The sequence below is a fragment of the Artemia franciscana genome, chromosome 14, assembly GCF_032884065.1.
Source record: "Artemia franciscana chromosome 14, ASM3288406v1, whole genome shotgun sequence".
Taxonomy (NCBI): Eukaryota; Metazoa; Arthropoda; class Branchiopoda; order Anostraca; family Artemiidae; genus Artemia; species Artemia franciscana.
In genome coordinates this window covers 30,585,820-30,729,998 of record NC_088876.1, presented here as the reverse complement: position 1 = coordinate 30,729,998, position 144,179 = coordinate 30,585,820, and the positions used below count along the sequence as shown (strand labels likewise).

General features: G+C 34.4%; 1 protein-coding gene and 1 long non-coding RNA gene across 3 annotated transcripts in view; one reads left to right on the top strand and one right to left on the bottom strand.

Annotated features, from left to right (window-relative positions):
* The window catches only part of LOC136035838 (uncharacterized), a 10,537-nt gene extending 2,512 nt beyond the window's left edge, over nucleotides 1–8,025 (top strand). The window contains exons 2-3 of the long non-coding RNA XR_010619529.1: nucleotides 1,058–1,417; nucleotides 7,815–8,025. This is a non-coding gene — a long non-coding RNA (uncharacterized LOC136035838). The remainder of the gene's footprint in view (nucleotides 1–1,057; nucleotides 1,418–7,814) is intronic.
* Nucleotides 8,026–30,243: 22,218 nt separating this feature from the next.
* On the bottom strand, nucleotides 30,244–139,070 carry LOC136035564 (ATP synthase mitochondrial F1 complex assembly factor 1-like). Of its 2 annotated transcripts, XM_065717434.1 has the most exons (7): nucleotides 138,837–139,069; nucleotides 118,852–118,987; nucleotides 111,902–111,964; nucleotides 108,474–108,575; nucleotides 83,350–83,445; nucleotides 39,271–39,378; nucleotides 30,244–30,455 (listed from the first exon to the last, which is right to left on the bottom strand). In XM_065717434.1, exons 1-7 carry the CDS (start codon nucleotides 139,016–139,018, stop codon nucleotides 30,297–30,299), a joined length of 846 nt encoding a protein of 281 aa, XP_065573506.1. In that variant the 5' UTR covers nucleotides 139,019–139,069; the 3' UTR covers nucleotides 30,244–30,296. The 2 variants fall into 2 exon arrangements, with proteins under 2 accessions (XP_065573506.1, XP_065573507.1); XM_065717435.1 differs by lacking the exon at nucleotides 111,902–111,964 and having other exon boundaries at nucleotides 138,837–139,070.
* Between the last annotated feature and the right edge of the window lie 5,109 nt (nucleotides 139,071–144,179).

Sequence of the window (144,179 nt, the reverse complement as noted above, 5' to 3'; positions counted from 1 at the left end):
TAAGGTCAAGGTTATATCCTCCCCCCAAGACGGGATGAGAAATAACCCTTTTTCTGCGATCGGCCATGTTCTTTACATGCTTTGAAGGATTTTCTGTTAGACTAATTTTTAATTGTTCATCATTTTAAATATGTAAGTATTCTTTGCAAGCACTATAAGGAAACTGAGTTCTTTAAAATCAAGATCATAGTCCATCTAGGGGGAGTAAGGGGGATGGGTAAATCTAGTAAGGTTCTCCTAAACAAGGATTCTATTTTCTTATCTCTTTAGAAACCTAACAATATCCCAAAAAACCTAACAGTAAAAACTTTAAAAACCAGTCAAAATAAGTTTATATGCATTTTTATTAAATACATACGAGTTCAACAAATATTTTGGGGGGATGGGAGGAGATTTGAAACCCCTCTGGATACGGCCTGGTCTGGTTTTCTTTCTTTTTAGTCAAACCATTCCTAATGCAACTAATTGCATAATTGGGAATATTTTGCTATCCTTGCATTATTTTGAGCATTAACAGTAACTTAAGTGTAAGTAGAAACGATTTTGTGGATCGGCGCGTGTGTTGGGGGAAGGTCAATAAGTCTGTAGGCCTATCATTTTTTTACGCTTAAGGAACTTTCAGTTTTGAACTTCAAATGTTTTAAACAGTTTCCTCCCCTCACCCCTTAAATATTAAAATGGAGTTGAGGATGCATGTTATTTATGCTGTATTTACAGAATAGACAGCATTTTTCTTAATAATTCAAAACAGATTATGGGTTTTCTTTTTTTTTTTTTAGCTAACCTCTCGTTATCTTTTCAAACTGTTGGCACGTTTATTATCCCCTATAAATTTTTATGCAAATAGACTTCAGAACATTTCTGTGGTGTCAGGAAAATTTGCTATTGGGTCCTTTGTCTTATATTTTGTCAGCCGACGCTGAGACACACAAAACATCATTAATGGGATCAAACGTCCTTTAAACAAGATATATTTTAAACATTAAAATATTACATCATACCCTAAGATCTAAGGTATGACGTAATAGTGATTTAATATTTAGCTCATTATTTCTAGGCATAGAGTATGATCGTTTACGGATGTACACCCTATAATAACACAGATTCGATAGCAACCATCATCCAAAGACACAAGGATAGTGGATATTATGGCAGAATTTATGTCGCCATTGTGCTACTTTTATATCTTCTTGGATTAATTATAATTTACATACAACATTGGAGGAAGTATTCTGCTAGTATGGGTTTTTGTGATGCTTTAAGTGATTGTATAGCCTCATTATGCCAACAAATTAAATCTGATAATAATAGAATGGCTGCTGATAGCGGTAAAAGGATTAGTCCCCTTGTAGTAGTCACCCCAGCTGAGACTTCACTGTAGTTGCTACTCCAGGTGTTGCTATTCCAAATATAAAAGGTAATACTTTCTTTTTTTCTTGACTGTTACTGTTTGTTGCTTTTTTTTGTAGCTATTCTTGATGTTGCATATTCCAGATATAAAAGGCCTTTTTCCTATCCTATATCTTACAAAGTCTGATTTTTTCAGTTTTGTGTTAATTTTGTCATTCAAAAGTAATTAAAGTAATTTTATCCAATCCCTCTTCTGGATTCTTTCCATTTGGAGATTTTTCGTGAAAAACATTAGATGAAAAATATTTTATGGCAAGGTAAAAAAAGGGAATACTTTCTTTTGTGTTTCGTCTGTCGCTATTTGTTGCTACTTTATACTTTCTTTGTTTCTGACTGTTGTTGTTTGTTAGTTTTTGTTTTGTAGCTATTTTAGTTGTTACATATTCCAGATTTGGGGCATAATTTGCAATGGAGCAAGGGGTAGCCACCCCCCCAGACCTCGGTTTGCCCTCGCCACCCCAAATCCGAGTTTGCCAAACCCGGCTGAAATTTAGTTTCTTCAAAAATATTGTCAAAACTAAGATAAGCCTGCATAATTCAAGAAAATCGACAGAAATGAGACATTTTTTAAAGAATATCTTTATCTTCATGGTGCAACATTGCTCATTTTTCAGCTTTCACTGTTATTTGACTTGATTTTGGAAAATTGGGTCTAACCTTGCCCCTCCCCCCCCAGGATTTTGATGAAATTACACCAATGTTCCAGATGAGTCTAAAATACCAGTGAAGAAGTTAAAAAACAAACAAAAAAACAGTATGTATCTCATTAATGGTGTTTGAGTTTTACAAAGGAAGTCCATAGTCCTTCAGCTCATAGTCCATAGTCTTTCAGCTCATAGTCCATATTCTTGCAGTTCAGCACCCCATGCTGCTCTGCTCATTTTCATACCTAATTTATTACCAGTTATGAATTTTGTGTCATTTTTAATCCTTCTCATAATTTCTCGACAAAACGAATATACAAACGTCGAAAAACGACTAAAATGTATTGATTTATCGACATGCTTACTTAAAAGGTTATTGTTTATTTTATAAGTATTTTAGATCATTTAAAATGTTGCTTTTTGTTAATTCTAAAAGTTAATTGCTAATTCTAATTTCTATTCGTTTTGGGTTTCATTTATTGACCTTTGGCCGTTTTTTTCATTTCAAGCAAGAATTATTGCATGAGTATTTTAACTCATTTCATATATTTTTTTAATGCATTCTTTAGAATTTTTTTTTGATTTAATCCAGAATAACAACATTTCACCTCTTACACTCCTCTGTATATTTTCTATTTTTAATAAAAATAGATTAGTAAAATATTCTTAGGTAAACTTTAGACTTACCTATAATCAAAGTCTACTTTCCTAAATGAAAAGTTGAAAATTCCTGATTTCCCTAAGGAAATCCTTAGAGATAATACTTTACGAAACCTCAGGAACCATTGAAAAAAGTAAGATAAAAAAGTAAAGCAAAAAGTAAAGTTTTAGGAGGAAGTTAAATTCAAGGTAGCTCTTTCCTATTTTTTTTTATATGGCACATCATTTAGAGGGAAAATAACTTTTAAGCAAAGTTTTAGTAAAAGGCAGCGAAAGTCAAGTGAAACCGATCAAGCGGGTTCATTGTTGAATATCCAGTATATTTCTTGATTATTTTTTCACACTCCAATAAAAGGAAAATCCCTATTCGAACTGTTATCTATCGTCACGGAAAGGCAGTGTAGTCATCAAAGTTACCTACATCGTATATATGGGTTCCCGTGCAACTCTACCCTTATTAAAAAAAAAAAATCACAAAATTAAGGCAATTTATGCCCACTTCATAACATAAAAATATGGAAAAATTTCAGTTTTCATCTTTGGCCCGACTACTAGCAATGAAATCTGGCTGCAATTTTTCTATTCCATCAACTTTCTCAAACAAAGAATAAAAGGAGGAAATATTAAGCTTTTTTCTATTTGGCTTTCCCTTTCGACGCATGTAAGAAACTATGACATTAGCCAAAAAACAGAAAAAAGGAAATGTGATAGGCTACCGTGTGTCACAAATATAAAAAAAAATTCTTTTTGTCTTTTGTTCTTTTTCCAGTAATGAGATCTTGTCACAATTTTTCCATTTTACCAGAGATTTTCAACAACGAGCAAGAATGCGGTCTTATTTGACTTTCCTTTTCAAAATTTGGATTTCATTTCACGTGGCTCTTTTTGACATTCCTGAAAAGTCATCATTTTAACCCCCCCCCCAAAAAAAAAGAAAAAGAATTTATTCATTGATTAAAAAAAATAGGTCAATGCAATTCAAGTACACTTTGAAACACAAAACAATAGGATAGAAATTTTTCTGTTTGGCTTTCGTTCCCCTGAGGCCTTACCACGATTTTTCATTAAAATATTTTTTCGAACAACGAGTTAAAAGGCGTTATTATTTGTCTTTTTTTTTCTTAAACTGACCTCCCTTTTAGATACATTTAAGGAATTATCATATTAGCCCCCCCCCCCCCAAAAAAAAAAATCTAAAAACTTGTGATGACTTGACACCACAAGGATAGGCTAGTGCAATTCAAATTGACTTTTAAACCCACGATCATAGGATGAAAATTCATCTTTTCATCTCTAGTCCATTATTGGTAATAAGGCCTTTCTGCCACTTTTCCTTTCGCCTGTTTTTTGCGGTTTTTAAAAATCTGACTGATTCTAAATTGTCACCCCTCTTAAAGAAAATCCTGTCAATGTCGTTACTCAAAGTGTTAAGAAAATTATTTTTTTTTAATCTTGCCTCACAGGCAAATCCATATAATTAAACAGTTTAACAGAATTTAAGTCAAAACTAGGAACAAAGATGTTTATGCAGTTAAAAAGTAAGGGGTCTATTGTTCATCGCTTAAAAATAAAGAAAAAATATGTGCAAAATAGAAAATAAATGCTTTGAAATAACTAGTATGCGCAGGTTGGGCTTCTCTAATCACCTACTAGCATATACAACCTACATCAGGCACATCCTCGAGCAATGCTGGCCCGTTTGGGGTGCTCAAACTCAAAAACACTGCTTACATATCAGCAGAACTGAAAGATGTCCGAAAACGTTCATGAAAATGAAATTTTGGGGAAAGGTATTAACAAACAACTATCTTTTTTTCGACCATCTGCACAGATCAGCAGAATTACTTGGCATCACAATAAACTGCGACCCGTTAAGTGCCGTACGAACTTATATTGTAAGCGTAATTAACAAGTGGCCTTTTCTTCTCATTTTCTATTTCTTTTGTGATTGTATAAATAGCATAATTTAGCGGTCATTTTTTGAGTGCTACGATAGCTATTTAAATAAACGAATACAAAACTAAGAGAGGGTTTTAAGCGGTCATATATGCCTTCTCATGGCTTCATACGGTCATATACGCCCCTTCATGGGGCGTTCACTTATGAGCTTGAAGCTCAAACCACCTGTCTTAAATCAGCCAATGCAGATCCCTTCCCCCTCATACCAACCACTCCTCGTGAAACCTTGGAGAAACTGGCAAGAACAAACATCTGCCAGCCTTCCGACAATATATTCAGTACTAACTACCAACCAGTTTGGAATTTCCAAGAAATCAAAGATTCACCCACCCCTTAAAGCATGTCTTCCGAGTATCCCAACTTAGAACCGATTCAATGTGCTGGCAAGGAAATTCGAGACCGCAAGGTAAAGCTCTTCTTTCATACTTTTTCATCTTTCATTTGAAGTATTATGGTTGTGGTGCAGGCCTAAGAAGCTTCTCAAGGAAGTGGCATCACTGGTGATATGTGTTGTTTACTATCCACCCCGTGGCCCCTATCGTAAAGACCTTGTGAAGTACTTACAGAATTGCACTGACAATGTACGATCCTTGTATCCTAATGCTGGTATCATAATGTGTGGTGACTTTAATGACTTAGATGCCAAATGGCTAAGTAATTCACTATCACTTAAGCAGGTTGTCAATGCACCCACAAGAGATAATCGTATGTTGGATCTCATTTTTAGCAACTGTCCTGAATATTATAATACTCCAGTTACATTACCCCCATTAGGTTTGAGTGATCACCTGTGTGTTGCTTGGACACCCAATCATTTTATCCCAAATAGACAAATAAATAGTGTGGTGTACAGGCCTTTCACACCTGAACTAGTAAATCTCTACAAGAAATGGCTCACAGATCGTGACTGGCGTGATATTCTCTCACTGTCTGACGGTGACAAAACGGCAAGTTTATTCTGTAAGGAACTGTTCAAAAAATATTGTGAAATTTTCCTAAAAAAAAAAAAAAATATATGTGAAATCTAATAATAAACCATGGATTACTCAAGAGATTCGGAATCTGATAAAAGTGAGAAATGAATTGCATTTAACTGGACCCATAAAGATTTCAAAAGAGTAAGAAATTTAATTTTATATAAAATAAGATGTTCACGTAAGCAGTATGGGTCTAAAATAATAAGCAAAATATATAAATCCAACCCAAGGAAGTTCCATGACTTAGTTCAGAACATTTTCGGCAAAAACGTAACCAGAGTTGAAGTGAGAGATGTCAATGGTAAACCCTTGTTACCTAGTGAAATTAATAACTTTTTTGCATCAATTTGTAAAATTCATCCGCAACTAAGAAAATTACCACCGAATGATTCAGTTTCAAATATCCCTATACTAGAGACTTGTTCAGTTGCTAAAAAGTTGAAGGCACTTGATTCTCGTAAATCTAGTTATCCTAGTGAGATACCAATTAAATTGATTATTGAGTGTGCTGATCTTTTATCTACTCCTTTAACGGAAATTTTTAACCAGTGTTTTATTGATGGTGTTTTCCCATGTATTTTTAAACAGGCGTATGTAGCGCCAATCCCCAAATGCAATGCACCTAAAGATATAACCGAGATGAGGCCGATTTCGAAAACTCCAGCTCACTCAAAAGTATTTGAAAGTTTTATTTTTGATTGTTTATTTGAGGACATAAATGATAATATTGATTCCCAACAATTTGGATTTAGATCCGGGCATAGTACTGTTCATTATTTGGTTGCATTGTTGGATACTATCCTTAAGCACTTAGAAAATAATGGGGCCTATGTTGATGCATTATTTGCAGACATAGTTAAGGCTTTTGATAGTCTTGATCATAATGTAGTTGTGGAAGAAGCAAAGGCTATGGGTGCCCGTCCATTTGTTGTACGAATGCTCGCTAGTTTTCTTTTTGAAAGATCTCAGTGTGTCCAGCTTCCTGATCATGAGCCATCTGAATTTGTAAATATTTTTTGTGGTTCGCCACAAGGGACTAAATTAGGCCCGGTTTCTTTTCTTATTGTTTTGAACCGTATTTTAACAACAATTCGCGAGCGTTCTAAATTTGCTGACGATTTAACTGTTTTATCACTGCGACTAAGCCCTCCGACTACTGAACAGTCTAAATTGATTAAAATCTATCATGATCTAAAAGCTGAATTAGGAAAGGTAAAACTGATGGTCAGTGAAACTAAGAGCTCTTATATGACGTTTTCCTTCCTAAAGGGTAACAACCACTCTTCTCGTAATTCCATACTGCCAACAAAGAAAACTGTTAAAATACTTGGGATTCATGGAATTCGCACGTTGACTATCTGACTAAACAAAGCGCCTCGCTTTTACATTCATTTCCCAACCTAAAAAGATTTGGTACACCAACTGAGGTTTTAAAGTCTGTATACTGCAGCTATGTTAGACCTTCTCTTGAGTATGCATGCCCTGCTTGGCATCCGGGATTGACAAAAGATCAAACAGATAGACTTGAGACGATACAAAAAAGAGCTGTAAAAATTATACTCGGACAAAACTACTCAACTTACGAGGATGCACTGAAGCAACTCAATTTGGACTCACTTGATAGTCATAGACATGGCTTAACATATAGATTTGGACTAAATTGTTTGAATTCCCCAACTCATTGTCGTCTACTACCCAACCTTGAAAGCCCCCCAACTGAAGGACCAGTTACTAGACTCCGACAAATAAAAAAGAATTGCCCACAGTTACTGACTTGCTCAGCCTATAGTACTGAGAGACATCGTAAATCATTTGTTCCATATTTTACCCGTCATTTTAATAATATTGACGCGACTAATGTTTAATGTTTGACTAATATGTGTTTGATTAATATAATGTTTGTTTAAATTTTCCTGTGAATGTTTTTGAAGGTATAAATTATTTTTGTCATGACATGCTAATGCTAGCTCTGGCTATTGTAGTGAATAAATATATTCTATTCTATTCATTTGCCATTCATGGGCCAAAAGCCAGTGAATGAAGGGATTACAAAAGATATAGGATACGATACAAAGGACACTTGGTCTAACTGAGGCATATGAAAATGAACTAACCACAGAAAGTTCTAAACTAGAAACAAAAGTTAGTTTGATTTCTTTTTCAGATGTTTCCAAATTATGCTGCTTCGGACGTTAACAATCATTATGAAAGGATCGAGAAGGAGCGTTAACAAGATTTACTTGCAAGTACTTATTTACTTACAAGTTACTTACAAGTTACTACTTACAAGTTTAATTTTGCAAATTTCTTACTTGCTCTTTTTATTCCACTTATCTGAAATTTTTGTGTTTCAGATTAAAATTATTTTTATTAAACTTTGAGAGTAATAAGATGGCAGGCCAGTCTTAGAGGATTGCAAATATTTAAGACTCAAGTTACTTCGCATAACGATAGTATGCATTAAAGCCTAGTTCCATGGTGTAACTTATAATTATAACAGTAAACCATTCGACATAGGCTTAACATTACGCGGGGAGGGGCATTATTTCCTTACTGTACATAGAAGGCAAGGCATACTTATTCGACGTGAAGAGTTAGTTTAGCAAAAAGTCTGTATGTTTGTGCGTTTTGAATGTTTTGTTTCAAGCTTCAGTGATTTTCTACAAGTAAAGAATAATGTTCCAAACTGTTTGGACCAACAAGGACAATCTACACTGTTTCCACAAAATTGAACAGCAGTAAGCAAGAAATTTGATTAAACATCTTTTACAGAAAATTTAACACTGGTATAAAAAAAGTTTTATGAAACATTCTTTCTAGAACATTGAACATAGGCAGAACCGTTTCCTTATAGATTTATCTAGCACACCCAGTTGGAATTTTTTTGGAAGTTAATCTTGTTAATTCGAACGTGTAAATAAAGCAAAATTGATTTAATTAAGTTAAAATCACAAATCTATGGTAAAAACGATATTTTAACCACAAGAACAAATACTAAGCAAGAAAACTTAAATAGAAATTATATATGTATATATTGGTTGTGTACGATCCACCTTTGCTGCGTGAGTGAGTCTCTTACTCAAATTACAAGAAGAACTGATTCAAGCTCTTTAATATTTCTTTGCTGAAAAAAAGAAAGAAAAAAAGATGAAACTAGTGTCTATATATATATATATATATATATATATATATATATATATATATATATATATATATATCTATATATATAAAAATAAGTTGTCTGTGGATGGATGTGTGGATGGATGTGTGGATGGATGTGTCAGGTGACGTCACCTGAAAAAACTGGATTAGGTGACGTCAAAACTGAAAAAACTAAAAAAAGGCAAAAACTACAAAAAAAAACTAAAAACTAATAAAAAAAATAAAAAAGCTAAAAAACTAAAAAAACTATAAAGGTAAAAACCAATAAAAAACTAAAAAAAAAACTGAAAAAACTAAAAAAAGGCAAAAACTACAAAAAAAAACTAAAAACTAATAAAAAAAGTAAAAAAGCTAAAAAACTAAAAAAACTAAAAAAACTAAAAAAAGGTAAAAAACTAAAAAAAATAAAAAATAAAAAAAAAATAAAAAAAAGGAAAAAACTGAAAAATAAGCTAAAATAAAGGTAAAAACCAATAAAAAACTAAAAAAAAAAAGGAAAAAACTAATAAATGACGACACTCAAAGAGAAAGCGACCAGGACAAAAAACTAAAAAAAAAGGCAAAAACTACAAAAAAACTAAAAACTAATAAAAAAAATAAAAAAGCTAAAAAACTAAAAAAACTAAAAAAAGGTAAAAAACTAAAAAAACTAAAAACTAAAAAAAAACTAAAAAAGGTAAAAACTAAAAGAACTAAAAAAGAAAAAAATAAATGACGACACTCAAAGAGAAAGCGACCAGGACAAAAGGAATGTTCGATTAGCAATCAACAAAGCACCGGGACACAGGGAGTATAAATGACGACCAGGACACAAGTAAAAAAAAAAATTAACAAAACTAAAAAGAAGGTAAAAACTACAAAAAAACTAAAAAGAAAAAAAAACTAAAAACTAATAAAAAAACTAAAAAATCTAAAAATCTAAATAAACTAAAAAAGAAAAAAAAAGGAAAAAAATAAAGGAGAAAAACAAAACTAAAAAACGAATGTATATACAGACCGGTACACCGGGATACAAATGACGACCGGGACACAGGGAATATAAATAACGACCGGGACACAGGGACACAACTACAACGGGGACACCGGGGGAAACAGGGGGATATAAATGACGACCGGGACAAAAAAACTAAAAAGAAATAAAAACTAAAAACTAATAAAAAAAACTAAAAAATCTAAAAATCTAAATAAGCTAAAAAAGAAAAAAAAAGGAAAAAAATAAAGGAGAAAAACAAAACTAAAAAACGAATGTATATACAGACCGGGACACCGGGATACAAATGATGACCGGGACGCGGGACACAGGGAATATAAATGACGACCGGGACACAGGGACACAACTACAACGGGGACACCGGGGGAAACAGGGGGATAACCTGACAATCTATTTATATGCAAAGACAATGGGACAGCAAAGAATGTTGTATATTCGCAAGTTTTACGTAGTTAAAACCATATATATATATATATATCTATATTCACAGGTGGGACATAGGGACACAACTACAATGGCGCGTAACTATTATGGCGCGTAACGACTTACGCGCGCGGGGGGGCTTGGGGGGGGCGCGAAGCGCCCCCACCAACTAGGTGTTGGGGTGGCGCGAAGCGCCACCCCAACAGCTAGTATATATATATATATATATATATATATATATATATATACTAGCTGTTGGGGTGGCGCTTCGCGCCACCCCAACACCTAGTTGGTGGGGGCGCTTCGCGCCCCCCCAAGCCCCCCCCACGCGCGTAAGTCGCTACGCGCCATAATAGTTACGCGCCATTGTAGTTGTGTCCCTATGTCCCACCTGTGAATATAGATATATAAATATATATATATATATATATATATATATATATATATATATATATATATATATATATATATATATATATGGTTTTAACTACGTAAAACTTGCGAATATACAACATTCTTTGCTGTCCCATTGTCTTTGCATATAAATAGATTGTCAGGTTTACCGACTCTTGAACATGCAACATATAATGGTCCATGGGAAAACAATCTGTATTCAGATCTATACCTCATGATTCTAATGATTGCCCTTGAGCTTTGTTGATGGTGATTGCTAATCGACCATTCCCTGTCCCGGTGTCCCGGTCGTCATTTATATCCCCCTGTTTCCCCCGGTGTCCCCGTTGTAGTTGTGTCCCTGTGTCCCGGTCGTCATTTATATTCCCTGTGTCCCGGTCGTCATTTGTATCCCGGTGTCCCGGTCTGTATATACATTCGTTTTTTAGTTTTGTTTTTCTCCTTTATTTTTTTCCTTTTTTTTTTCTATTTTAGTTTATTTAGATTTTTAGATTTTTTAGTTTTTTATTAGTTTTTAGTTTTTTTTTCTTTTTAGTTTTTTTGTAGTTTTTACCTTCTTTTTAGTTTTGTTAGTTTTTTTTTTTACTTATGTCCTGGTCGTCATTTATACTCCCTGTGTCCCGGTGCTTTGTTGATTGCTAATCGAACATTCCTTTTGTCCTGGTCGCTTTCTCTTTGAGTGTCGTCATTTATTTTTTTCTTTTTTAGTTCTTTTAGTTTTTACCTTTTTTAGTTTTTTTAGTTTTTTAGATGAAAATTTTTTTAGTTTTTTCCTTTTTTTCTTTTTAGTTTTTTATTGGTTTTTACCTTTATTTTAGCTTATTTTTCAGTTTTTTCCTTTTTTTTAGTTTTTTTTATTTTTTATTTTTTTTTAGTTTTTTACCTTTTTTTAGTTTTTTTATTTTTTTTAGTTTTTTAGCTTTTTTACTTTTTTTATTAGTTTTTAGTTTTTTTTGTAGTTTTTGCCTTTTTTTAGTTTTTTCAGTTTTTTTTTTAAGTTTTTTATTGGTTTTTACCTTTATTTTAGCTTATTTTTCAGTTTTTTCCTTTTTTTTTAGTTTTTTTTTAGTTTTTAGTTTTTTTAGTTTTTTACCTTTTTTTAGTTTTTTTAGTTTTTTTAGTTTTTTAGCTTTTTTATTTTTTTTATTAGTTTTTAGTTTTTTTTTGTAGTTTTTGCCTTTTTTTAGTTTTTTTAGTTTTAGTTTTTTTGTAGTTTTTACCTTCTTTTTAGTTTTGTTAGTTTTTTTTTTTACTTATGTCCTGGTCGTCATTTATACTCCCTGTGTCCCGGTGCTTTGTTGATTGCTAATCGAACATTCCTTTTGTCCTGGTCGCTTTCTCTTTGAGTGTCGTCATTTATTTTTTTCTTTTTTAGTTCTTTTAGTTTTTACCTTTTTTAGTTTTTTTAGTTTTTTAGATGAAAATTTTTTTAGTTTTTTCCTTTTTTTCTTTTTAGTTTTTTATTGGTTTTTACCTTTATTTTAGCTTATTTTTCAGTTTTTTCCTTTTTTTTATTTTTTTTTTATTTTTTATTTTTTTTAGTTTTTTACCTTTTTTTAGTTTTTTTAGTTTTTTTAGTTTTTTAGCTTTTTTACTTTTTTTTATTATTTTTTAGTTTTTTTTTGTAGTTTTTGCCTTTTTTTAGTTTTTTCAGTTTTTTTTTATTTTTTTATTGGTTTTTACCTTTATTTTAGCTTATTTTTCAGTTTTTTCCTTTTTTTTAGTTTTTTTTAGTTTTTAGTTTTTTTAGTTTTTTACCTTTTTTTAGTTTTTTTTAGTTTTTTAGCTTTTTTATTTTTTTTATTAGTTTTTAGTTTTTTTTGTAGTTTTTGCCTTTTTTTAGTTTTTTTAGTTTTTTAGCTTTTTTATTAGTTTTTAGTTTTTTTTGTAGTTTTTGCCTTTTTTTAGTTTTTTTAGTTTTTAGCTTTTTTATTTTTTTTATTAGTTTTTAGTTTTTTTTTGTAGTTTTGCCTTTTTTTAGTTTTTTCAGTTTTGACGTCACCTGATCCAGTTTTTTCAGGTGACGTCACCTGATCCACAGATCCACAGATCCACACACAGACAACTTATTTTTATATATATAGATATATGTATATATAATGCATTTTTGGTTAATAGTTGCAGCTGATGCTCATGTTCACGCTGTGATTCCCAACGTGGGGTGTAGGTCCCACGGGTGGGGCATGGCAATATTTTGGTGGGTTGCGGGCAGAACGTGCATCCTTGGCTGACTATAATTTAGAACTTCAATTTTGAAAAAAACATTTTTTTATGTGAAGTATATTAGATTCATATGCGTTGAAAGAGCTAAAAGATGCATGATAGCATTGCAATAATGCCATGTATTGCGCAATGGTGTTTTATAGAGACAACATTTTTCTTTAGCATAAAATATGCCGAGAGGACAGCTAGAAAAAACAATACCAAGTTGTAGTATCAGGTGAATATATATAAAAAAATGGACAGCAAATTTAAGTATCGCGAATGGGAGCATCAAGATTTTAAACATTCCCAGGTGGGGAACGGCCCGAAATCGTTTGGGAACGACTGTGCTAACACCTTTCCTACGGTACAGCTCGAAGAGGAGAGATAAGATCAAAGAGTGATCAGGGGTAACTGATGAGATAATATTAAATCCGTTTTTGAGGAAAACAAATCATCGCCAGCTAACTTTACCAAGTAAACTTGAAGCTAATCATAAAGTCCCGAATAAAAATTTAATTATGTGTATTCTTCTTGTTTTTTCCCTTTTACTTTATATTTGAACGATGGTAAAAGAACCACACTTCCTAAAAGGGGAAAACAAGTCCATCGCTTTACAAGACTGAGTTCTGCACACTAACTTATTACTAGCTGCACAAAAGAATTAACCAAATCACCAAAATTTTAGATTATATCCCCATAATTTCTACCATTAATATAAATCCGATTTTCAGCAACTTTAAATCAAGCTTCTTTTGATTTTTTTTATCTATTTACGCTTGGCAGCGCTGTCCACATGAATCTAGTAATGTTAATTCGAACTAAGCCTATACCACTCTACTGAAATTTTTGTCAATTGTATATATATATATATATATATATATATATATATATATATATATATATATATATATATATATATATATATATATATATATATATATATATATATATATATATATATATATATATATATATATCATCAAAGATCCGTACTAGGCAATTGGTTAGCAAGCTACACTTGAAATTCTGTGGCCGTAATGCCAGGGCTTCGAGTCCTGGTGTTGCTGATTGCTTGGTTTGGAATGAGTACCAATGATGTGGATCTACAATCTCAGCCAGAGTCAACCCAAATTCAAACAGGTACACGGAGAAATGTGGGGGCAAAACATGGGAAGTGTCGGATGATTTGGCCCCAACCAAGCATTGCTCTCTCGGCTGAAGGCAGAGATTTAAGAGATACTACGCAGACTATTGGTCAGTATGCGAAAAAGTTTCTAGGTTTGTCAGTTTTTTTGAAATTCAATATACTTTAAACAACCGTGTAAATCAGGTGGTATTTGCGCCGCATGGCATAATTTTGTAATCTGTAGCATGAAGTGTGCCATATGTGGGTGGAATAGGAATGGCGTATACCATAAAAGGTGCACCAAAGTAAGAGGTGCTTGTAGACATAAGCCTACACCAGGTGGTGGAGAGTGGGCAGTCCTTCTGCTTTTTTTTGTTCAGGTAAGATTCTTAGCCTGGAAAAGGGGATTGAGGCTTTGCGAAATGAGAATTTGGAACTCAAAGAAGAAAATACGGTTCTCAAAATCGAAGTAGTAAATTTAAAAAAGTCTTGTCTTCAAGTTGAACTTGTTTCAAAAAGACAGAATATTCTACTTCAGGGTATACCAGCTGTTCAAGGTGGTAACTCAGAAAATGCTACTCGTGAGTTTCTCTCTGAATTAGGAGTCAGTAACGCAAATTCAATGCCCTTCGTCAAGTGCTATCGTTTGAATGGAAATAAACCATCAGGCTCTAATACTAGGGCAACGTCTAGGACTACACTAAAAGCCGGGCCAGTTTTCGTGACTTTGGCTAATTTAGCAGATAAAGACGCTATTATGAAAAATTGTGGTAGGCTGAAGGGATCTGGAAAAAGTATCACTTCCGATCTCCCGCGTGAATTGGTACGTCGTAGAAAAGAACTGCTATCTTTCGGCTATAATCTTCGTACATCATCTGACACTCCAACTAGAGTTGCTGAAACCCGAGTAATAACGAAAGGTAGTGTATGGATTGAAGCGAAAAAGTCTTTAAAGAGTAAGACTTGGTAGCGAATAGAGGACTCATGTTTTGATCCCTTTAAAATATCTAGTAATGCAACCACTGTGGGTCCCTCCCCCGCTGTGATAGTCAGAGGTGATGAGTAATATGCGTGATTTGTTAAAAATTTTTTAGTGATTTGTTTGATGTTTGTTAGTTGTTGTTGGGTTTTTTTCGTAAGTTATGATATATAAATTTTTCTCCTGGATTGGGAGATTTAGTTATGTTTCTGTTGTTTTTCATTTTGTATACACAAGTTTTTTTCTCATTCAAGTTTTCTGTTTTTGGCCTTTATTTTTTCTGTTTCAGTTTCTTTTTTCTCAAAAAATGAGTTCATCGTTCTGTTTGCCTAGTTGCTGTCCACATGTCATTGTTATGAAGATGCCAAGGTGGGTGGTGGGTGGCGCATGATGGATCATAGTTTGTATGTTTTTTTTTAATTTTTCTGACTCTAGTTTGGGTGACATCTCCTCTTTGGGTGAGCGACTATTTTATCTTCAAAATAACCCAATTGATGTTCTTAGTTTGATAAATAATTCAGTAGGTCAGTCTAACAAATCACCATCAAATCCCCATTTTTCAGTTAGTAGTAAATACGTATCGGATTTAGATCGAGTATCCTAACGAGATGGTAGATTCTCTATACTTCAGCTTAATGTTCAGGGTCTTTGCTCTTCGTTTGATGAGTTGAAAAAAAAAGTGCGTAGTGGCCACCCTGACTTCATTGGTCTTTGTGAGACTTTCCTTGATTCAAAAAACTAATCTCTATTGCATCTCCCTGGGTACAAGATGGAATATTTGAATCGAAGAAGGATGGCTAAAGGTGGCCTTGCTGTTTATGTTTCGGAATATCTTCCGTACTCTGTTAGACATGACCTGTCAAGAAATGAAGAAGGAATTTTTGAATTCAATGTATTGAGATTAAAACCGAAGCTAAAGCTTTGATTGTTGGTAATATATACCGGTCTCCTAGTGGATCTGTTCCCTCTTTCCTTCAGATTCTTGATGAGATCTTGGAAATAATCCAACTTCATTCATGTGAACTTGTAATTATGGGCGACTTCAACTTTAATTTCTGTGACCGGAGGTCATCCTCGTCCTTGGATTTGCTTTCAACAATGCTTGCTTGTGGAACACTACCTTCTGCATGCATTCCAACTCGCATAACTAATGCTTCCGCTTCTTTGCTTGATAATATTTTTTCATCTTTGACCTTGGTGCGAAATTCTATATTGATGAGTGATATCTCAGACCATTTTCCTGTTTTTTCCATGTATGATTTTTCCGATTCGTTGCCAAGGAGGAGCCAAGAAGCTGGTTTTTCCTCTTTAAAATTTAATGATCAGGGCTTGCATATTCTTAGGTCACGGTTGGCAGGTCGTTCGTGGAGTATTTCTGAAAATGGATCTGACATAAATTCTTTGTTTAATTCATTTTATGATTCTTTGAAAGAAGTTATCTTTGATACATGTAATGCACCCCAGTCGAATCCAGCATCGAAAAGAACAACCCCTTTGAATCCTTGGATGACCCCTGGACTCCTTAAAAGTTGGAGGAAGAAAAATTATCTTTGGAAGGCTTACAGGTGCTCTAAGCCATTTTCGCGTGATTCTCGGCTTCAACTTCTCAAAGCTTATAGAAGAGTTTACAATTCGCTTTGCCGAAGGGCTAAATCGTTATTTTATATTCTCTGCGTGCGGTAAAGACATTAGGAAGACATGGCAAGTAATCAATTCTGTGTTCAGGCCATCTTTTCTGCCTCCTTCTGTCCCTTCAAGTGTTGTGATTGACGGGAAAAATGTAGAGGGTGAGCTAAAAGTTCAAGATGCGTTTACTTCCTATTTTGCTAATATCGACAAAACTACAGCCTCTTCTGTAAGTCCTTCTTCTCCTCTACCTGATTTTAGGTCTTATCTAGGACCACCTTGTCCTAAATCAATGGCATTGGAATCTGTCTCTGAAACTGAAATAGCCAGAATTGTCAATTGTTTGAGGGGTTCTTCATCCGCTGGCCCAGACCGTATTCCGACTAAGGCTGTCAAGTTCATTCTTCCTGTCATTGTGTGTGCCCTCACGAGACTTGTCAATCTTTCTTTTGAAAATGGTGTCTTCCCAAGTACTCTAAAGCCTGCTCGTGTTATCATCCTTTTTAAAGGTGGATCAAGGAATGATCCTGCAAAGTATCGTCCCATATTTCTTTTATCAGTGTTTAGTAAAATTTTTGAAAAAGCTATGCTTTCTCGACTTCTTGATTTTCTTAATTTTAAAAACTTTTTTCGTGATTTTCAGTTTGGTTTTGGGGCGAAACATTCAACTGAGCATGCATGTGCAACTATCTTGAATTATTTAAATTCAGCTCTTGACTCTGGTTTGATACCTGCTGCTCTTTTTCTTGATGTTCGAAAAGCGTTTGACTCATTAACACACAAGATTCTTCTTCTGGAAATGTCCCATATTGGTATAAGAGGGAATGCTTATTCATGGTTTCTATCATATTTATCTGGTCGAGTCATCTCGGTTCATCTGGACTTTTCTAATCCTTCTGGAATAGAGTTTGGCGTTCCACAAGGATCTGTCTTTGGGCCGATACTCTTTTTAATCTACGTCAATGACCTTATTGATGCGGTTAAAAATTTAAAACCTACCATTTGCTGTCGTCTTTGTCAACCAGTATCCGTCACTAGCTGCGACAAGAGTTTGTCCTTACCTAAGTGGATACACTTATTGCTTTTGCTGATGACACTACTCTTGGCACAACTGGTAGAACTGAGTCTGATCTTCGTTCAAGGGTGATTGCCCTTTTTGAAAGAGTTATCCAGTGGTTTGATGTAAATTATCTTGCCTTAAATGTCGAAAAGTCATGTTTTCTCATTTTCTCCAGAGTCTCAAAGGCTTGCCCTGATTTAAATGAAATAAATGTATCAAGAGGTTCTCTAAGTAGACCTAAGGATCGTTACGTTCGATTCCTAGGCATCTTGCTTGACGAAAATCTTTCGTTCAAGCATCATATTGACCTGATTAAAATGAAAGCCTCCAGGAGTCTCGGAATCCTTAGAAAGCTCAAATATATATTTCCAGGGTCGATTCTTAGACTCTTGTTCTGCAGCCTAGTTCAGTCTTATGTTTCATATTGTTCTGTTATTTGGATGTCAACCTTTCCCTCGTCTCTGAAGCCACTTTCAAAACTTTATGATAAAGCAAGGACTCTTATTCAGGAAACTAACCGTTTTTCACTTAAACCCTTGCTTGATTTGAAATCTCTCTATTTTCTTTCTTGTTCTTTTTTCGTTTTTTTAAAGTTGCACGGCCATCTTCCTGCTGCCCTATGTAATAATATATCTTTTGTTTCTGATCAATTGACTTATCATCTCCGCACTTCCAACAATTTACTGGTTCTTCACACACCGTCAGTGAGGTCTGACTTCAACCCTCTGACAGCTTGCAACAGGATCTGGAACACACTCCCAGAGTTCGTACGAAGCTGCCACTCGTTTGGTATGTTTAAAAAATCATGTTAGAGATTTTCTAGCTAGTAAATAATTTTGTTTGTTAGTTGCTTTTTTTGTCTCTTTGTTTTTTATTCCGGTTTCCCTTGGAGTTGATGTCTCTGGATTGAGTTGGATATTTAATTGAGTTGGTGAAATCATGTGCTACCACCTGCCTAGCTTGTCATTTTTTGGAGATTATTAAGGTGGGCGACTCAATTTTGTTTTTTGGTTTTTGTTTATATTTTTTTATTGTTGGTATTTTTTCTCCCCTGTTCTATCCCGGCCATGGAGCCTTATGGGGGAGATTGTCTTGAAGTAGTTTTTTGTTTATGGATTTTAATGTTAAATAAAGAACTCAGAACTCAGAACTCAAGAGGAATTTTAGTCTAGAATAACTATTGGCTAATTTTTCTTAGACTGACGAGGGAAATGTATAGCCTAGTAAAAACCGAATCAAGGCAGTCGGAAGTGCTTCCTCCAAAATGGAAAGAAACTGTCTAGACATAAGTTGTTAGTTGTTTTTTTAGGGAGAGGATAATTAGCATATTATCGATCACAGTAATGGGGACAAACATGAGTTATATCCCTTCTGAAGGCAAAAAGTTTGCAAATGCTCGCCAAACAAGTGTGCAAATTCAGCCTAACTAGTAATATTTGTCACCTCGGATTCCTTTAATTTATAATAGCAACATCGATGCCTATACACATTAGGAAAGAGTAAAAAAAGAGTAACCAATTTGTCAGCAAGTTAGCGCACTTTGGTGACTAGCATCACTTTATGCAGTGCCCATTGGTGACTAACATCACTATATGCAGGGCCCTTTTTCGATGTCTATACACATTTTCGATGTCTATACACGTTAGGAAAAAAAAGAGTAATCAATTTGTGAGCATGTTAGCCCACTTTAGTGACTAACATCACTTTATGCAGTGCCATTTTTCGATGTCTGTACACATTAGGAAAAAAAAGAGTAACCAATTTGTCAGTATGTTAGCCCACTTTGGTGACTAACATCACTTTGTGCAGTGCCCTTTTTCGATGTCTATGCACATTGCCGATGTTTATACGCATTAGAAAAAAAAAGAGTAACCAATTTGTCAGCATGTTAGCTCACTTTGGTGACTGACATTTACTTAGTTTGCAACCACCAGAGATTTGTGAGAAGATTAAGAGTTTTAAGGTGCACTTGAAACTGTACTACTGAAAAAATTTCCACCTTACCATCTTTTCATATACTAAGATCATCCCTTATACGACCTCTAGTCCCTTCCTTCACGAAAAGTGCAATACCACCTCGGCCTAGCGAAGTACGATTTTTGACATGTAGGTTGTACCCCGAAAATGAATAAAGCGAAAGAGACTGATTTGCACATAAATACGTTTCACACAACCCTAAGACATCAAAATGGGAAGAAAAATCATCTAGCATCTGGAGTATATCTAGGTAACTTGATGTCAGATGGACATTCCAAGAACATAAATACAAACATTGACCGTTCTCTATTGACGAAAACTTATGTGGCACACGCAGATAAACACTATTTTTTGGCATTTTACTGGGTTATAGGGGAATCATCATCACTAGTGATTCCACTAGATAAATAATCCTCCAGGCTAAATTTTTCTACTTCAGACTCGACCATCTTTTACCAGCAAAAACGAAAAAATTCATATAAAGGCAGAAAAAAAAGAAAAGAATAAAAGCAAAAAACAACAAAACAAAACAAACAAATGATGTTAGCACACTAATAAAAACACTAATCAAAATAAACAAATAAACGCACTAATCATAACATCTGAGACTAAATAAAGACGGTAATAAAACGGATTTTTTTTAATGCTGACCCTACACTAGGCTTTGCCAAAATCTGACCTGGATCTGACCATGCATTTCTCTGACCATACTTATTTTTCGCTGCGTTCGAAATTTCCCTGCGACGTTTTGTTTGAGACTCCAATACAAAAACACCAGTTGAAGCAAGTCTAGCTTTTGCTTTAAACACTCTTTGTGCTACATCTTTGCTAGAAAATTTAACGACGATCGGAGAAACTCTAATAGAACTTTCTTCATGCTATATAGTCTGATTATTCAATCGGATTCGGTATACATTAATCAAATCAGAAGATGAGAGGTCAGTCATAGACATTAGCTATTTATAATGCAAGACGTTGTCGCACAAGTGTCTATACCAGGCAACTGCTTTACCCCATGAAATACAAGACTATCAAGCAAGGACTCTTGATCATAATCGTCAAGTCTTTTTTCTATTCGACCAGTTTTCTCCTCCAAATTTTCAATTTGAGTTCCCAGACTACTTAGAGCCTGCTCAATTTTTTCAAAAGTTGGATTAAACTCGAGCGTGACTGAATCATAAACCTGGCTGACTATCAGTTCAGTAGCCTCTTTCAGTAACCTTGGGTCATCAAACTTTTCAGTCATTTTCTTTTTTATATTTTCCAGCAGATCACTTTTTGTCTTCTCCACCTGGGTTTCAGTTCCAATTAATTACTCGTAAATCGGGGTGATACTTGAAGAAACCGAGTTAGACCCTAATGTATCACTTGCTTTCAGAGCTAAAAAATATCAAGGGTATTATCAAGTTCCGCAAGTGCTTTATTAACAGCAGATGCGGATGAATCTGTCGTTTTAGGGTTGTATTCTTGAAGATTCGCATCTGTTAACTTTAATTCATCGTGACTACCGTAACAAAAGACCGGATAAATAGGCTTTCCACGCAAGTCCTTTCCAATTTAAATAATTCTCACGGGCCATAGGGGGTAGTTCTTGAATTTAGCCAGCGCAACATCAAACTGCTTGATACACTGTTTAATTAACAGTATCTTATTATTGGAAGGCTATAAACAGAGCAAAAAGACTTAGCTTTGAGTGAGGGCCAAGCCTCACTAATGCATCCAAGTGGATTCTAATCCAAGGTGCGTGAAGTCAGCCCAAAAGAATTTTCTGCGTATCACTGAGCAGTGCAGGTTAACAAAGAGGGCCTACAATTTACCAATTCCACATTAAATAATCCTCAAATATCAAAAATTTCAGTCCCAATTTGCGAAACTTATCTCAGTAATTGAAAGTTACTTCGCAACAACACATTTAATTCAAAGCAGTAACTAGCTCAGATCTTGAACAATGTAAAAAAATAATCCCTAGTAGATATTGACTCAGTTTTAAGTGCTTTTTAAATCAAAGAAGTTTGTTCCCCGTAAACCATGGATAACAGAGGAGATAATTGACCAAATAGAATTCTGAAATCAGTTTTATGAAACATATTTTGATTCCAAAAGTGATGAGTCTTTTATTTTATTTTATTTACAAAGCAAAGAAATCTGGTGAATAAACTGAGGATAAAAGCAATGTCTGATTATTATGAAAAATGAGTTGGAGGATAGTAAAGGTAATGTGAAGGGAACATGGAACATTTTAAATGAAATCATGGGTGGTAATGGAAAAGAAACCACGGCAGACATTAATTCGGATGGCTGTAACCTGAGTGATTTAAATGATATTGCAAATAGGTTTGCTAAATTTTTTTCAAATATCGGCTCCAAGGTGCAATCTCGAGTTAGCAACAAATATAATGAAATGAACTGCAATATTATTAACGACGTCTATGGTGAAACTTTAAATATGGAATTTCAGCGTTGCACGAGTGAAGAAGTGTGTAAAGTTGTAAAGTCACTTAAATGTAAATCTACCGGTGTTGATGGTTTGTCCCTTTGAGCTATTAAAGTGATTCTAGGATATATTCTTCCCTGTCTAGTTTTTATCATTAATCTTTCCCTAGAAAAGGGAAGTTTTCTGTGCAGTTTAAGGTGGTGGTGGTCGTTCCATTTCACAAAGGTGGACGCAAGTCAGATATAGAAAACTGGAGACCCATCTCAATTCTAACCATCTTTTCAAAGATACTGGAGAAAGTGGTACATAAAAGGCTCTATAATTTCCTTCACATGAATAGGCTTTTGAGTCAGACAAAGTTTGGGGTTCGTAAGGGTCATTCACCTGGTTCAATATGTTAACTGTGCATTAAATTCAGGTAACGTACCTATGTCTATTACCTATTTTCCTATTTTCATTGACATTAAAAAAGCAGTTGATGCGATTGATAACCAAGTATTGCTTCATCGAATGAGAAGTCTTGGAATAAACGGAGTTTGTCTAAAACTGTTTGAGAGCTATCTTTACGGTAGTTCCCTTAAAGTTGTTTTAGATGATGTAGTCTCATCGTCTTTCCCTGCGAAGTGTGATGTACGTCATGGCTCTGTACTGGGCCCTCTACTTTATCTAGTTTACGTGGACATGATGCACTTTTATCTGCAAGATGCATGTATTACTTTTATTGTGGATGACACTGTGCTAACAGTAATAAGCAAAATCAGTCAATGATTTAATAGTAAAACCAAATGATGGTCTCAAAAGATTAGAGATGTTTACAAGTTTAAGCTTGCTCAGCATAAATGTAAAGAAAACGTTTTTACTGACATTCTGTAGAGTGGGTGATTCTGTTGATGTAAGTAGTAAAGTCCTATTAGGCGAAAAATCTATTTTACAAGTTAAATCACAACGGTACCTTGGCTTTCATATTGATTCTAATCTATCATAGAAGCATCATAGCGACAAAATTTCCGCCAAAATTGCGTGTGGAGTTGGCATCCTCAGAAGACTGAAACATATACTGCAGGAACGTACTCTTAGCACGACTTATTTTGCAATAATCTACCCGTATATATCATATGGATGTTTAGTTTGACGCAGCAATTTTTATTGCAAACACTTCAAAATAAAGCAGCAACAATTATTGGGAAGTACGTAAAAATGCTGAAGACACCAGTGCATGCTTTAAGTCTCTAAAGCTACTCAATGTTGGACAGATAAGGCAAGCGGCAATATTTGTGTTTAATTATTAGCGTAATCTAGTCCCAAAAACTTTTAATGAGTTTTACCATTTTAGAAGTTCTGTTCATGGGTATGATACAAGAAGGTTGTGGATATTCAAATAGTGTGAGATCTGGTTTTACTTTGAAGTATCATGGTCCTTCTGTATGGAATTCACTTCCTATGAGTGTTAGGGAGGTTGAGCCCCTCCCACAGTTTAAAAAAAGATTAAAGGAGTATTTGTTGGGGAATTAGTTTTTTATTTAGGTGGGGGAGGGTGGAGTGGGTTAAAGGGCTGGAAGGAGTAGCGGGGTGAAGGGGTTGGGGTGGAGGGAGTTGTGTTTAAATAAGGGTTGTTACCCTGGGAGTGTTTCAGAGAAGGTGATTATCTTTTTTCTTTTTTCCTTTCATTACTATTTTAATTAGTGTAAGATGCTTCTAGAAACATTTATGTAGTTTTTTTATTATTACTTTTAATTTAGGATGTCTTTAGGAAGGTTTATGTAGGTAATCGCTACGCGTTAGCAGAATTTGAATTTTCCCTATTGCAATGATTTATATCTGTAATAGTTTATATTTTTGTTTATTGTGTAAATAAAAGTCAGTAAAAATTAAATAAAGTCATTATCAAACTAGTTACGTTTTTGGGACTATTTTTTTAAACTTCTTTTATCAAATCAGAAAACAGAAATAACCGCTATTATCTTTTTTTTTAGATTTTCATCATCTTACTCTAGTAAATGCAAGGACTTATTGGCAAGGCTGTATTCAGGCTCAAAAGAGGTAGGGTGTTTGACCCTCCCCCTTCGTATGTTTGTTTGTCTCGTAAAAACGGAATAAAAATTAATAAACAAACTGTTCATGCGATTTTGTAACCCCTCTAAAAATAATTATTTTGGAGATCAACGATTCATCAATCGCCAGTATTACAAAAACATAAACTTTACAATTCGAATAAAACATCAAGGACTCTTGACGAAAGATGTAAATTTTCTCTGTGGCGAAGTGCGCCCAAACGCAGCACAATCTCAAAGAAGAGCTCTTCGATAGAACCAATAATGTAAGAGGTTCTTTTTGAGCCATAGTGAAAAAGCCTCCCCCCTCTCTTCAAACATCTTGACCTCTCTCAGTTTACAAGTTATTTTACCGTTCAGAGAAGGATACAAAAATTAAGAATATAAAAATGACAGCACTTGTCAGCTAGACTTTATGATTAGCCCAATAAAAGCCTTTGCTGACAATCTTACAAATACTTTATCCTTACTTCTTCTGATAACCCCCCAAATTGTTGGAAATTAGGTTTTATTACTCCCGTGAAAAAGAAATGTAACAAGCAAGATATTGATGGTTTTCGACCCATTCATACTGTTTTCTTAAAACAAAATGAAAGCTTTTTAGCTTAATGGTTAAAAGCAAAGGTATTAAAAGTAAAGGCTGAAATTAGGTAATTCAAAAACTTATGTTCTGCATCCATATCTGCTACATCTGCATCTACATCTGCTATCTTGTTCACCTTATGGAAATGATATGTGAAAAGGGCTTGATGAACCCATCAATATTGCAGCAGTGGACTAGTAAAAATACCTTAGTTGCCCAACATACACCGGTAGAAAGACTGTTGAATGGATTTCAAGTCATACCCCTTTTTAAATAGAATAATTGTGTCTTTTCCCTATTTAAATTAGGCACAATAGTTGTGTCTCCCCCCTTCTTTGAACTACCTTGTTCTGTTTGAAAAAATTCCCATTTTTACCCGCAAAAGGTTTTCCACAGAAATTTATAGAAGAACTTTCGTCCTATCCATAGTGAATAGGTTAAATAATTGTATACCCCATTTTGACGTCCTGATAATAATTTTTCAGTAATATTTATCCCATCATGGCTAAAGACTTGAATAATTGTAACTTCATCACGCCTTTGGTTTTCCAGTAAGGTTTTCCACGGAATTTTACAGAAGAACTTTCCTGTCCTCATAATCATTTTTCAGTAATTTATATCATATCATGGCTAAGGACTTGAATAATTGCTACTTCACCATGCCTTTGGTTTCCTGGGTCCAAGTCATTGTAAAAAGAAACCGCCTAAGCGGAACAAAAAATCTATTGAGAGATAGACACATTTATCAAGGACATGAGATATGAACTCCCTTGCTCCCAGCCCTATCGAGACAGTCTCGATTAGATGACCTAAGAGAATTGCAATGTTTATTATATAATAGCGGGACTGCCGTCCTTTTCTAAATAGCGAGGGCTAACGATATAACTTACATAAATATCTAACAATATCACCACTTCTAAGCAATAGACCAGCTCTCTTTAGAAGGACCTATCATAATCCTAATACGATATTATTTACATAAATATCTAACAATATCACTATTTTAAAGTAATGGCTGATGGACCAGCTTTCTTTAGACAGACTAATACGAAGGCAACTGGGCAGTTTCGCATTTGCAAAATTAGTTCCGGAATTTTGGCAATTGAAAATCTTGCCGTTTTTGCACTTACTGTGATTGGGAAGAAAAAGACCTACTACACTTAAATTTTAATTTATAGAGGGGTGTTCCAAGCAACCATATATGCCCAGAGGTTTCTCTGTTTATAGAGCCCAGTGAAATATCCGATCGATATGGAGAAAGAGGTACTTACAAAGTTTCCAATCCTCAGTAAGAGCAACCATATTAGTGAGATATATCCTGTGGCCCATAAATTCGGATAATCTTATCAGAATTTATGGGCCAAAGGATATTTATCACTAACACAGTTAGTGAGATAATTGTTGTATTTATAAATAAATAAGTATAATTTTTTTTTCTTGAAAACGGCTCCATACTTTTTTGGGAAAATTTGTATCCTGGGATATTCTGGCCTAAAAAAAACGATCTTGATGCTACCAAAATATAACCAAAATATCATCTAAATATCTTTTAATATTTGACAAAGCATGTTTTAAATTATTGGATTATTCTTATCCATCATGTATTTATATTCTAGTTGATTTAAAAATAAGTCAGCTATAAATGGGCTGGCATTCCCCCCCCCCATGGGAATTCCCACAATTTGCTTATAGAAATTACTATTAAATCATATATAAGTATTATATAAAACGAATTCTAATAAGTCAAAAATCATATCTAAGCTGTAACATCTCAAACTAACTGTAGTGTTAAAGTAGTTTATCCATCTAGCTTTTTGATTATAAGTGTCTATTTTTAAGAACCTCTTACTAGATAAAAAGAACAATTTTTTAATAACCGTTTTAAAATTTTCTAACACTACATTAAGAGATAGATTAGTATAAATTGTCGCAAAATCAAAAGACTCAATTCTTTTTGCCGAAACCATTATTAAGGAGTCTATCCCCTGCAGTGAATTATTAACACTCCAGTAGGGATGAGACTTCGAAAAATTTTAGTACCAGAACAATAGGATTTAAATTTATTTACAATTTCCATTAAAATTAAAGAGAGGTCAGTAGCAGCAATTCGAGTTGGACATCTAACTGCTCCAGCAATAAACCGTGATTTAGGGAAATTTATGAAATTTGACATTCCAAATTAGGAGATGGAACTTTTTATCATCATCCTTAATTCTAATATTACATTTTTAAAACAATATTTCTTCTGTTTTTTTTTTTTTTTCAATTAAAGTTTCATCCTCTAAATTCACCCTTTCGTAAACATTAGTCGTGAATAACTCCCTTGTTAAGACATGACAATACAGCTTCTGACAAATTATAGCAAAATTGTTACTAGCTTTATCCTCCGGCACAATTACAAATTCATTCTGTAGATTAGCAATTGCTTGTTTTATCCTTGTTTTGCTTTTTTAAAAATGAATAAATTTCTAGTATAGCTTCACTTTTAATCTAATTTCTCTCTTATGTTTTTCTTGGTTAAAAACATATAGAGTATATTTCTTGTACAAGTGTTACGATCTATCCATTTTTTTACTTAATTTCTTTTTACAGCCCTTTCGAGTGGTTTTATGGAACCCTAATGCCGGGATATTCCTTAATACAAAATAGACATTGTACTCAATTCGTTACTGTCACACCTGTGAGTTTTCCCAGGGTTCGGAGGAAGTGTATATTGAGAAAATTGTTCATTTTTTATTTATTATCCTTCATGACCGATATTATGAATCAGACAAACAATCTTTGATAAAAGAAACTATGCAACACAGGAATCATTTTATTAGAACCACCAGATCTCGCTTGACGGAGTCCAGTACGATTCTTCCGATGGAATCAGTCAGACGGGCACCATTGAACTCAAGTCTTTTCCTTCGTAAGAAGACACCCTTAAGCCTATTGAGCAACATGTATTTGGTACATTACAGCCTGTTTTTGTTTCCGTTACTCTCAGAGTGATAGGAGATATTGCAATTTGTAGGCTGAATCCAAACTTAAAAGCTTGGAAAAATAATCTCCTCTGACTTTTCTTAATTTACGAAATGCTTAGGAGAAGTTGGAAAAGCCATAACATCAATAAACTGAGCGATTCCAGAAAATAGCAAATAACACTGAATCTTCAATCATATTAACACGAATATAAATCAAAATGATTTAATATTTGTTTTATAGGCGTACGTTGAACAGTTAGTGGCATACAAACTAATTTGGGTGTTGACTGTGTGTAAAAGATATCATTTGTCGAAGTTAAAGGAAATATCTACACTATGTTTTGAAAACGGGGGACATAAGACAAACTTGCAGTGGCTAACTGCTGGTAGAGTCTTCATGAGAACACCTTACGTCACATGCCAGATTTCCGAACCATTAAGATGTTCTGGCAACCGGAATGACAAGACGTGCTACAAAGCCAATGATATTTACCAAGAAGACTCCATAGGATACGGTTTGGTTAAAATTGAACCACGTACAAACCAGGGGGCGGGGGAAATATAGAAAGAAGTAAATTACATTGAAAGTAAAACCAATTGAAATATAGGATATGGTAAACGGATTGCCGTCTACCTGACCGTATTTCAAATAGTAAGTTGTGCGAAAAATGTAGTTCCATCCCTCTTTCTACGGCTACAATGAAGAAAAGGTTGACTAGGTACGTTCTGTAGACAAAAGATGATTGATTGCCAAAAATCGTCCTTTTCGTCCAACCATCCAGGGCCAAGCTAAAGCAGGTCGCACCCAATGGGGTGGAAGGAGGTCGTAAGGAAAGATTTAAGAGGAATTGAAACTTCTTGGGAGGAGGAAAAAAGGGAGGTTTTGAATAGATTGGGATAGAGGAGTGTGTGTAGCTGTGTTGACCTCAAGTGGCTTGGTGGTACACTGAGTTGTCAGCAGCAGTAGTAGCAGCTGTAGTCAACGGATTTATACTGATGGTAAATCCATAACTACGTCCGTGAATAAACTATTCAGCATGCTTAAATAAATGTATAATTCAGATCACTATATGGAAGATGCACTTTTTTGCAACCAGATCATTTTTATTTGTTTTTATATTGTATAATTTGGGGATTTTGCCTTGAACTATATCAAAAGACCAAATGAATGTACTAAATAGACAAAATAAAATGAAAGACGCGGAGGTTCGCTCTATCATCTACATCTACATTTATGTAGAGTAGATTAGTAGATATAGTATATAGTATATTTGTATATACACTTTTGCTTGTTTTTATTTTGTAATTTGGGGATTTTGTCTTCAACTACTGACAAATTAATCAAAACACCAAGTGAATGTACTGGATAAGACAAAATAAAATGAGACGCAGAGGTTTACTCTATCAACTATTTCTACATTAAAAAAGAAATGAAAATAAAAAAAAATGTGTATCTACTACAACAAATTATTAAAAATATAATACGGACAAAAATTAAAAATTATTTATCACCAGTGTTCAGTATATCCTTACCTAAATTCAAAGTTCTGATTCAGAACGATATCCGAACAAAAATTGCCTTACAGCTCCGCCATTATCTTTTCATTTATCATTTTGCTTTTCATTATCATTTACCATTATCATGTTTTTTTTTTAAATTGTGAGTTTACACTTGCTACTCTCTTCAGAGTAATTTTGCAATTTTTGAAAAATGTAGAGCGGAATCTTTTGCAATTGTTTGTGTAAATTGCATAAGTTTACAAATTTGTTTCTTTAGCAAAAATCCTCTTTGATCGTAAAGATTTCCGAGAGAAATGTTCCAGGAACGATTTGGTATAAGACAGGAAAGTTTGGAATTTGATAATATAGACGTTGGAATGACCGGATTTCAGAAAAAAAGTTTCTAGAGTAAGCGAGGACATTTTGCACTGAGCAGGTAAGTTTGATAAGCAGCTAGGAATATTATCGATCACGGCTTAATCTTCAAATTTTTTCCTTTATTTCATTTCAAAACCAAGGGAGGTTGTCAATTTTTTCCATAAAAAAAGAAAGTGATTTTTTCTCATGAAAAAACGAAAGCGATTTTTCCCATGAAAAAATGAGAGCGATTTTCCCATGAAAAAACGAAAGCAATTTTTTCATGAAAAAACGAAAGCGATTTTTTCCCCTGAAAGAACAAAAGCGTTTTTTTTCCATGAATTAACGAAATCGATTTTTCCCATGAAAAAACTAAAACAATTTTTTCCCATGAAAAGTTTAAGTTTATTAATAAAAATGAAACATAACAAAATACGCATATATAATACATGGAAAACGAAGTCATTTTTTTAAAATATGGGGGGGAGGACGGGCAAAAATCTTGGGGAAAGGGGATACCTGCTTATATTACCCTCTAAATTACATGAAGATAGATATATATATTTCATTTGAAAACTTTAAAAATGGTCGTTCCTTACATTTTCATTGAATTATTCCCACACTTGTGATTAAACTTAATATTATATTTTATACGGTGTTTTTATGAATTTTTCTAAAAGTAAAATTTTTAGTGAAGTATCTCTAATCTTTGCTACACATACTGAGCGTGTATACCAAATAACGTAATTGTACTATTTTATTATATAAAAGTAAATGAGCACTATTGATCAATCAGGACAAAGAAATTGAGTTCACTTCTTCAACTAAGTCGTTATAATTAAATGTATCTGGTTTATTTGTAAATGTTTCTAACAAGGCCGTTTTTTTCGGATCTTCTTTTCCATAGTATAGTTGTATTTCGTTGGCCAGGCACTGAGCTTCAGCTGATTTCTTAAAAATAAAAAGAAGCATTATTTAAAATTGATTCGAAGAAGCTATTAGTAAAACTTGTAATAGGCTTTGTTATCATAATAACTGACAATAACTTAGTTATAAATAACTGATATTATAACAACTGATATTATCAGTTATTGCGAGAGAGACAACAGAAGAAGCTAGCTAAAGAGCGGTACCAACTGACCATAGTCAATATCCAAGTGTTAATGAAAAAATGTTAATTAAAAAGTTAATTAAAAAATTAACTGTTTTTAAGCAAGGCTGTATCCAGCAGAGAGTGGATACTGGGTTGAGCCCTCCCCCTTTAAAAAAAAATATTCTTCAACTCGTAAAGAAAATAAACATATACTTTTGTTTGGATGCTTTTAAATAGTTTCTTAGTGCAACATCCCCCCCCTGGATATGGCCCTGGTTTTTGAACAAATTGGACATAAAAAGCAATTAAAACCGCGGTTATTTATATTTTTGCTACGCTACGATTGCTTCTAAAGATACCCAAAGCAGAAGACAGGGCGCTTCACCCCCCCCCCCCCAACAACCCTTCAACATACCGAAAATATCCAAAAACAAAAAAAAATTGCAGCATCTAAATAAGAAGGACAATATTCTGGCAAACAAACATTTAATTCTAATGTTACCACCACTAGAAAATTTTTGAAAGACCCTTCTCCGCTCCCCTTGGAATACTTTCTACACGAGCCCTTGATTGAGTCAAGATTAACAGAGAGATAAAATTGGCAAATTAGAGGATAATGATAAGGCCGATGAAAAATTGCTTACACTATTAAAAATCTCAATCTTAGTTCACTCGTTTATTTTTTAATTCCAATGATTTAAATTGCAAAATATTACACATAAAAGCTGTTCAAATAAGACAAAATAATTTTAAGCACCAAATAGCTTTCGCAAGCATAAGATGCCTAAATTGCATTTCTTGTCATAGAAAAGAAAAAGAAACAAACACTAAGCAGTGTAAAACACTCAAAACGGAAGAACAATAAATACCAGTAAAATAAATATACTTTGACAGAAAAATTTCCAAAAACATCCTTTGTCATAAAACCATCAGCAAAAACACAATTGAAAAGACTATTATCCCTAAGTCAATCGGAAACGAAGACTTCTGTCAGCTTTATCAAATGATGAAATCTGTTAGTTAATTTTTTTTAATGACTTATTATTTTTTGCTATTTGCCTTTCTGCCAAAAAGAGGGTGTCTCTATTTTTGTCTGTTAGACACGAGGGACCACCATATTTTTCACGAGGGAAATATTGAGATTTCAGATTATATATTTGTATATATTTTGTTCTATAAATTTTGTCCTTCTATATTTTTGGTCTATAAATCTGTTGTTAACATTACAAAATAATTACAAACACTAAAATGAATTAAATACTAAATCATATCCACCAGATGCCCTGCAAACAAAAAATACAGCAGAAGAACCGAGAAAAAAGGAAGACACATAAATATGATTACTATTAGCAGGGATATATCCAGAAATTTTTTTGGAGGAGGGGGGGGGCATTGAATTTTTTGTTTAATAGGCATCAAAAATAAATTCATATGCATATGCGGTTTCAACGATTCAGGAAAACATTTTGGGCAAACCTATTTTTGGGTGGGGGAGTTCAACTCCCCTCTGGATACAGCCTAAAACACAAATCTTAAAAAAGTCATCTAACATTCAGCAAAAGCCGAAGATCAGACAAAGGGCGACGTGAGCTACATCCAAGGTGGGGAGTGACCTGGTGCAAAAATAAACCAAGGTCTAACCTGGCGTGGAAACAAGCTAAATCGTGACTTCGAGCAGTAGCGAGTTAATTTATACATTAATGCACAAACGAGCTAAGCCAAACTGGGAACTGGCTGGAGGAAAAAAAAGTCCTGGCTTGATGTTAAAATAAGTAAAACCCTGGCTTGGCGCAATAGCGAGCTAAGTCCTGACGTAGCGTCTAAATTTGGCTAAATCCCGATTTTACACAGAAATGGTTCAAGCCCAAGCTTTGGAATTCGATGATTTAATGCGAAAACCATTCCCTGCCAGACTCAGTGCAAAAACGAGGTCAAAACGGCCGAAAGAATCAATGGGCATGATGCTCCTTGCTTAAAATGGAGTAAAGCAAGGATTTTCATTCTCTATGATTTGAGAAACATATTGAAACCCTACAGTAACTTCTTCCTCGAGGAACTTCTTAGCTGCAAGGTAGACATATGCTACCTTGTTTGAAGCAAAATCACACACAAAATTTCAGTCCGTATAATTGGCCAAGCAAAGGATCAGTGTTCCATCTACGACACCCCGTTTCCCCCCTTCCCATTTCACCACAGAACGTCTGATGAAAGGTATATTGCACAATCATCATTGAGGCATCACATAGCCCTGTGGTCCCTTTAACAACATAATCTACTGCAACTATTCAGCTGAAGGGTAGAAATGTTTACTCTTCTCTAATTGTTTGAAACATTCAAGAATTAGTTAATGAGGAAAAATAATGAGGAAAAACTCCACCTACTATCTGCACAAAACCTCTCTAAGTCGTTCACTTCCGAAGTCAGATCTTAGCTCATTTTACCCTCAAATAGAGATACAATCTTCAACTTCAAATCAGCTTGTATTCAGTTTAATTATTTCTTAGCTTGAACCTAGCTCTTTTTAGCGATGATTCAAAAATAGGCTCATTTTTGCATCAAGTCAATCCGCAGCTTAGGCATAGATCGTTCATCAAACCAGCCATGACTTAGCTCATTTTTGCACCAAGTCAATCCGCAGCTTGGGCTTAGATCCTTCATCAAACGAGCCACAACGTAGCTCACTGAGTCTAACGTTGACTCATACTTGCACGCTATTGCACCAAGTCAGGACATTGATTGGTTTAACACCAAGCCAAGATTTGACTTGTTTTTGCAGAAACAAACTGAAACATGCTAACCCCTTTGCAAAAAGGTGGCGGTGGATGAAGGAGTGGGACAGAGAGTAAGTGGGTCACATTCTTACTCAAGCAGTACTGTAAATGTATGTTCTGGATCACTCATCAAATCAATAAAAAATCGAGTTTCCACTATTTTAAAGGAAAATTTCCAGCATTTTTACAATTTTCCATCCCTAAATTCAAAATGAAAACAGGTCCTTGGAAATCAAATTTGGTCTTATTTTTATACTTTTCACAATGTGAAAATGGGTTTTAGACCCCACCTAGATTACCCCATGAATTTACCCCATTTTGATTGAGTTCACACCATTTTAAATGAAGATTTCTGACATCATTACAATTTCACATACTGAGCTTCGAAACAGGTCTTGTGAAATAAGAATTTTAGATGTAATTAAAAAACAGTTTAATCATATTCCGTTCTTCCTATACTACTGATAAAACGTAATAATTTAATATGATTTTAAATTTAGTCGATAGTTCGATATGAATATTTAAATAATTTATATTATCTTTATTTTTTCTTTCAATAACCTTTAAAATGATACCTTATCTAATTTATTAAATTTCTTTTCAAGATCGGCTGCTTAAGAATCAAAACACTTAGGTGTAAATAGATCAACCATTTCACCTTTAAAGCCAATAATGATAACGATTTTCTTTCCATATATAGTTGCAACACATTTAATTCCTGTAATCTTGTATTCTATTCCAATGTCTAAATACAGGAGAGAGGTAACTGATGAATGACTTTACTCGTTAGTGACTTCTTTATCGTTATTTCGTTTAACTGTCTCGTTATATTGACATTTTTTTGTCATTATTTTGTCTCACCGTATTGTTATTTTGTTTGACTGTAACAAAAAAGAGATAATTGATGAAGAATGTTACTCGTTATTGACTTCCTTGTTGTTATTTTGTTTAACTGTATCAGGAAAGAGATAACTGATGAGCGATGTTACTCGTTACTGACTTCTTTGTCGTTATTTTGTTTAACTGTAACAGGAAATAGATGACTGATGGATGATCTTACTCGTTACTGACTGCTTTGTCGTTATTTTGTTTAACTGTATCGTTATTTTGTTAATATTTAGCTTAACTGTAACAGGAAAGAGATAACTGATGAATGATCTTACTTGTTACTGACTTCTTTGTCATTATTTTGTTTAATTGTATTGTTATTTTGTAATTATTTTGTTTAACCGTAACAGGAAAGAGATAACAGATGAATGATGATATTTGTTACAGGCTTCTTTATCGGTATTTGTCTGTCTGTATCCTTATTTTGTTATGTAAGCGATTGTAGTAGCATTTAACAAAATATAATATTTTCTTCGAGCTATCAACCCTACACGTTTGCAATAGCGTTTAACAAAAAACTGCAATAGCGATTGTAATAGCATTTAACAGAAAACAATATTTTCTTTGAGTTATCAATCCTACACGATTGTAATAGCGTTTAACAGAATAAAATATTATCTTCGAGTTATCAACCCTACATGATTGTAATAGCGATTAACAAAAAAATTCCAATAGCGAGTGTAATAGCGTTTAGCAGAATACATGTATTTTCTTCGAGTTATCAATCCTAAGCGATAGTAACAGCGTTTAACAAAAAATTGCAACAGCGATTGTGATAGCGTTTAACAGAATACAATATTTTCTTCGAGCTATCAATCCTACACTGTCGTAATAGCGTTTAACAAAAAAAAAATTCCAATAGCGATTCTAATAGCGTTTAACAGAATACAATGTTTTCTTCGAGTTATCAACTCTATACGTTTGTAATAGCTTTTAACAAAAAATTACAATATGGAGTGTAATAGCGTTTAACAGAATACAGTATCTTCTTCGAGTTATCAACCCTACATGTTTGCAATAGCGTTTAACAAAAAATTGCAATAGAGACTGTAATAGCGTTAAAAACCTGGTTTAAGATAAAATTACTGCTTTAGTGAATGTTTTAGTAAGTAAGTAAGTACTTTTATTACCCGAAAATTCACTGGAATTACATCGGAGTACGAATGGAAAAAGAAAAGAAAATCACACTACGAACATAACCATAAGTAAACACACACTATGTACACTAACAAAGCTACTGACACATGATAGCTAGCCACGGGTTCGTCCTTCCCTTAGCCTTTTCCAGGAAATTATCAACGACCCGGTTAATGCAAACTGTTGGATCGGACACTCCGTAATTACGCATGATATACGAGTTCTTCGTCCACGGAGGAAGTCTCAGAAGGAACTTCGCGAATCGAAAAAACAGAACTCTTACTTTTGTACATTGGGCGGATGATAAATAATTCCAAAAAGGTGCTATATACAGTACATGTGGGAGGGCAATGGCATTATACAGTGACGCAAGAAATCTACGGCAGAATCGATGTCTGTTACCAATGATTGATCCATAAGCAATGCGGATTTTCGCCTCTACGTGTCGTAAAAACAACGTTCCTGTCGAGTAGAGGCTTCGACCGATTGGTAAACCAAGGTAGGTAATGCTCTCACATGGCTTAACAGCTGAATCACCTAAAGGAATTTCCTTCTCATAATACCCCGCGTTGAAGAACAGTACGGCCGATTTAGACACATTAAATGATAAACCTATTTTATTATATTCCCTACTCAAAACATATAATTCGATAATTCCTATTTTATTATATTCCCTACTCAAAACATATAATTCGATAGTCGATCGGCAGACCTGTTCAAATTAAGAAGGTCGTCAGCATACGCCATCAACGAAACATCGATCCCTTTTGAAACACAAGATGTAGCTACCTGGGCTTGTGCCGGCAGAACGCTATTGTTATACAAAGTCGGAGACACAACTGAGCCTTGCCTGGCCCCTTTACGAACTGGTACAACAACGGATTCAGTCGGACATGAAGGTATTTTAATTTGCGCTCTAAGGTTATTGTACATATAATACATAACTCTGACAATACACAGATTTAGCCCTTATTTATAAGCTTCTAAAAGGATCTGCGCATGCACAAACGAGTCAAACGCCCGGCTTACATCAAAAGAACCAATAACTAATGGGTCACCCGTTGCCTCAGAATCAGACAAAATAGCAGCAAGGGCGAACAGAGCATCAGCGCAACCAAGACCTACCGTAAAGCCAAACTGGTAGTTTGGCATTTGGCAACAGTTTCTAACATTCGACAATATAAGCATTTCAAAAAGCTTACATAAAACTGGCGACACAGTAATTGGGCGATAGGAGGAGCATATATTAGCTGGCTTCCCTTTTTTCAGGATGGGCGTAAGTTGTCCTCTACAGAAAACATCGGGCACAATACCGACTACGAATATGATCTGGTACAATAATGTGAACATTTCATATAAAAGACGAGTACCATTCAAAAGGTGAAGTGCACACAAACCGTCAACTCCGCGCGATTTTTCTTTTTCAACTTAAAGACATTTGCAGTTACATCTGAAACAGTTACGGTAAAGTCCAGAAGACTCGAATTTGATATCACAGTTTCAAGTTGCTCGATATATGGCCTTGCTACACTGGGATCTGGGGCACTAAATTCGCTCGTATAGTAGGCTCGCCAGTCGTTTGGGTCACAAGGCATGGACTTAGGCGTTTCTTGGCGGTCTTTCACGCGATCTTTCTATAGGCGACTTGAATCGTTGATTATTCTCTCTGTATATTTATGTTTCACAGTAAGTAAGTAAAACCAGTGACAGTAAGTCACAGTAAGTTGTAAGATCAATACTTATACTTCTTTGGTATTAATTATCAAAATATTTCATTCATGTTATTTATCCTATATAGCTTATAAGAATATAAAAAACCAGCTTAATTACGCGCAATAAAACCCTGTAATTCCAGTCTAGAGCTGTTAGAAGTACTTTTTAACATCAGTAGTCCTACTGAAATACTGTAATTGCAACATTAAAGGACACGATAAAAATATCGTGACACGCAAAAGTGCTGTAGCAAAAGCGCTGCAGTATTCATTTTTAATAGTAAAATATTCAGCATGAGAACATAAAGTGAAAAAGAGGCAGGTGCACTGCAAAGTCAATACCGTAAAGCCAGTTTACATAGATATGAGATGCGAAGTTGCGAAATCATGTTGCTTTATTATAGCTTGTAGCTAATCCCTTGGTAATTAATTTGAGGTCAATTTTACGAAATACTTGAAATTAAAATGGCTTTAACAGGTAATGAGGCATTTTATGACTTAAATTTATTTAATACATTTTATCTATTTTAATCATTTAATATTTTTTGTTTAGTATCTAATTCATAAGGTAATGAATATTTAAAAATCAGGTGACATTGAAATGGTAGGAATAGATAATGAAAATTTATTTCATATTTTTCTATTTATTTTCATTTAATATTTAATTAAATATTTACTTAGTATTGATCTAAATATTTAATTTATTTAATAAACATTCAATTCTGAGTTACATCAGGGTAAAATATTATAATTTAACTAAACTTTAGAAGTCATGATCATACATCATGCCACCTCGTTAGTAGTTAGTAATAATTAATTCCTCGTTAGTAATTATTATGATATAATAATCTACTACATGATGCAATAAACTTCCCTTGGCACAGTACAGCTTCGATTTGTCTTAGGTGGAGCTACTAGGCCCCTCTACTTAACAGTGACTCGTTAAAGTTAACTATATATAATAACCTCAGATGGGTTACATCATGGGGAATCAATAGGTTGGTTATTGATGGTTTGGTAATTTCTTTAAGAAAAAAATAAATCTGAATCAATGATTCTGAGTACAGGACTGAGAAAAGCTTTCCATTGAGTCTTTTTTCGGTTGAAATGGTGTAAATAATTATCTTTTCCAGGAAAGCAGCCACTTTTTCATGATGGTAGACAATTTTCCGATTCTTCTTAGCCAAGAGTACTGCTGCAAAACTTTCCTAGGGAGGGGGGCTCATTTTATAATTAACAGACGTAATGTTAATTAGACAGGTGTAATCTGAGTACCTACTGAGTCACCTTCTAAGTAGGTGCCCACCCAAGGCCACTGAGCGTCCCCAGGAGGCGGATACGGAAAAGCCTTGCAGATATGCAGGGTACCTCCAGTGGTGATGGAGGCGCGGACTAAGGGGGACCAAGCCCTTGATGGTCTTAAAATAAAAATTTACTGTAAATTTACATAAGAACCCCTTGTAACTGGATACCCTATATCAAGGAGATATAACAGAATCTTTCATTAAAAAGTACGTCAATATTGTTTCAGAAGTGGATCACATTCATTATCGTCACAAGAAGGGTGGTGTGATAACATTAGCGTATATTTTATATAGTTTCGGACAGTTCCGGATGAAGAGAGGGCATTTGGAGACGGTGATGCGAATTGGACTAGCACGACTAAACTGCTTCAGAATACTTCGCACAAAAAAAAGTATCTAGATCTTCACAAAACAAAATGTATTTTTAAAACAATATTAAAATTAGAATTTTTTAATTGGGATTGTTTAAATTAAACTAAATTCAAAAATACATCAAATAAAAATAAAAAATAAATAAAATTAAAATTTTTAATTTAATTAAAAATTTTACGGCTTTTTAAATTTATTCTTCACTTTTTCTCTTTTAATTTAATTTTTCTAAACTGGGGACATGCAGAGAGGAGGTAGGCCTTAGAGTAAACACCCCACCCTCGCAAAATCCCACAGTCTTTATATAACTGGTGAGGGTTTTTCATATAATTTCTCAACTTTTTCTGCTCTCTTTCAAGTTCTAATCCCAACCCTCAAAAGTTCCTAATTTCATACACAGGCATTTTTTTAAGCTTGAGGCGTATCCAAGGTATTTACGAAGCATATGGATCCTCTAAGTTTCTACAGACAACAAGTAAATAAACAACTTACCAATACGTTTTTGTCATAGTCCCCTTTCATGAGAACCACGCCCTTTTCATCAATTAAATCAGGATAATGAACAATCGTGAAACATTCTGGTGCATTTTCTTTGTAAGTCTGAAAAAAACATGATGTATTAAATGGAAAAAATAAAGACTCGTAAAGGTAGAGAACTTTAAACGAATTTATAACCTGTTGAGCCGATGTGACAGAGTATACCATACATTAGGACTGCAAATCGTTAAGAATAAGAACACCTTAGCTTCAGAACTGAATTCTTTGATAATAAGCAGTGTGCAGGAATAGGAGAATATTGAGACTTGTAGCTTAATTTCATATGTTCCCGCAGTATCTATAGCCTGAATTTACAGGCTGTCAAATTCGGTTGGTACAGACAAGTGGTACAGACAAGGTGTAGCATTTTTAAAATTAGTTTTAGTTTGACCTAGCCACCTTTGACAAAAGGAGAATATTTAAAAAAATGTCCTGTCTAAGTAGGCTAAAAGGGTATAGTAAATTTGGATATTTTAAACCACCTTTGACCGAAACGTAAACTCGACAGAAAGCAGCATTTCCAAGCATCCGTCATGAAACTGGCCTTCATTTTATCAATTAAATTAAAATCAGGGCTTCAACTTCTAGGGAGGCTACCCTATTTTAGGGAGAAATCAGTTCTTTTAGAGCAACTTATTTTGAATTTAGGGATAAAGGGAAATTCTGGGGTAAAGTAAGCATTTTCAGGAAAATCTAGGGTAAAATAAGGATTTTAAGAATTTTCAAAAGAAAGAATACGACCACAAATTTGTTGACAAGTGGCTTCAGTTACCGATGCTTAAAAATTGGATAGATAAAAGATTGTCAAACAAGTCAAATAAAATACTTATGTACCATACTGTAGGTTCTGTTTGAAATATGAACATTGTGGGAAATCAGAAATGACCAGGCATGCTCTGACCAAGTGGCACATAAAAGCAAACAATTAAATTGAGATGAAGGTTGGGAGTGGCAGTATTGAAAAACTTTTGACTGTAGGCAGTAATTCCAAAGAAATTGAACAGTGCATCTGCATATTTTTGGCAGAACATAATCTGCCATTACATCTTGCAGACAGCTTGATCCCTCTCCTAAGAAAATTATTTACAAAAGACCAGGCTCTAGCACGAGTCACTCCCGGTAATCAGAAAGCTATAAACATTTTGCGACAGAATTTTCCTTTTGTAACGCAACCAGTTAGTTGAGTTCCTCAAAATTAATTTTTCTCTGTGATAATTGATAAGACCACTGATTATACTGTTGACAAGCAACTAGCTATCAATTATTTATTACTGAGAAAGAATTAAAACTTCATGTCGAAGCATGGGACATGGTTAAGTGAAGTGATAGATCGTCTGAGGGTCTGACTTCCTGCATCAAAAAGTCATTGAAACAGAACTCGATTCTCTCACAAAATACTGTTAGATTTTTTGCGGATATTACTAACAACATGTTTGGAGCCAATAGGTCTGCTTCAACGCTAATGGAAACATGGAGCCCCATGTCATGAATGTGAAATGCTCATACCATCTTATTCACTTATGTTCATTATATGCATGCTTGTCACTTCCCAAGACACTAGAAGACTTCGCACCAAATATCTATGCCCACTTTTCCAGAAGCACTTCCAGGCGAGATAATTATGCTGAATTTCAGAAGTTCTATTAATGCAAAGCACTCTCAATTCTTACACCAGGACAGACCCGTTGGTTGCCCCTTCAGGCCAGCATAAAGAGGCTTATTGAGCATCGGGTTGTTCTAATTCAGTATTAAACAGAAACCAGGTTTGACGACAGAACTGCAACCAATGACCTTATCTTGTCAACATTACAAAACAAGTTGAAAAACCCATACCTTGGATTCACGGATCACTCTCTCGGCCCTTCCAACGAATTTAACAGAGTTTTCTAATCTGAGCTTCCACTTCTTCCCTCCCTAAAGGCAACTGTCAGCAAATTTGTGAATTATATTGCGTCTAACTCCATGAAACTGGACTGTATTCGCAGTGTTGGTTTATTTACAGAAATGGATCTTTACCTTTAGAGTGAGTACCTGCCTTTAGACCAAACATATGAGGGAATAGCTGCAACCGATTCGATGCAAGAACTCGTAGATGCTCAAAAGCCAAGTGGTCATATTGATCTCTTCTACCAGTCTTGTCGAAAATACTATATAGTCTTAATTAAGCAATTCTATGACTGTTTCAAGCTCGAAGACGAAATTTATAAAATTTTGGCTTTGATTGAACCAAGAAATGCAAGAAATTTTCAGCCAAAATCTCTAAGGCTACTATCTGCGAGATTTCCTGTTCTAAGAGAAAAGTGTTGCCTCTAGAAAACAAACGTAGAACGGAGGTCACAGGCAATGACTGATGTCACTGAGCTTCATTTGGGAGCTGCCCAAGTTCAAGACCTGTTGGATGAAGACATATAGTCTAAAGACTCGCAGTGGCAAAATCAAGTACCCGGATTTGCCGAAGTGCATATCACTGATCTTCTCTTCACCATTCAGCAATGTACCAGCTGAGCATTTGTTTAATCTCCTGATATTGATCAAAACAAACATCGGAAATAGTATCGAAAATATCACACTGGCCTCACTTATTCGAATCAATTACTGGTTGAAAAACGAAGATTAAACTTCAGCATACCGAAAGCTGTCGCTGGCTTCAAGACGGAGACAAACGCTACTTACGATGAAGCGCGGAGATGACACTTAATTAAACTTTTTTATGTGTTCTAGGTAGTGGGAAAGATGTTATATATATCATTATTTGAAGTAAAAAAATAACAATTTGATGCTGCGCTATATTTTTTTCGTGTAGATTGTATGGAAATGTAAGGTAAAATAATCCCTTTTTTTAATAGGGTAAAACCAAACCTTAAGAGAGGGCATTCTAGGGAAAACTGATATAAAATAGGGAAAATTCAAATTGAAAAGTGGAAGCACTGATTAAACTTGAGGTGAATTTCGATAGCGGCACGGGCAGGCACATTCAAAAATCGGTTTCAGCGTGGCTGTGTTCTAATAAAAGGTGATGAGATGAGGATTACCGTCTAAAGATAAGTCCAGAGAAAAAGGGTTATGTAAGTTCAGAGGCAAGGGGATGAAAATCTTCATTGCTCAAAAATTAGTTCTATAGTAGAAAAAAGGGACATGTTTGGTCTGGCTGTCGAATCGGATTTATACTTTCAGACAACTTCCCCAAAAAGTTGATTTTATACTTAAAGTACTTGAAACTCAAATTCGTAATTTTCTAGGGCATAGGAACCCTAATGCACAACTATGTTCAGAAAAAAATCAGAAAATTTTAGTTCCCGGTCAGTCTAAAAAAAAGGCCAAAAGCCTTTTACTTTTCAAACAGCTTGAAACTAGCTTAAAAATCAGTCAAAGGGACCCCGATGCGTAAATAACACAATTGAAGCAAAATTTGTTCACCCGAAAACGACCCAAACAACTTTTTTTTTCAATCAGCCAAACATTGAATTTTTTTTATACCAGCAAGACCGACTAACTAAAACATTCGTGACGCCCAAAAATGCTGTGTCTCAAATCAGCTTCAAAAACGCATGCAGTTTTGTTTTTCCTTTTCCTCTGAGGAGTTGATGTCCCCTCAGTGTTTGTTCATGGTGTATGGTTGTCCTCTCTGTGCTTTGACTCCCAGGCCTCAGGTATGTTCTCTTTTTCATTTTACATGTTATTTGGCTATTGTTCTTTTTTTGGCTGTTGCTCATATTGTATTTTTTTTTTTTGTATCCCCCTTGTATCCCTCGCCATGCAGCCTTTCGAGGGTTAATAAGAGTATTGTATTTTCATTTTATATTTATTAGTGAATAAAACTCTGAAGTTTCAACTCTGAAATCTATGCCCTAAGTGCATCCCAATGCAAGGCCAGAATTGTAACTCGCTCCGGTTATAATGATTCATGATGCCCAAAAACGGTTCCAATTTTTTTGTTTCATCACTGATCAGCTTCAAAGGCACGCATACCAGACAAAAAAAAATTAAAGAACACAAAAAAAATAAAGAAGCTGATTATATCGACTTACGACGCCCTAATATGGATCAAAGGCGGATCTGGGGCAAAATATTGGGAGGGGGGAGGTCAATGTGACAAGGGCATCAATAACCGATCAGATTGACCAGTTCATTTTAATAAGGTGTAAAAAAATGAGGGCATCACAAAAATATTAGAGGGGGGAAGCGCAGTCCCCCAGCCCACCTGGATCCACCCCTAATATGGAGAGACATGTTGTCTTCTTAGACAGGCTTGCCTGGCCTGTCTTGTATGTAGATTGAACCGAAAAATCTCAATGAATACGAAAAACCTTGAAAAAAATATCTCATCATTTGGTGACATGCAGAAACACCAAGTTTTTTTTCCTGGTCAGTTTAAAACTTTAAGGCCAAGGGGACAGGGAGAAACTGACCTCAATGAAGGCAAATATATTTACTTTTAAAAATATTGTTTAAATCCATTCGTGACGCCTAAAATAAACCCATAATATTCTATGTCTGATCAGATTATAGGATGCAGCGCATGTAGACTGAATCGAGCAAAACAGATCTCACCAATGACAAAATTAACAAATTTAGTTTTGCACATAACTCATGCAGACTAACCAGGATATTTTTCATTCGAAATTATTATAAAAATGTACCAGCATGAATTATTAAAATTAGTATTATTATTAATTAATATTATTCCTATAATAAATCCCTTTAAAATTATTGAATTTTAATTTAAAAACAAAACAAAAATCATCCAAAACACCATCATTAGCTAGACATTCATCCACGATATTTTTCAAAATTTTTTATTGACACACAGATTATAATGAAAAATAAACAGAATAAATTATTAAAATTAGTGTTGCTAATAATTAAAATCATTCCTATTTTAAATAACTTTAAATTCATTGGTTTTCAGATAAAAAAATTAAACATTCTAAATATGATCATTAACATCAAATAATTTGTAAAATCTCAAGTGTTTTAAAGTCTCATTGTATCTGAGCCTTTAAATATTAAATAAAAAAAACGAGTTTTTTTAACTGAAAGTAAGGAGCGTCATTAAAACTTAAAACGCACAGAAATTACTTCGTATATGAAAGAGGCTGCTTCCTCATCAACGCCCCGCTCTTTACGCTAAAGTTTGACTCTTTCTCTCAATTCTTCTTTTTAAAACAGTAAAAAACTTAAGCGTAAAGAGCGGGGCGTTGATGAGGAAGCAGCCTCTTTCATATACGAAGTAATTTCTGTGCGTTTTAAGTTTTAATGACGCTCCTTACTTTCAGTTAAAAAAACTCGTTTTTTTTATTTAATTTCTGAACGTTTTTGAATGAATGCATGTTTTGATTTTGGCTCTCCGCAGAGGAATAATCAAAACGAAATTTGCGTATTTTTTTTTTTTGGGGCGGGGGGCTAAATGGCTTTCTCATAATTTTGATCGAATGATTTTGAGAAAAAAAGAGCGGGGGCGAAGCCTAGTTGCCCTCCGATTTTTTGATTAATTAAAAAGGCAACTAGAACTTTTAATTTTTTACGAATCTTTTTATTGGTAAAAGATTTACGTAACTTATAAATTAGCTTACGTAAAGAACTTTTGTATTCTCATCTTTTTATTACATATATGAGGGGATTCGCCCCATCGTCAGTACCTCGCTCTTTACACTAAAGCTTAAATTTTATCCCAATTCATTAAGAATGACCCCTGAATCACAAAAGCCGTAGAATAAATAGTTGAAATTACTAAAAATACTTGAGCGTAAAGAGCTAGGTATCATAAGGAGGTGAGCCCCTTATATGGGTAATAATTTCTGTTTGTTTTAAGTTTTATTGCTGTTCCTTACTTCCAGCTGAAAAAGCTTTTTCACATTTATTTTTTATTTTTTTTTAAATAATGCTAGTAAATCCTGCTCTCCCTTCATGGAAGTTTTCTTTTCCCATGACAAATTCTCGATGGAAAGTTCCCCCAGCATATCCCCCTCTTCTCAACCCCTCCCCCCAACCAAAAAAATCCTCCTGAAAACGCCTGTATACTTCCCAATAACCATTACTATATGTAAGCACAGGTCAAAGTTTGTAACTTGTTGCCCCTCCCACGGGGACTGTGGGGGAGTAAGTCGTCCCCAAAGACATAGTTATAAGGTTTTTCGACTACGCTGAATAAAAGGGCTATCTCAGAATTTTGATCCGTTGACTTTGGGAAAATAATTAGCGTGGGAGGGGGCCTAGATGCCCTCCAATTTTTTTGGTCACTTAAAAAGGGCACTAGAACTTTTCATTCACGTTAGAATGAGCCCTCTTGCAACATTCTAGGACATCTGGGTCGATACGATCACCCCTGGGAAAAAAAAAAAAAAAAACAAAAAAACAAAAAAACAAATAAACACGCATCCGTGATCTGCCTTCTGGCAAAAAATGCAAAATTCCACATTTTTGTAGATAGGAGCTCGAAACTTCTACAATAGGGTTCTCTGATACGCTGAATCTGATGGTGTGATTTTCGTTAAGATTCTATGACTTTTAGGGGGTGTTTCCCCCTATTTTCTAAAATAACGCAAATTTTCTCAGGCTCGTAACTTTTGATGGGTAAGACTACACTTGATGAAACTTATATATTTAAAACCAGCATTAAAATGCGATTCTTTTGATATAGCTATTGGTATCAAAATTCCATTTTTTAGAGTTTTTGTTACTATTGAGCCGGGTCGCTCCTTACTACAGTTCGTTACCACGAACTGTTTGAAACCAACGTTGATGCAACCTCCATAAATTTATCAACTTGGCATAAAGGTACTCTTCAGTGATTTTGTAGCTTCAGAAACAGTTTACACTTGAACAGTCGTGAAAAGCTCTCTCAAACTTAAAGTTTGAACTGTCAGGTAAGTTCTGTGTTGACTTTTCAGTTGGAAATCACTCCAGGGAAACACAAGTTCCCGTCTCTAACGTTTATAAGATCTTACAAGACATGAATAACTAATCACTTTATATATTAAAGGGAACTAAACCTCCGTTGCCTGTGCAACGGGAAGTGTTGCAGCAACTGTGCCCTGTTCCTTAGGGCACAGTTGCGGAGCAACACGTGCAACTGTGCCCTACGGGACACAGTTGCGGAGCAACAGTCTCCATTATGTCCTTCAGAGGACATTTTTCTAATACGGCTTCGATTGTTATCTTGAAGCATCTTTGATATGGTTTTATTTGGAGCTCCTACTAAACTGAGTTTTGTAAAATGTTTAGCTGGTCCAGAAATAAACGAGAAAAAAAAAATTCTAGCTGGCCCAGAATCGAAGTTACCTCTAGAACGTCGAAACTTCGGAAATTATTTCTAAGAGAACGAAGCAACTTGGTATAAAGAACACTTCACTTCTTCTTGCATAACTTTCATAGCACTACTCGATAAAAATAAAATAGACATCAAAATCGAAAATTTAAGAAAATTTCAAAAAATCGGAACGAGATTGACTTTTCCGGAATTATTTCCGGGAAATCTGTAAGAGCTACGGAATTTCATGCTTCAGTTCTCGAAAACATCAATAACAGTTCTATATGAGTTCATAATTATTTTATCTCTAAAACGTTTACTTCCGAAACTAGGGCCGTCTTAACTTGACGCCAATTCGAAGTATTATGTTTCGAGACGCACATTTCGGGAATTATTTCTGGGAAATCTGAAAGAGATACGGAAATAACGTCTTATAGTTTTCTGCTTAACTTTTGATGGTCTAAACTACGAAAATATAAAACAAACCAAATTCACCAAAAAATTTAAATTGCCCCGAGGGCATGACAAAACTTCCAAATAGAAAAACCCAAAGAAGGAATTTTATTTCGGAGAAACTATTGTAAGCTCCAGTTGTTAGGAGATCGAGACCTGTCGAACCGCGTTGGAAAAAAAATTCTAGCTGGTCCAGAACAGAAGTTACCCCTAGAACGTCGAAACTTCGGAAATTATTTCTTAGAGAACGAAGCAACTTGGTATATAGAACACTTCACTTCTTCTTGCATACTTTTCATAGCACTACTCGATAAAAATTTAAGAAACATCAAAATCGAGAATTTGAGAAAATTCCAAAAAAAATCGGAACGAGATGGACTTTTCCGGAATTATTTCCGGGAAATCTGTAAGAGCTACGGAATTTTGTGCTCCGGTTCTCGAACAGACAAATGAAAGTTCTACATGAGTTCAGCATAACTGTATTTCTAACAAGTTTATTTCCGAAGCTAGGGTCGTCTTAACTTGACGCCAAACATCAAACGGACAGTTTCTAAGAAAAAAACGGTTTTATTTTTTTTTATGGAAAACTGTTAGAAATTTTAGGAACTTCTCTGGAACTTTTTTACTCTGTTTCACGTTTCCCTTCCTCTGAAAAATCTCAAATTTTTAACTCTTACCACTTTGGAGCTACAGGTCGCTGATCACGGTGAAAAAAAAAAAACAAAAAAAAACTACGAAAGCAGTAGTGTTGCTCCGCAACACAATAAGCTCAGGACTGAAGGTAAACAGAGCTGCTCCTAGAATTGGTGGTGCCCGGAGAAAAATTGATTAGAGCTCCCGCCTCCCAGCTCAAATAAAAGAAGAAAAGGCGAATCAAGTGAAAAAATTGTTCGAAGAAGGCAACCCCCCCTCCCCTCACCGTCGTCCTCTCTCCAGTAGCGGCACACAGGGCAACTGCCCCATTTGCCCCCCCCCCTTTGAATGGCCTTTAAAGTAAGCAATTCGACAAGAATTAAAAGTTCAATATCGGTCAGGGTAATACTACACTTCAGTCTGCTTAGAGTGAAAGCCTCCAGCGTCTTGAATGCCACACATTTTAAGTGCGGATTTAACTGTCTGATTTTAAAATTCAGATACACTTTATTTCGTCTTTTGAAACATATCCTTCTTCTTGAAGCAACGTTCATCACACAGATGAAAGACAATAACATCACCTCATATTTTTATCACTTTACTTAAGAGTGAAAATTTAGTTTTAGAGGTTTTGAATCGAACATCGTCCGAAATTTTTTACGATTTAAAGAAAAAAACAATTGTCACAATTAGTTTGAAACTGATTTTTGCAGCTTTCTCTCGTACACAGTGCACAAAATTGTGCCCAGTAATGAGTTGCCATTCTTAAAGATTTTTCCCAAAGATATTTGGATGTCAGTCCTGAGGATCTTGAAAAATTGTATATAATAAATATTACCCTCAAAAAAACATATCAAGTATATATGATAATATATAATTTATGTTTTTGGGTTCTATTTTTCAAACCTCAAGGTATTTTTTCTTCAATCTAATCTAGAGCAGCGGTGTCAACTGGCGGAAAGCAAAGGGGAGTGGAGGTTCCATTAGAGTTTTTCTACCCCTACCCCTAAATCTTTTAAAACTTCCTTTTTGGAGTGTTTATATTTTAAAAAGTTCGTTTTTGATATCTTCATTAAAAAACTAAAAAAAAGGGTTTACCCCCCTCCTCTCATCACCTAAATTTTTGTGAAAAGACACAACCGATCTTGGGATACTCAAGTAGCAATTCTCAGTGGCAACCCTGGTTCAATAGTACTTGAACAATATAGGCTGGACGAGTTTTTGTCCGATAAAAAAGTTTCATTATTTTTACGAAATAAATACGCATCTTCAAACGCAACTAGTAGAGACATTATCACTAAGACTCTCACCGCTAGCTCTCCGTTATGTACGCACCGATCTTTCAACCAGAACCAGAATCCATTACCAAGGAGTTATTACTTTTATTTTAATTAAACCGGCACAACTTTTATTTTGGATTAGATTCTAGTAACTATGGCATAACCATAGCAGTGATTCAAGGTGATTCTCCTTTTCAGACATTTCTCTTTTTTACAAAGACTTTGCCTTTCCCCATACTTTTTCCAACTGTGCATTCACTCAGTTATCACAAATTCTGCAGAGCGTTCATTTAGTATGCTAAAGCAGCTTAAAACATACCTCCGAAATCAGACAGAATGGGAAAGGAGTAAGCACATGTCTATCGATTGCAGTGTCAATCTGGTTACAGACAATGTTTTAAACGACTTTAGAAGGAAATCAAGACGGATTTAATCTTTCATCATTATTTTATCTTTTTTAGTATCATAGTAATAAATAAGCTGGAAAAAGTGACTAAGATAGTAATATACATAGTTGCTGGTAAGTTTCTGCGCTTCCGGTAGCTTTTAGCTGGTGGGCCTTCTCCGAACGAAAATCATAAATACGCACCTGTAATTTCTGTGTTATTCTGTCCGTGAAAAATGAATCGGAAAAATATCAGATTAATAATGGGTTTAATATCGTCACCGAATTTTTTCAACCATATGTCCGTTTTTTAGAGTTTCGGTTACTGTTGAGTCGGATCGCTCCTTACTTACAGTTTGTCGCCACAAACTGTTTGATAAATACGCATCTTCAAACGCAATTAGTAGAGAAACTATCACTGTCATCATCACCGCGGTGTCCATTTAAGCATCGATCTGTCAACTAGAGTCCATTACCAAGAAATTATTACTTTTCTTTTAATTAAGCAGGCACAACTTTTACTTTGTTTTATATCCTAGTAACCATAGCAAGTGACTTTGTAAAGAGCACTTTATTCACCTCTGAAAAAGTCATGGTAACATCTCTGAGACGCAGTTCCCAACATGATAAAAATAATTTTAATCATGGTTGCAGTGGTAGTTGCAACCTAGCAAGGAACGGACCAAGGCCCACAGTAACCCAAAATTGATTATTTTGACGGTGTTAGCCGGCAACCTGAATATCACAGAGAGCTGTTTAAGGGCTCATTTTAAATGAAATAACTAAAAAGGCCATAATCCAGAAGTTTTATTTAGGAGGGGAGGGACACAACTTTGAAAAAAAATTTAAGTATTATTTAATCTTTAGAACTCGGACCAAATTTCAAGGTTGAAACTGGGTAGCCCCCCCCCCCACTGGATATGGCCCTGATAACTGCATACAAATTTCTAAATGCAGGCAGCAAGATTTTTTCTTTTTCAATCCAGAAACGCGTGCCCTTTTTAGCTGACTATCAGTATGATATCCGCTCTTTTTTGTTGGAATAATAAAATCTTATCCCAAACCCTTGTCCTTTTTTTTTATTTCAGTGCCCCATTAACCGTGAAAAAAAGTAAACAAATCAGTCAACTGACAAATCAGTGCTACCTATCTGAAAAGGGAATTTTCCTTATTGTTCAAGCTGTTCAAGTTTCCTCTATGGGGTTTTCAGCAATACTGATTCCGATAGGATCCAATCATTACTCAAATCCTCTCCCTATCTACAATGGCATATCCCAAGGAACTCTCCTAGGCCCCCTCCTTTTTTCAGTCATTATTAACAGCCTCGCGAAGGAAGTTCCTGACCGTTGGAAATTTGTTATGACCTAACGATTGTTGAAAGTTGCTTCAGAAATTTAATAAGCGACCCTATGAGTATCCTCAATGAAATTGGAAGTGAGGCTTTGGACTTAGATATGACACTAAACCCCTCTAAGTCCATGATAATGCCGATTTTTCCCTCAAATCCTCGCCCTGTTTTCTTAATCCTATCCCTCCTGAAATTTATGTGTCCTCGGTTAAATTACTTGGAGTCACAATTTCTTCAAATTTAAAGTGGGATATCCACGTTAAAGACATCATCCATAAAGCTAATGCGTCTATCGCCCTCCTTAAGCTCCTTAATAAATATAGCGCCCCCCTTCTCACTCCTTAAGGTTGTACACGTCTTCTGTCCACCCGCATTTTGAATATGCTTGTCCAGTTTGGCACCCTGGCATCTCTCGTGAAGAATCAGACAAATTGAGTCAATCCAAAAAAGAGCCTTACGAATAATTTTCAAAGAAGGCAAGGTGCCTTACTCTCTGCTCCTAAAAAAAGCTAGTTTAGAACCCTTGAGCGAAGGAGGTTGTCACTGTGCCTCCATTTTTAAAAACATGCAATAACGAACCATCGGACGGCAAGTATTTTCCCCAAACGTCACTCACCATCCAGAATTACGACAGCCTCGAGCTGTTTCTGAGCCTATCCCAGTTTTGTCCACCATTCGCTGCGTTACTTCCAGATATGAAAAAACCTTTGTCCCCTTCATCACAGAAAAAATAAATAAAACATCCAACTAGTTTCTTCCCCTTTTTTTGGTGAGATGTTGCCTAGGTCGTTGCACTAATTTGCTTGCCCCCCGCTGTTTTGATTTAGCTTCCCTTTTAATTCGTATGTATTTTTCGTGTGTTTTATGCTTCGTTTTTTTGTGAGTTTTTGGACTTTTTTCTAGTGTCCCTTTTAATTTGTAGATATATATATATATATATATATATATATATATATATATATATATATATATATATATATATATATATATATATATATATATATATATATATATATATATATATATATATATATATATATATATATATATATATATATATATATATATATATATATATATATATATATATATATATATATATATATATATATATATATATATATATATATATATATATATATATATATATATATATATATATATATATATATATATATATATATATATATATATATATATATATATATATATATATATATATATATATATATATATATATATATATATATATATATATATATATATATATATATATATATACATATCATATATATATATATATATATATATATATATATATATATATATATATATATATATATATATATATATATATATATATATATATATATAATATATATATAATATATATAATATATATATATATATATATATATATATATATATATATATATATATATATATATATATATATATATATATATATATATATATATATATATATATATATATATATATATTTATTTATTTATTTCTTGTTCTTTTCTGTATTATTTGATTATTTTGTCCCATTCCTTTTTTTACTTGTATTTGTTCAAGTTTAGTTTGACCGTTTTTTTTTTTAATCATAATTTGATTATTCATTATTATTATTATTATTATTATTTTTTGCTTTGTTAGTACTTTATTAGTGTTAGTGTTTTTTGCTTTGTTTGCTTTGTTTGTCGACTCCAAAGTCCGAATTCGGCCCTTTGAGGGCTTGTGATAGAGATCTTTTTGAAATAAATAACTTATCTAAATGACATTTTTTTTCACAATTTCTTATTTAGACCTGTTTTTAAATTTTTTGTTTCTGACAGGTTTTTTCAAAGCAATTTTCTGCTCAAAAAATAGTTTTTTTCAAAGTACTGTGGGCTAGGGCTTGTAATTTACTTGGTTGTATCAGACGCTGAAAAAAAAGTTTTATTTATTTATCCGAGCCTCTGTAACGTACATGGATACATTTTTTTAAGATACTGTTTGCGGTCCTTGATTAGCTTTTCCTTTTCATCTATCAATTCAATTCAATATCTACTTGGAAAGAAAAAGTCAGAAACAGACAATGTTAAGATTGTTTGCTAGTAGATAAGTTCCAGAGCAGTCAAGGCAGAAGATATGACTACAATTTGGCAAAAGTCCGAAACCCTGTTCACTCGTTGTGAGTTTCTCCCCAACTGTTTCCAAATATACACTAAAAACTTTATCTTGAGACTGGGCCACATGAAGTGACCCTTCCGTATCCTTATCCCTTTTCTTTATGTTTTCATTTAAAGGCTATTTTAGCAACATTAATCGACAAATTTCATAAATTTATAAATTAATTAATCGACAAATTTCATAAATACCAAATAAAGCAGGATAATACAAATTTGTCCCTTTCAAGAAACAAAGTTTAGATCTGCTCCGTTTTATAGAAGATATTTAACTACTGTCACATCACATTTACATTTACCATTTACCATTCCAATTCCAAAGATAAACAAATGCAGCTACACAGAAGGGTGGCAAATATATTTTACTCAATCAATTTACTTCAACGACAAAAGCAACAAGAAGTCGAAACATCTCAAGGGAAGGCCCTGAATAGATCGCATAATGTAAAGCTGCTCGACCTTTTGCCAAACATGGATAGCTTATGTCAGCACCATAAGATATAAGCAGACGGCAATTTTCATGGCCCACAGAAAATACTACAGCAGCATAATGTAGGGCTGTCACACAAGACACACAGCAAGAATTAAGGGTGTACCATTGTCGAAGCCTCGATAGTTTATGTCAGCATCAAAACAGATAACCAACAGACAGATTTAAAGGATCCCTGTTATAGCAGCCAAAAAGTGGTGATTCTTGACGCTAATTTTTAACATAAGTAGTTGTGGGTCAACAGGGCCGGCGCTTACAGCATGAGCCTCTAAAGATTATACACTGAACATCAATGCATATACACTAAACCTAATTTGCATACTCCTGTGAGTACTTAATCTGCATATACCTGTCAGGACTTGATTAACATATATTCAACCTTCACTGAATAAGAGGATTGAAAACTTATATAATATACCTGTGAGGACATGATTAATATATATTCATTCTTCAATGAATAAGAGGAATGACCAGTAAAGTAAACCGGTTTTCATTCATTTGTTTGCATCGAGAAATTTAACCATAATGTCTCAATAATCCTATACTATAATGATTGTACTTAATATTCGGTATTCACATGACAATTTTATGAATAAACTAGCAGTTGGGGTGGCGCTTGGCCACCCCAACCTTGTTTGCATCGAAAAATTTAACCATGATGTCTCAATAATCCTATACAATAATGATTGTACTTAATATTCTGTATTCACATGACAATTTTATGAATAAACTAGCAGTTGGGGTGGCACTTGGCCACCAACACCTAGATGGTGGAGGCGCTTCGCGCCCTCCAAGCCCCCCCCCCCACGTGCGTAAGTCGTTACGTGCCATTGTAGTTGTGTCCCTGTGTCCCACCTGTGAATATAGATAGATATATATATAAATCTATACATATATATATATATATATACTAGCTGTTGGGGTGGCACTTCGCGCCACCCCAACACCTGGTTGGTGGGGCGCTTCGCGCCCCCCCAAGCCCCCCCGCCCGCGTAAGTCGTTACGCGCCATATTAGTTACGCGCCATTGTAGTTGTGTCCCTGTGTCCCACCTGTGAATAGAGATAGATATAAATATATGTTTTTAACTACGTAAAACATGCGAATATACAACATTCTTCGCTGTCCCATTGTCTGTGCATATAAATAGATTGTCAGGTTTACTGACTCTTGAACATGCAACATATAATTGTCCATGGGAAAAACAATCCGTATTCAGATCTATACCTCATTATTCTAATGATGTGTCCCTGTGTCCCGGTCGTCATTTATATTCCCTGTGTCCCGGTCGTCATTTGTGTCCCGGTGTCCCAGTTTGTAAGTTCTCTTTGAGTGTCCCGGTCGTCATTTATATTCCCTGTGTCCCGGTGTCCCGGTCGTCATTTGTGTCCCGGTGTCCCGGTCTGTAATTTCTATTCGAACAATCCCTGTGTCCCGGTTGTCATTTCTATATCCCGCCTGTGCCCCCGGCGTCCCCGTTGTAGTTGTGTCCCTGTGTCCCGGTCGTCATTTATATTCCCTGTGTCCCGGTCGTGATTTGTGTCCGGGTGTCCCAGTCTGTAATTTCTCTTTGAGGTTTCCGGTCGTCACTTATATTCCCTCTGTCTCGGTCTAATGACGTCACCGTCATAGCAAAAATGACGACAACTAATTTCATGACGTCAGCCGACACAGAAACATGACGTCACCTGATCCACAGATCCACAGACAGACAACTTATTTTTATATATATAGACTAGCTGTTGGGGTGGCGCGAAGCCCCCGGCAAGCGTAAGTCGTTACGCGCCATTGTAGTTGTGTCCCTGTGTCCCACCTGTGAATATAGATAGATATATATAAATATACTAGCTGTTGGGGTGGCGCTCCGAGCCACCCCAACACCTAGTTAGTGGGGGCGCTTCGCGCCCCCAACCCCCCCCCCCCCCGCGCGTAAGTCGTTACGCGCCATATTAGTTACACGCCATTGTAGTTGTGTCCCTGTGCCCCACCAGTGAATAGAGATAGATACATATATATATATATATATATATATATATATATATATATATATATATATATATATATGTATTTATATATATATATATATATATATATATATATATATATATTTATATATATATATATATATATATATATATATATATATATATATATATATATATATATGTTGTTAACTACGTAAAACTTGCGAATATACAACATTCTTCGCAGTCCCATTGTCTGTGCATATAAATAGATTGTCAGGTTTAGTGACTTGAATATTCCCTGTGTCCCGGTCGTCATTTGTGTCCCGGTGTCCCAGTTTGTAATTTCTCTTTGAGTGTCCCGGTCGTCATTTATATTCCCTGTGTCCCGGTTGTCATTTGTGTCCCGGTGTCCCGGTCTGTAATTTCTCTTCCAACAATCCCTGTGTCCCGGTCGTCATATATATTTCCCCCCTGTGCCCCCGGCGTCCCCGTTGTAGTTGTGTCCCTGTGTCCCGGTCGTAATTTATATTCCCTGTGTCCAGGTCGTGATTTCTGTCCCGGTGTCCCAGTCTGTAATTTCTCTTTGAGTGTCCCGGTCGTCATTTATATTCCCTGTGTCTCGGTGTCCCGGTCGTCATTTTTGTCCCGGTGTCCTTCTTGAACATGCAACATATAATTGTCCATGGGAAGAACAATCCGTATTCAGATCTATACCTCATTATTCTAATGATTGCCCTTGAGCTTTGTTGGTGATGATTGCTAATCGAACATTCCCTGTGTCCCCGTCGTCATTTATATATCCCCCCTGTGCCCCCCGACGTCCCCGTTGTAGTTGTGTCCCTGTGGCCCGGTCGTATTTATATTTCCTGTGTCCCGGTCGTCATTTGTGTCCCGGTGTCCCAGTCTGTAATTTCTCTTCGAGTGTCCCGGTCGTCATTTATATTCCCTGTGTCCCAGTCGTCATTTTACAATTAAAAATTTCTCTTTGAACGATCTTCTTAAATATTTATAATGACGTCATATACTAAGCATCGTCATAACAAACATGACGACAACTAACTTCATGACGACATACAGCTCAATCCTTATAATGACGTCAGTCGACAGACACACAAACAAGCAACTTATTTATATATATAGATATATATATATATATATATATATATATATATATATATATATATATATATATATATATATATATATATAGATTTTTTAAAGAAAATTGAACGAAATATATAATTGAACGAAATATTTAAAGAAAATATATATAATTGAACGAAACTGAAAGTAAGAAGCGACATTAAAACGTAAAAAGAATAAAATTATTCCGTATATGAAAGGGGATGTCCCCTACTCAGCGCCTAGCTCTTTTAGCTAAAGTTTGAACCATTGTCACAACTCTACTTTTAAAACAATAAAAAATATCGCGTAAAAACTGAGGCGTTGATGAGGGGACAGCCCATTTCATATACGGAATAATTTCTGTTCGTTTTCAGTTTTAATTTCGCTCCTTACTTCCAGTTAAAACAAACATGTTACTTTTTATTTAATTTAGGAATGTTTTTCAATTAATGCAGGTTCGAATTTTACTCACCAGGCATGAAAAATAAAAACAAAATTTGCATACTAATTTTGCCAGAGTAATTCCTGATATGAAGGGTTGTCCCCTCCTCAATAACTTACTCTTTACGCTAAGGTGTTAGCACTTTTAAAAAAGCTTCCTGTTTTAATTAAACGGCAATGATTTTTTTTTTCAATTTTAGTAAGCAATCAATCTTTAGCGTAAAAGGTAAGGTATTGAGGAGGGGCAACCCTTCATATTTGGAATAATTTCAGCTCGTTCTTCAAATAATACCGGTAAATCTCGCTTAGTCACAATGAAATATACTCCTCTCCATCACGGAAAACTCCTCCGTGGAAATTTTTCATCCAACGTAAAGTGCATCCCCCGTCAAATTCCCTCCACACAGTTCCATCCTCGCTGAGAATACCCCGCCCTGTCGAATTGCTTGCGGATGATTCACCCTGAAAAATTCTACCTAGCATTCTTTCATTTTAATAAGACTTTAATCTTTAATCGGTTTCTCGATCGCTCCATAAATACCCCCTTCCGTAGAAATTATTTCCCAGAAAACAAAACACGTGGAAAAACCCCAGGATAATTCTCCCGGAATATCTCCACATAAAAAATTTGGTAAAGAGAATGTGAGATAATTAACAAGAATTTCGTACACTAGTTCTGTAAAACCCTCCCCCTACCCCCAGTGTAACATTTCCCCTAGAATATTCTTTCCCCAAAAATTTTCCTCCGCAAGGAAAACTATCCCCACAGAAATACACTCCAAGCACAATCCCCCCCCCCACAAAAAAGGCTGTACATTTCCCAATAACAGATACTGTACGTAAACAATTGGCGAATTTCGTAACTTACAGGCCTCTCCACGTGAACTGTGGGGGGTCATTTTACACCTAAAGACATAATTATTTGGTCTTTAAACTACACTTAACAAAATGGCTATCTGAAAATTTTTATCAGATCATTTTGGTAAAAAATGGGCATGGGCAAAGTTGCCCTCCAATCTTTTTGGTCACTTAGAAATGGCACTAGATCTTTTGATTTCCGTCCAAATGAGCCATCTCCCGATATTCTAAGACCACTGGATCAATAGGATCATCCTTGAGAAAACAAATAAACAAGCATCCGTGATTTTTCTTCTGACAAAACTACAAAATTCCACATTTTTGAAGATAGTAGCTTGAAACCTCTGTAGTAGTGTTCTCTAATACACTGTGTGATTTCCATTATGATTCAGACTTTTAAGGATTGTTTCCTCCTTTTTTCCAAAATGAGGCAAATTCTCTAATAAGGCTCGTAAACATTGATGAATAAAACTAAACTTAACGAAATTTATATACTTGAAATCAGCATAAAAATCTACTTCTTTTGATACATCTTTGAGTATCAAAATTTCGGTCTTTAGAGTTTCAGTTACTATTGAGCCTGGTCACTCCTCACTTACAATTCGTTACCACGAACTGTTTGATAAGACCTTGTTTCGTATTAGTCACTTCGTAAAAAGTTTTCCAGGTGAACAGTGATTGTGTTACATGGAAAACTCCATGGACCAAGCGCTCAGTATGTGCTCCTCTATAGTTGCACATACTGAGAAGGTGGCTTCATGAGAATCGCCCGTTAGACTTGATAGCAAGTGTCAATTGTGAAAACCGTGGATGCTTCATAAAACATCTATGATTCAAGTTAAAGACTGCAATTTCTGGACTGCAGAAGTTTGTGACTCTCATAGCAGAGGATTCTTACACTCCAATTATTAACATGGTTATTGTGGGCGATGGGAAGCCAACTATCCTGGCCTGATTACAAAAAACCTGTGCATCATTTTAGTTTATATGCAAAAGACCTGTGTCACCGTCGATTTAGAGTGTATTAAATAAAAACAAAAAAGTTTTTTCTACCGAAAGTAAGGAGCAACATTAAAACTTGAAATGAACGGAAATTACTACGTATATGTGGGGGAAGTCCCCTCCCCAGTACCTCACTCTCTACACTAGAGTTTGACCTTTTCTCCGATTACTTAAGAACGACTCCTGATACACAAGGACCGTTTAGTTAGAATAATAAGCTTTTTACAAAATTCAAAAAACACTTTAACGTAAAGAACAAGGTATTGAGGAGGGGGCAAACCCTTCATATACGTAATGATCCCTGTTCGTTTTAAGTTTAATGTTCCTCCTTACTTTCAGTTGAAAAAACTTGTTTATTTTATTTAATTACCGATAGTTTTTTATATAGTACTGGGAAATCCAGCTCTCTCCCATGGGAAATTCCCTTCCCACAAGGAAAATCCTCCAACGTATTCCCCACACCAGAAAATCTCCTTTCCCCTGGAAAATATCTTTATACTTTCCCATAGCCATTACTGTGTGTAAGTAATGGGAAAAGTTCACAACTTGCAGCCCGTCCAAAGGGGGGGGGGCAAATCATCCTAAAAGACATATTTTTTATATTTTTAGACCATGCTGAAGAAAATGGCTATCTAAAAATTTTTATGAGACAATTTTGGGTAAAAAGGGGAGTGTGGTTGGGAAGGAAGTTAGCTACTCTTCAATATTTTTAGTCAGTTAAAAAGGGCACTAGAACTTTTCCCGATCTTCTAGGATCACTGGTTAGATAAGATTATCCCTGGAGAAAAAAAATAAGCACGCATCCTTGATCTTGCTTCTGGCAAGAAAAATCGAAATTCCGCATTTTTGTTTATAGCAGCTAGAAACCTCTACAGTTTGGTTCTCCGATATTCTGAATCTCATGGTGCAATTTTCATTAAGAGCATTTGATTCTTTAGAGGTGTTTCCCCACTCTTTCAAAAACCAGGCAAATTTTCTCAGGTTCTTAACTTCTGATCAGTGACATTAATCTTCATGAATTTCATATATTTTGAACAAGCTTCAAATTTCAATTCTTTTGATATTTATTATTATTTGTTATTATTATTATTATCAAGACTCTGTTTCTTATAGTTTCGGTTCCTATTGAGCCGCGTCGCTCCTTACTTACAGTTCGTTACCACGAACTGTTTGATTAAATGAGGAGCCCAATTCCAGTCTCAAACTTTAGATAACAAAAGACTATGGCTTCTACGTCATCATCGAGAAGCCAACGGATATCAAACAGTTCGTGGTAACGAACTGTAGTAAGGAGCGACCCGGCTCAATAGTAAGCGAAACTCCAGAAAGCGGAATTTTGGTACTAATAGATACATCAAAAGAATCAGATTTTTACGCTGATTTTAAGAATATAAGTTTCATCAAATTTAATCTTAACAATCAAAAGTTTTTTACTGTTTTAAAAAGTAGAGCTGAGAGAAAGAGTCAAACTTTAGCGTAAAAAGCGGGTTGTTGAGGAGGGGATAGCCCCTTTCATATACGGGTAATTTCTGTTCGTTTCAAGTTTTAATGTTGCTCCTTACTTTCAGTTGAAAAAAAATTTTTTTTGTTTAATTACGATTTTAAACCGGCAGATTTTTATTTGGGAGCAATGATTCGATTGTGTCTTCTGAGTGTAGCCTAATGCTGCTTCAATAAAGCAAACGCAAACATGAGATATATAATATGAATGAAAAAAGTCTCATTGACTAAATAATGTCAAATGGGAAGAGCTAAACTACACTCTACTGAAGGAAATGTGACACTACTTCTTTACTTCAAGATGAATCTAAAAAAGAAACTAGCCCTTCCAGTCAGAGTCGTTGCAAGAAGGGAGCAACAGGGGTAGTTAACCCGTTCACCGTGGCTTGGGGGGCACCGCAGCTGGGGAATTGCATACTTTGGTCGACTTTTTCATTTTGATCCTACCCTTTTTTGCTTATATTGGAGTTGAAAGGGGGCACAATATTTTTCCCGAGGCACCACTAATCCTAGGAACGTCTCTGCTTTTAGTTGCTGTTGATGACGATCGTTTGCACTTAAAAGAAGAAGACAATTGAAAGAGTAATCTGTTCAAGGAAAAGGACCATTTTTATGTACACATATCTTAAATATCATCTCAAACATATGTGGTAAATGTTCTTCTACAACTGGTTCTAGAGGAGCAATTTTTATTAATCATATAGTATTATTCGGCACTTATATGTTATAACACATAAGTGCCTTTTTGGTTATATTTTATCAACAAAACTGTCGTTGGCAACCTATGACTCTTGTACCTTTCATGCATGTTCGTGCGTTTCCACAAAAATAGTGGTTTTGATTAGCTACCAGTTTTGCTCATTCTGTGATTGAGTAAATAGCTTACCTTCGCCGATAATTTTTCGTTCTACATTGATTAGTTAAAATTACAACAATCTTTTACCGGGCTTTCATAATTTTTATATGGATATATTATGAACAGCTGTTTCCCTAGTGATGTTTGTGGAAACTGATTAAACACTAATAATAATTAGGAAAATTCAGCTTAACAAGAAAATGTTTCTTATCTGGAAAGTATTATTGCACATCTTTATCCAACATTTATAGTACCAGCCAGAAAAGTTGACAATATGTAAAAAGCCACATCTTACCCATAGTAACCCATAGCATACTCACAGAAAAGATGAAACCGTTCATAGCCATGAAGAGTATTCAAATACTTGCCAATAGTTATCTAGACCTTTAAGGGGGGAAAGGTGTTATTATAATTCGATCTTAAGAAAGTACTGTACACTTAGTTTAGAAATTCAATAGACCTCCCGAAAAATCGGTATAAGTGGAAACACTGTTTCTCAATTAGTTTCCAAAATTGAAGCGGGCAGGGTTAAATCGAAACACACTGTATATACCAGTCATCAAAATGGCATATATGCAATTTCTCGGGAACTATTTGAGGTAACGAATCTAAACTTTCAAGTTCTTTTGGGGATGGGTAAGAGACAGTAGAAGACGGCTAAAACAAATCAATTGTACCCATAATAATCAGAACCCGATATTTTTTTAAAAATATAAACGACTCAGTTTTAGAGTAAACCGAGTCCGAAAACAGTAATGCCACAAAAGACTCACTGCGAATTCCATTGACATTGCCTGGATCTTCATTTTTCAAGAAATCTGGTCTAGTTTGCTTTCTAATGTTATGAGTGATCTTATCAAGTAATACAAAAATAGTCCCAAACTGTGGCCACTATTCTTGTAAGGAGTTTGCAAGGTTTTACTCTACATTTTTTAACCATTCTATTCTTTCTATATAAGGTCTACACCCTTTTAAATACTGGCAATGCAAGGATGTAAGAGTTTTGTATTTCTGCTATTTTAAATATTTATTGTATCTACCCTGGTAGTATAAAATCCATAAAATTATTTGTAAGTTTGTTGTAACACAAAGTTTAATCTCTGAATTTCTTTAATTTCTTAATCTTAAAAGTGTTGACAATTGCTAATGTACTTTTTTGGGAGTTCATAGATCAGGTGACCTATGAGCTCCTTAAGTTAAATAAAACTTAACAAAAATTTACTTTCAAACACAATGGTATTACTGATTAATAATTGCTGATTGCTAATCAACAAATGAACTGACATCATTTTATATAATAAGGGCTTATGCCATATTTGCCTCTCATTCACTTGGACTATACTTCACCTTACTTCACCACATGAAGAGCTCATTTTTACATTAGTATCAATAGTAACCGAAACTCTAAAAGAATGTGGTTCGATGACAGTATATGCACAATAAGAATCGGTGTTCATGTGATTAATAGAAGAAAACAAACTTCTTCCAATGAGGAAATTTAAAAAAAAGTTGAAGAGTTGCATTAAACCTAAGACATGGAGAAATAAATTCAAATAGTAATTCAAGTGTAAAACGACTATAGATCATAATCAACGAATAAATGAAATCCAACACGAACAAAAACTATACAAACACAAGCAAGGCTGGTGGTCATTTGCGCATAATTGAAAACCTTTTTTTTAAGCTGTGTGTTTTCATTGGTCATAACATCAAATCATAACATCATAACATCATAACAATACCATAACAATCATAACAATCATAACATCATAACAATCATAACATCATAACATCATAACATCAAAAACAATCATAATCATAACATCAAAAACATAACAATATAACATCAAAAACATAACAATCATAACAATCATAACATCAAAAAAATAATAATGACAAAGAACGACAGTTTAACTTTATATTCATTCCTGAAAGTGAACAGCATCTTGGAGTTATCAACGTTATAAAAGAAAAAACGTTCAAAAATGTATTTTACTATTAGTAAAGCGCAAAAGGCGTTCTGGCCTTTACAAGGCAAAGGGGTTGTTGGCCCTAGTCCTCCTTGTGGTAGTTTCTGTTCTCTTTAATTTTGAATGATTAATTTGTCATAATTTCTGTCCGATTTGAATTTCAATCATATTCATTTTGCCATCAAATTACTATTTGACTTTATTTCTGCTCGTCTCAGGTCTAATTTAGCTCTTTACTTTTCTTTGAAAAACTTCTTTCACACAAAAAGTTTTTTCCAATTAATTTCTGTTCACTTTTCATGGATATAGTTTTTTATAATTGGTTAATAAAAGAAGTTGGCTATTTGTGAAGTTTTTTTCCGCTTTTCACCCTAAGAATCAACATTTTGACTTAATATAAATATTTTTGAGCGAATTTTTCAACAAATCTAATAGTTTTACTATTGAACTTTGGATGAATGGGCACGTGGAACATAATTCAAATTAATGGATTGAAAATCTGGATAATCTTTTGGGTATTTGTAGGTCTGAAACCATTCTAATTACCAATATTTTATGCAGGAAACACTAGAATTTTAGCCAACTATAATTTGTGCAACCCTTTAATAGTTGTAATGAGATGAAAGCACTGGCTGGCTTCATCATTTGATCATAAGCATAGTCTTTTTCAAGCTATTAGCTAGCGCTTTTGAATGTATTGTTTATTTATTTTCTGTTTTAATTGTTTTCTGTTAACTTTGTGTGTCTTCGTATAGGCTTTTTCCTTTTTTATTTTTTTTCCATACTCCATTGTGTGACATTTCATGTCTATTTATAATGGGCAATAAAATTAATATTTATTTATTATTCTTACTAATTATATATATATATATATATATATATATATATATATATATATATATATATATATATATATATATATATATAACAAATATATTTCTTGCTCGTTATGTCGTCCACTTCTGCAGGTCGGCCACGCAAGTTCTGTTAGCCATTGATGGAATAGAACATTGATGAAATGGTTATTAAATATTCTACTGCAACTGAGCAGCAATGACCAGTATCTTCTATATATATAAAAATAAGTTCTCTGTGTGTGTGTGGGTCTGTCGGGTGACGTCAAGTTTGTGTGTTGACTGACGTCATGTTTTCGACTGACGAAATTACAGACCGAGACATCGGGACAGAAATGACGACCGGGACACCGACACATCTTCTATCTATATATATAAAAATAAGTTGTCTGTCTGTCTATCTGTGGATCAGGTGACGTCATGTTTCTGTGTCGGCTGACGTCATGAAATTAGTTGTCGTCATTTTTGCTTTGACGATGCTTAGTATATTGTAAAACACATTTATTTGGTTAATAATATACCATTTAAAACACCAAAATGAACATGCTGGAGTAGTCACTCGATGAGAGAGGGTGTCAGAACGGAGAATGAAGGTCCCAGGTTCAAATCCTGGTTAGGCTAAAAAAGGTAAAACACTAAAAACTAAAAAAAAACTGAAAAAACTAAAAAAAGGGAAAAACTACAAAAAAACTAAAAACTAATAAAAAAATAAAAAAGCTAAAAAACTAAAAAACTAAAAAAACTAAAAACTAAAAAAAAAGTTAAAAAAAAGGAAAAACTGAAAAATAGAAGAGAAAAAGAAAACTAATAAAATTAAGAATAAAAATAAAAAAATAAAAAAGATAAAAACTAAAAAAAAAGTAAAAAGAAAAAACGAAAAAAACTGAAAAAGCTAAAATAAAGGTAAAAACCAATAAAAAACTAAAAAGAAAAAAAGGAAAAAAACTAAAAAAAATTTTCATCTAAAAAAGTAAAAAAAACTAAAAAAGGTAAAAACAAAAAGAACTAAAAAAGAAAAGGACACAAATGACGACCGGGATACTGGGAATATAAATGACGACCGGGACACAGGGAATGTTCAATTAGCAATCACCATCAACAAAGCTCAAGGGCAATCATTAGAATCATGAGGTATAGATCTGAATATGGATTGTTTTTCCCATGGACAATTATATGTTGCATGTTCAAGAGTCGGTAAACCTGACAATCTAAATAAATGACGACACTCAAAGAGAAAGCGACCGGGACAAAAGGAATGTTCGATTAGCAATCAACAAAGCACCGGGACACAGGGAGTATAAATGACGACCAGGACATAAGTAAAAAAAAAACTAAAAAAACTAAAAAGAAGGTAAAAACTACAAAAAAACTAAAAAGAAAAAACAACTAAAAAATCTAAAAATCTAAATAAACTAAAAAAGAAAAAAAATAAAAAAGGAAAAAAATAAAGGAGAAAAACAAAACTAAAAAACGAATGTATATACAGACCGGGACACCGGGATACAAATGACGACCGGGACACAGGGAATATAAATGACGACCGGGACAGCGCGAAGCGCCCCCACCAACTAGGTGTTGGGGTGGCGCGAAGCGCCACCCCAACAGCTAGTAGGGAATATAAATGACGACCCGGACACTCAAAGAGAAAGCGACAGGGACACTAGGAATGTTCGATTAGCAATCACCATCAACAAAGCACCGGGACACAAATGACGACCGGGACACAGGGAGTATAAATGACGACCAGGACATAAGTAAAAAAAAAACTAAAAAAAGGTAAAAACTACAAAAAAACTAAAAAGAAAAAAAAACTAAAAACTAATAAAAAAAACTAAAAAAGCTAAAAAACTAAAAAAAACTAAAAAAGAAAAAAAATAAAAAAAAGAAAAAAAAATGAAAAATAAAGGAGAAAACCAAAACTAAAAAAATAAAAAAAATAAAAAAAAACTAAAAAGAAAAGAGAAAAAAAACTAAAAAAACTAAAAAAAAAAGTAAAAACAAAAAAAAACTAAAAAGAAAAAAAGGGGAAAAATACAAATTTATTTCATCATATACCATTTCAAAAACCAAAAACGAATGTATATACAGACCGGGACACCGGGATACAAATGACAACCGGGACACAGGGAATATAAATGACAACCGGGACACAGGGACACAACTACAACGGGGACGCCGGGGGGCACTGGGGGGTATATAAATGACGACCGCGACACTCAAAGAGAAATTACAGGCTGGGACACCGGGACACAAATGACGACCGGGACACAGGGCAAGGGCAATCATTAGGATAATGAGGCATAGATCTGAATACAGATTGTTTTTCCCATGGACAATTATACGTTGCATGTTCAAGAGTCGGTAAACCTGACAATCTATTTATATGCACAGACAATGGGACAGCCAAGAATGTTGTACATTCACAAGTTTTACGTAGTTAAAAATATATATATATCTATCTAAATTCACAGGTGGGACACAGGGCAACAACTACAATGGCGCGTAACTAATATGGCACGTAACGACTTACGCGCGCGGGGAAGCTTGGGGGCGCGAAGCATCCCAACCAACTAGTTGTTGGGGTGGCGCGAAGCGCCACCCCAACAGCTAGTTGGAGATAAAAACAATGTCACCTTTTAAAGCGATCTCTGTTGGCAAAGTAGTTATTGATTAAAGGTTCATTAGCGTTACTACGGTGCTGTCAAAAAAAAAAAAAAACAATATTCATCATTAATTCTGGCCTTATCCTACCTTACTGTTGACACAATTATTAACTTTAAAAGCTCATTAGGTCTTAAATTTGGGACTTGAGAATCTATGTTTTCATTCGCTAGAAAAGTTGCATGCTAACAAAGGTATTGAAACTATAATTTAGTATCTACCGAAGCAAAAGCCTTGCATGTTAAAGTCCACTAACACCATAGTCACAAAGGGATTACTTATTCCAAATCTTGACACAAACTTTTCGTTCTTTCTACTGGCTTCAACTTTTACAAGATAGGCAAATCACGTGGAATTCAGCTTTCTAAAGGTGAGGTTATTTGTCTCTCCAGAAATTACATAATTCAAGGCATCTCGTGACTATTTTACTGGAAAATACGTCTAAGACGTAAATGAATAAAATTGAAGCACACTTTCACCTCTGAATTATAGAAAGGTTTCCTCTTTGCCATAATACTTTCTCGAAAAAAATTCTTTCTAATTCTGAAAACTTTTTTACATTTTTACCGATTCAGCTTTGGGTTCCTTACTTTCGTACGATTCGTTCAGTATTATAATTAATTTTTTTGGGGTGTGTGTGCGTGTGCTTGCTTGCTCTTCAGCCATGTGACAGCCGCAGACGTAGAATTCATCGTTTTTCAGCCACATCGTTTTTCAGCCATGCATCCATGCCAACACATCACATATTGTTTATTCGTTTTCTGTTTTAATTGTTTTCTGTTAGCTTTGTGTATCATTCGTATAGGCTTTTTATTATCTTTCCATACTCCATTGTGTAGCATTCCATGTCTATTTGTAACGGGCGATAAAATTATTGATTTATATATATATATATATATATATATATATATATATATATATATATATATATATAAATAAATAAACAAATATATTTCTTGCTCGTTATGTCGTCCACTCCTGCAGGTCGGCCGCGTAAGTTCTGCTAGCCACTGATGAAATAGAACATGAAATGGTTATTAAATATTCTGTTGCAACTGAGCAGCAATGACCAGTATTGGAGGTAAAAACGATGTCAACCCTTAAAGCGATCGCTGTTGACAAAACAGTTATTGATTAAAAGTGCAGTAGCGTTACTATGGTGCAGTAAAAAAAACAACAGTCATCATTAATTCCGGCCTTATCCTACCTTACTATTGACACAATGATTAACTTTAAAAGCTCATTAGGTCTTAAATTTGGGACATAAGTTAATTTATGTTTTCATTCGCTAGAAAAGTTGCATGCTAGCAAAGGTAATCAAACTATAATTTAGTGTCTACCGAAGTAAAAGCCTTGCATGTTAAAGTCCATTAACATCATAGTCACACAGGAACTGCTCGTACCAAATCTTGATACAAACTTTTCGTTCTTTCTACTGGCTTCAACTTTTACAAGATATGCAAATCACGTGGAATTCAGCTTTCTGTTCTTTCTCTTGGCTAAATTTTACACAGGAAAACCAATCGGGTTTTTGAAAGGTGAGGTTATTTGCCTCTCCAGAAATTACAGAAATCAAGGAATCTCGTACTGTCTTACTGGAAAATATGTCTAAGACGTAAATGAATGAAATTGAAGCACACTCTCACCTCTGAATTATGGAAAGGTTTCCTCTTTGCCATAATGCTTTCTCGAAAAAATAAATCTTTGCTCAATCTAATTTTTTTTTTACATTTTTCTGGTTTAGCTTTAGGTTCGTTACTTTCGGATGATTCAATCAGTTTTTTTTTTTTTTGTTTTTTGTTTTTTTTTGTGCGCGCGTGTGTGTGCGTGTGCTTGTTTGCTTTTCAGCCATCTGACAGCCGCACAAATAGAGTATAGAGGAATAAGGTAAGGTTGCGCATCCATGCCTCTTCCTTTCCACCCTCCGAAAAGCAAATAAGCTTTTCAAAATCACTACTGGGGGGGGGGGGGGCAATTTTTCATCAATATTTTGGACTAAAATACCCAAAAGGGCATTTTTCATTGCAAACTTGACACAGGATTTAAAGTAAAATGAGAGGCAGATAAATAAATGCAGCAGTTATTTATATTTTTTTACAGTCTCTTTAAGATTATGCTGAGTAGCATTATATGTTATTCAATATTTCCATTCTCAGGGACGAAGTCGAGTTTTTTTTTTCTCTTATTCGTTTACTACACTCTTTACTGTTGAAGGTTATTGTCACCCTACGAATATTAATCCATTCTTGTAGAATAGAAAATATTTTCTATTCCCCTCTTCTTTCAAAGTCCTTTCTCGCACAAGAACTTCCAATAAATTTAAAATGTATATGGGCTAAATCCTTTAATTCTTCACAACTAAAGCCCACTGAGGCTAATAATCTATCGAGTCCCTGGTAGTCTCTCTATCAGGAAATAGAATTCTTATTTCTCATCAGCTTGACCTTAAATCTAAAGAAAGTTGTTGAGCTTTGCCTCCTGTCTAATATTCGGAAACAGCTTTAGATAGACAAAACGGAGAAAAAATATTTTCATCTAATTAACCAATAGCAAAAACAAGAGATAGAAAAAAACGAAGAAATAATTAATTCTAACTAATATAGTTTCCAGTGAATCAAGATAAATGTTACTGTAAAAACGAAAGAGAACGTAAAAAGAAAAGAGAAAGCGAATCTACTAAAATAGAGAGTAAGAACAAAATGGTTACTTCCCAATAGAAATTTATTGATGGGTTAGAAACAATGGTAAAAACAATTCCTTTGGTATTATTGAACGACGCTAGGAGACACAGAGTGCGGATATAGAGGGCGGACCTAAGTCGCCAAACGCGGAAGAACAAGTTCCAGCAAATACAGATATGCTAACTTCAATCAAAAGGCATGGGAAACAGATGAGAGAAAAAGTTTAAGTCCGTCTCTAAGGGGAAAAATCGACACTAGCTAGTGTTAAACAATAAAATCCTAAATGTAATTGGTAAAAAGTATAAATAAATATAGCCCCTGCGTTTATTTAATTTAGATCCTTGTTGGCTTCAAATTATGCTGAAAATTAAGGAAATGCTTTCGCCGCAAGTGGGTAATAGGCTTATTTTACGCTTCTTTTTTTTAATAGTCTGTTTTGTATACTAAACTGACCTTATCTATTTCAATAGATAAGGTTAGTATTCTCCCAGTATGGAAAATAAGAACCAATAAAAACTGTCGAATTAAAAAAAAAATACGTTTTCAAAGATTAAAAATAAAAATTCAATCTTTAATTAAAATCCGGGTTTAAATAAAATTAAAATCAGGCTTATTGTGAATGAGTAGCTTATTGTGAATGCGGAGCGAACGAGTAGCTTGTGCAGCTGTACTGGCTTCAAACTGCTCAATGGTACAAAGAGTTTTTAGTACTAGCAGTGACATCTAATCCTAGGAGTAGCATTAATTGATCGTATGGTACTTTTTGGATAACTTGATCAAAAGAGACAATATATCGATATATGATATATATATATATATATATATATATATATATATATATATATATATATATATATATATATATATATATATATATATATATATATATATATATATATATATATATATATATATATATATACTAGCTGTTGGGGTGGCGCTTCGCGCCACCCCAACACCTAGTTGGTGTTGCGCTTCGCGCCCCCCCAAGCCCCCCCGCGCGCGTAAGTCGTTACGCGCCATATTAGTTACGCGCCATATTAGTTACGCGCCATTGTAGTTGTGTCCCTGTGTCCCACCTGTGAATATAGATAGATTTATATATGTGTTTCAAACTACGTAAAAATTGCGAATATACAACATTCTTGGCTTTCCCATTGTCTGTCCATATACAAAGCCGTATGTACTAATAATGACGTCATATGCAAACGCTCTTTTTACAAACAAACAAACATGCATACACACAACTCGTTTTTATATAGATAGATAGATAGATAGATACAATACAAATTAACTACGTAAAACTTGTGAATATACAACAGTCTTCGCTGTCCCATTGTCTGTGCGTATAAATAGATTGTCAGGTTTACCGACCCTCAAAGATGCAACATACAATTGTACATTGGTAAAGCAATCTGTATTAAGATCTATACCGCATTTTTCTAGTGATTGCCCTTGAGCTTTGTTGATGGTGGTTGCAAATGCTAATCGAATTGGGAATTGCAATCTTTTAAATTGAAAAAGCAGATCCGTTGGAATCATGGGAATGCGAGGAATAAGAACAGCCTCACCCTCATAAGGCCCTGTCAAGATTGTGGCATCTATTAGGTTTTCCATTGTTTTTTTTTACGGCAAGTCGCGTGCCATTGCAAAGCTTTGGTGGGTTGATATTTCTTAAAAGTATTATTGGTACGCCTATTTTTAGTTGTAGCAGGTGTGGTGGACACCCTGAAGGATCTATGGAATTTAAAAATTCAGATGGATAATTAACCGCTTCATTTGGTTCCGAAATACAAATTAACTGCGTAAAACTTGCGAATATACAACATTCTTCGCTGTCCAATTATCGCTGCATATAAATAGATTGTCAGGTTTACCGACCCTCGAACATGCAACGTACAATTGTCCATGGGAAAAACAATCAGTATTAAGATCAATACCACATTTTTCTAATGATTGACCTTGAGCTTTGTTAATGGTGATTGCAAATGCTAATCGAATTGGGAATTGCAATCTTTTAAATTGAAAAGGCAGATCTGTTGGAATCATGGGAATGCGAGGAATAAGAACAGCCTCACCCTCAAAAGGCCCTGTCAGGATTGTGGCCTCTATTAGGATTTCCATTGTTTTTTTTACGGCAAGTCGAGTGCCATTGCAAAGCTTTGGTGGGTTTATATTTCTTAAAAGTATTATTGGTACGCCTATTTTTAGTTGTAGCACGTGTGGTGGAAACCCTGAAAGATCTATGGAATTTAAAAATTCAGATGGATAATTAACCGCTTCATTTGGTTCCAAAACTGTGTCGACTGACTTGTAAAGGACTGCCTGGTCTTGAATCTTGGTCAAAACAATATTGTTGATTTCGTGGACGTCTATATTTTTGGGTGCGAGAATCGCTCTTTCACTTAGCCATTTATTATTTTTATAATTTTTTAGAATATTCGGAAATACTTTTTCAATCAATTCATTTTTGGACGTCACTAAATTACAGAAATCAGCAGGTAGTTGTATACGTCCTGAAATTGAGTCTACTGGGAGCTTTCCGTTTCCCATTGCCAGCAATTGATCTGAAAATGTTTGACCAGAGTCATCGTTTTGCAATCGGACACGCATATTTGTAGTTAATTTTAATGTTTTTACGTGTGCCCATAAATTAGAATTTTTCAGGCAAGCATTCATTTCGTCTGCAGGAGTTGATCTAGGTATTATAGGTAATGTTTGCCTGAAATCTCCCGCAAGCAATATTAAGGTGCTGCCAAAGGGTTTCGACTTCCCTCGCAAATCTTTCAAGCATTGATCCAGAGCCTCGAGCGATTTTTTGTGTGCCATTGTGCACTCATCCCAAATAATAAGTTTGCATTGCTGCAATACTTTACCCATCCCAGATGATTTGGAAATATTGCACGTGGGAGTTTCTGTAGAATGCAAGTTCAGAGGCAATTTCAAAGCGGAATGAGCAGTTCTTCCACCAGGCAGCAATGTTGCGGCTATTCCGGACGACGCAATTGCCAACGCTATATCATTTTTAGATCGAATTGATGCCAGAATCAGTTTTATCACAAACGTTTTACCAGTACCTCCTGGCGCATCCAAAAAGAAAATTTCTCCAACGTTGTTATCGACACAATGCATTATCGTATCATAAATGTCTTTTTGTTCCGACGTTAATTTGGAAATGTTATTTTGTACATACAACAATAGATCACTGGTGCTGTAACTTTGTTAACGATCCAATTCTACACATGTCGAAACAGCAGCGATACGGTTAGGTGAAGGCATTCCCAAATCCTGAAGAGGTTTGTTTGCCATACTTATGCACAAATCTTCTATAACAACTAAAGTGTAGTTATAAATTTCTGATGTAAAATCAAAAGTCATGTCTGACGTCTCTAACTGTTTTCGATGAAGTATATCTTCGTACATTTTTGACTTATATTTTTCCCATAACTCTGTAGGAGCTGATGGAGAGCAAGTTGTTAAAATGATGCCAAACAATGCACGAATTTGACTTGGGGTTGACGTTTCGCACGCGTCATTGATGCAGTTATCCCAGTGTTGGTCATTCTCCAATAAATTCAGAGCTTGGCATGCACTACGGTAAGTGTCATGTATAGTACCATTTACAGTCCTCAAACACTTAAAGGATGTCGGACCGGGTACATTCACCAAAAGCAGGCGTAGAAAGAAGCATTCATGTTGATTGGGGTGAACGGTGTAGAGTCTTCCTATCGTGGTATCTTTGAAGATGGTAGGTTGGCCGTCGACCGACTTACCCTGTTTTCGACGTCCAAATACTTTATTTTTAGTATTCCACGTGTAATACGAAGGCACTTCAGTATACAGCAGTTTTTTTGCAAAAGAATCATTTTTGCAAAGCGAAAAAAAAGCTGTTAATGTTGTATCCGGTGGATTCAGGACTCTTTGTTGCACGTTGGTTTCCGTGAAATAAACACGTTGACCATTCTGTAAATGTACCGCTAAGTGAACAACAGCTGGACTACGTTCATGTATCGGAAATGAAAGAATTCGCCAAACAGCTTCATTACTGCTTATGTATCTTCCAGCCTGATATTCTACGATTTCATCGAAATCTTTGATTTCGGACTGCAAGCCAAAAACTGCCATGTCACTGCCTTTGTTGACGTATTTACATATGTATTTGATTGCCTTTACGGAGTTACAGTATTCAACGTTTATGTGTGCATTAAATGTTTTTGATAATAATGGGGAATATGGAACAACCCACTGGTTATCTACTTCGATGGTGGTACCGTTACGCTTCTTTATTATTGCTGTTTTACCGCCATCTTCAGTAGATCTTCTTCTATATTGTGGGTAACCATCATTGCCAGTAATTGTTTTGGGTACTAAAAGTCGAGGATATTGCTTTGTGCACCTTCCTTTGGCCATGCATGGTGAATTTTCGTTCAGTGCACCGCAAGGTCCATGTATCATATTTTTTACAATAATATCATGTAACCCCTTATCGACATTTTTATCAGGTATTTCAGCGGAAATCACATCATCAATTTCGTTTGAAGTAATTTTTTTATGTAGCCAGATTAGTATATGTGCGTGTGGCAAACCTCGTTTTTGCCATTCCACTGAGTACATCCAGCATCGCACTGACCCAAACACGGGGACTGCCAGCATATGACGAAGGTAAAATTGTTAATCTTCCAACGTTTGTGGTATTACCGTCATTTATAACTGCATCTCGCAAATGAATGTATTGTTCAGAGCGGAGCTTGGTCTGATTCAGGCGGATATATAGCAAACGTTCTGATTCAATTTTAGCATACATATCCACGACAAATTGGTGAAACAATTCACGGCATTTTAAAATATAATTTTCTTCATCCTGCCGAATCATTAGTCTATAGGAATAATAATGCATTGCACTGCATTTCTTATTCATTTCTTTGTTAGTGGCTGGATTCATCAATTTAATATTAAAGTGATAGCCGTCGGCTCCATCCCAAAAAATGATAGGATATTGTAGGGCATCGTAGCATCGATGAGTTTCAGCAATTCTTAACAACTGAGCGTTTCACTTATGTAGAATAATATCTCGAGGTAAAAACTGATCACCGACCATAACGATTGCCACTTCGTCGATAGTCGGAGCATTGTATCCACGCACATGTTGGCCAGGAGGCGTTTTGTCAGCGGAAATAACAATTTTATGAGTATCAGTAGGCATCAAATCGATGGCTGTTTTGAACAGACGCACTAAATTATTATTTTCGTGGAAAAGATGTTGCAATTGGGAAACGATTGTCCTTTCAACGTTGGGAGAAATTTCGCAACGTGCATTCAATTCAGAATTTCTATCACTGATGAAGTACAATTGTAAAAATTTATGATTCTCGCCTGAGAATGGTAGAAGGGACCCTGCTTTATGATAAATTTGCCCTTTTACTTTGAAAGTAGACATAAATTGATCTGGATTTTCGATTTGGGCTCCAAACGACGTCATTTGGAAACATGAGTTGTATTGTCTGATTTTTGACAAAAAACGCTTAGATTCTGACGTAGTTCCAGTAAGGAAAGTCTTCAATGGCTCTGGTGGTGCAGCCAATAGAGGAAGTTTAACTTTTCCTGAGGCGCAACACATTCCCATTGTTTCACCATTGAATTTCAAGGCCTTGCAATAGGGACAAATTTTAGACATTGTCCCGATTTGAACACATCTACTCAAGCTATAATCATCGACTGGGTTGTACCTGAATGCCAGGCGATAACTTTCAGATTGCTCTGATTCCTCGGCACGCTTTCTTTTCTTACTTTCTCTATCAGCAGCAAGCCTGATTTCTTGCTGTTCTTGTAATTCCTCGGCACGCTTTCTTTTCTTACTTTCTCTATCAGCAGCAAGCCTGATTTCTTGCTGTTCTTGTGATTCCTCGGCACGCTTTCTTTTCTTACTTTCTCTTTCAGCAGCAAGCCTGATTTCTTGCTGTTCTTGTAATTCCTCGGCACGCCTTCTTTTTTCACATTCTCTTTTAGCAGCAAGTCTGCTTCTGCGTTGCTCTGGTAGTTCCTCGGCATGCTTTCTGTTCTTTCTTTCTCTATCAGCCTCAAGCCTGTTTCCCTGCTGGTCTTTTGATTCCTCGGCACGCCTTCTTTTTTCACTTTCTCTTTTAGCAGCAAGTCTGCTTCTGCGTTGCTCTGGTAGTTCCTCGGCATGCTTTCTGTTCTTTCTTTCTCTATCAGCCTCAAGCCTGTTTCCCTGCTGGTCTTGTGATTCCACGGCACGCCTTCTTTTTTCACTTTCTCTTTTAGCAGCAAGTCTGCTTTCGCGTTGCTCTGGTAGTTCCTCGGCACGCTTTTTTTTCTGACTTTCTCTATCAGCAGCAAGTTTTTTGGCATAGACTCTTTGAGCATCTTCATCAGTCATTGTAAACTTAAACATTAATAGATTTCTACGCGAACATATGTCTTATATAACTTGAATGACGTCACCTTCAAAGCAAAAATGACGGCAACTAATTTCATGACGTCAGCCGAAACATGACGTCACCTGATCCACAGATCCACAGACAGACAGACAACTTATTTTTATATATATAGATATATATATATATATATATATATATATATATATATATATATATATATATATATATATATATATATATGTATATATATATTACATATATATATATATATATATATATATATATATATATATATATATATATATATATATATATATATATATATATATATATGTATGTATATATATATATATATATATATATATACATATATATATATATATATATATATATATATATATATATATACACATATATATATATATATATATATATATATATATATATATATATATATATATATATATATATATATATATATATATATATATATATATTGAGAGATATATAAGATATATGTTGTCTCCAAAAATGACGAAGACCACACTGCCTTTCCGTATTACAAATACAAAATAATTAGGGTTTTTTCCCCCAAGACAGTGAACAAACAAAACCTATTTGAATATTTCGGCCCTATATCTGAGGGTCGTCTTCAGCAAAGAAAATAATAAGCAATAACACACTTACAATAAAAGTTCTTGGTTAAAAACACATCTTTTAAAATAGCCTAGAAATTATTATTTTTTTACGAAAATCTCAGCCAAGACTTTTCGTTAAGAAGTAATGATACCTAGGCTATTTTAAGAAATGGGCTCTTAACCATGAGCTTTTATTGTAAGTGTGTTATTGTATATTATTTTCTTTGCTTAAGACGGCCCTTTGATTTAGGGCCAAAATATTCAAATAGATTTTGTTCGTTCACTGTGTTGGGGAAAAAAGTCCTCATTATTGTCTCTTCTGTATTTGTAATATATTGCCTCATATCCGAAAGGCAATATATTTCCCAGCTCCTATAGGTTTCTAACAAATTTTTATGTTAACTGGGCCCACATTAATTTCAGCAAAGTCCAAACATCCAAAATTTATAAAATTTTACCTAATTTCTAGCAGGTTCCATCCATTTAAGACTTACAAAATTTATCTGGCCAAATAAGCCAGCCATAGTACATAGCCTACCATGTTTATGAGAGGGAGTATTTTTCTAGTGCCCCATTTAAGTTTTTTCCATTGTAATCATAAACAGCGGACCTTAGACGCACCTTATATATGATAAGCACTTTAAATTGCAAACATAAGAAAGAGTTATAATTGAACAAATAACCTTTCAAAATCGGGACAAGTCCATTAGTTAGACAGTGAAAACAGATGCAAAAGTCTGGCTATTTCAACCACATATACAGCGGTCGTCATCAGCTGCTGACGTATTTCTATTGATGACGATCGCTGTATATGTGACCAAATATCCAAACTGTTGTATCTGTGTTCACTGTCAGTAAATGGACTTATCCCCATTTGGATGTTTATTTGTTTGTCATAGAAAAGCAGTGCGGTCTCGGAAGAAAAATAGTACCTAATTCGATGCATTACGTCGAAAAAGATTTATAGTTGAGGTAATGTTTTCCATTTGATCAAATTTACAGTTAGCTCAGCTGTCAAACCTATTTTGTTGCATTATTACTTATAATCATAGCGTGGTCACTTGTAAAAAGGAAGACTTCCCTATCCCGAATCATATAAGAACGAACTAAACATAGTCTAATTGACAAAATTATACGAACCCTCACCCCTAAGGATACTTTATGCTAACGAATCCTTCTTTACGATAGAAGAGAAATCGCGAACAGTGAAAATTTGAAGTCTTTTATAACCCTCCAGAAGGTCCTAGAACCCAGTAGTCTTCTAAAATCTGGAATTTACACTTTTAGAACATAGAAGCCTTCTAGGAAGCCCCCTTTGCTGTAATTACCAGCCAATAGCATTTCAAAGAATCCAGACACTTCAACTCGATACCTAAGAAAAGTCAGAAGTGCCATAAACTCTTGAAAATACCTATTCTTATTCCCTTTGACCCAAATTACGTGCCCTAAAAAATGTGAGGAGATCTTAACTGTAGAAGTCAGAGATGGGGAGCGCGAACAAACAACTTACAACATACCTACTTTTTTGCAATAAAGTTGGCGGTTGAAGTGGCAGGGGTATGTGAAGGGACCAAGTGTTTTCTTTATGCCTCCATTTATATACATTGAAAGTCCATGCGATATTCTACTTCAATTCAAAGGCAACAGGCCTGTCTTTTGGCAAAAAATTGCAGGGGGATAGGAGTTTCGGAAGGTTCAAGGGCCCGTGTGCCCAATCACTACAAATCGGCAATCGCTGCATTATTTGTCGTGATTGCAGCAAGTTGATGTGTGGGAAAATACAGAAGCGAAAATTTGCTCAACGGACAGAGAAAAAAGAAGACACAAGTGAAACTGCCTTAAGAATTTTAGAAAAATTATTTATTTTACACTATCGAAAATGAATTTCGAGGTACCCAGATTAGCTTCAACTACCAGAGCTCTTTCGTCAATTGACCCGAGCGACAATAATGCCCAAGATGTCTTCAGGACGCATCACAACCACTATCTGTATCACAAGTAAGCCTTGACACTAACTCTAGGCAGACTATCTCGTCACAATATTTCATAACACCAGAACACCACGTACGCAAAGTTTTACTTCAGGAGTGCGAAGTTCCAAATGTTCAAATTACGCAAAAAAATATAGGAAGAGTACGAAAAATTTGAACTTAAATTGCAAACATAAGAAAGAGTTATAATTGAACAAATAACCTTTCAAAATCGGGACAAGTCCATTAGTTAGACAGTGAAAACAGATGCAAAAGTCTGGCTATTTCAACCACATATACAGCGGTCGTCATCAGCTGCTGACGTATTTCTATTGATGACGATCGCTGTATATGTGACCAAAATATCCAAACTGTTGTATCTGTGTTCACTCTCAGTAAATGGACTTATCCCCGTTTGGATGTTTATTTGTTCGTCGTAGAAAAGCAGTGCGGTCTCGGAAGAAAAATAGTACCTAATTCGATGCATTACGGCGAAAAAGATTTATAGTTGAGGTAATGTTTTCCATTTGATCAAATGTACAGTTAGCTCAGCTGTCAAACCTATTTTGTTGAATTATTACTTATAATCATAGCGTGGTCACTTGCAAAAAGGAAGACTTCCCTATCCCGAAACATACAAGAACGAACTAAACATAGACTAATTGACAAAATTATACAAACCCTTACCCCTAAGGATGCTTTATGCTAACGAATCCTTCTTTGCGATAGAAGAGAAATCGCGAACAGTGAAAATTTGAAGTCTTCAATAACCTTCCAGAAGGTCATAGAACCTAGTAGTCTTCTAAAATCTGGAACTTACACTTTTAGAACATAGAAGCCTCCTAGGAAGCCTCCTTTGCTGTAATTACCAGCCAATAACATTTCAAAGAATCCAGACACTTCAACTCGAAACGTAAGAAAAGTTAGAAGTGCCATAAACTCCTGAAAATACCTATTCTTAGTCCCTTTGACCCAAATTACTTGCCCTAAAAAATGTAAGGAGATCTTAACTGTAGAATTCAGAGACGGGGAGTGCGAACAAACAAAGTACAACATACCTACTTTTTTGCAATAAAGTTGGCGGTTGAAGTGGCAGGGGTATGTGAAGGGACCAAGTGTTTTCTTTATGCCTCCATTTATATACATTGAAAGTCCATGCGATATTCTACTTCAATTCAAAGGCAACATGCCTGTCTTTTGGCAAAAATTTGCAGGGGGATAGGAGTTTCGGAAAGTTCAAGGGCCCGTGTGCCCAATCACTACAAATCGGCAATCGTTGCATTATTTGTCGTGACTGCAGCAAGTTGATGTGTGGGAAAATACAGAAGCGAAAATTTGCTCAACGGACAGAGAGAAAAGAAGACATAAGTGAAACTGCCTTAAGAATTTTTGAAAAATTATTTATTTTACACTACCGAAAATGAATTTCAAGGTACCCAGATTAGCTTCAACTACGAGAGCTCTTTCGTCAATTGACCCGAGCGACAATATTGCCCAAGATGTCTTCAGGACGCATCACAACCACTATCTGTATCACAAGTAAGCCTTGACACTGACTCTACGCAGACTGTTTCGTCACAATATTTCATAAGACCAGAACACCACGTACGCAAAGTTTTACTTCAGGAGTGCGAAGTTCCAAATGTTCAAATTACGCAAAAAATATAGGAAGAGTACGAAAAATTGGAACTCTTAATATTCGGGAAGGGAGAGGCTGCTTTGGGCTCAGGTGCTCTTCTCCCGAATCTTATGACAGGTATAACCTGTTCCCTCTACAAAATAAGGTGAAGTTGTATTTTCTAAACGGTTTTAACAAGTAAAGTGCTAAAGTTATATTTTTTGTCACAAAAATAAAAATGATTTAATGAAAACAGAAAGACATTAGCATGGTGAGACTTGGCAACTGTCATGTCCTTGAAATATTACGGACACACTGATACATCACCATTTACGCTGGCTCTAACATCCCGATTAAATTGTGAGGAACGCACCTGAATGGTCTAAAGGTGGATATGTTTTTGCTTTAGTAGCAAAGACGTAATTTTATTTACATCAGGATTGGTGCTACTCCCTTTAACAGCGTTCCCATTACCTTGCATAGAAAGGCACTTGGCGTTGAACCTGAATTAATGCGCTTAACACGTTGAAGGCAAAGCCATCTTAGAAATAGAATAGTGAAAAATTTCAAGTGGAAAATTCCTGTAGCACAGAAACATACGACTTACAAGAAAACTTACCACTTACAAGGAATCTTACCATTTAAAAGAAACTTAGCCGTAGGTCTGACTTTAAATTTACCATTCCCAAAAATACTAACCAGCGACAGCTTACACTTACATCTTGTATTCTATCCAGGCTGCCAGATAATTCGATCAGATATAAAATACGAGCATAAAAACTAATATTATACAATGCTTCTGAAAAAAATTCCTTTAATTGAGACCCACTCCTCCCTCCCCGAGCAAATAAAATGTAACAATGCTTCTGACAAAAATTCCTTTAATTGAGACCCACTCCTCCCTCACCGAGCAAATAAAATGTAACAATGCTTCTGACAAAATTCCTTTAATTGAGACCCATTTCTCCCTCCCTGAGCAAATGAAATGTAACAATGCTTCTGACAAAAATTCCTTTAATTGAGACCCACTCCTCCCTCACCAAGCAAATAAAATGTAACAATGCTTCTGACAAAAATTCCTCTAATTGAGACCCACTCCGCCCTCCCCGAGCAAATAAAATGTAACAATGCTTCTGAAAAAAATTCCTTTAATTGAGACCCACTCCTCCCTCACAGAGCAAATAAAATGTAACAATGCTTCTGACAAAAAGTCCTTTAATTGAGACTCACTCCTCCCTCACCGAGCAAATAAAATGTAACAATGCTTCTGACAAAATTCCTCTAATTGAGACCCACTCCTCCCTCCCCGAGCAAATAAAATGTAACAATGCTTCTGACAAAAATTCCTTTAATTGAGACCCACTCCTCCCTCACCGAGCAAATAAAATGTTACAATGCTTCTGACAAAAATTCCTTTAATTGAGACCCACTCCTCCCTCCCCGAGCAAATAAAATGTAAAACTTCTCCTATTGTTAGGTTAATAATCTATTTCTTATATCGATAGTAAAAAAAGAGAGGGCCAATATGATAAATTTCCTGATAAAACAAATCGTCATACAGATACCACCTAACAGGCGATAATTGATTCAATACTGTGGATCAGATAGAAAGAACCTAATAAGTGAAGATATATCAATAGTGAGAAGAGAAGGTGACTCTTTCAATAGGAACCAATTAAAAGGGATAGTCTCAGAAAGTTCACAACACACTATTTTACAAACAAGAAGCCTTTTTCAGATGCTATTTCAGCTAGGGGGGGGGGGGGGGGGTAGCAACATTTTTTTTTAATTTCTTGTCAGATCCGTTTTTGCCAAAAGAGGAAAGTGATATGGCTCCTCCGATCAAAAATCATTAATGGAAAAATTATGATAACAGGAGAGAAAAACCTAGCGATAGGTGTTACCTTACATAGCGAATTCATACATTTTGTATGTTCTTGCTTAAGAGTGTACGCTACGGGGTTTAAGCAGCAAAAAAATTATTTCAATTGGTCAGCTCAAATTAATCCCCTAATCAAACAACAGTTTACAGACCCGTAATGTAAATGCAAAGTAAGGACGTTCAAGTTTCTACTATTAACATTCACAAATAATCAATAAAAACATCACTTTCGTCCAACATTCAAAAAAAAAGTATTTCAAAAACAACGTTCAACGTGGACAAAAACCTTAAACGTTTGCGCAATGAAGCTTACGTATATAAGCTAGTATGAAATTGATCTATAATATTATTTTAACAAATCTCTGACCGGCATCTATAATCCAGCTCAGGAACATGAGTACCACCCCCTTACATAGGCAACGTCATTTTGAACGTTACCACTACAAATCAGTACAATAATAAATTCGACTTTGATAATATTCAAAAAATTGATTCTGAATCCTACCCTGCCAAAATTTGAAAAGACATTACATCAATTTTTCCAACGCAAAAGCTAATTATCCAACGTACAAGGTATACGATAATACAACCTGATCTTTACTAACTTTCTCAAGTTTCTATTGTGACTAAGAATTTAACAAAAATCTGTTGTTTTTTTTACTTATTTTGGCAATTTATCATTAACCATTGCACGTAAAGCACCAAATAAAAATTTAGTAAAAGTAAACACTGGTCTTAATATTAGTTTTTTTCATTGTTGACCAATTCACGTACAGACATAAAAACGAAAATAGATTGGAAAGTGAAGCCGAACAGAAGACAAAAAAAGTTATATTTTTTGTATCTTTTTTTTCTTTTTTTTTGGCACTGAGGACAGCTTGGTCGAAATATGTAAAAATCATTGCAGAAATATCTGCTCTTGACTTTTCGCTTCGTTTTTTCAATGGCTAAAACTCACCCTCGTTTTAATAGTTATTTTTTATTATATTTTCTGATTTTTGCTATATGTTTGTAATTTTTTTTTATATTATCTGCTCTTGACTTTTCGCTTCGTTTTTTCACTGGCTAAAAATCACCCTTGTTTTCATAGTTATTTTTTTATTATATTTTCTGGTTTTGTTATATTTTTGTATATCTTTTTGTTATATTATCTGTTCTTCACTTTTTGCTTCGTTTTTTCACTGGCTAAAACTCACCTTCGTTTGCATATTTATTTTTCAGTTAGGCCTATATTTTCTGGTTTTTCGTCAAACGTCATGTATAGCCAGTGTAGTCGTAGAACGTATTTACATTTATGTTAACATTCAAAAATATATACATTTAGTACTAAAGTAGTCAGCGACAGACGAAATGCTAGCGACATTTAGCACTAAAGCAGGCAGCGACATATATTTTTGCCGATGACTCAGAAGCTCTGAAATACACGATTATTATATTATTCTACAAACCATGATTTACATAACTAAGTAATATAAAAGAAATATGTATATGTTTGGAAAATGATAAATAAAACCGAAGGAATCGAAGTTTTTTGGTAGTTTATCAAAGATACACAGGTATATCTTTGGACGATGACCAATACAAACGAAAGGATGAACTTACTTGGTAGTTTATTAAAGATGTAAAATGGCATTCATTTCCAGAAAACTGACAAAGAAAAAACTCATATCCTTCACTTCGAGGCAAGGGGAAAACAAACTGAAAAAAAATAATAATATGATTAAACTAATCTCTTGAGGGTTGAAGCTGTAAAGATAGCTTTCTTAGTTTTATTAACAACATGCCATTTTCCCATATTATTTAAGTTTTAATATAAATATTAAACTTAAATATAAACATTAAATATTAATATCTATATAATTTCAGAAGTCGAAATTTATCTTCATCTAAGAAATCGATAAGAAAACTTTTCAAATTCTTCAAGAAGATTATAGTCACGTGTTTTGAACGGTACTAAATTCGAAGAAACAAACGCCTACATAGTCAGGTTACAAAAAAAAATCATTAAAAACCGCATCAGTATTTTGTTTATATGCATTTTCGCTGCATTTTTAGGATTCGGACAAACATTTTCAAAGAGGGGGGTTCAAACCCTCAAGCCTCCTTACCCTGGATACAGCCTTGATATGTACCCAAAATGTTAAAACAAAAATAACCCGAAACTTTGAAAAAAATTACCACTAACGCTCAATCACACAGCCATTTAAATGATTATATTCCCTAACGATTTTCTAACCGCTAATCTGATTTTGAACTCAGACAGAAAATTTCAAACAAGATTTCACTACTTCAGATACTGACATAGGCAATATTGAATTTCTCAATGAGGCTCTTAATATTACTTAGACTTAGGTTTTTCCACGCCTAAAGGCGCGTAAGGCAGGCACAATAAACCATGGATTTACTTGATCTTGCACCAGGGACCAGAGCTGGTTCGGTATAGTTCGATGACTTGTAGCCTCTTTCTCCAGGGATCAACATAGTGTGTTGTACTGTCTTCTCCTCCTTCGAAGAACGGGTGGGATCCAAAACCTACATCATTTGGAAGGTGTCTTTCATTCATCCAAATCGTAAGGTGGGTACCTCCTCTTTCTGATTTCGTTGGTCACAAGTGGTTGTTCAAAGTTTGCCTATATCTGAGCATTCATCACTCTGTTGGTCCATTGGATCGTAAGGATTTTACACGGACAATTCTTACCGAAGCCGAGAAATCTTTTCTCCACATTCTTTCAATGGATCCATGACTCATACGCATATATAAGCACAGAGAGTGTCTTCGTAGTTCGAAGTTATGCACATCGTAGTTCCCACATTAGGTCAGTGTACTACCCAGATATTTGAATTCTCTGACCTCTTTGATATCACTACCCTCGTGCAGAACAGTTTCAGCCAGGCTCGATGCAACTGCATTTGACATACTTTTTCTTTTACCAAAATATATCTGTAGGCAGCTTTCCCTGCTAGTTCATTCAGATTATGGTAGATGTCATCCTGGCAGTGGGCAGCAAGAGGTATAGTCAGGAATTCACAATCGTGTAGTTGACGCTTAGAGCTTGGTGGGGTACCTCCTACAGGCTACAGTTGCAGGCTCGAATCATAAAGTCTATAAGCATAGCAAAGAATATCGGGAACAGCAAACATCCTTGACGAGCATCGCACTCGACTTCAAACCACTCTGACAGAGCACTTTCCTCCTGGACTGCGCACACTGGAGCAGCTTTAGGCTAAAAATTTATTGGTAAAATGCTAATTTTTCTTAAAAGGCAAAATTATTTCTTGATATACAAAATCTAAATATTTCTTTACAAAAAGAGCATGTTTTTTATTCAAAATTAAATTTTGTGGTTAATAAAAGTAATCAAGTGGATTAATAGAAAAAAAATGTGCGTTACTAGATTAATATAATTAATTGATTTGGTAAAATACTTCCAAGGCTTGAATTTTGTTGAGACAAAGTTTTTGGTCGTACAAGAGTAGTTGACACATAAGAGACGGCAAAGACTTTAAATAAAAAAAAAAAAAAAACATTTTGATACTTGTTGTTTAAATCAAATAAATATTGGCCTCTCAATCTTGATACCAAATCTTATTCGAAAAAGGAGTAAAAACCATCAGATGTGTCGTTTAGATTTTTGCGTTTTTCTTAAATATATATTGCTGCTGTAAGTTTTCACATGCACAAATGGGGGATCTGGGATTTGGGAAAATTGGAATCTGGAATTTAGGAAAAGGTGGATACAAGTTTTTTTGCTCTTTAGATTATCAGGCTCATTTGGTTTAATTTCAATTATGAATTTAGAGAAAACTGTTTCCAGGCACATATGGTGATTGCATCCTCCCTGGATCGGCCCTTGTGCGGGGGCGAAAATTCTAGTATTGAATATTTTATTTACATCTACTGTCTCGGTAAACCTCAGTTTAGAGATTTAAAACGAGGCTACTCTGATGATGATGGAGGCAGTAACCGACCATGAGCAGTTTAGTCATAGTCAGTAGTCATATAGTCAGTTAGTCATTAGTCATAGCAGTTTAGTCGTAGTCCGAGGCTTAATATTTCAAGTAGAATGGAACTCCAACGCACAAAAAATCAACGAAAGGATTAGGTAGGGCCTTTTTAAGCAAAATAAATCCTTTAAGCAGCTTCCCAACAATTTCAAGAAATGGCTTCGCTGATTTATATTCGCTATAAAAAGTTTTATAATTATTTAACATATCATTGGATAAAATTACATCGTTCATACCTACTTAAAAACATTTGTCTTCATATAAAGGAGGACATTTAATTTTACAAAAAAAATTCTTTTCTTACAAGAATGAAGAAGAAGAACTATTCTAACAAGAACAACAACAAAGATATGTTTCTTCTGTTTTTCGACTTTGCTAGGCATCCAAATTAAATAAACAAGATTAAATAAACAAGTTTCTTCTCCAATGCTGGTTCTTTAACCTGATATGCCGAGACAACCTAATATGGTTGTCTACCTAATTGTCAACAAAATATTGATACCTAATATGAAACATCCAAGTTAGGGAGCCTCAAAAAACTTTCCTATTAAATAAAATTAATAAATCCTCTGTTTTTTTATACTCCAAATAAAAGAAGAAAAATTGTGTAAACTCAGATATTTTTCCTGAACTGTAATTAGAAAAATAAATTCCCTTTAAACAGAAGGGTTTTACTGTGGCTTATTCTCGTATATTATAATTTGTGAGAAAAGTTTAAATTAGTGTATCGATTATGAATGCATAATTTTATATTAACTCGAGAATAGCCAATTGCAGCAAATTTGCTTTTGAAAACACCCTAAAAAAAGGCATTATCCAAAGAATCTTTTATACAAGAATTTCTGTATATTAAAAAGCCAAGACTTAATTAAACTTAAACGTTTCATATCAGTATTCAAAGAAAGAATTCCTTAAACTAGGGGTGGTCGAACCATGGCTCATGGGATGAGTACAAGTGGCAAGTGGCATCTTTTTGTCGGCATATATCTTCTTTTACCACATGGCAATTGAACTTCAACGATTGCAAATAATCTATATACATAATATATCTATATATATATAAATAAGTTGTAAGTTTGTGTGTTTGTCCATGTTTTGTGTTTGTCCGCATATGTGTGTTTGTTTGTCCGCATATGACGTTATTATAAGTATATAAGGCTTTGCATATGACGTCAAAGGCTTTGTATATGACGTCAAAGGCTTTGTATATGACGTCATTATAAGTATATAAGAAGGCGATTCAAAGAGAAATTAAATATAAAAAAAACTGATTTTTTTAGCTGAAAGTAAGGAGCGACATTAAAACTTAAAACGAACAGAAATTACTCCGTATATGAAATGGGTTGTCCCCTCCGCAATCCCTTGCTCTTTACGCTAAAGCTTTTAATTGTTTTAAAAAGTAGAATTGTGGCAAAGACCCAAACGTTTTTATTAGTAAAAAATATACGTAACTTAAGAATTAACTTACGTAACAAACTTTCATAACCTTATATTTGTATTATGTATACGAGGGGGTTTGTACCCTCGTTAATACCTCGCTCTTTACACTAAATCGTAAGTTTTGTCCCAATTCTTTAAGAATGACCCCTGAATCAGAAAGGCCGGAGAGTAAATAGTTGAAATTACTAAAAATACTTTAGAATAAAGAGCAAGGTATTTAGCTCTGTTCGTTTTAAGTTTCAATGCTACTTCTTCCTTTCATTTGAAAAAATGTTTTCATGTTTATTTTTCATTGTTTTCTAATAGTAATGCTAGAGAATCCTGCGCCCTTTTCGTTGAATTTTTCTTCCCCCATGACAGATCCTCCGAGGAGAGATCCTCCAACATAGCCCCCTCTCCTCAACCCCACTCCCAAACAAAATAAAATCCCCCTGAAAACGTATGTACATTTCCCAATAACCATTACTACATGTAAACACTGGTCAAAGTTTGTAACTTGCAGCTCCTCCCCCAGGGATTGAGGGGGAGTAAGTCATCCCTAAAGACATAGTTATTATGGTTTTCGACTATGCTGAACAAAATGGCTATCTCAAAATTTTGATCCGTTGACTTTGGGAAACAAATGAGCGTGGGAGGGGGCCTAGATGCCCTCCAATTTTTTGGTCACTTAAAAAGGGCACTAGAGCTTTTCATTTCCGTTAGAATGAGCCCTCTTGCGACATTCTAGGACCACTTGGTCGATACGATGACCCCTGGGAAAAAAAAAATAAAATAAACACGCACCCGTGATTTGTCTTCTGGCAAAAAATACAAAATTCCACATTTTTGTAGATAGGAGCTGGAAACTTCTACAGTAGGGTTCTCTGATACGCTGAATCTGATGGTGTCATTTTGGTTACGATCCTACGACTTTTAGGGGGTGTTTCCCGCAAATTTTCTCAGGCTCGTAACTTTTGATGGGTAAGACTAAACTTGATGAAACTTATATATTTGAAATCAGCATTAAAATGCGATTCTTTTGATGTAGCTATTGATATCAAAATTCATTTTTTTAGAGTTTTTGTTACTATTGAGCCGGGTCGCTCCTTACTACAGTTCTTTACCACGAACTGTTTGATATCAGTAAAGATATAACAATGACAGAAGAAACAGCCGAGGAAGCTGCTCAAAGAGTTAATTAAAAGATAAATTTTAGTATAAATCCTACAATGGCAGAAGAAACAGCCGAGGAAGCTGCTCAAAGAGTTAATGCCAAAAGGCTTGCGGCTAATAGAGAAAGTAAGAAAAGAAAGCGTGCCGAGGAATCACAAGAACAGCGTGAAAACAGGCTTGCGTCTCAAAGAGAAATTACCAAAAAATAATCGTGCCAAGGAATCATAAGAACAACGTGAAAACAGGCTCGCAGCTCAAAGAGAAATTACCGAAAAAACCATGCCGAGGAATCACAAGAACAACCTGAAAACAGGATTGCGGTTCAAAGAGATAATGCCAAAAGAAAGCGTGTCGAGGAATCACAAGAGCAACGTCAAAATTATCGCCTGGCATTCAGGTACAGCCTAGTCGATGATTATAGCTTGAGTAGATGTGTTCAAATCGGGACTATGTCAAAAATTTGTCCCTATTGCAAGGTCTTGTAATTTAATGGAGAAACAATTGGAATGTGTTGCGCCCCAGGAAAAGTTAAACTTCCCCAACTGGCTGCACCACCAGAGCCATTGAAGACTTGACGTTACAGACTGGGACACCGGGACATAAATGACGACCGGGACACAAGAAATATAAATGACGACCGGGACGCTCAAAGAGAAATTACGGAACGGGACACCGGGACAGAAAAATGACGACCGGGACACAGGGAATATAAATGACGACCGGGACACTCAAAGAAAAGTTACAGACCGAGACACCGGGACACAAATGACGACCGGGACACAGGGACACAGGGAACATAAATGAAGACCGGTACACAGGGACACAACTAAAACGGGGACGCCGGAAGGGCACAGGGGGGATATATAAATGACGACGGGGACGCAGGGAATATTCGATTAGCAATCACCATCAACAAAGTTCAAGGGCAATCATTAGAAAAATGCGGTATAGATCTGAATACGGATTGTTTTTCCATGGACGATTATATGTTGCATGTTCAAGAGTCGGTAAACCTGACAATCTATTTATATGCACAGACAATGGGACAGCGAAGAGTCATTTATATTCCCTGTGTCCCGGTCGTCATTTGTGTCCCGGTGTCCCAGTTTGTAATTTCTCTTTGAGTGTCCCGGTCGTCATTTGTGTCCCGGTCTGTAATTTCTATTCGAACAATCCCTGTGTCCCGGTCGTCATTTATATATCCCGCCTGTGCCCCCGGCGTCCCCGTTGTAGTTGTGTCCCTGTGTCCCGGTCGTCATTTATATTCCCTGTGTCCCGGTCGTGATTTGTGTCCGGATGTCTATTTTTATGTATATAGAAGACCCCCTGTGCCCCCCGGCGTCCCCGTTGTTGTTGTTTCCCTGTGTCCCTGATTGCTAATCGAACATTCCTTGTGTCCCGGTCGCTTTCTCTTTGAGTGTCCCAGTCGTCATTTATATATATATATATATATATATATATATATATATATATATATATATATATATATATATACTAGCTGTTGGGGTGGCGCTTCGCGCCACCCCAACCCCGCGCGCGTAAGTCGTTACGCACCATATTAGTTACGCGCCATTGTAGTTGTGTCCCTATGTCCCACCTGTGAATATAGATAGATATATATATATATATATATATAATATATATATATATATATATATATATATATATATATATATATATATATATATATATATGTTTTTAACTACGTAAAACTTGCAAATATACAACATTCTTTGCTGTCCCATTGTCTGTGCATATAAATAGATTGTCAGGTTTACCGACTCTTGAACATGCAACATATAATGGTCCATGGGAAAACAATCCGTATTCAGATCTATACCTCATGATTCTAATGATTGCCCTTGAGCTTTGTTGATGGTGATTGCTAATCGACCATTCCCTGAGTCGCCATCGTCATTTATATATCCCCCTGTGCACCCCGGCGTCCCCTTTGTAGTTATGTCCCTGTGTCCCGGTCGTCATTTATATTCCCTGTGTCCCGGTCGTCATTTGTGTCCCGGTGTTCCAGTCTGTGATTTCTCTTTGAGTGTCCCGGGCGTCATTTATATTCCTTGTGTCCCGGTGTCCCGGTCGTCATTTATATCCCCCTGTGCCCCCCGGCGTCCCCATTGTAGTTGTGTCCCTGTGTCCCGGTCGTCATTTATATTCCCTGTGTCCCGGTCGTCATTTGTATCCCGGTGTCCCGGTCTGTATATACATTCGTTTTTTAGTTTTGTTTGTCTCCTTTATTTTTTTCCTTTTTTCTTTTTTTTCTTTTTTAGTTTATTTAGATTTTTAGATTTTTTAGTTTTTTTATTAGTTTTTAGTTTTTTTGTAGTTTTTACCATTTTTTTAGTTTTTTTAGTTTTTTTTTTACTTATGTCCTGGTCGTCATTTATACTCCCTGTGTCCCGGTCGTCATTTGTGTCTCGGTGCTTTGTTGATTGCTAATTTGTATTATATTTATATTTATATTTTTTATATTTATTAATATTTTTTTAGTTTTCTTTTTCTCTTATTTTTCAGTTTTTTCCTTTTTTTTAGTTTTTTCTTTTTTAGTTTTTAGTTTTTTTTTTGTTTTTTACCTTTTTTTAGTTTTTTTAGTTTTTTTAGTTTTTTAGCTTTTTTAGCTTTTTTAGTTTTTTTATTAGTTTTTAGGTTTTTTTTAGTTTTTACCTTTTTTTAGTTTTTTTTAGTTTTTTAGCTTTTTTAGTTTTTTTTCTTTTTAGTTTTTTTTGTAGTTTTTACCTTTTTTAGTTTTTTTTCCTCTTTTGTATTAGTGTGAAATAATTCAGACGTCATATGCGGACAAACACGACGTCACTCGACAGACAGACAGACAGACATAACCCACAAACAACTTATTTTTATATATATTTATTCATATTTTTTTACTTTTCTTTTTCTCTTTTATTTTTCAGTTTTTTCCTTTTTTTTAGTTTTTTTCTTTTTTAGTTTTTAGTTTTTTTTAGTTTTTTACCTTTTTTAGTTTTTTTTAGTTTTTTTAGTTTTTTAGCTTTTTTAGTTTTTTTATTAGTTTTTATTTTTTTTGTAGTTTTTGCCTTTTTTTATTTTTTTCAGTTTTTTTTTAGTTATTAGATTTTTACCTTTTTTAGTTTTTTTTAGTTTTTTAGCTTTTTTAGTTTTTTTTCTTTGTAGTTTTTTTTTGTAGTTTTTACCTTTTTTAGTTTTTTTCTTCTTTTGTATTAGTGTGAAATAATTCAGACGTCATATGCGAACAAACATGACGTCACCTGATCCACAGATCCACACACAGACAACTTATTTTTATATATATAGATATATAACTACGTAAAACTTGCGAATATACAACATTCTTGGCTGTCCCATTGTCTGTGCATATAAATAGATTGTCAGGTTTACCGACTCTTGAACATGCAACATATAATTTTCCATGGGTAAAACAATCTGTATTCAGATCTATACCTCATTATTCTAATGATTGCCCTTGAGCTTTGTTGATGGTGATTGCTAATCGAACATTCCCTGTGTCCCCGTCATCATTTATATATCCCCCTGTGCCCCCCGGCGTCCCCGTTGTTGTTGTTTCCCTGTGTCCCGGTCGTCATTTGTGTCCCGGTGTCCCAGTCTGTAATTTCTCTTTGAGTGTCGCGGTCGTCATTTATATTCCTGTGTCCCGGTGTCCCGGTCGTCATTTTTGTCCCGGTCGTCATTTGTGTTCCGGTGTCTCGGTCTGTAATTTCTCTTTGAGTGTCCTGGTCGTCATTTATATTCCCTGTGTCCCGGTCGTCATTTGTGTCCCGGTGCTTTGTTGATGGTGAATGCTAATCGAACATTCCTTGTGTCCCGGTCGCTTTCTCTTTGAGTGTCCCGGTCGTCATTTATATTCCCTATGTCCCGGTGTCCCGGTCGTCATTTGTGTCCCGATGTCCCGGTCTTTAATTTCGTCAGTCGACAAACATGACGTCACTCGACACACACACACACACACAGACAACTTATTTTCATATATATCTATCTATATATATAAAAATAAGTTGTCTGTGGATCTGTGGATCGTGGATCAGGTGACGTCACCTGAAAAAACTGGATCAGGTGACGTCAAAACTGAAAAAACTAAAAAAAGGCAAAAACTACAAAAAAAAATAAAAACTAATAAAAAAAATAAAAAAGCTAAAAAACTAAAAAAACTAATAAAAGGCAAAAACTACAAAAAAAACTAAAAACTAATAAAAAAGCTAAAAAACTAAAAAAAGTAAAAAAAGGCAAAAACTACAAAAAAACTAAAAACTAATAAAAAAATAAAAAAGCTAAAAAACTAAAAAAACTAAAAAAACTAAAAAAAGGTAAAAACTACAAAAAAACTAAAAACTAATAAAAAAAAGTAAAAAAGCTAAAAAACTAAAAAAACTAAAAAAAGGTAAAAAACTAAAAAAAATAAAAAATAAAAAAAACTAAAAAAAAGGAAAAAACTGAAAAATAAGCTAAAATAAAGGTAAAAACCAATAAAAAACTAAAAAGAAAAAAAGCAAAAAACTAAAAAAAAATTTCATCTAAAAAACTAAAAAAAACTAAAAAAGGTAAAAACTAAAAGAACTAAAAAAGAAAAAAATAAATGACGACACTCAAAGAGAAAGCGACCAGGACAAAAGGAATGTTCGATTAGCAATCAACAAAGCACCGGGACACAGGGAGTATAAATGACGACCAGGACATAAGTAAAAAAAAAAACTAACAAAACTAAAAAGAAGGTAAAAACTACAAAAAAACTAAAAACTAATAAAAAAAACTAAAAAATCTAAAAATCTAAATAAACTAAAAAAGAAAAAAAAAGGATAAAATAAAGGAGAAAAACAAAACTTAAAAAAAGGCAAAAACTACAAAAAAAACTAAAAACTAATAAAAAAAAGTAAAAAAGCTAAAAAACTAAAAAAACTAAAAAAACTAAAAAAAAGGTAAAAAACTAAAAAAAATAAAAAATAAAAAAAAGGAAAAAACTGAAAAATAAGCTAAAATAAAGGTAAAAACCAATAAAAAACTAAAAAGAAAAAAAGGAAAAAACTAAAAAAAATTTCATCTAAAAAACTAAAAAAACTAAAAAAGGTAAAAACTAAAAGAACTAAAAAAGAAAAAAATAAATGACGACACTCAAAGAGAAAGCGACCAGGACAAAAGGAATGTTCGATTAGCAATCAACAAAGCACCGGGACACAGGGAGTATAAATGACGACCAGGACATAAGTAAAAAAAAAACTAACAAAACTAAAAAGAAGGTAAAAACTACAAAAAAACTAAAAAGAAAAAAAAACTAAAAACTAATAAAAAAGCTAAAAAATCTAAAAATCTAAATAAACTAAAAAAGAAAAAAAAAGGAAAAAAATAAAGGAGAAAAACAAAACTAAAAAACGAATGTATATACAGACCGGGACACCGGGATACAAATGACGACCGGGACACAGGGAATATAAATGACGACCGGGACACAGGGACACAACTACAATGGGGACACCGGGGGAAACAGGGGGATATAAATGACGACCGGGACAGGGAATGGTCGATTGGCAATCACCATCAACAAAGCTCAAGGGCAATCATTAGAATCATGAGGTATAGATCTGAATACAAATTTTTTCCCATGGACCATTATATGTTGCATGTTCAAGAGTCGGTAAACCTGACAATCTATTTATATGCAAAGACAATGGGACAGCAAAGAATGTTGTATATTCGCAAGTTTTACGCAGTTAAAACCATATATATATATATATATATATATATATATATATATATATATATATATATATATATATATATATATATATATATATATATATATATATATATATATATATATATATAGGCTATATACATATATATATATATATATATATATATATATATATATATATATATATATATATATATATATATATATATATATATATATATATATATATATATATATATATATATATATATATATATATATATATCACAGGTGGGACATAGGGACACAACTACAATGGCGCGTAACTATTATGGCGCGTAACGACTTACGCGCGCGGGGGGGCTTGGGGGGGGGTTTGCGAAGCGCCCCCACCAACTAGGTGTTGGGGTGGCGCGAAGCGCCACCCCAACAGCTAGTATATATATATATATATATATATATATATATATATATATATATATATATATATATATATATATATATATATATATATATATATATATATATATATATATATATATATATATATATATATATATATATATATATATATATATATATATATATATATATATATATATATATATATATATATATATATATATATATATATATATGTATAGTTGGAGGGGGCGAGGCGCCCCGCTAAAAAACTAAAAAAACTAAAAAAACTAAAAAAAGGTAAAAAACTAAAAAAAAATAAAAAAAAAATAAAAAAAGGAAAAAACTGAAAAATAAGCTAAAATAAAGGTAAAAACCAATAAAAAACTAAAAAGAAAAAAAGAAAAAAAACTAAAAAAAATTTTCATCTAAAAAACTAAAAAAACTAAAAAAGGTAAAAACTAAAAGAACTAAAAAAGAAAAAAATAAATGACGACACTCAAAGAGAAAGCGACCAGGACAAAAGGAATGTTCGATTAGCAATCAACAAAGCACCGGGACACAGGGAGTATAAATGACGACCAGGACATAAGTAAAAAAAAAAACTAACAAAACTAAAAAGAAGGTAAAAACTATAAAAAAAAACTAAAAAGAAAAAAAAACTAAAAACTAATAAAAAAAACTAAAAAATCTAAAAATCTAAATAAACTAAAAAAGAAAAAAAAAGGAAAAAAATAAAGGAGAAAAACAAAACTTAAAAAAAGGCAAAAACTACAAAAAAAAACTAAAAACTAATAAAAAAAGTAAAAAAGCTAAAAAACTAAAAAAACTAAAAAAACTAAAAAAAGGTAAAAAACTAAAAAAAATAAAAAATAAAAAAAAATAAAAAAAAGGAAAAAACTGAAAAATAAGCTAAAATAAAGGTAAAAACCAATAAAAATCTAAAAAGAAAAAAAGGAAAAAACTAAAAAAATTTTCATCTAAAAAACTAAAAAAAACTAAAAAAGGTAAAAACTAAAAGAACTAAAAAAGAAAAAAATAAATGACGACAATCAAAGAGAAAGCGACCAGGACAAAAGGAATGTTCGATTAGCAATCAACAAAGCACCGGGACACAGGGAGTATAAATGACGACCAGGACATAAGTAAAAAAAAAAACTAACAAAACTAAAAAGAAGGTAAAAACTACAAAAAAACTAAAAAGAAAAAAAAACTAAAAACTAGTAAAAAAACTAAAAAATCTAAAAATCTAAATAAACTAAAAAAGAAAAAAAAAGGAAAAAAATAAAGGAGAAAAACAAAACTAAAAAACGAATGTATATACAGACCGGGACACCGGAATACAAATGACGACCGGGACACAGGGAATATAAATGACGACCGGGACAAAGGGACACAACTACAACGGGGACACCGGGGGAAACAGGGGGATATAAATGACGACCGGGACACCGGGACAGGGAATGGTCGATTAGCAATCACCATCAACAAAGCTCAAGGGCAATCATTAGAATCATGAGGTATAGATCTGAATACAGATTGTTTTCCCATGGACCATTATATGTTGCATGTTCAAGAGTCGGTAAACCTGACAATCTATTTATATGCAAAGACAATGGGACAGCAAAGAATGTTGTATATTCGCAAGTTTTACGTAGTTAAAACCATATATATATATATATATATACATATATATATATATATATATATATATATATATATATATATATATATATATATATATATATATATATATATATATATATATATCTATATTCACAGGTGGGACATAGGGGCACAACTACAATGGCGCGTAACTATTATGGCGCGTAACGACTTACGCGCGCGGGGGGGCTTGGGGGGGGGCGCGAATCGCCCCCACCAACTAGGTGTTGGGTGTCGCCCCCACCAACAGCTAGTATATATATATATATATATATATATATATATATATATATATATATATATATATATATATATATATATATATATATATATATATATATATATATATATATATATATATATATATATATATATATATATATATATATATATATATATATATATATATATGTATAGTTGGAGGGGGCGAGGCGCCCCCTCCAACTTATATTTATAAGTATTAATAACAGCCAACTTATTTATAAGTATTAAATTAATACTTCGTGAAAAGGCAACTGACAATAGACACGTTATTAACTCATCAAATCACATTAGTTGTGCAGTGAGAGCAACACTTTGGTTTTGTCGTATTTTTTGTTTTTTCTACCACCCCGATTTCAACTTATTCCTAGAAAGTGGTAGGGGTCTAACCTCTGCAGTTTTTACGGAAAGTGTGGACCATAGGCTGGATTGATGAATACGACTTTGCACGGCAGTTTTCGACGGCAGTCGATAGCTCTTGATGAGCTGATCAAAGTATATGTCATCCATTTTTTGGTAAAAAAAAAAAAAATTCCTTCATGAGATACACTAGTTTAAAAGTTTAAAGGGGTTAACAACTTCAGTAGTAAGGTACAAACTGAAACCAAAAATAGGCCGATATCAATTGTGAGACATATAGGGGAGTTTTAAGCAAGAGTCGGCTGTTAGCACGTAATCATCTTCGACAATGAGGGGCTCGCAACCTTTGCTAGTTGGTGTACTTATTATTTTTTTTCCGGTGTATTTGATGGTAAGGCCAATTTGGTTCCAGTGGTAAGACATGTAGGGAACGTGTAAGTAATAATCAGCTGTTAGCCTACAATCCTCTTCAGCGATGAGGGCTTTGCAATTTTTGCTAGTTATAGTGAGGGGTTTGCAATTTTTGTGAGTTTGTGTACCTAGTATTTATTTTGAGATCCTTATAGATCAACAGCTTCAGCGTTTAGTCAAAGCGAGGAAACAAAACCAAAGTGTTGCTCTCGCAACACTTTACTCGACGAAGCCGAACAAAGGCTGCCGCAACACCTCACGTTGCCTATGCAACGTAGATCTAGTTTCATCCTAGTTTTTGACCAATTATTTTATGATCTTTGACCGGTAATCTACTAAATTCAGTCACCTATATTTTATATATTAAGATGAAACATTACGCTACATCAAAATGTCAAAGAAGATTAAGGATCTTTCAGATTGGATTTGGACATTCTTGACGTCCCCTCGCATTGAAATCCCTAACGCTTAATAAACCCAAGCAAGACATTACTTTAACCTAGCTGTAAGAAGGAACAAAACACAGGATCTTTGATGGAAGAAGAAATGTCAACTTTTTTACGTCAGCGCGCCTAAAATGGGTACATTTGACGAAATAATAGATATTTGATGAAATTATGGAAGCTAGAAACTATTAGTATTTATTAATTGATTCGATTTTAAAATTTTGGGGGATAATGAATATGATCGCTGTTGACGATAATGATGAAATTACGCAAAAAAAGAAGGAAAAATAAAGTTGCAATGGGAAGGGAACTTTATTGTTTCAAAGGAAGAGAGATGTAAGGATCGTAACATACAACGTAACAGTCAAGCATCAAACGTAAGTCGTATAGTCTTACGTATAGTCTAAACGTATAGTCTTATGTTTGCAATTAGAAAAAGTTCTTTAACGTGTATATTTCCCCTGCAAGTATTTAGCATGTTATTTTTCTTCATTCCTGTAGTTTTATATTTTTTAGACTTAGAGATGTTGTACATAAGCTACTTTTGACCAAGTTTTGGTTAAACTGTCAGAACTGGTTTTGACCAGTTACTTTATGATCTTTGACCCTTAGATGTTGTGTCTACGGGCGCAAGACAGAACCAAATAACGTCAAATTATGTACAGAGACAACATCTATGATTAGTATATCTTTACTTTTATAGCTTTGGCCGGTCAGTTTAGATTTGGCCTTGGCCATCGTATGTCAAGTTTTGAAGCACTTTTCGAATTTCGTTTATCCATTAAATTGCAAACTATAATGATAAAAAGAAGCACAGAAAGCAATATTAGACGCTCACCTCTGTTTTATACAATCAAAATTAAACAAAAAAGTTTAAATAAAAAAATCCATTGCTGTAAAATGCTGAAATTTAAGCCCCCAATGCAAAAATTAAACTAGCCTTGGAGCGCTCAAGTCGAGGGTTTCCCTGCCCACAGTCACTTGGTGTACATCTCGGAGCACCACTTGCTCCATTACTTGTGGCACCCCCGCACCTCGCGTTGGCAGGTTTCAGTTCCACTGCCAATTCTCTCGTCATATTAGAAACACTTCTACCAAATGTGGTACGCAGCATAAGTTGCACACAATTTTTGGAAGAGGGTAGCCACACATTTAAAAAGTTACACTCTTGAGTTTTGAGAACAGGGAAAAATCCACAAAGCATAAATTTTGAAAAATTCGTTTTTTTTAGATTCCCTAAGTTTTCTCTCAAAATTAGGTAGAGAGTTATGGTTTGTTCAAAAAAAAGCCTGCGTATGAAATGAAAATATCAATGCCTTATACATGGCGTTAACGACTAAAACTAAAACGTAAATCTCAGTAAAAGGAACAATAGTTACAAAACAATCAAGATCGGACAGATTGTATTGAGAAAATGACGGAAAGAATAGAGTGAGAAAATAATGTAGGAGGAGCACACAAAGAAAACGAAGCAGATCAATATAACAGTAGGTTTGCCTTAAAAAACAAAAAAGCTTTTAAAAAGAGTAACCAGAAAAAAAGATTAAAATCTTTTATGCTAAAAAAAAACAGTTTTTCCCAGAAATTAGTTATTTTTTTAGGATTTTGCCGTTCTCAGTACCTTGAGAATTTTTATAAGCTATTAACAAAAGATTCCTGCTCCTGGAAAAAAAAAAGTGTACTATTGATGTTCATTTTAGATAGGTATAGAACCCTTTTATTGAGGAGTATGGTTTCTAACAAATGAGAATAATTAGTAATGAATCAGAAATGCATACAAAAACTTCCATGGCCATTTCGCTTGGTAATTTTTGCTTGAATTAATTTACCCTTTTCTGTTAAAGTTATTTTAAATATTGAAACCTGTCAAATAGATTTTTTTCTCATTGATTATAAAACTAAAATACTGACCCAAAGATAAAAATTTTTCTCTAGTTTTATTCAAGCCCTTAAGTTTTGTCACTTTCCATTATAATTTTTAGTTCTAGAAATCAACCCCAACGCACAGACTTAAACTTACGAAATTTTTAAGATCATTGTCTCACTTGGTTTAAAATTTTCACCTCAGCCAACTACTTAAATATCCCTCAAAATCGTTCTTATCACATCTAGAACTTTTGTATCTTTTCTGCTCCCTCCCACAGATTTCGTGAATAGAATAAAAATAAATTAGTTAGTAAAGACATTCGGTCAACTTTTCCTCCAACTACAAACTTGTCACACAGCTGTCACCCCAGGCCGATAAAGTTTAAGCACTCCTCCTCTCACTCTGTTTAAAGTTTATAAACGTTTAAAGTTAAAGTCGTATGGATTTAAAGTTTATACTGGTAAAATTTTCGCAGTTCATATAATTGACTTACCAATAAAGTAAACATACGATTCGATGCCATTTTTATGTTCCTTACGAATATAATAATCGCTTCTACCGCAAATTCAAATTTGAGCACTTTTTGAGCTCTTAAAAATGACGAAATTTCAATTAAAGTATGATTTACTGGTCGTTTTCGACAAAATAATACTACGTTTTCTCAGCGCCGTTTTCTCGGTCGTTTTCGACAAAATAATACTACATTTTTCTCAGTGCCAAAATTATTTATAATAAGGTTAGGTCAAAAGCACTTAAATTTGAATTTGCGGTAGAAGCAATTATTATAGTCGTAAAGAACAGAAAAAAAGGCATCGATTGGTATGTTCACTTTATTGGTAAGTTAATTATATGAACTACGAAAAATTTGCCTTTATACTTACTGAAACTTACAAAAACAAATGTTACGCACGAAAATAATTTGCTTTTATTAATTTGATCCTTCGATACTTTTTACGGCCTGCTCTTTGCAACACACGTAATTGAATCGTTCAGAAACAGAAGGATGCAGCGTTGCCAAAGCGATCAAACTGTAACGTTTTTTATTTATATTAGCAATCCTGGTAGAATGCCGTTCTTTTGGAAATTTTTTGTTAAAATCAGATTTTTCGGTATATTTTGGTTTTACCACCTTTCTGCCTCAGATATCTGTTCATTTTTTGTTTACCGAAAATTTCCCTTTTTTATCACAAATTTCTAACCTAAGGTTCAGATGGTAGAAATGCAGATGGTAGAAAATGCAATCTCTTGCAATACAATTTTAGCCAGAAAATTGGTACAGTTTGCTTTGGCAAGCGTTGGCAACGCTAAACTGATGTGGCTTAATTTCTCAATTTTTTTATATACAAATAAGCTCTTGAGTATATAATAAAGAAATCCTCAAAAAAAGAGCATCCATACTATCGTAATAACAAAAATCAAATAAAGAAACGAAAAGAAAAACAACAACTTGTAACTCCTATCGACGCCCACTACTCTCGTAGATAATGGACGCTGGTTGCAATCACTACCCCATACTCACAAAAAAACATTGCGGAATGCTTCACAATTTTGTTTATCATCTTTATGTGGGGTTATCCTAATATTCCCCGCATCCTATTTACCTAAAGGGCAACATTTTCTTGGTCCACTTTTGATAGGAATCCAAATCATCAACCGTTTAAAATGTCAAAAACATAACCACAACGAAAATATTTTCCTTGTCCACTTTTATAATAATTGTGTTTCATCTTCTTTAATACGCAGATTTGGGTTATCAACTTCCCCACGGCTTAGGTGTATGACCCATAAAAAATGTTTGGCCCTTGTAAAAATACCTAGGCGGATGAATATGAAAACCTGGATGCTATATTCTATAGGAGAACAAGGACGAAACTTAAGGAGAAAATGTATTGATCGTTCAATTCTGTTTTATAGATAGGTTTTTCACCAAATTGACATTATGTCAAGAATTTAGCTAACATCAAAAATTGGAAATTATTACAAAAGTAAATGTGTCAAATCAGACATTTCATTACTAAGAACAAGGACGCAAATGTCGAGGGAAGGGTACGAAATCCCAAATTATCGCAAAATTCTGAGCACCATAAAAATTATCAAAAACAATTTTTTTTACTCCCTCCCTGCCTGCCACCAAAAATAGGCCAGTAGGCCTATACATTGCTTGCCAAGAACATGTCTAAAGTATTAACATTTTTTCAACGTGTCTCAATTTTTAAGACCATTTTATCATTAAAGCCCTTTAGACCAATGCTTAAATACCATTCAGACCGATGCCCAAGACCTTTTAAAGCCCTTCAGACCGATGCCTAAATGTGTGAAGATAGAGAGGATGTAGAAAAATTCATCCTCTTACAGAAAATAATTTGTATTTCAGAGAATCAAATATTCTACAACAACTTCGGTCACATTTTCCCCATAGCAATGGATAGGACCCTTCTCTAATCTAAATTGTGAATGGCCTTCCTTTTATAGGTTCTCCCAAGAAGGTCTTGTTTACCTTAAAAACTTCCTCACTACAAGCTCCCACACAAAACAAACTCCTTGTGAATTCCATAATACTTGAAAAACGATTTCGAGCCACTTCAAACTAAGTTGTCGTAAATCAAACCAGTTTCTGAAGAAGTTTCGTCGTTTTTACCAATACTACTGTAAACTCAAGTTTAGCCACTGTCCCAAGCGGTCCACTCGTCTCCAGAATGTGGTCACGTCCGATATGGTATTATTTACCCTATTTCTTTGCGTTTTTAAGATAAAACTTCCTTTTTCTTCAAAAAGTCTAGTTACTGGAAGTCAACTATAAACTACTTATTTTCGGGGAGTTTGGGAATATCCCACTCACAAACTCCGAGAAACATATCACAATCTATCTATATATATAAAAATAAGTTGTCTGTCTGTGGATCAGGTGACGTCATGTTTCTGTGTCGGCTGACGTCATGAAGTTAGTTGTCGTCATTTTTGCTATGACGGTGACGTCATTAAAGATATTTAAGACATATATGTTCACGTAGAAATCTATTAATGTTTTAAGTTTAAAATGACTGATGAACTTACAATGGCAAAAGCCGATGAAGATGCTCAGAGTCTATGCCAAAAAACTTCCTGCTGATAGAGAAAGTCAGAAAAGAAAGCGTGCCGAGGAATCAAAAGAACAGCAAGGAAACAGGCTTGAGGCTAAAGAACGCAAAACCGCACAGTTAGATGAAGATCCACCTGGACAGCGAGAGTCAAAACATATCAAAACTGAAAATGATAGCGATGATGATTGGGTTTGGGATTTTGACTTGGATAAGGTCATCAATGCCTACCAGATTTTAGTTAAAAAAACAAAGGTTCGGCGATATGTATTTCATAGTGAAGCTGAAAAATAAAGAAGAAAAAGAAAACTGAAAAAAGAAAAAATGTAAAAAACTAAAAAGTACTAAAAAGAAAAAACACTCAAAGAGAAATTACAGACCGGGACACAAATGACGACCGGGACAGAGGGAATATAAATAACGACCGGGATACTCAAAGAGAAATTACAGACTGGGATACCGGGACACAAATGACGACCGGGACACAGGGAATATAAATGACGACCAGGACACAGGTATTTAAGAATATCGTTCAAAGACAAATTTTTAATTGTAAGAAGACCGTTGAAAGAGAAATTTCTAATTGTAAAATGACTGAAGAACCTACAATGGCAACATCCGAGGAAGCTGCTCAAAACGAATGTATTCAAGCCGAAGTAGCTGAGTTGGTAAAGCGTTATGTTTCAGATTCTAGGTCCGAGAGGCTCCAGGTTTGAACCTTGGCCTTAGCATTAATACAAAAAAAGAAAAAAACTAAAAAAGGTAAAAACTACAAAAAAACTAAAAAGAAAATATATGGCGCGTAACTAATATGGCGCGTAACGACTTACGCGCGCGGGAGGGGCTTGGGGGGGGGGGGCGAAGCGCCCCGCCAACTAGGTGTTGGGGTGGCGCGAAGCGCCTCCCCAACAGCTAGTATAGAATAAAATCAGGAGAATACGAGTTAACAGTGTATCCTAGAACTAGATTTCTCACTAATAGACTTGGAGTGCTAGCCAAACTAGCCTACTAAGACAAGACAAAGACAGAAATTGTGACAAAACTGTTATTACTATAACCTACTTTGAACAACTAAAACCAACTATAAATGACTTTTTTTTCGTGGGTTTGGGAATTTCCTGCACACAAACTTCGAAAAATTTATTTTAAAATAGGGTAAAATCAGGAAGATTTAAGTTGATAGTGAATGAGAGGATACTAGAACTAGACTGCTCACTAACAGAACTGGAGTGCTAGCCGTACTAGCCTACTAAGACAAGACAAAGACAGAAATTTTGAAATGAAACTGCTATATTTAAACTCCTAAAACCAACTATAAACTACTTTTTCTCATGGGTTTGGGAATATCCAGCGCACAAACGTTGAGAAATATATCTTAAAATAGGGTAAAATCAGGAAGATAGGAGTTGATAGTGAATGAAAGGATACTAGAACTAGACTGCTCACTAATAGAACTGGAGTACTAGTCTAATTGAACTAGTCTTCAATGACAAGAAAAAAAAAGAAACTAAAAAAAGTCTATGACTAGTAAGAAGAAAAATTTTGAGAAAAATTATCCCGCTCACAAATTTTGAGAAATATACGTTAAAATACAGTCAAAGGTATCAGTTAATAGTGAATGAAAGCATAAGAGAACTAAAGTGCTCACTACTAGAAATAAAAAAAAACTCCAGCTGAGCTCTTTAAAAGAAAAGAACTCTTTACTATGACAAGAAAAAGAGAAATTTTGAAAAAAAAAACAACAAAAAACGAGTCTATGACTAGTGAGAAGAATTTTAGAAAAATTATCTTGGAAGATTTTGAGAAATAAATATTAAAATAGGATCAAATCAGAAAAATATTAGTTAATAGTAAATCACAACATAATAGAATTAACAGAGAACGGAAGTGCTCACTACTAGAAATAAAAATTTCTAGGTGAACTGGTCTACTATGACAAGACAAAGAGAGAAATTTCGAGAGAAAACGACAAAAGAAAACGAGCCTACGAATGCTACTACTATTACGAATAAGAGCTCAATGCAGCACAAAGTTACCTCAGGCCAAAACAGCTACATACGCTCCTCCTCAACCCGAATTTATTTAAAACATCCCTTTTTACACCCTCCCAGGAAGTTCTCATTTTCCTCAAATCTTTACTTACGGCATCCTCCTGTCCCAACCAGGAGGACCTGATTTTTCCCAAGAAGGACTAGTAGGAAGAAAATAAAAAAAAATATTCACAACGAATATTTCATCTTAATTCGCCTGGCGTCTCTTTAATCTACCAATATTTGCGAAATAATTCAGAATCCTCCTCAGTCTAAATCGTTGTAAATCTATTTTAATAATACTTATAATACTTTATAATAATATATAATAATAGTAATATGGTAATAATAATAATAATATATATTTGAAGTATATCAAAGGTTTTACAAAATACGCTTGCTCAATTTCTACAAACACTGCCGCAACTTCAATATTTCACCTGTATTTGCCTGCCATCTCGTCAATTTAACAGCTCTTGATAAATTATTTAGAACCCACCTTAGCCTAGATCCTTGAAAATCCGTTTTAATAATAATAGTAATTATAATAATATATACTTGAAATATACTAACCCGTTTTCTAAAATACGGTTACTTAATTTCTACAAATACTACTACAACTCGAATTTTTTACCTGTATTCGCCTGGCATCTCGTTAATTTAGCAGTACTTGACAAATTATTTAGAACTTACCTTAGCCTAAATCCTTGAAAATCCGTTTTAATAATAATAGAAATAATAATAATATATAATTGAGACATACTAAAGCGTTATCTAAAATACTTTTGCTTAATTTCTACAAACACTACCATATCTTAAATATTCGCCACAGTCCTAAGTGGTCGCAACTTTGTCCAGAATAGGATTGAGTCCAAAGTACGATTATTAACCTCGTTTCTTTGGATTTTAAAAATAGATTTTGTTTTATCATCTTTGAATAAGACTAGCATTGGCGTGCAACGAATTGTTCAGTATCAAGGGTTGCTGGAGTTTCTTTTTTACCGATTTTCAAAGAAAGATTCAGCGTTAAAGTAAAACAAGTATTTTTTAATCATAAAGGAATTTTTGAATCGATAAAGCATCAAACTGTCAAAGGGTAACCATGGAGATATTAAATATACATGACGGGGCAAAACATCGTTTATTCTTATTAGCGAGCTATATTTCGTCTTTTCTGATGGTAAATGGTTTTTTTGCGATTGTGGAAATGAACCTTAAATAGCGACAAAGACCACGCTGCCTTTCCATTACAAACACCAAAGACAAGAAAAACAATAGGGAATTATTTTCACAAGATCGGCCCTAAGTCCAAGGGCCGTCCTCAGCAAGATATAAATATATAAGAAGAAAAACTTACAACAAGACACAATCAATACAATAAAACAATTCTATAATTTTTTTTGTCTTAGTTATTTTGATAATTCTATATTATAAGTTATTATATATCGTATAAGTTATTATGCTATTTAATGTATTCTATATTAATCAATTTAATTAAATTAATTAACGTATATTAATTAAATTATCTACATTCTATATTAATAAGAGTTATTTTACATATTATAAGTTATCATAGTCTTATTTCATCAGTTATTCAATACATTCAGCCAAATGTCACCTCGAAGACTTTTGATAGACTCGTTCATTTATTCATAAATGAATATTATAACTAAGGGAGGAACAAGAGGGGCAATGACACCCTCTGGGGAACAAAAAGACATTGACAAAAAATTATGAAATGAAATATCTTCGTTAAACAAACTCCTTGTAGTACCCCCCCCCCCGGGAGTTTTTTCTATCAGGATTCTTGTTATAGTGCACTTTTGGCGTTAACAATTTAATCATAGTATCTTGCCTAGGGTGCATAACGGATCAATTCATCTGGTTTTCCTTGTACCTTTTTTGGCTCTTTGCTCAACTAGGGGTATTAATAACAGTCGTAAGTGTTCTTATAAGTATGCTACATAGTTGTTTGGCTAACATTCTGGACTGGTAATAATTCCTTCTCTTCCTGAAAGTCCAGCCTCTGGTTAAGAAAAGAAATGAAAGGTACTGAAACCAACAGGAAAAAGACCTTCACAGCTATTATTTCTAGGACATTTTGTTTTCTATTGGCTAGGCTATCCTTTTCATGCTGCATTTGTTTTTTATTTTTGTATTTGTTCGTTTTTTCTTCAGCAGTTTAGTGTTTCTCTACTTGTTTTTAATGTTTTATCATTTTTCCTTTTTTCTTTCTTATTCATTTTGTTTTTTCATGTTTTTTTGTTGTCTTCTTCCTTTTATCTGCTTCATCGATGTTGTATTTTTACATTTAGGATGATTGATAAGATTGTGCATTTGAACATACACATATATTTAAAGGATATGCTTCAACACACGTGAATATTTTAAACATTGGTTTTTTTATTATGAATACTGTAAGATGAAACTTCCCCTTTGCTGGTTCTGTTTCCGTCAACTATTCACTGACGACCCTCATGGGACAGGCCACACCCCTCAAAAGCATCATCTTTGAGAAATAACATTGTTAAGCTGTTGCTAAGTAAATTGACCCATGACTCTCTTTTAGCTTATACACTCCTGTCTCGCTCACACAATTAGATGAGCGAATTCTTTTCTATTTATGTGTATATGAACACTTTTCCCCAGAGATGTAGGGGAAAGTTATTGCCTGTCTGCACGAATGTTTGGGACCTCAAAGAAACTAACCTCTAAGATCTCATATTCTTCAGTAGGGAATATTTTGTGATGAGGAGGTAAGATAAAGTACTATTGGAGACAATGAGAGACAATTTCCCCAGGCCAAACTTTTAGTTGATTTCATCTACCTTAACCCCATTCCTTCCAACCAGTACCAAGGGTGGGCACTTGGTATCAAAATTCGGCATCACACCTTAAGCTGAATGACTAACAAATATCTGAATAGCTGATGATTTAATTAAGATTATGTGATTTGTTGGTGTTGTGCTGAAGACGGCCCTTTGATATCGGGTCGAAATATCCACTGTTTTGAATTCCACTGTCTTGAGAAAAATTGTCCTTATTATTTCTAAGTGTGTCTGTTTTGTACAGAGTTTCCGTTTTCTACTTTTTCCATTTCTACTTCTCTTCTCAACTTCCCTTCAACTCCATCAGTTCTATATTTATACATTTATGATAGGTAATTAATTGTACATATATGCACATATGCAAGGTCATATCCAGTGGGAGAGTTAGGGGTAGGTGTGTGTTTCAAAGAATCGCAAAAATGTAAGAAAAATACATAAAAACAAATTTTTAGAGCATTTTTCAAAGTTTATTGTGTACCCCCCCCCCCCCCCTTCACCAAAATCCCTCCAATCCTGTTTATAGCCCTGCACGTATGCATATTTAATCTTTATATGACGGTAAGAATCTTTATATTAATAAAATTATAATTATAAATAAATAAATTTGTCCATTTTATTTAACTTTATTATAAAAAAACAAACAAAGAGTTTACTCGTAAAAGATGTAATTAAAAAATTGCTCGTTCTTTTTAATGGCTTTAAATTTCTCATCAAACAACCAATAACATAGGAACTGGTTTGTTTTTGGTATAAAAACCTTCAGTTTTTGTTTTACCTAGACTTTAGAAAAATTTTCACTTTTATATTAAATTTACAAATATACCTTCACAAAATTGTTATTTTTTAAAAGTAATTTTATATATTATAAGTTGGTATAGCCTTTATTACCTCAGAGACTTTCGATAGACGCGTCCATTAATTCACAAATGAATATTATAACTTACACATTATAAACTTCATAAAATATATAAAGTTATTTTTATTCTCTGTAAAATTGTGAAAAGTGCGCATCGTCTTATTCAAAATTTAAAAATAATTAAGTTTTTCCTCTTCAGCTCACAATTTTGTCAATCTAAAATAAAGCTAAACTTACAATAGGGTATTTCGAGCTTCTTTCCTTTATTAGGGTGTATTTATCTTTAGGAATCATAGCAGTGACAACGCCATCTTTTCCACTATAAAAAGAATTCCATATCTGAAATAAATAAAAACACACAATATAAGTACTATGTACAGGACGTATTATAAAACACGCAATATAGAAAAATAAAAAGTGTCTCGTCAGTCTGGTATCAAAAAGACGTATCTCTATAACAGTAAAGTTTCAAAAGAGCAAAAAAAATACTCCTAACTTTTTTATTTTCCCTCCAATAACCGTAAAACAAAAAAGGGATTGATGTGTATTGATCTAACTATTGATCCGTTTTTGTTCCACGGTTATCAGAGGAAAAATAAAAAACTGTGAGATTTTTTGTTGTTCTTCTGAAAATTTACAATCATGGAGATTTTGATACCCGACATTTTTTTGATACCCGACTAACGGTTTGTACTTGAGGTACTACCTAACCTCATCTTACAACTTTTTTATTTCCCCTCCGGTAACCCTAAAACAAAAAACGGATTGATGTGTATTGATTCACATATCGATCAGTTTCTGTTTCACGGTTGTCAGAGGAGAAATAAAAAAGTTGTGAGTTTTTTTGTTCTTCTGAACATCTTTGATGCCTGACTGACGGTTTGTACTTAACGCTGTTAGCCCTTGTTGGGAAAACATATTTTAATTCTTATCACAAAATTTCGCCGCATAGTGGTGTTGACTAATTTCTAAAACTGCATTCCAATCTGACAAATTAGACTGAAGTTTAGGCTAGTCTGAGCTAATATGTCTAAATCTCTACCCATAATTTTGCAAGGTTTTCGAATGAGAAATAAACCTTCAAAGTTGCAAAACGATTTTAGACGTGACCCTATCCCTACTTTTAAACGCAGCCCTATCCCCTATCCCTACTTTTAAACGGAGCCCTATCCCTACTTTCAAACGGAGCCCTATCCCTACTTTTAAACGGAGCCCTATCCCTACTTTTAAACGGAGCCCTATCCTTACTTTTAAACGGTGCCATATCCCTACTTATAAACGAAACCCTATCCCTGGATTTCATGATAGCACTGTTTCGTCGTAGATAACTTAGAAGACCACACTGCCTTTCCACGACGAAAGTAAAACAGTTCAAAATAGGAATGAAACCTTTTAATTGACAGTGAATAGATATAAAAATCGATTAACTGGATATTTCGAACACATATACAGTGTTCATCATCGGCAGTAAAACTCCTTTTTTTTCTAAAATCAGATGATTTAAAGTCTTGAATTGCAGACCTCGTTCGAACTTTTTTCCTTATTTATTCTAATCCCCTGGTGATTTTCTAAGACTGTATTAAACTTATTAAATAAGGGTTGATTTTTTTAAAAGTACCACAGATTGACCAGTACTCAAATTTCCAGTGTCTTTATTTATTGAAAGATCTGCAAAATTAAAAAAAACTACTACTACTACTACTACTACTACTAACAACTCACTTTTGCACAAAGTCGCCTGAGGCCAACAGAGCCAGGCACACTCCTCCTTCATTCCAATCTACTCAAAATCTGCCTTTTTCAACCCTCAAGGAAGTTCCCATTTCTTTTATATCTTATGTTCCGATATCCTCCCCCCACCCAAAAAAAATACTTGCTAAAAAAACTACTTTAAGTATAAAAACTTGCATCAGTTTTAATATGAATATGATATTTTATGGTGATGTGTATTACATACTATAATTTTGTACACTATAATTAGAATTGTAATATTTTCTTATTATAATTTTAATTCATTGTAGCGGTATAATTTATAACGATGTGTTTCCTAGAAAAAAAAACAAAGCGCATAAACCTTATATAAAACAATTTTCTGAGATAAAAAGAAAGGAGTAAAAGAATTATACATTTCGACTTGCCCCACCCCCCCAACACAAATTTATCTTTTATCGATTTCACTTAAATTTTCAATTCAATTTATTCAGATAAAAAAAAACATAACACCAATAATAATAAAGATCCTGGAAGCAAACTTGTTGAGGACCATAACAAAAAAAAATTGAAAATGAAAAAGAGAGAAAAAAAAGAGAAAACATGGGTAATTAAAGCAAATTGAATAAGAATTTAAAGAATTATAATATCAAAATTTTACAGCGTGCAAATGTCAAATATCAAAATACTGATATATAATAATATCAAAATACAGCGTGCGAAAACTTGTGGATAGCTTGACACTGGAAGGTTTTATATTCCATTGAAGTATAGATTTATAAATGGGGGATCGCTGGGCGGAGCTAGAGACACACTTGGGGACAATGAAGGAACGGTTGGATGAAGAGAGACAGTGGCCTTCAATATTATTACTATTAAAATAAGATAATAATTGGGGAGGAAGATTTTTATAATAAGCGGAATGCAAGGGATATATTTTATTTTTTGATGATTTGTTCAAAAGGGATAATAGCAAAATCGGAGTACAAGTCCTGGGTGGGATATAGTCAGGGCAGCCGAAAAACTGCTTTGACGGCACGGTTTTGGGCAGATTTTAATTTATTGGTAACAGAAGGATAAGTGTATCCTTCACTAAGTGTATCCACAACTTAACAAGCTTGTTCATATAAAATTTGCGAAATCTAAAAAAGTGGCCTTTTACCTTTTCAAGACAAAGGGAAATTCTCAGATGGGTTTGTTTACTTAAACTTTTTCGACAAGCTCCTTTTCAATATAAGTCTATAAAAAAGTTGTTCTTAAAAAAAAGAAAGAAAAAGAAATTAAAAACTATTTTCTCAGCAAAAAACGTTGAAAAAAGGGGGAACTAAAAAACAAATAAGTGTTACAGTTCTGAATAAAAAAAAAGTAGTAACAGTTAAGTGAATAACAATAGAATAACAACAAGATTCGAATAACGAGAGAACTAACAATGTGAACAATAATAGTACATAGCCTAACAATAGTAAAGGGAATAATAATAGAATAGTAATCTATTACAATAGAAAATAATAGCAATCGAAGAACAATAGAATATAGAATATGAATAATAATGGTAAATAACGCTAGTAGAGTGTTCAGTTGCTCTTACAAAAGCATTATAAAACAGTTGTTATTTTTCTATAAAAAAAAATGAAAAAAGAAGAAACAAAAAAAAAACAAATTAATATAAATAGTATTACAGCACTGAATAACAATAGTAATGACAGTAGTAAAGTTAATAACAATATAAAAACAATCTATTACAATAAAATGACAATAACAATAGAATTAACAAGGTAAATATAAACAACAATAATAAAGTGAATAACAATAGAAAAACAACCTATAACAATAGAATACCATAACAATAGAATAACAATAGCATTAATGATCAGAATAATAATAGTAAATAACAACAGTAAAATGAGTAACAATAGAATTAAGAAGCTGAATATTAATGGTAAAGAACAGCTCACCAATCCAATATCAACAGAAGACTTTTCTTTCAATAAGTCAATCTTCAATATTTCTTCAAGTTTCTAAAGAAAAAGAAAAACTTCAAATAAGTATGGCTTAAGCAGGTGAGAAACAAAAGGTCAACTAAATAAAAACAATAAAATCTCTCAGAATCTAAGCCACTTTTTTATGGAGATTATTACTAGACACAGCATATACCCAATGTGTCTGAAGACGTCTCAACACAGAAAAAATAAAATATTTATTTCTTAAAATTTTATTATGGCTACTTTTTGACAGAAAGTTTTCGATTATTAGAGAAACTTATATTTGTAAAAAAAAAACGTTTTTTAACAATAGGTTTCAAGCACAAATAGTAAGACCGTAGCAGCAAATAATAAAAGCGAGTTGCTTTTACTTTTTGTGCCATGAAACACATATATAAAAAAACACATTTTATGTGTATACACATTTTATACATATACACATTTTATGTGTATGAAACACACATTTTAAATATAAAAGAAAAACCGGTCTTACCACAAATGGTAAGACCGTAGCAGCAAATAATAAAAGCGAGTTGCTTTTACTTTTTAAATATACACACATATATTATATGTGTGTCTATTACACATATATATATGTGTGTATATTACACATATACAATGTGTATATTACACTATACAATACATATACAATGTGTATATTTGTATATGTGTATGTGTATGTATATGTGTATGTGTATGTATATGTGTATGTGTATATACATATACAATGTGTATATACATATACAATGTGTATATGTATACATTACATATATATATATATGTGTATATTACACATATATATACACACATATATTTTAAATATACACACATGTTGCTTTTACACACACATAAATATAAAAGAAAAACCAAGTCTAGCGATACTCTACTTTCCATAGTATTTATTTATTAACCTCAAAATTGAGGATTATATCAAATACAAAAGTAAAACAGTTCAAAATGGGGATGATACCTTTTTATTGACAGTGAATAGATATAAAATTATTTAACTGGATATTTCGAACACATATACAGTGTTCATCATCAGCAGTAAAACCATATCCAGTTCGAAATATCCAGTTAAATAATTTTATATCTATTCACTGTCAATAAAAAGGTATCATCCCTATTTTGAACTGTTTTACTGCTGATGATGAACACTGTATATGTGTTCGAAATATCCAGTTAAATAATTTTATATCTATTCACTGTCAATAAAAAGGTATCATCCCTATTCTGAACTGTTTTACTTTCGTCATGAAAAGGCAGTGTGGTCTTCGAAGTTATCTATATCAAATACAAAAATCAGAAACATCAACAAACGAAACAAAACCACAAAAGAAATCAAACGAACGAAATCAACAAACGAAATCAAAAATCAACAAACAATAGAACGAAATCAACAAACAAAATTCATTTTTAAACAAACAAAATCAAATATCGAAACAAACATCAGCAAACGACACAAAACTAATTTTACACGAGCTTAATAATATAACAAAAAAAATACGTAAAAAAAACGAAACAAACGAAATCAAATCTGAAACATCAAAAAAAAGATCAACAAACGAAAAGGAAGAACTGATTTTAAATGAGCTAATAAGTCATGCATATTAGCTTCGCACAGCTTACTCACGCACAACATATATATACTAACTTATAACAAGGCAGACAAAAAGATAGAATTCGATGCATTTCTTTTTATCACAAGAAAGAAACAACAACAAAAAAGTACACTATATGAAATAATATTTGTATTAGAAATATGCGTTATATTAGAGCTTCTATTATTATAGCACAATCAGTAGAAAATCTAAGAAAGACAGAAATAGCTTAAAAAGAAACGTAATCTCTTTCTGCGAGTATAATATGATGACATCTATGATGACATAAATATGAAAACATCGGTTTGTGTGACACCAAGAGGTAAAATAATGCTGAAAAGCTTCCAACGATCCAAAGGGCCCGTTTTCTCATATTTTACATCATCAAAGCATTTGAAAGATTTTGTGTTTCTCTGAAATGCTTTGTATACTCTGTTCTCATAAACGAATAATTTTGGGAATGGCGCTTGTAATATCTAACTTTGTTTCTGGATCATTAACATCTAAAAAAATATTTATTTTGCTAACAGCTGGTTATTGAAAACAGGTGGGGGGGGCAGCGCTTCCAAACGGCAAACAAACCGTGATAACTTACTTCAAGTCACTTACGATGACATTTTACAAAGAGGCTATTTATAATATAAAAATAGATACAAGAATAAAGATAATAGAATAGGTAACATAATACAATAATATAGAATATAATTATACAATACAATATAGATAATAGACAAGCAAAAATCTATTAAGTGATTAAATTCGCATCTGTATTATTAGTAAAGGTGGTGGCGCACATTAAAGGTGGTGGCGCAGAATGTAAAAATTAGTATAGGCAAGACGTAGGGTGATTTTCGTACTTGAAAAAACGCCAGGGAAAAATGGAAGTATAAGCGAGCCAACTAAGATCGGAATATTGGAAACCGCAGCAGTGACCGAGATCAAATATGGTTTTCGAACGTGAAATCGTGAATTCGAACGGGAAATGTTTAGTTTCAGGAACCCTTTTTACTAAACGGACATTAAACGACAAGCTGAATTAAAAATGCGGTTCAATCCCACTTTCTACGGCTATAAAGAAAGAAAAGTTAAGATTACTAGGCCACGTTTTACGGATGATACATTACTAAGAACTGTACTCTTTGGCCTGAGGCCAAGCAAAAAGCATATGGACCCCGATTGGGGAAGGAGGAGAACGTGAGAAAAGACTTAAGGGCAATCGAGAATTTATTGGAGCGATAAAAACTGAAGCTATGAATAAATTGGGCAGTGGAGGAGCGTTAGCAGCTATTTTGTCCTCAGGTGGCTTGGTGCAGCAAGAAGTTGTTAGCAGTAAAAGCAGCACTAGTATTAACTAACTTGTTCACATCACATGTATGGCAAATACCTCAACAATCAAGGTGATTATTCAGAAATGTAAACCTGGTTTTACATTCATTCTCATTATCAAATTCACCTTTCCTTCTTTCCTTTACAGTTAATTAGACTGGTGATATAATGATAAGTAGCTGGGAAAATTTTAAAGTATATTTACACTTTTCATATAACTTTCTAATTGTGTGCAATTTTAACCTCAATGTTTCGATTGTCATTGTTTCGGTTTTCATTGTTTCGGTTTTCAATGTTTCAATTTTCATTGTTTCGGTTTTCAATGTTTTGGTTTTCATTCCATTTTGATCTTCTTTTCACGAACGACAGAATTTTGGCCTGGTGGTTTTCTTATGTTTTTTGTTGAACTCACTGACAAAGTATCAGTCTGACAATTATGACCCGATATTTTTTCACTGATTAAATAAATATCTGTTCAAATTTCTCGTGGATAAATACCAAGCAACAACTCGGTTCCAAGGTGAATTGTAAGAAAGTTTCACTGATCAGTGCAGGAATAATTGACTTAAAATTAACGTTAATAAAACAAAAGCGATGCTTTTTAATCCGCAAAATCTCTCTCCCTCTTTTGGGGTGGCCATGTTTCGGAATCATACTAGACCATTGTTATCACCATAGCTTCCAATATTCAGTCTTTCTGCTTTCAAATCACGAGCAAAGGAGTTGTTTTCTTGTCTGAAGGGACTTTCGTGAGTAGCTTACTACAGATTGTCATATTATTCAAGGTATTGCTTTCCTTTTTTTGTTATTTCTTTCCTTCTTTCCTTTACAGTCAATTAAAGGTATAAAAGGAGAAACAAACGTACCCCAGCCAATCAGGGTTCTTAAAATTATTCTTTTACAGAGAAGAATTTTAAGAATCAGCTCCAAATAATGGAAAATTCAATAGCATGGAGGTTGGTTTCTTAAGGAGTGATTAATGTGCTTTTACAGTCATGTACATACTAAGCATGTTTTTGTGTAATATGCTATATTATATCTAATGTCCTATAATACAGTGCGTCCTGTGTTTTATTTAAAAAATACATTATATTTGGTTTATATAATATTATATATAATGAAATCCTAATGTCCTATATTATATTTGACAAAATATTCCAAATTTTGCTTTTTTCCGTCATACAACCTGCTCCCTCTCTCCCTCGCCCCCAAAGAATAAATTTGTCCGTGCAAGTCAATTTTGAATCAATTTTGGTGATTCGAAAGGGTAAAAGCAAATGACAATGGTGTGATTATCAGCTGATAATGAAAACTGTCAATAGTTGATAGTAAAGGAGGTTATTCACGATAAGCCATGTCTTACGGGCAAACAAATTTAGGTTGTTCTAAAGCCGTGAGTGTAATAATTTATATTTGATGGTAAAAAGCCATTTCATTTGGCATTCCATTTCATTTGATGTTCCATTTCATTGGTATTCTTGTCTTTTTACAGAGATTCAATTTAAAAAAAACAAGTTTTTATGGCACTTGGTATTTACCAGAAAAATTAATTCGGAAAAATTAGAAAAAATGAGGTATTTTTAACTTACGAACAGGTGATCAGATGATATCAGGTGATATCGTGTGTCAGAGCTCTTATTTGAAATTCTGACCGTATTCGGTGACACTAGGAGGAGTTGGAGAAGGAAGCCTAAAATCTTGAAAAACGCTTAGAGTGGCGAGATCAGGACGAAACTTGGTGGGGAAAATGAGCACAAGTCTTAGATACGTAATTGACATAACCGGAACGGATCCTCTCTCTTTGGGGGAGTTGAGAGGAGGGTCAATTCTGAAAAATTAGAAAAAATGAGGTATTTGTAACTTACGGAGTGATCGAATCTTAATGAAATTTCATATTTAGAAGGACCTCGTAACTCAGATCTCTTATTTTAAATCCCGACCGGATCCAGTGTCATTCTGGGGAGTTGGGGGTAACCAGAAATCTTGGAAAACGCTTAGAGTGGAGAGATCATAATGAAACTTGGAGGGAAGAATAGGCATAAGTCCAAGATACGTGACTGATATAGCTGGACCGAATCCACCCTCTTTGGGGAAGTTGGGGTGGAGGGGGGGGGGGGGTAATTCGCAAAAATTAGGAAAAAATGAGGTATTTGTAACTTACGAACGGGTAATCAGATCTCAAATAAATTTGACATTTAGAAGGATGTTGTGCTTTGGAGCTCTTATTTTAAGTCTCGACTAGATCCGGTGACATTGGAGGGAGTCGGAGGGGGAAACCGGAAATCTTGGAAAACATGAAAATTGAGGTATCTTTATCTTACGAATGGGTGATCACATCGTAATGAAACTTGATATATAGAAGGATCTTATGTTTCAGATGCTGATTGAATTTTCAATTCAAATCGGATCCATGGACATAGGAGGTTGGAGCGTGGAAATAGAAATCTTGGAAAACGCTTAGATTGGATAGATCGGGATAAAACTTGATGGGAAGAATAAGCACAAGTTCTAGATACGTGATTCTCATAATTGGAACGGATCCGCTCTCTTTGGGGGAGCTGGGGGGATTTTCAGAGCATTGGCGAGTTCAGTGATTCTGGACGTGCTAGGACGATGAAAATTGGTAGGCGTGTCAGGGATCTGCACAAATTGACTTGATAACAGTCGTTTCCCCGATTAAATCCCCAAACTCGTGTCAGACTCTCATTTTAAATCCCAACCGTATCTGGTGATATTGGGTGGAGTTGGAGGGAGAAATGGGAAATCTTGGAAAACGCTTAGAATAGAGGGATCTGGATGAAACTTGGTTGGAAGAAAAAGCCCAAGACGTCATGTTTGTGTGTCGACTGACGTCATTATAAGGATTGAGCATTATGCCGTCATGAAGTTTTTGGTCGACTCACGTCATGTTTGTCGGCTGACGAAATAACAGACCGGGACACAAATGACGAAAGGGACACCGGGACACAGGGAATACATCTGACGACCGGGAACCTCAAAGATAAATTACAGACAGGGACACCGGGACACAAATATCGACCAAAACACAGGGAATACGGGACACAGGGAATGTTTGATTAGCAACCACAATCGACAAAGCTCAAGGGCAGTCATTAGAATAATGAGGTATAGATCTGAATACAGATTGTTTTTCCCATGGACAACCGGGAGACAAATAACGACCGGGACACAGGGGATATAAATGACGACTGGGACACTCAAAGTAAAATTACAGACCGGGACACTGGGACACAAATGACGACCAGGACACCGGGACACAGGAAATATAAATGACGACCGGGAAACTCAAAGGGAAATTACAGACTGGGACACCGGGGCACAAATGACGACCGGGACACAGGGAATATAAATGGCGACCGGAACACAGGACACAACTACAACGGGGACGCCAGGGGCACAGGGTGATATATAAATGACGACGGGGACACAGGGAATGCTCGATTAGCAATCACCATCAACAAAGCTAAAGGGCAATCATTTGAATAATGAGGTATAGATGGGAATACGGATTGTTTTTCCCATGGACAATTATATGTTGCATGTTCAAGAGTTGGTTAACCTGACAATCTATTTATATACACAGACAATGGGACAGCGAAGAATTTTGTATATTCGCAAGTTTTACGTAGTTAAAAACATAAATATATATCTATCTATATTCACAGGTGAGACACAGGGACACAACTACAATGGCGCGTAACTAATATGGCACGTGACGACTTATGCGCGCGGGGAGGGGGGCTTGAGAGGGGCGCGAAGCGCCCCCACCAACTAGGTGTTGGGGTGGCATGAAGCGCTATCCCAACAGCTAGTATATATATATATATATATATATATATATATATATATATATATATATATACATATATATATATATATATATATATATATATATATATATATATATGTTGGAAAAAAATATATTAATATTGCACATGAATTGGCAAAGGTAACCAGACTACTAAGAAGCACTACCTTCTCTTTATAAAACTGTTGGGTTAAGTTGCTCTTTGGAGTGGTAGATGGCACAGAGAAATCGGTTCTTTTTTCGGCTTCTTTTCTTATTTCTTCGGTTTGTTTTAGTTTTTCTTCGAAGACTGAGGGAGAATTTCTAGAAAAAAAATAATATATCCAATATTAGATATAAAGCTGAAAATATAAAAAGTATTTGACCAAAGGAAAAAAAAAACCAAACAGATATCACTTGAGGGAAGTCCAAATAATGAAACCTTGCTTAAATTTTAAAAGTGCTTATGTTTTTCTGACGGTTTCCTAACCCCATTGCAAAAATATCAACATTGCCAATTAGGATGAGCGATTTGTATTAGAAGTTTTCTTATTTATTTAGTTTTGTATTAATTTGGTTCATTTTTGCCGCCCCTTCAGAATTTTTTTTTACTTCTCGGGATAGCTATCAATACTGATACTGTATTTTTTGTATAGTCAATATCTCTCACCCTTTCTAACTTTTTATGATAATTAATCAAAAAATTTAGAGATCTGAAACAAGGTACATTTTTATGTTTGTCAGAAAGTTTTCATACTAGAATATACTTATCAAAAGTTTTTCATTTCATCTCTTATCTATGTTCTAGTTATTTATATAGCTATATATATATATATATATATATATATATATATATATATATATATATATATATATATATATATATATATATATATATATATAGTTTTGTGTTATGTAATATATAATAATATAATATATATATTATATAATTTTGTAAAACTGTAATTTGTAACAAAACACATTTTGCATTAACAGAGCCATAATGTTACTTTTTTTCTAATAATTTTAGAAGGTCTACTGACTGCAGTAGCAAAACCACATTTTAATGTCAATATTCAAAATTCAAGTCCTTTACTGGTTTAATTCTATGTTTTGTCCTGTCTACTCTCAATCAAATAGTAAACTAAAATCAATTTAAAGTATATACCTATGGCTTAAAAAACAGTATAGGGCCGGACACATGTATCTTTTTTTGGCACTGATTTCAGCTTCTCAGTGCGCTATCGATAAGGGTAAGAAAACAATGCCCTTAGCGCGAAATTTTCAAAACTAAAGACCATGGACAAGAATAGTGAACCGCAGTTTATCGATAGTTGCATGATAGATCTCAACTTATTATTTAGTTTTTTTTATTATTTGATTTTTAATTTATTTATTTTGATTTAATTAAAAAAGTCTGAATTAAATTTTAAATTCTGTCGTAATTAAATTGTGAAGTTATTTTATTATTAAATATTTAATTATTATTGTTTAGCTCTTTTGATTTTCCCGCAGAAGAGACGGATCGGATTGGGGATTTCTTTTTTTTTATTGATCAAGATGAAATCCGGCAAGGCTTTTATAATTTGGCACCGAAAACTAGAAAATTTTTCGAAGTTCAAATCGCTGCCGTTTTCTTTGCAAATCGGCGTCGACTAGGTAAATTGACAGCAAAAAAGCTACGTGTGCCCAGCCCTTAAGATCAGGTAATAATTCCCGAACAGTATATCGGGTAAGAAATGCATTCCCTGTTCCACGAAATATTTGAAATCTCTCGGAGTTTTGAATTAAGTTTTTGGAAATATTTTGCAGCAATTTTCGCTACAGTAATTTTCGGTAGTGGTTCTGCTGCAGAAATTTTTCTTAAACTTGGGGTTTCTGCAGACTAGTTGTTGCGTTTGCCACCATTTCAGCAAAATGCTTGAGCTGGAGTGGGGCTAGTTAATTCTTTGAATTTATTAGCCTCTTCTTTCTCTTTTTCTGTTCCCTCTTCACTTTTTCTGTTTTTTTCTTTTTCTGTTGTTCAACGTAACTTTTATATTTATAAGCTTGTTTGTCATACTTTTGTTTTCCTTTGTTTATGCATGAGCAAAAAAAAATTATGTCTTGAAGGAGTGGTTTTAAAGTATTCAGTGATTTTGAAAGCGTATTTGAAGAGAAAAAAGCAAAAATGGATGACCCGATTTTTGAAAGTGGACAGCTACATACAAAACATTTTTTTTTCGCCAAAAAAGGTTCTAACAGTTTCGGATGTCTTTCATATTTTTCTAGAGCTAGATATAAAAGCAAAGTTTCCAGCATTCGTATGGATTTAAATCTAAGAAAAAAGTAATCAAATGTGATTCAGTATGAAAATATGCAGAAATAGCTAAATGTAAAGAAAAGATTTGCAAGAGAAATTTTTCATAAAATAACACAACTTCACTTCATCAATGCCATGAAAACATTCTATGCATAGGCTATAGAAATACTCAGAATGTGAATTTAAAAAATATATATACCTATATAATTGGCTGGCATTCAAAACCCTTAGCTCAGAAAAAAAGTCTGAATGACATTATACAACGGGTATATGAAGCAAAACAAGTCTCTCATTATATAATTAAATAAAAAAAAAAACAAGTTTTTTAACTGAAAGTAAGGAGCGACATTAAAACTTAAAACGAACAGAAATTACTTCGTAAATGAAAGGGGCTGCTTCCTCATCAACGCACCGCTCTTTACGCTAAAGTTTGACTCTTATTCTCAACTATTCTTTTTAAAACAGTAAAAAACTGTTTCTCAGGCTCATAACTTTTGATGGGTATAACTGATCTTGATGAAACTTAAATATTTAAAATCAGCATTAAAATCCAATTCTTTTGATGCAACTATTGGTATCAAAATTCCATTTCTTACAGTTTCGGTTACTATTGAGCCGGGTCACTCCTTACTACACTTCGTTACCACGAACTGTTTGATCAATAAATCAGTCCCATTTCCTGAAACATTCTTCTGCAAAACTTAGACTATCAAACAGTTCGTGGTAACCAACAAGGAGTGAAGCGGCTCAATAGTAACGGAGAGTCTAAACAACTGATGTTTGATATCAATAGATATGTCAAAAGAGGAATTAGCTTGTTATGCTGATTCCAAATATGTAAGATTCGTTAAGTTTAGTGTTACCCATCAAAAGCTATGAGCCTTGGAAAATTTACCTGAATTTCAGAAAAGTAGGGAAAAATTCCCTAAAAGTCAAGAAATCTTAATGAAAATCCCACCATCGATTCAGTGTATCAGAAAACCATGTAGTAGAAGTTTCAAGCTCCAATCTACAAAAATGTGGATTTTCTAATTTTTTGCCAGATGAAAGATCACGGATGCGTGTTTATTGTTTGTTTTTTTTTTCGCCCAGGGGTGATCACATCGAACCGACAGTCCTAGAATATTAGGAAAGGGCTCATTCAAATAGAAATTAAAATTTCTAGTGTCCATTTTAAGCGACTAAAAAAAGATTGGAGGGCAACTAGCCTTCCTTCCACCCCCCCTTTATTTCCTCAAAGTCGTCCAATCAAAATTTTTAAGATAGCCATTTTGTTTAGAAGTCGAAAAGTCCAGTAGATATGCCTTTGGGGATTAAATAAAAAAAACAAGTTTTTTTAACTAAAAGTAAGGAGCGACATTAAAACTTAAAACGACCAGAAATTACTTCGTATATGAAAGAGGCTGCTTCCTCATCAACGCCTCGCTCTTTACGCTAAAGTTTGACTCTTTCTCTCAATTCTTCTTTTTAAAACAGTAAAAACTTTAGCGTAAAGAGCGGGGCGTTGATGAGGAAGCAGCCTCTTTCATATAGGAAGTAATTTCTGGTCGTTTTAAGTTTTAATGTCGCTCCTTACTTTTAGTTAAAAAAAAACTTGTTTTTTTTTTATTTAATTTCTGGACGTTTTTGAATCAATGCATGTTTTGATTCTGGCTCTCCGCAGAGGAATAATTAAAACAAAATTTGCATTTTTTTTGGCTAAATGGCTTTCTCATAATTTTGATCGGCTGATTTTGAGAAAAAAAGAGCGGGGGAGGAAGCCTAGTTGCCCTCCAATTTTTTGGTTAATTAAAAAGTCAACTAGAATTTTTAATTTTTTACGAATATTTTTATTAGTAAAAGATCTACGTAACTTATAAATTAGCTTACGTAAAGAACTTTTGTATTCTCATATTTTTATTACATATATGAGGGGGTTCGCCCCCTTGTCAGATCCTCGCTCTTTACACTAAAGCTTAAATTTGGTCCCAATTCATTAAGAATGACCCCAGAATCACAAAAGCCGTAGAATAAATAGTTGAAATAACTAAAAATACTTTAGCATAAAGAGCGAGGTATTAGGAGGAGGTGAGCCCCTCAAATGGGTAATAATTTCTGTTTGTTTTAAGTTTTAATGCTGCTCCTTACTTCCAGCTGAAAGAACTTTTTCATATTTATTTTTTCATTGTTTTTTTTTAATAATGCTAGTAAATCCTGCGCTCCCTTCATGGAGATTTTCTTCCCCCATGGCAAACTATCGATGGAAAGTTCCCCCAGAATATCCCCCTCTTCTCAGCCCCTCCCCCAACCAAAGAAAATCCTCCTGAAAACGCCTGTACACTTCCCAATAACCATTACTATATGTAAGCACTGGTCAAAGTTTGTAACTTGTTGCCCCTCCCACGGGGACTGTGGGGGAGTAAGTCGTCCCCAAAGACATAGTTATAAGGTTTTTCGACTACGCTGAATAAAATGGCTATCTCAGAATTTTGATCCGTTGACTTTGGTAAAATAATTAGCGTGGGAGGGGGCCTAGGTGCCCTCCAATTTTTTTGGTCACTTAAAAAGGGCACTAGAAATTTTCATTTTCGTTAGAATGAGACCTCTTGCAACATTCTAGGACAACTGGGTCGATACGATCACCCCTGGAAAAAAAAAACAAAAAAAAAAAACAAAAAAACAAATAAACACGCATCCGTGATCTGCCTTCTGGCAAAAAATACAAAATTCCACATTTTTGTAGATAGGAGCTTGAAACTTCTACAGTAGGGTTCTCTGATACGCTGAATCTAATGGTGTGATTTTCGTCAAGATTCTATGACTTCTAGGGGGCGTTTCCCCCTATTTTCTAAAATAACGCAAATTTTCTCAGGCTCGTAACTTTTGATGGGTAAGACTAAACTTGATGAGACTTATATATTTAAAATCAGCATTAAAGTGCAATTCTTTTTATGTATGTATTGGTATCAAAATTCCATTTTTTAGAGTTTTGGTTACTATTGAGCCGGGTCGCTCCTTACTACAGTTCGTTATCACGAAGTGTTTGATAACGAGACCACCAATAGCCCCTGGGGAAAGGTCTGTAAGTCATGAAATTTGTCCATTGTTTACGTACAATAGCCTATTTGTTATTTGGAATTATACAAACATATTTTGGGGGAGGGGGAGAATTTTCAGCAGGGGGGATTTTCCAAGGAAATTTTCTGCACTGAGATATTTTTCCGTGGGGAGGGAAGTTTTCGAGGGTGAGTTTTCCAAGGGAAATTTTACACTGGGTGAATTTGCCAGATTTCTTATGCGGAATTCTTTTTCTTTTGTCTTAATTTCTCTTTGCCAACCCGATTTTAGATATGGAAATATCAAGAGGTATTGTCCAAAGGGGAAATTTTTACCAGGTTGGAATTGTCAAGAGTATCATTTACTAGAGGGGGGGGGGTTTCTCACGGGTGAAATTCTCCACGGGATACATTCTCCAGAGGGAATTTTTGCAGGAGCAACTTTCAACTAGGGGGCGATCCCACTCAACTAATGTTTAACTGACATTCTTAATTTAAGGAAAATTGTATTAAACCACACTTTATAATAATATAGTTCAGAGCAGGGCTGCCAACAGCGGTACAATTGTAGGCTACCATTTTGGTACATTTCACCTCCAAAGGTACATTCTGGTACAATCACAAATTTCCTGGTACATTTTGCAAAATGTGGTACAATATGGTACAAAAAGATTTGACTGGGTGTCAGGACGCAGCGAGCGGAGGAAATTGTAGTTTTCATTTGTTTTCTCTTCTAGAGTTTTAAGTTTTCCTTTACACATTTATTTAAGTACCTGTTATTGGCCTCTTGCGGTCATAATATAGCGTGAAGCAGCACACCTATCTGTACGGTAAGTACAAAATAAGTGAGCAGCTATTTGGAAGAGTGACACCAAAATGGTCTCAGCAGGGGAAAGGAGGTCTCCCACATATCTTTGAAAGAAGATGTCTGATACTTTGTTCTCTTTCTTGTAATTTAGTTTTCAGATGGTCCACGTGTTGTGCGTAGAAAATTTTTTTCGTCTTCCCCGTAGCACAACACGCAAAAAAAATAGATATGGTACGATTTTTTGATCAGTGGTACAATTTTAGGGCATTTTGTGGTACTTTTTCTTCTGAAGCGTTGGCAACACTGGTTCAGAGACACCTTGATGTTGTTTTAATGGCACCAAGAACTTCAATGAAAAAAGTATCTAGAACACAAAAATAAAACATTTATAACATTATGAAAACCTACCGTAGAGAGCAAGAGGTTAAGGAGGAATCACCCACCTTAAAACGTGGAAAACTTTCCGTTCGTTTTAAGCTTTAAGATCGCTCTTTACTTTCATTTGAAAAAACATTTTTTCGTTTAATGTCAGACAAATCAAAGTTATATTCATAAAAATCTTTACAGCCATTACTTCGGGTAAAGATTCGTTGTTCCAATAGTGGTTAAAACTCTAAGAAATGGTAACTTAGAAACCATATTTACGAAAAACAGAAAAATTTGGTTAATTTAAAACTGAAAGTATGGACTTCATGGTTACAATAATAGTTACTTCTCAAGGGTATGATGTAGCTTTCTCTAAGAGCCAAGCTATTTATCTCTCTTATCAACTTCATATAGTTTCTGGATATTCCTTTCCAACACCTTGTAACAGCGTGGTGGATCTAGCCACGTCTGCAAACTAACTGGATCGAGGTTCAATTCCCGGCTGTTACAAGGAAACTTTCCACAAATGATGAGATTTATAATTTTTTTAATTCCAAGTTGAATTTTTTTGATTTTTTGAAAGTATTTCTAAAAGCTCTCTTATCCATTTCATATATCTATATATATAAAAATAAGTTGTCTGTGGATCTGTGGATCAGGTGACGTCATGTTTCGGCTGACGTCATGAAATTAGTTGCCATCATTTTTGTTATGACGATGCTTAGTATATTGTAAAAGACATTAATTTGGTTAATAATATACCATTTAAAACACCAAATTGAACATGCTGGAGTAGTCACTCGGTGAGAGAGGGTGTCAGAACGGAGAATGAAGGTCCCAGGTTCAAATCCTGGTTAGGCCAAAAAAGGTAAAAAACTAAAAAAAAAACTGAAAAAACTAAAAAAAGGCAAAAACTACAAAAAAACTAAAAACTAATAAAAAAATAAAAAAGCCGAAAAACTAAAAAAACTAAAGAAACTAAAAAAAGGAAAAAACTTAAAAAAACTAAAAACTAAAAAAAACTAAAAAAAAAGGAAAAATGAAAAATAGAAGAGAAAAAGAATACTAATAAAATTAAAAATAAAAATAAAAAAAAATAAAAAAGATAAAAAGCTAAAAAAAGGTAAAAACCAATAAAAACTAAAAAGAAAAAAAGGTAAAAAACTAAAAAAAAATTCATCTAAAAAACTAAAAAAAAACTAAAAAACGTAAAAACTAAAAGAACTAAAAAAGTAAGAAAAAAAATAAAAAAAGGAAAAAACTGAAAAATAAGCGGGACATAAAACAGGGGGATATAAATGACGACCGGGACACCGGGACATAAGGAATATAAATGAATCAGAAAATACAACTCATGTTTCCAAATGACGTCGTTTGGAGCCCAAATTGAAAATCCAGATCAATTTATGTCTACTTTCAAAGTAAAAGGGCAAATTTATCATAGAGCAGGGTCTCTTCTACCATTCTCAGGCGAGAATCATAAATTTTTACAATTGTACTTCATCAGTGATAGAAATTCTGAATTGAATGCACGTTGCGAAATTTCTCCCAAAATTGAAAGGACAATCGTTTCCCAATTACAACATCTTTTCCACGAAAATAATAATTTAGTGCGTCTGTTCAAAACAGCCATCGATTTGATGCCTACTTATACGCATAAAATTGTTATTTCCGCTGACAAAACGCCTCCTGGCCAACATGTGCGTAGATACAATACTCCAACTATCGACGAAGTGGCCATCGTTATGGTCGGTGATCAGTTTTTACCTCGAGATATTATTTTCAGGGTTTCCACCACATGTGCTACAACTAAAAATAGGCCTACCAATAATACTTTTAAGAAATATAAACCCACCAAAGCTTTGCTATGGCACTCGACCTGCCGTAAAAAAAAACAATGGAAAACCTAATAGAGGCCACAATCTTGACAGGGCCTTTTGAGGGTGAGGCTGTTCTTATTCCTCGCATTCCCAAGATTCCAACGGATCTGCCTTTTCAATTTAAAAGATTGCAATTCCCAATTCGATTAGCATTTGCAATCACCATTAACAAAGCTCAAGGTCAATCATTAGAAAAATGTGGTATAGATCTTAATACTGATTGTTTTTACCATTGACAATTGTACGTTGCATGTTCGAGGGTCGGTAAACCTAACAATCTATTTATATGTAGCGACAATTGGACAGCGAAGAATGTTGTGTATTCGCAAGTTTTACGCAGTTAATTTGTATTTTATCTATCTATCTATCTATCTATCTATATAAAAACGAGTTGTATGTATGCATGTTTGTTTGTTTGTAAAAAGAGCGTTTGCATATGATGTCATTATTAGTACATACGGCTTTGTATATGCAGAGACAATGGGAAAGCCAAGAATGTTGTATATTCGCAATTTTTACGTAGTTTAACTCCTGCAGACGAAATGAATGCTTGCCTAAAAAATTCTAATTTATAGGCAAACGTAAAAATATTAAAATTAACTACAAATATGCGTGTCCGATTGCAAAACGATGACTCTGGTCAAACTGTAGACTCAATTTCAGGACGTATACAACTACCTGCTGATTTCTGTAATTTAGTGACGTCCAAAAATGAATTGATTGAAAAAGTATTTCCGAATATTCTAAAAAATTATAAAAATAATAAATGGCTAAGTGAAAGAGCGATTCTCGCACCCAAAAATATAGACGTCCACGAAATCAACAATATTGTTTTGAACAAGATTCGAGACCAGGCAGTCCTTTACAAGTCAGTCGACACAGTTTTGGAACCAAATGAAGCGGTTAATTATCCATCTGAATTTTTAAATTCCATAGATCCTTCAGGGTTTCCACCACACGTGCTACAACTAAAAATAGGCGTACCAATAATACTTTTAAGAAATATCAACCCACCAAAGCTTTGCAATGGCACGCGACTTGCCGTAAAAAAAAAACAATGGAAAACCTAATAGAGGCCACAATCTTGACAGGGCCTTATGAGGGTGAGGCTGTTCTTATTCCTCGCATTCCCATGATTCCAACGGATCTGCTTTTTCAATTTAAAAGATTGCAATTCCCAATTCGATTAGTATTTGCAATCACCATTAACAAAGCTCAAGGTCAATCATTAGAAAAATGTGGTATAGATCTTAATCCTGATTGTTTTCCCATGGACAATTGTACGTTGCATGTTCGAGGGTCGGTAAACCTGACAATGTATTTATATGCAGCGACAATTGGACAGCGAAGAATGTTGTTTATTTGCAAGTTTTACGCAGTTAATTTGTATTGTATCTATCTATATAAAAACGAGTTATGTGGATGCATGTTTGTTTGTTTGTAAAAAGAGCGTTTGTATATGACGTCATTATTAGTACATACGGCTTTGCATATGCACAGACAATGGGAAAGCCAAGAATGTTGTTTATTCGCAATTTTTGCGTAGTTTGAAACACATATATAAATCTATCTATATTCACAGGTGGGACACAGGGACACAACTACAATGGCGCATAACTAATATGGCGCGTAACGACTTACGCGCGTGGGGGGGCTTGGGGGGCGCGAAGCGCCCCACCAACTAGGTGTTGGGGTGGCGCGAAGCGCCACCCCAACAGCTAGTATCTATATATATAAAAATAAGTTGTCTGTCTGTCTGTGGATCTGTGGATCAGGTGACGTCATGTTTCTGTGTCGGCTGACGTCATGAAATTAGTTGTCACGTGACGTTATGTTTCTGTGTCGGCTGACGTCATGAAATTAGTTGTCGTCATTTTTGCTTTGACGGTGACGTCATTCAAGTTATATAAGACATATGTTCACGTAGAAATCTATTAATGTTTAAGTTTACAATGACTGATGAAGATGCTCAAAGAGTCTATGCCAAAAAACTTGCTGCTGATAGTTCCTGGGCACGCTTTCTTTTCTGACTTTCTCTATCAGCAGCACCCCCCCAACCAACCTATCGCGAAGCGCCCCCACCAACTAGGTGTTGGGGTGGCGCGAAGCGCCGCCCCAACAGCTAGTATATATATATATATATATATATATATATATATATATATATATATATATATATATATATATATATATATATATATATATATATATATATATATATATATATATATATATATATATATATATATATATATAAATAAGTTGTCTGTCTGTCTGTCTGTGGATCAGGTGACGTCATGTTTCTGTGTTGACTGACGTCATGTTTTCGACAGACGAAATTACGAAATTACATTGGGACACAAATGACGACCAGGACACCAGCACATAGGGAATATAAATGACGACCGGGACACTCAAAGAGAAAGTGACCGGGACACAAGGAATGTTAAATTAGCAATCACCATCAACAAAACACCGTCAACAAACCATCACAAATGACGACCGGGACACAGGGAGTATAAATGACGACCAGGACATAAGTAAAAAAAAACTAAAAAAAAAGGTAAAAACTACAAAAAAACTAAAAAGAAAAAAACAAACTAAAAACTAATAAAAATACTAAAAAAGCTAAAAAACTAAAAAAACTAAAAAATAAAAAAAAATAAAAAAAGGAAACAAAAAGAAAAATAAAGGAGAAAAACAAAACTAAAAAAATAAAAATAAAAAAAAACTAAAAAGAAAAAAAAAAAAATCTATATATATAAAAATAAGTTGTCTGTGTGTCAGGTGACGTCATGTTTCTGTGTCGACTGACGTCATGTTTTCGACTGACGAAATTACGAAATTACATTGGGACACAAATGACGACCAGGACACCGGCACATAGGGAATATAAATGACGACCGGGACACTCAAAGAGAAAGCGACCGGGACACAAGGAATGTTCAATTAGCAATCACCATCAACAAAACACCGTCAACAAACCATCACAAATGACGACCGGGACACAGGGAGTATAAATGACGACCAGGACATAAGTAAAAAAAAACTAAAAAAAAGGTAAAAACTACAAAAAAAACTAAAAAGAAAAAAACAAACTAAAAACTATTAAAAAAACTAAAAAAGCTAAAAAACTAAAAAAACTAAAAAATAAAAAAAAATAAAAAAAGGAAACAAAAAGAAAAATAAAGAAGAAAAACAAAACTAAAAAAATAAAAATAAAAAAAACTAAAAAGAAAAAAGAAAAAAACTAAAAAAACTAAAAAAATGTAAAAACCAAAAAAAAAACTAAAAAGAAAAAAAGGGGAAAAATACAAAAATTTATTTCATCATTTACCATTTCAAAAACGAATGTATATACAGACTGGGACACCGGAATACAAATGACGACCGGGACACAGGGAATATAAATGACGACCGGGACACAGGGACACAACTACAACGGGGACGCCGGGGGGCACAGGGGGATATATAAATGACGATGGGGACACAGAGAATGTTCGATTAGCAATCACCATCAACAAAGCTCAAGGGCAATCATTAGAATCATGAGGTATAGATCTGAATACGGATTGTTTTCCCATGGACCATTATATGTTGCATGTTCAAGAGTCGGTAAACCTGACAATCTATTTATATGCACAGACAATGGGACAGCAAAGAATGTTGTATATTCGCAAGTTTTACGTTGTTAAAAACATATATATATATATATATATATATATATATATATATATATATATATATATATATATATATATATATATATATCTATATTCACAGGTGGGACATAGGGACACAACTACAATGGCGCGTAGCGACTTACGCGCGCGGGGGGGCTTGGGGGGCGCGAAGCGCCCCCACCAACTAGGTGTTGGGGTGGCGCGAAGCGCCACCCCAACAGCTAGTATATATATATATATATATATATATATATATATATATATATATATATATATATATATATATATATATATATATATATATATATATATATATGTATATATATATATATATATATATAAAATTAGTCATGAATATATAATGAACCAGAGGTAATAGGCTTGAGACAGTCTGTGCAGGATTTCTCCTCTTGTTGATTGAAGAGCATCGCCAAGTGCTGAAATCCATGCTGCGACCAAGATGGGCCAAGGATTGCACAAAGACTTCATTCATACAGGAGGTCCCAGGGACTTGTTGCTGTCCGGTTCTAAGCCAGCTTAGGCGCTTCGGTGTAGACCTGAGAAGATATGTTGATCCCCGTCCCGCACTGGTATACGGGATCATCGCTTTTCCTGAGACCAAAGCAATTTCAATTATTTAAAGAATATGAAAATTGGAACTTGGAATGGTACACGTTAAAAAATGATTATCGTATCAATATTTTGACTGACGGATTCAGATGATTCGAACTGGACTTACTAGGAGTTTCAGAAACTTATATCCCACGGGTAGGAAGCATGAAATCAGGTGATCTAGAACTTGCTTACTCAGGCAGGAAGGATGGGGTACATAGACAGGGAGTAGGGCTCATGATGAATAAGGAAGCTACTAAGTCTTGTCTAGGCTGGGTAGGTATTAATAATAGATTGCTAATTGCTAATTTTATGACTAAAAAGTTCAGGGTATCAGTTATGGTAGAATATGCCCCTGTAGAACCGACTGACGGAGGTACTAGTGATTCAGATGAATTTTACTTACAGTTACAGAAGCAAATGGACAGGGTCTCAGGTAGAAATATGGTGTTTTTACTAGGAGATTTCAACGCCCAGGTCGGTAGAAATAGGGATAGATGGTATCCTAGCCTAGGTAGATTTGGTGTAGGAAAAGAAAACAGTAATAGCTACAGAATTTTACAATTTTGTAGGTATAATAATCTAGTCATAACCAATACGGTGTTTGGTCATAAAATGGCCCATAAGTTAACATTGAATTCTCATGATGGTAAGACAGGAAACCTTATTGATTATGTTATAGAAAACCGAGGACAGACAGGATAAATATAAGATAATAGGGTCTATAGGAGCAGTGCTGTCACTTACTTGAAGTACTTTTACTTGAAGTACTACTTAAGTTAAATTTTACATTACTTGTACTTTTACTTAAGTAAAAACTCCAGGGTGTACTTATTACTTGACACTTAAGTAAGATTACGAAATACTTATTACTTAAGATACTGACACTGTACGTGTTTTCAAATACTTTACCTTTGACACGAAATTTGTTGTGCATGTGCTTTGGTAATGACCGGTGGCTCTTCTGCTAATCTCGATTGCACAGACAGACGGACGGACAGGGGGATCCCAAAAACTTTTCTTGATGGACTTTTTCCACCATCTAAATAGATGATGATGCCTGGGTGATATTAGATGCTATGCTATTCTTTACTCTTCGATGAAAATTGAATCAAAAACGCCTAAAAAGTATGACACGGATTGAGTTCTGGGATGGGGACCCTGGCTTATTTAGGTCGAGGGGGAGGGGGCTATAAGAGCTAAAAAGTTGAGTTTTGTTTAGCTCTGTTTAACTTGCGAATGAAGTAATGGATCTCTATGAAAGTTAAGCCAAAGATGCCAAAGACCATAAGACACACGATATTTGGAGATGAAGACCCTAGCTTAAATAGGGCGAGGAGGAGGGGCTTGTAAGTGCTAAAAAAGTTGAGTTTTCATTTAATTCAGTGTAACTTGCAAGTGGAGAGATGGATCTCGATGAGAATTGAACGAAAGATGCATCAAGTTTTGAGATGAAGATCCAAGCTCAAATAGTACGAGGGGAGTGGTTTTAAGTGCTGAAAGAAGTCGAGCTTTTGTTTGATTTAGTTTAACTTGCAAATTGAGCAACGGATCCGAATGAAAGCTAGACCGAAGATACCTAAGATAAGGGCTCATATCGAGCTCTGATATCACAAAACATATCTCAACTGAAAAAGAGGAATTCTTTGGAAATAAGCTAAGATGCACAAAAGAACAAGCTAACAAGCTTATATTGGACTATGTTGTCATGGATATGCGTCCATTAAGTGAAGTGTGAAAAGTGAAGCTTTCAAAAGCGTGATTTTAGGCCTTAATCCGTATGTTGGCTCGATAATGTCTAGAGAGACGTTAGCAAAAAAGATCGACCAATCGTTGTCCGATACAAAGAAAAGAATCACCGAGATTTTGTAGAAAACAGATTACGTCACAATGACTTGTGATATCTGGTCTAGCAGCAACCGGAGTTTCATGGGTGTCACTGCTCTTGTCTTAGGTGGTAAGAATCATTTTTTGCCAATGATCTGTATTGTTAGAAGATTTACAGGTTCACATGCGTTTGTCAGAATAACTGAAACGATCTTCAGCGTTTTTCGAGAGTATGGTTTGGACACCAATTTAGAAAAAGTGAGAGATATTGTGACGGACAATGCATCAAACTTTGTGAAAATATTCAAACAGAATGCAAAGCTTCCCATTGAGCCAAACATTGAAGAAGATGAATGGGATGCTGACATTGATATTCAGGAGGGAGAGCCGAATAATATCAAAACAACTGATTTGCAAAAAAACTTTAATACTAAGTGACGTGTTAGTTTAGTTTAGTTTCACTATCTGTAACAAAACTCTCTGCTACCGCAACTTTTTTCCTTGTATGTGAAGATAGGGGCAGTGTCAATCACGCTTCAGCTTCTGAAAAAAAAACAGGAGTAGAAACTATGAGTGACAACTGTGACCATGTTCATAAGTTTTCAGGTGAAGGGTCTGAGTACGAGCTGGAGATGTATTTTCCACAGCATTTTTGCTAATGCAGACACACGATGAACCTGCTGGCAACAACTGTTGGCAACGCGCCTTAGAAAAGGACCTTGACTTCAGGAGAGCAGTGTTAAATGTCAAAGCAAAATGATATTCAGTGTGGAATGCATTAAGCCACAGTTCAAAAAATAACGATCTTGTCATGGAAGTTTTTGAGAAAAAGTTGATTTGGCCTAATGCTACAAGATGAAACTCTGAATATGGAGCACTGAAAAGAACTCTTGAATGCCATCAAGCTGTAAAACTGCCCACAGTTTGCGACGTACTAAAGAAACCAAGATTTAATCAAAATGAGATAGAGTTTCTAATCGAATATGTTTCTGTAGTAAAACCTATAGCAATAGCCTTTGACATGCTCCAGGGAGAAGACAAAGCTTTCTTTGGGATAATTTTCCCTACCTTTCGGTCACTGCAAAGAGATATGCAAAAGATTCAGCTATCTGTCAAGTATACAAAAGCACTGGTTGGGACCCAGTTAGAAAGACTTAGGCAAAGGTTTCCATTCCTCTATGGATCTCCATCTCTTTACGCTGACTACCACCTAGCCGCCTGTTCTCTTCCCTATTTTAAGGATAAATTTTTAAGAGATGAGGACAAGGAGATTGTTGTGAGTATGCTTGTGAACGAGGCAAAGGCATTTGGAAGAAAACAGAGTGCCAGCAAAGACATTGTTGGATTTAAATTACTGAGATATCCTAAGAATTTCTTTGAAATGTCTGACAAAGAGGAAGCCAGTGTTCAGTTGAATGAAATGAAAACAACAAGAGTTGAAGTCTTGCGCTATCTAAGTGACTCTAGAAAAGATCTGTCAGTTTTGAGACACTATCCTGAGGTTGAGTTGGTTTTCTGGAAATTCAACTGCATGCCGCCTGCATCAGCGGCAGTGCAGCGTCTTATTTCGATGGGCGGAGTGATTCTCTCTCCAAGGCCTAGCTCCTTGGCAGATCACAGGTTTGAATGCCTGGTTCTTCTCAAAGCCAATAGGAGCCTAAAAATTTAAATCGTATCAGCCAACTTCTTATTCCTTCTGCATTTAAATTTTTCCATGTTAAAGATTTCTGAGTTGACAGAGGGGCTATTGTGGGATTGACCTCTTGCGTGCGTTTGTACAAATAAGTGGGGTTACACGTGTATAAGAGCTTCTGATTCGTTTGGTTCAAATTTTAACCACGGGTTTGTCTTTAGTTTCTGAAAAACAGATACATGTACTAAAGAAATATCTGCTTACTGGCTTTCAATAAAGGCCTGGTACTACTAGAAAACCGGAGAATACCTGGGATGTGCCAATAAAATCAGACAAAATTCAGTCAGTAGATTCCCAATTTCTAGAATAAGGCTAATGATTTTACATACAGTTTAACAATAATCTGGAAAATCAGAAGCAAAAAGACCATTTTTTCATAATTGAAAAAATCTGGGCAGTGAAGCTGTAAGATTTATTAGTCTGGGTCTCATAATTTCATGATTTTTAATTACACCCATGGCTTACCCAAAGCCTGGAAATAATCCTTTTTCAAAATGAGCCATACTGAAGCCAATATTCAACTGAATATTTCATACCCAGAGAAACATTACTTTTTTTATTCCTTTTATCACAGGAAATTTGCAACTTAGTCTCACAGTTGTTGCCAATTCATGGTGTGAAAACTGCTACTAGAAATAGATAAGTTGCATCTTCTGAAAACTTCTGCAGTTTGACCAACGATATGGAATGCGTCTGAATCAGCAGGCTTGCTGCAGGCCCGTGATACGATAATGTATGAATTTAGGGAGTTTTACCGACCGTCTGAATTGACTATGCAGCATGCAGCTCGCTTGAGTGAAAACCAGCCAAAGGATGCAGGACACAGGCTATGCAGTCCAACGCAGCACCAGGAAGCTTTTGGACCAGATTCTGCTGAAGTGATCTGTCCTCTATCTGTGGTGAAATGAGTTGACACCAGAACTTGTGGCCATGTTTCCAGAAACAGCATAGTGGTTTGAACATTCTAGACTATATTCCCAAAGACTACAATTTACAACACATGATTACAGTCTCATTTGTCAGGAACTGACTCAATTTGATTGGTGTTTCATTGAGGTACAGAAGTGGAAGAGTCATGGAGAACTATGAAAAGAATATAATTGAAAGCTATTGAAAATCACTCTTTTATATATTGAAAAGGAAACCGAAAACCCTCCCATACATCACAAAGGGAATTAAAAAAAGATAGGAGCAGGAAGAAAATATTGGAAGTTGTACACAATAGAAACATGCATGTATGCAGCTGAGAAGTCTCACAAGAATACAACTGAAAAGAATGAGGAATCAGTGGCAGCAGCAACAAAAACCTACAAAAAAAAGTTTGGACATAATGTACCATCAGGTAAGCCTTAAAGCCATTCTGTTACTCAACTTGTACAAGATGCCTCAAAAATTTAAAACCCAAGAGAGATATCTAATGAACTAGATAAAGTAATTTATCTCAGTATTTATAGTTACAGATAATGACCCACTACATTATAAAGTTCTAAAAAGTATGCCCTCCTTTAATATTGCCAAAGTAGATACAGAGGATTGACAAAAGAAAATCAACCTAAAAAGATTTCTAAAACAACAGATCAGTTGATACTAATCTGCTTGAGTCATATGACTATATTAAAAAGCTACTGGAGTTGGGAATCCCTGTTGACATGATCCTTCTTGATTTTTCAAAAGCATTTTACAAAGTCTGTCATAATAGACTCGAGCTTAAGCTACAGTCTATTGATTTGGAGGAAAAAATTCGTCAATGGATTCTGGATTTTTTGAGGAATCATGTTCAGCATGTAAGTCTGTTTGATGCAGATGGTAATCCTATCCTCTCCTCCTCTCAGTTTGTTATCAGTGGGGTTCCACAGGGTAGTGTGCCTGGCCCCACCATGTCCAATATTTTCATAAATGATGCTTCTCCAGCACTTAAAAGCAAGATGACACTATATGCAAATGATTCCGAGGTAATTGGTCCAGCTAGCACTCTTGAGGATACTTCCCAACTTCAGAAAGCCCTTAATCTCCTTAGCATTTGGGTGATATCTTGGCTACTCATTTTCAATGTGTCAAAATACCATGTTTGGACACAAGAATATCAATCCAACTTACTCTCTTTATGGTCAGTCTCTTTCTCCAGTGTTGGAAGAACGTGACCTAGGAGTAATTATTGACAAGCATCTTAAATTTAGCACTCATGCAAAGAAGGCAGCAGCATCAGCTAGCTCATCACTAGGGCTCATAAAAAGAACAATTTTCTCCAGTTCTCCTGAAATCCTGAGCCTTTTTTTACAAAGGACTTGTTGGCCAAGGCTGGAGACAGGTATGGTCCTTGCATCCCCCTTTTTCAAAAAAAGATGTCCAGAGAAGATCCACTAAGATGGTGAGTGGACTGCATGAACTCCCTTGACCTACAAGGCCATGCAAGCTGAAACTCCAAACTCTAGTTTATAGAAGAAGGCAGGGTGATACCATTCTGGTTCATAAACTTATTAATTCAAAGGCACTTCCCTGGTCTCCTTCCTCTGGTGTCTTAGGACTCTTGTACAAGGGGACATAACTTGCAGTTATCCAGACATTTCTCCTCAAAGCAGCAACATGCCCATTTTCTGACCAACTGTGTTGCCAACCTCTGTGTTGTCAAACCACAAACAGCTTTAAGAACCATCTTGACAACAAATGGTCAACAAAAGAATGGAAGTATAACTGGGAAGAACTCAAATCAGCAACATCAAACTACTACAACTACATATTAATGACATACAAGTTTATCTGTAACCATGATATTATCTCAAACATATTCCAGTTTGATAGTTTTTCAAGAACAAGAGATTAAGATCAAGAAATGCACTAATACCAGGCTGCAAAATAAATTTTTATCCAACTATCTAGTTGACCTACAGAACTCACTTAACCAGAATATAATCATGTCTCTGAAGCACTGAGGCCTTCAAGTTACTTGTAGACAGAGAATGGTGTAGCAAGCTATGGCACACAGTTTGAAATAAACTGAGTCACCATAATCATTGACTGGCATCTACAAGAGCCATCCTTATTACTGACAAGTGTGATTTGAAATAATTTGATAAAATTGGAGGAGTTTAAATCAATGACCTATAAATAAGGTGAACATAGCACTTGATGCCTTCTTATGTTCATTTGAGATAAAATAGACTTCCTACTATGAAATATAATATTAAGCCATTTATTTACCATGGAAGGTGATACCTTTTCTTCTCAATTTTCCTATAGAAAACAGTTAAAACAAGGACTAAAAACTTACTATTTGATCATTATTCTATCTTGCTAAAATTATACAATCCATAGGCATTGATTCATGATTATTCAATTCAATAAACAATCTATAAATTTTTAAAGAATTGTTTACTTTAAGCTACTAGCATCATTCTTGTTTAAATTAATTTATCCATAAATTGAATTGGCTGTGAGAAAATTGAGAACCAGAAAACACATAGAAAATATATAATTTGGGCTGTATATTTGTACATTAGGGGGTCAAGTATAGAGGAGCTGTAGTATAATTATATTTGAAAAGAGCATAAAAAGAGGCTCAAGATATATGTTCACAACTAAGCACTTTCAAAGAGCTGGGCCCTTATCCTTTTTATTGCTGGAAAATAGAATTTTATTATGCCTACCTGTGTTTTAAATGTTGTTTTTTTTATAGCATAGGCCTACATCTTGGAAAATTAGGAGAGGTGAGTACTGTAGTCTAAGTGTAAGCCTATTTGATATGTTCCTCTTTAGTTTTTTTTTCAATTGAATTTCCAGCATTCAAATAGCTTGGAATGGGTGTGATGAGTAAATGAACAGCCCTTTCAGATTTCATTCATTTTAAAAGTTGGTAAAATTGAAGTAGGCCTATATGTTAGTAATAATATCCCTCCACCATCATTTATAATTTTTTCATAAATTCTAGCCTCATAAGCTAGTTGGTAAAATGAAATTAAAACAATCTTACTTCTTCATCTGCTCTATTTTTCCAGCATACTTTGAATAGTAGGGATTCTTCTGAAGTTCCTCCATATCTTCTTTTCCTACAGATATGTTACTCAGCTTTTTTGAAACAGTGTATAGACTAGACAACAAAATAGGTTTGGTTTCCAGAATAGCTAGCCCTATAGAATGGATTTTTCTCAACATTCCCAATGGGTCACAAAAGTAAAATTTGAAAATCCCGGGTAAAAATTAAGTATCTGAAAAAATAGGTAGCTCTGAACTTTCAATATGGCAGGTGGTGATCACCAAACGCAAAGTGTATGATACAGCTGTGTAATGGCCCTATCCTACAATGTTAAAGCACCAAAAACGCTAAAGATGAAATTTGACTCTTTAGATTTTCTTTGGCAAAATTTTCACAGCCATATATGTTTAAAAAATAAGAAAAGCAGGAAACTCAATTTTAAGAAAAGCAGGAAACTCAATTTTTAATACAAGATTTTCCATGACGGTATGTAGTTTTAATGTTTAGGCTACAGCTTAGATACCAATACAGTTATGAAAACTCGATTTATTTTTGGGACACAATGCGTGGTAGCGATGCTGGCGGCTGGAGACAGGAAACTGGCAGTCTGAATCTAAAGGTCGGAGCATAGCTTAGATACCAATATTGGTATCTAAGCTATGTATGCAACAAAACAAAATTGCGTTCCTGCCAATTGTGTCGTAGTACGATCTACACGTTGGAGCGCGGGCTTGGAGGAGGCATCAAGTTCAAAAAAAAATTTGGTCTTTATGCCCCTAAAATATGATTTTACGTTCAGTTCTTCCTGGATAAAAGACTAAGGAATTCAATTTTCCCACTGATCAGGGAAGAATACCTTTTAGCCCTTACATGAGCCCCTTAAAACTCAACCTATCTCCCAACAAAATGTGTGAGCAAAGGCAATAATCCTTGAAAGTTTTTTTCGGTTACGAAAAAAAAATTGGTTTTTCAGGTTTATTTCTCAACCAAAGGTTGGTTTGGGTTTTTCTTCTCAGGTACGACTTACGGGTGTAAGTTTTAAGCCATGAAAAAAAATTGGTCTATTTCTTGGGAGCTATAGTCTCAACCTTATCTGTTTTGGAATGCTAGCATCCTCTTGACAGGGAACTTAAGGTAGTAAGTTTCAAGTCGCTTGTAAAAAATGGCCTTTTCCCATGGTAATTCTGAGGGAACCCTGCCCTCATATTATCTCAAATTATTAGATTATATATCAGATTATATTAGATTATCTGATACATCAGCTAATTGTATCAGATTATTCTAAATTTAATATTAGATTACCCTTGGAACAGGGACGTGTAGCAGGAAGTTTCAAACTTATCAATCACAACACACTTTTTACCTCTTTCTTGGGATTATATCACCCTCTCCAATGTGTAGCATCCTTTACCCTGGCAACAATCCTTTAAAGTTTAAAGCCAATCCGAACAAAAATTAGGTTGATCCTTTTAGAAGCCCCAATTAGGTATGTTAAGGTTTGTTTCCCAAAACAAAAATTTTTCATGTTCTTAGGGACCCCCTGATCAGGGACTGATGTTTTCAAATTTAAAGTCGTCAGAATAAAGTTGATGGGATGTTTTATCACCCCATATTCTGGCGAACAGATTTTTTTTATTAATTATTTTAGAGGATTCGGATCCCCTTAGCCCAAGAACTCTCAGATACGTATGCCGAACAAATTGATAAGAAATGTAGGCCCAGTTAATGGTGACCCTCCTTTTTTGTATGCAAGAGACTTCCATTTTGCCTAAGAACTTACTGGTGTAAGTTTCAAGCCCTTTAGGATAATAAGGTTTTGGCTATTTTTCCGGTCCTATTTCTGGAGAATTGTTCTGCTCCCCCAAAACTAATAAGATACATCAGGATCCACTCCAATCTGTAGTGAAAAATGAAATTTGATGGTTCTCTTTTGGCCTCAGCTTTTCCCACAAAACATTATCTTATGTTTTGTTCTTGTGAATTAAGGTTCTCTTGGTAGAAGAAACTTCAGATGCAATAAAAAAAAAAAAATGTTGCCAACTATGGATTTTGCTGTAGTTTAAACCAATAAAAAAAAAAATAAAAGTCAAATAAGAATATAATTTTATAGTTGAAACTGTGATTCGTTTCCCAAAAATTATTGAAATTATTAAGATGTGTATACTTTAAAGCTCTTGGTAGAAGAAACTTCAGATGCATTTAAAAAAAAAATGATGTCAACTAAGGTTTTTGCTATAGTTTAAGCCAATAAAAAAAAAAAATGAAAGTAAAATAAGAATATAATTTTATAGTTGAAACTGTGATTCGTGTCCCAAAAATTATTGGAATTATTAAGATTTGTATACTTTAAAGCAAAAAAAGAAAATGTAGTTCTCAACGTAAATACGTCTTATTTATCAAAATGGTTGGACTTAAGCAGTAGATTGAAGTTTCTTGAATATCAGATTAATTTGATTATGGTGTTATTTAAAGTAATTAAATAAAAAAACAAGCTTTTTTTAACTGCAAGTAAGGAGCGACATTAAAACTTAAAACGAACAGAAATTATTCCGAATATGATTGAAGCTGTCCCATCCTCAACGCCCCACTCTTTACACTTAAGTACTTTACTCTTGACTCTTTCTCAAAACTCTACTTTTTAAAACAATAAAAATTTTAGCGTAAAGAGCGGGGTGTTGAGTAATGGACAGCCCCTTTCATATACAAAATAATTTCTGTTCGTTTAAGTTTTAATGTCGCTCCTTACTTGCAGTTAAAAAAAAAAACTTTTTTTCAATTTAATTTCTGAACGTTTTTGAATTAATACTTGTTTTGATTTTGGCTCACCGCACATGAATAATTAAAACGAAATTTGCATATTATTTTTTTTTGGCTAGATGGCTTTCTCATAGTTTGATTGGACTATATTGAAAAGAAAAGGGGTGGGAGAGGAGGCCTTTTTGCCCTCCAATTTTTGGTTACTCAAAAAGGCAACTAGAACTTTTTATTTTTTCACGAACGTTTTTATCAGTAACAAATATACGTAACTTAAAAATTAACTTACGTAATGAACTTCTACATTCGTATGTTTTTATTACGTATTTGAGGGGATTCACCCCATCGTCAATACCTCGCTCTTTACACTAAAGCTCGAATTTTGTCCCAATTCTTTAAGCATGACCCCTGAATCACAACGGCCGTAGAATAAATAGTTGAAATTGCTAAATTTACTTTAGCATAAAGAGTTAGGAATTGAGGAGGAGACGTATATACAGAATAATTGCCGTTTTAAGTTTTAATTCTGATTCTTACTTCCAGTTGAAAAAAAAATTAAATTATTTTCTCACGGTTTTTTTAAATAATGCTAGAAAATCCTGCGCCTCCTTCATGGAAATTCTCTTCTCTCATGATAAAGTCCTTCATGGAAAGATCCTCCCACTAACCCCCCCCCCCCAACGCGAAAAAATCCCCCTGAAAACATCTGTACACGTCACAATAACCATCACTATAAGTAAACCTTGATCAAAGTTTGTAACCTGCAGCCCCTCCTCCAGGGACTGTGGGGGATTAAGTCGTCCCAAAGAAATAGTTATTAAGTTTTTCGACTATACTGAACAAAATGGTTATCCCAAAATTTTGATCTGGTGACTTTGGGAAAAAATGAGTGTGGGAGGGGGCCTAGGTACCCTCCAATTTTTGGAGTTTTTTACGTTTTACGATCAAATACGTTATCAATGTTATCAATGTTATCATTACGATCAAATGTTTTTTGAAAAAAACAACAACAAAAAACAACAAATAAAAACGCAACCATAATCTGTCTTCTGCCAAAAAAAAACAAAATTCCGCAAATTTGTAGATAGGATCTTGAATCTTCTACAGTAGGGCTCTCATTGTTCAGATTCTATGACTTTTAGAGGGTGCTTTCCCCTATTTTCTCAAATAAGGCAAATTTTCTCAGGCTCGTAACTTTTGATGGGTAAGACTAAACTTGATGAAATCTATATATTCAAAATCAGAATAAAAATATTGATGTAACTATTGGTATCAAAATTCTGTTTTTTAGAGTTTCGGTCACTATTGAGCCGCGTCGACCTTTACTACACCACGAACTGGTTGATATTTTCAAATGCAATATCAGACACAAATGGTAATTATAACAGAAAAAAGCGCAAGCTAAATATACTGTTACTTTGAAATGAGTTGAATTTATTTGTATACAAAGAGCTTTTATATACGAATGTCCAGCTAACCGAAAAACAAACGAAACTGAGCTCATTCAGTACATCAACTTTGATATTTTTCCCTTTGTGAAATTTTTCAAGGTTTGGGTTTCTATTTGAATTATTGATTTACTACAAACTGTGTTGGACTAATAACTTACCAAATTGCTCTTACCTTATCTAGAAGTATAAAATTAACCAGAGGTGCAGACATTGTCCCAGGATTTTCTTATAGTAGGAAATTTGGGAGAATTTTACACAAAAACTGTAAATAATTTGGATAACTGCCAAGAATATCATCTATTCTAGGTCTCTAGGGAATAGCAAAAAGAAGATGGGGGTATGAAGGCTGTCCAATCACTTTCAGCTCCTAAAAAGGGCACTAAAACTTTGAATATCCAAACCGCATAGCACCATTAAATATAAATTAAATATAATATATTAAATATATATATATATATATATATATATATACTAGCTGTTGGGGTGGCACTTCGTGCCACTCCAACACCTAGTTGGTGGGGTCGCTTCGCGTCCCCCAAGCCCCCCGCGCGCGTAAGTTGTTACGCGCCATATTAGTTACGCGCCATTGTAGTTGTGTCCCTGTGTCCCACCTGTGAATATAGATATATATATATATATATATATATATATATATATATATATATATATATATATATATATATATATATATATATATATATATATATATATATATATATATATATGTTTTTAACTAGGTAAAACTTGCGAATATACAACATTCTTCGCTGTCCCATTGTCTGTGCATACAAATATATTGTCAGGTTTAACGACTCTTGAATATGCAATATATAATTTTCCATGGGAAAAACAATCCGTATTCAGATCTATACCTCATTGTTCTAATGATTGCCCTTGAACTTTGTTGATGGTGATTGCTAATCGAACATCCCCTGTATCCCCGTCGTCATTTATATATCCCCCTCTACCCCCGGCACCCCCGTTGTAGTTGTTTCCCTGTGTCCCAGTCGTCATTTACATTCCCTGTGTCCCGGTCGTCATTTGTGTCCCGGTGTTTTTTTCTTTTTAGTTTTTTACCTTTTTTCAAGTTTTTTCTTTTTATTTGTTTATTTTTTTAGCTTTTTCGCGCCATATT

Coding starts and splice junctions, on each gene's coding strand:
- LOC136035564 (XM_065717434.1), bottom strand. CDS start 139,018: ATGTTGAGAAAAATCCATTCTATAGGGCTAGCTATTCTGGAAACCAAA. Junction 118,988..138,836: donor AAAATAGAGCAGATGAAGAA/GTAAGATTGTTT, acceptor TTTTTTTTCTAG/AAATTCTCCCTCAGTCTTCG. Junction 83,446..108,473: donor GAAGCTCGAAATACCCTATT/GTAAGTTTAGCT, acceptor ATTTTTTTTCAG/TTTGTTTTCCCCTTGCCTCG.